Below are 131,329 nucleotides of genomic sequence, written 5' to 3'. Positions count from 1 at the left end.
AGATAGAGAGACTCTTGAGAGGGGGCAGACAGGGTGCCATTAATTGGTCTGTTTGAGCAAAGGAAGATTTCTAATTGGCATATGACTACAAGTGCTTTTTATACTGGTTAGCAACAGCGACGGGAAAGTGGACCTGGAGGGAAAGGTCAGACTCCATTCTGTTCCCGCCGAAAGGATGCAAATTGTTTGCAGTCCAGCTGAGTTTTTGATGCAAATTGGCCCTGCTAGAAAGGTTCTGCATTGTATTCTGAGGGCATTGTGCACCCAGACCTGTTCCTGATGGAGTGGCCCCTTTTTGGAAGTCAGATTCGTGATGACTATTGTAAGGGTGTCAGACCGCCCATCGTTGCTGATTACAGAGTGGTTTGTGGGGAGAGAAGTGCTTTTCTAATCACGGTGGCTACATGACTTTTTCACTGATGGCTCAGGCGGTTACTGGGGACTTGGGGCCCCTTGGAGAGAGTTCCTCAGGAAGACGAGACAGCCGCTGAAAGGAAGGACCCCAGCTGATGTCCCGAGTTCCTGGGCTTCAGTGGGGCTGACAGAGCTCCATGGGCCCCTCTGTGAGAGCTGGCCTCAGGGGGAGATGCTGCGCGGCCTGGGGCCCGCTCAGGTGCCCATGGCCCTGGGAAGAGATTTACTGAAATATTTATCAAATGCAGAGGCGGCTAGCCTATGGTGTTTCTTAGGTTTCTATTTTTCTCTCCCTTGTTTGGTTCTCTTCCAAGCCCCAGTGCTTGTGGTCTGGGAAAGGCTGAATGCCACAGCCTAGGGTCCTGCTCATTCAGGTGCAGAGGAAAGAGGAGGCCTCCTTGGGGCACCTGGGTGGATCAGTGGGTTAAGCCTCTGCCTTCGGCTCAGGTCATGATCTCAGGGTCCTGGGATCGAGCCCCACATCGGGCTCTCTGCTCAGTGGGGAGTCTGCTTCCCCCTCCCTCTCTGCCTGCCTCTCTGCCTACTTGCGATCTCTCCCTCTCTGTCAAATAAATAAATTTTTAAAAATCTTTAAAAAAAAAAAAAAGGAGGCATCCTTGTTCCTCACAGCGGCCACAGAGCCATGGAGACACAGAGCTGTGCCCGCTCCTGCCCCAAGAGAGGGTGTGGAGGCTGCTGCAAGGACAGCCCACTCACTCTGCTAGGAAGAGCCCAGGCCATGTGTCACATGATCGCCTGGTCTGTGTTTAGTCCCAGCCTATGCTCAGAACACAGAAAGCCTACCGAGTCTCAGTTTCCCTGTCTTTAAATAACTGGTCAAGTCACTTCTCGGAAAGTGGGCTGTCTGGCAGAAAACAAGGCTTGTTCAGCAAACCTGGGTCTTAACGCAGGTTTTATTGTCAGAACCCTCTGAGTCCACTTCCTCTTGTGAAAGTGGAGGTTATCTTGCCTCGTGGGGTGGATGGGAGGAATCAGTTGGAAATAGTAAATTTATAAGGCCAGGTCTGGCTCCTGGGGCGTAGTGGTTCCTCTATAAATAGTAACAGTAGCTCAGCATTTTACATGCATTAACTCATATTTCTCATACAGCCCTAGGAGGCAGGGACATCAGTACCCAGTTTTACAGGTGAGTAAACTGAGGCAGGCCAAGAAACTTGTCAGTGTCTGACAACAAGTAGGTGGAGAAGCCTGGGTGTGTTTGTTTTTATGCTTTAGTTATGGGCTGTTTCCAACATACACAAAAATGGAATAATCCGCGCACCTCATGGAGCTATTGGCCAGTTTCGGCACGCCAGTAAATGGCCACCCCCACCCATCCGTCTCTGCCATCCCCGCCCCAGCCACCCTCTCGGGCACACACGCTGGGTCATTTTGCGGCAAGACAGCACATGAGATTAAGGCCCAGACAGTACAGCTCCAGTGTCTGTGCTCTTCGTCATTAAGATCCATTGCCTCTTAATAAATACCGATTTCCTTCTTGCCACTCTCCGCGTCTAAAGAAACCTTTCCTGCCCAGGTATGTGTGAACAGCCCTTATCAGTAACAGTTGTCACGAACATCTTCGGACGCCATCTTTAGACCAACAGGCCGTGAGATCAGCTTTGTCCACTGCGTATCCTACAGCCCGCTCAGTCTCTCATCTGTTGCTCGCCGGGCTAGGACCCTCAACCCCGGAGCAATCCAGGAGAAACATCTGTCTTGTGGGTCCCTTATCACAACATTTTGGCGTTCTTGCCTAGGACATTTGGGGGTATGGTGTGAGAAGGGCACGCGCTCTGGGAACGCCTCACTCAGCCGCTTTCTCACCAGATGACCTCAGTCAGGTCCTGTAACCTGAGCTGCAGGTGACCCATGATCAAGTCGATCAAGGAATGTTCATTTTACTATGTGAGGATGTTGGGAGGATAAATAGGAAAAGGGCACGACATGGCGCCTGGAACATTGTAGATGCTCAGTAAGTGGCCATTCCCTTCCTCCCCATCAAACCTCACAGAACGTACATCGAGGCCTGCCCCCCAAGGCTCTCCACGCCGGCCGACACCCCACCAGCCACCGCGTAACAGATCCTTTAGGTGCAAGTGGCTCTCATTTCCACTCACTGTTTTCCTCTTTGTTGTCTGTCAGGGGGCCTAGTGGATTTGATATGGATTTGCAAGAGAAGGCAATTACCAGACAGGCTTGGTGAAAGCAGGCTGAAAATGGACTTTTAAAAGTTAACACAACTTTGATGTGAGCCACCTCCTGGCCGGGAGGAGACGCCAATGTATGGCAGCTGGGATTTAACGATTCCCAGGATAAACAGTACTCCCGAGTGAGTGGCCCGGTAATGATTTGAGACACCAGCTTTCACATTATTCCAAGTTATTCAGCAGCTTCAAGGCAAAACTGAATGATTTATTAGGAGTTTCACAGAAAGTCATGCTGGGTGTGCGCAACGGGATCTGGGCTCCTGGCTCTCAGGGCCCTCATTACCCGGCCTACCGTTTCTTGAAGAGCAAATTCCCAAAGAGGAATCGGGGTAGAAATGGGAATAGAAACGAAACCATTGTCATTGGTTTAAAAGGTGTCACTCGATGTGGTTTAAAAAATCATGATACCAAGATATATTTGTGTGTCTCCTGGTTCTGAAGCTACCAGCTTTCATTCCTTGCCTGACAGTTCCAAACCGAGCAGCCCATGCCCACCTTTCCTCTGTGTGTCCTTCAGGAAATATGAAGTGTATGGTAAGACTCACCTGTGCTTTGGAGCTGGGGACCCTGCCTCAGAGTTGTTAGGAAGATGGGGAAAGGATGATCGTCCTTCCCTTCCCCCCAACAAAGGATTTCATATCATTACTTACCTGTTGGAGGTAGAAGGAGAAGGAAATCTCTTGAAACCGTGGCTCTTAGATTTCTTTTTGGAAATCTACTCTCATATTATATGTGCGTGTATGTATCTGTGTGTGTGTGTGTGTGTGTGTGTGTGTGTGTGTGTGTATTCCTTTATAACCTCATACTGAAAATGTCCCACATGGTCTGTCTACCTGAAGATGTCTGCCTTACTTTGAATGCAATCCACACACATACCCCCGCCGCCCCCAGAGCCATCTCTAATTCTATGTTCTCTACAGTACTTGCCACAGACTTGAGGAAGCATGAAAAAAGAGATATAGAATCTTAAGATCAAGGAAATATATGAGTAGTTTCCTTTTGACCCTTTCAGGATATCTGTACTCGAATTGGCTGAGGGTTTGCCCGTCCTTTGGATTCTTATCCCATTACCCCCAGGCTTCCAAGATCAAGGAAGAGCACTTATGTATGTGGGATTTGCTTCACCCACTGCGTCAGGCCTAATTTTTCTTATGGGGCTCTGTGCAGATTAGTATCCAGTCTGTCCTCTTCTATTCTGAGTATTTTCTCATTATTCCACAAGGAAAATGTCTCCGACTTCAGTGTATTTGGATTGGGTCATCTGTATTATCTCTCGGCCTGCCAGTCCTCTGGAAAGGAGCCAGTCTTTTCAAAAAGTGTTTAATCCCTTAAGCTCTTGAGTAATAACTTAAGGAAAGTAGACCAAAGTGAGCATTGGGATGCTCATTATTGCCATGGGTAAGGCTCTCTCTCCTTCCCTCGCTGTGGACTTCCCCATTGTTGTATGAAACTATCTATCTTTGAACCTTCCTAGGAAGGACACCTGTCTCCATCTGGGAATATTCCTCTTCCAACTGAAACAAAGCACAGCTGCCTACATGCTGATCACCTCTTTGAGAAAGCATGTTAAGCGTTTTGGGATTAGGCCTGACTTCACAAGTCATCAGCTCACGTGGACTGGAGTGAATGCATAAAGCCATTGTGGACTCCTTCTGCAAGCCCCGGCACCTTGAGATACCACTGCCTCTAACTGCATTACAGGCTCAGCTGAAGTTCTTCCCACCCATTCATCCACCCAGATTTTCTAGAAACATTGAAATTCCCTGCCTCACACAGTCCTCTCAGACTGGCCATGGCAATAATTTTAACATCAGCAAAACAATTATAAAATGAGCGTGCCATAAGGGGCAAAGGATGACATATACTAGTATCATAATAAATGATGATATTTTGATCATCTATTGCTAGCAATATAACTTCAAAATAGGTAAAGCAACTAACCATGGATGTACTAGAAATAGATCAAAAGTTTTCATGGTAGATTTTAAGAGACACCTTTCAGGAAGGGTTAAATCAGCTGCAAAGAGCAAAGATAGAAGATGTGAATGATAAAATTAATCAACTTGATCTAGTAGATAAATACAGGTCTTTTCACTCAACAGAGAATGAATATTTTTTAAGAGCACACATGGAACATTAATAAAAATTGGCTTAAAATTTTTCAAATTTGATGAAAAATATAAACCCACAGATTCAAGAAGTTCAATAATTCCAAGCAAGATACACACACACACACACACACACACACACCCCACACCTAGGCACCTCAAGGTCAGATTGCTGAGAACCAAAAGTACATTGTTACAGAGGTGGAAATCAGGACTCAGTTGTCTCCTCTTTTGCATTTAACACTAGAAGATTGATGCTGACAAAATTCTCAAGAGGAAAAAGCCCAACCCAAGACCACTTTTGTGTTTTTCCTTTGTACATTCATTTAACCAATATTTATAGTGCAACTAGGTGCCAGGTACTGTTCTGGGCATTGAAATATACCAATGATGAAACAGACACATATTCCTGACCAGTGTCCATTCCAGAAAAGGAATGTATCAATCCGACTACCACTTCTGTGTGAATGTAATGCACACAAACATGGGAAAATTAAGGAATAGATCTCTCATGAGCGTTTTGTGAAAAAGCTACAAGAGGATAAAGTCAAAACAGGAGATTAAATGGAGGAACTAAGAGCAGAAGAATTTGCTCTAAGACGAAGAAGGATCGAGGGTGGAAGTTACAGATACAAACACTCCGTAACAGAAGTTGGAGGGAGGAGGAGAAGGTGATAAGTGGCCCAAGAGTTCTAATTTCCTGCTGTCACGATTAGGAGTAAAAATTATTTGAAGTTTATAATTTGAAGTATAAGGGTAAGTACTGAAAGATTAAGTAGAAATAATACAACTAGCTAATTTAGTGGAAAGGAGAGTATGAAGTAAAAGCATACTATTTTTTTGTCATTGTTTTTATTTTTTTTATTTTTTGAGAGAGAGGGAAGCATGAGCAGGTGAGGGGCAGCAGGAGAGGGAGAGAGAGTCTAAAGCAGGCCCCAGAAACAGCACAGAACCTGACCCAGGGCTCGATCTCATGACCCTGAGATGATGACTTTAGTCAAAATCAAGAGTCAGATGCCTAACCAACCGAGCCACCCAGGTGCCCTGTCATTGTTTTTATATGGTGTTATTAGATAAACACAAATGAAAAGGAAATTAATAAATTAAGGTAACCACTTAAAGGTAAGACAAAATAAAAACCTTTAAAACGATCAGAACACCTACATGAGCAAAGGAAGTAAGTCACATATTGGAAATTATTTTAAAGCGATGGACTATAAAATGGACCAATGGGATTGATGGAAATAAAAAGTGTAAAATGATGGCAGAAACAAAACCAAAGAGCTGTCTTTTCTGTAAATGTAAGGGGCCTGGATATACTTATTTAAAGAAATAGCCTCAGATAGGATTATAAGGAAAACCCAAGTACACATAAAGAAGATACATTTTAAAGTGATTTGAGACCACTGAAAGTAAAAGGATGGGCGAAAGGTAGATCAGCGATACAGGCAGAAAATGACAGTACAGTTAACAGTGCTGGGAGGAGAATTTATAGCCTTAAATATTTGTATCGAGAAATAGGAGAACGTGAAATTGGCAAACAAGAAGAAAGCAGTATTCACAACCTCACTGTTAAGCTGAATGGGAACAAAAAGCATAAAAAAGATAATGATAGAGTATATAATTCAAGATGGAGATGTAAAAATTATAAATATGTACGAAATGATCAAATTTTTCTTATAACAATTTCAATATATGTGTGTACGTGTGTATGTGTATATGTGTGTGTGTGTGTGTGTGTGTGTGTGTATATATATATATATATATATGTATATATATAGTATGTTTTAAAATTGTAGTTAGCATACAGTGTAATATTAGTTCCAGGGGTACAATTTAGTGATTCATCCCTTCCATATATCACAGGTGCTCATCACCATAAGTACTCTACTTAACACCCATCCCCCTCTAGCCCTCCCCCCCACCTCCCTCCATCCATAAACCCTCAGTTTGTTTTCCATCATTCACAGTCTCATGGTTTGCCTCCCTCTCTTTTTTCCCCCTTCCTCTATGTTCATCTGTTTTGTTTCTTAAACTCCACATATGAGTGAAATCATATGGTATTTGTCTTTCTCTGACTGATTTCGCTTCACATAATACCTTCTAGTTCCATCCATGTCATTGCAAATGGCAAGAGTTCATTCTTTTTGATGGCTGAGTAGTATTCCATTATATATGTACACACCACTTCTTCTTTATCCATTCATCAACGGATGGACATTTGGGTTCTTTCCATAGTTTGGCCATGGGTGATAATGTTGCCAGAAAAATCAGGGTGCATGTACCCCTTCGAATCAGTATTTTTGTATCCCTTGGATAAATAACTATGAATGCAATTGCTGGGTCATATGGTAGTTCTGTTTTTAACTTTTTGAGAACCTCCATACTATCTTCCACAGTGCCTGCACCAGGTAAAATGATCAAGTTTTTCTTAACAGAAATTACAGGAAGTACCAGGGGTGACAGAGAGAAACATACTAGTAAGTGGAGATTTTTTTTTTCACCATTTTCAGCCCAGGACAGAGCAAGTGAATAAAAGATAAAGGTTTAGAAGACCCACACATAATAAAATAACTTGACTCTTCTATATCAAATTCTTGGCTTTTTTAAAGTTTCAGAAACATTTATCAAAATTATGTTACTTACTCACTTATTTAATGTTTGTCTACTTCCACTAAATCATGAGCTCAATGAAATGGGAAAGGAACTTGTCTTGTTAACCCTATTTTCTCAGGAACTAACAAAGGTGACCAGTAAATATTTTCAAATAGGTGAGAGAACACTTGATTCACAAAAGAAAAATACAAATGTCTAGCAAGTCCATAGGGAGGAAAAGCACAACTTTATAAACAAAGGTATTTCTGTTTAAGTAACTTTAGAATCCCATCTTACCTGTCAAATTGGCACAACTTAAAAAACATGCTAGAAGTCCTTGCTTCATTTATAAATGCATACCTTAATAATGTGTCAATCCTGCAAAATGTCAAGCAGAATAGATAACACGAAGTAGTTCTTCGCAGTTCCTAATCCCCTCATTCGAACATCCAAGGTGAGCCGTGACCTTGAGGAAATGTACTACTCCTGTAAGGGTATAAGGTCGTATCCCAACTTTCCCCTTATTTCAGTGGGTGTCCTGGCCTGAGGCAGGATGCATATAGTCCTGACAGGCCCCAAACAGAGGCCGAGCCACTCCCAAACAGCCCCCAGGAGCTCTGTGCTTAGCTGTCCTTGGCCCCCTCACCGTCAGTCTGCCCCATCTGAAGCTCTCCCTCCACGGAGCATCTCCCCGGGCTGGTGTTTATCTTGTTGCTGACATTTAAATTTGCTACCTGGAACTCAGAGGACGTTTCCATAAAACTATAAATGTGCATATTTCTAGAAAGGTCTACAGGGGTTACTGGTTCACTCTCCTACCTCTTCCTGCAGCACCCTCATAGATTCTGATTAAGTGGCTAAGATCAGGACTCCAGCCTGCACCTGGGGATGGGCCCCAAATGTTGGTATTAACGAAACAGAACAGAAAACAGGAGAAAAAGGATTTTGAAGAAAATTCCACATCCAAATAAGGATATCTTACTGTACTTCCTCCTTCAAGTTCAGCTGGGGATTTGACCCCCTCTGCCTTCTAGTCTGACTACCTGCAGTAATGATAAGAACTCATCTAAGCTACATCCAGTGGGACGATTTGAGCCCCCGTCCATGAAGGAACCACGGGCTGGGGCATATGCCCACATCCCAGTTCTTCACTGGGTAAGAATGATGTCAAGGCCCGATGTCATGCTAAAGCCCTTACAACTGCATGTGTCCCTGATGTGTGGGCTCACACTATGATTATTTGAGTAAAGACCTCTGGTTAATGACAGTGAGCTGAGCACATGCTCCCTCCTAATGGTGAAACCATGAACCAGGACGAAGAGAGAGAGAGTGGAATTAAGAGGAAGGACATCTGGGAAGATGGGAAAGCAAACAGACGCATGGTAACTGGCTTAGCAGACCCGAGCTCAGGATGCTGATAGGAAAGCAAGAACAGAGGCTTTTGAAGACCAAGTCCAGAGGAGGTTACAGACCCGCTGTTTGTATCCCTTTCAAGTCAGGAGTGCGAATGGACATCTCCCTCTAGAAATCCATTACAGTAAGTATAAGAATAACAACTGACAGCATATAGCATCTCAAACACCATTAAATGAACGCATAGTGTTTCTAGGTGTTTGCATTAAACTCAATAAACTACTACAGCCTGTGGGTCAAATCCAGCCTGCCATCTGTTTTTGAACAGATGGAGAGCTCAGAATAGCTACCTTTTTTTTTTTTTAAATTAGACTTTCTATTGTGAGATAATTGTAGATTCAAATGCGGTTGTAATACAGAGAGATCCTGTGTACACTTCGCCTAGTTCCCCCAACATTAACTTTTTCAGATCTGTACTGCAGCCTCCTAGGACACCCAGGATGTTGACGTTGACACAGTCAAGGTACAGGTCATCACCAGGATGATCACGGGCTCCGTTTATGGCCACACCCACCCCGCTTCTACCCTTGATCCCTCCTTGTCCCAGGGCAACCTCTAATTTGGTTTTGTCATTTTGTCATTTCAAGAAAGTTTTGCTGTATAACAAAGTATAACTATTTGTGATTGGCTTTTTTTCGCTCAGCATAATTCCCTAGAGGGTCCTCTAGGTTTTGTATGAATTGGTTGGTTTATTTTATTGCTGACTGCTATTCCATGGTTTGGATGTACCCTGTTTTCTTTAGAATTGTTTTTAATAGTGTTTAGTCACATGATTTATAGCAGCATAGGTTTACAGAAGATGTTTAAGATGGCTTGGTAACTTAGTCTTGGATTTTCTTTTAAAATTGAGAATAGGGGAGACAGTTACGAGTTAATATTTCAGGGGGCATCTGGGTGGCTCAGTCAGTTAAGCATCTGCCTTCAGTTCAGGTCATGATCCTGGGGTCCTGAGATCGAGCCCCTGTATTGGGCTCCCTGCTCAGTGGGGAGCCTGCTTCTCCCTCTCCCTGACTGCTGCTCCCCCTGCTCGTGCTGTCAAATAAATGAGTAAAATCTTTCTTAAAAAAATATTTTGGGATAACTCAGAAGATACACTGATACCAATTCTATAAACAGCAAATATGAATGTAACTTATTTAAGCCTATTCACATTTTGAAAAAGCACCGTCATTTTTTAAAGCTGAGTACTATAAATGGTTCTTGAAAGTCTATAGTGGACATGATATGTTGAGTCCAACTAGTGGGGGCTTTAGGGTGAATTTATGTGACCATCCAATTTTAGAGTTAAAAATCAAACTGTGTTTACAAAAAGAGTTACAGGGGGCACCTGGGTGACTCAGTCAAGTGTCTGCCTTCATTTCAGCTCATGATATCAGGGTCCTGGGATCATCCCTAATCCGACTCTCTGCTCAGCGGAGAGTCTACTTCTCCCACTCCCTCTGCCAGTCCCCTTGCTTGGGCTCGCTCTCTCTCCCCAATAAATAAAACCTTAAACAATGGCAACAACAACACAGTTACAGTCATGGGCAGCATCATCGGTTCCTGAGAGAACCCAACTCCCAAAGCTCTCATCATCCCATTATCCTCCCGTTCTGCTTTCACTTACACATACCCTTCTTTGAAAGAAGCACAAAATACAAAAGTTCACCAAAATTCTGAAAAGTCTTTTGACTTTCACTGTCTACCAAAAGTCTTTTGACTTTCAGAAAGCACTGAATGATAGGAGCATTGGCATTTGACATTACAAAGTCACTTTTCAGTAACATACTTTCCCCACTCCGGGTCCAGGCGAGGGAAAACCGGAAGAATAAGATGCCCATCCACTCTGGAGTTGCGAGGTGCCCCAGACAAGGACGAGCATGCGCGCTTCTGCCCAGCGCCCTCTGGGACGTCCTTGTTAAGAGAGGCTCTCCCGAGTGCAATGCCCACTCTGCTCCAGACGTCGTGTTGAAGATGGGCTCTGCATTAGCAATTGTGTTTCCTCTCCGCCCAGTTCTGCCAAGACCCGTTAGTAATTTTCTCTTTGTCCCGTGCTGCAAAAGTTCCGACAATGGTTTTGCTTTGGAAATCTCTTCCAGCTTCTAGAAGCTGCCTGAGTTCCTGGGCTCTGTGGTCCCCCTTCTCCACCTTCTCAGCCAACGACACGCATCTCTCTGATCCTGCTGCAGTGACCATTTCTCTCTCTGAACTTTGTTTTGTGCTTATTTTTGTAATCACTCACCGGGGAAGGACATCTGTGTTGTTTCCAGTTTGGGGCTATTATGAATAAAGCTGCTATGAACATTCATGGCTAGGTTTGTGTGTGTGTGTGAACATAAGTCTCCACTTCTCTGGGATGGTTGCCAGCGAGTGCAATTGCTACATCGAATACGGTAGCTGCCAAACTGTTTTCCAAAGCAGCGGCACACTTTACATTCCTACCAGCAGTGTGATCCAATTTCTCTGCGTTCTTGCCAGCATTTCGTGTTGTCACTATTTTTTAATTTTTAGCTATTCTGATAGATGTGTAGTGATACCTTATTGTGATTTTTAATTTGCATTTCCCTAATGGCCAGCAGTGTTAAACATCTTTTTATGTGCCTATTTGCAGTCTGTTATATTCTCTTCACTGAAATGTGTCTTCATGTCTTTTACCCATATTCTAATTGGATTTTTTTGCTGTTGAGTTTGGGAAACTTTCCATACATTCTAGATGCTAGTTCTTTTTCAGATAGGTGGTTTGCAAATATTTTCTCCTAGTAGGTTTTTTTTTCCTTTTCTTTAAAGATTTATTTATTTTATTTAGAGAGTGAGAGTGTGAGCAGGGGGAGGGGCAGAGGGAGAGGGAGAGGAGCAGACTCCCCTCTGAGCACCAAGCCCCAAGCGGGGCTCAGTTATATGACCCTGAGATCATAACCTGAGCCTAACACAAGAATAGGTCGCTTAATCCACTGAGCCACTCAGGGCTCCAGCATTTTTTTTTTTTTCCCCTTAACAGGGCCTTTAGCAGCACAAATGTTTTTAATTCTAATGACTTCTAATTTATCAATTTTTCCTTCTATAGATGTTTTTCCCTTCATGTGTAAAAACTCTCATAGGTCCTATAAATTTTCTCCTATGTTTTTGTTCTAAAAATTCTATAGTTTTGCATTTAAGCCCATCATCCATTTTTGTATAATTTTACAATTTGATGATTACTAAAAAAAAGTAAATAAATAAATAATAATACTTTTAAATAAAGTATGAAATTTAACATGTCTTAGGTCTTGCTTATTTTCCCTATATATTTAGTCTTCAAATTGGGTAGACTGAATCTTCTTTATTCTTTTTCAAAATTCCTTTACTTATTCTAGTTCCTTTGCCTTTGTATATAAATTGTAGAATAATCTTGTCTATGTCTACCAAAAAAATCTTGTTGAAGTTTGGATAAGAATTGTGTAAACCTATATATTGATTTTGGGAAAACTGAAATCTTTCCTATGAGTCTTCCAACCCATCATTATCATTTATTTAAATATTCTTTCACTTCTTTCTCAGTGTTCCAGTATACAAGTTCTACATGTGTTTTGTTAGGTTTATACCTACTTTCATTTATTTGAATGATTGTAAATGATATTATATTTTTAACTTCAATGTCCAGGTGTTCATTGTTGGTATATAGAAATACAATTGATTTCAGTATGTTTCTATTGTGTTCTGTAAGCTTGCTGGCCTCACCTCTTACTTCTTATTTCTTGGGACTTTCTACAGACAATCATGTCATCTGCAAATAGAGTGTTTTATTTCTTGGTTTCTGATCTGGGTACCTTTTTTTCTTTTCTTCACTTGATCACACTGGCTAGAACTTCCAGCACTGTGTTTGTAAAAATGGTGGGAATGGACATACTTGCTGTGGACCTGAACATTCTTTCACTTTTAAGTAAAATATTATCCATAGGTTTTTTGGTAAGTGTTATTTATTGAGTTGAGAAAGTTTCCTTCTATTACTATTTTTCTGAGTTTCTAAAATCATGAAATGGTATTTAATTTTGCCAATGTTATTTCTTCATTAGTCAATATGAGCATATGATTTTTCTTCTTTAGTCTTCGCGTGTCTTTAGGCAGATTACATTGATTGATATTTGCATATTGAAACAACCTTGAGTCCCTGGTATAAATCTTAATCATGGTGTATAATTGCTTTTATAGATTACTGAATTCTATTTGCTAATCTTTTGTTAAGGATTTTTACATCTATATTCTCAAGGGATACTGGTCTGCACACTCTTGGGACTGTCTTTGTCTAGCTTGGGGATCGTGGTAATGTTAGCTTGAGAAATAAATTAGGAAGTCTTCTATTTTCTGGTAAAGATTGTGCAGAATTCATGTTAATTCTTATTCAAGCTTTTGAAAAAATTTTCTAGTGAAAACACATGGGCCTGGAGATTTCTTTTTTGATAGTTTTAAAATTATGAGTTCACTTTCCTCAATAGTTTTAAGGTTGTTCAAGTGATCTACTTGATATTGGTGGGTTGTGGCAATTTGTGTTTTTCAAGAACTTGGTCCATTTCAACTAAGTTGTCACATAAATATTTGTGTTCACAGCATTCATAATAGTGTTGTTCACAGCATTCCCTTATTATCCTTTTGATTTCTGCAGAGTTTCAGTAATGTCCCCTGTTGCATTACTAATATTGGTAATTTGTGTCTTCTTCCTTTTTTTTTTTCTTTTCTTTGTCAGTCTTGCTAGAGATCTGTCAGTTTTATTGATTTTTTTAAAAAAAGAATCAGCTTTTTGTTTCCCTGATTTTCTCTATTGTTTTTCTGCTTTCAGTTTTATTGATTTATGCTCTTATCATTTTTATTTCCTTCCTTCTGCCTCCTTTGGATTTAGTTTGTTCTTTTTGTTCTAGATGCTTGAAAGAGGAGCTTACATGATTGATTTGAGACTTTTTCTCTTTTCTAATGTGTTCATTTAGTCTATAAAGTTCCCTTTTGTCATTGCTTTAGCTGTTTGTCACAAATTTTATGTTGCGTTTCATTTCCATTCAGTTCAGTATATTTTTAAATTTCCCTTGAAACTTCCCTTTTGACCCATTTATTATTTAGAATGTTGTTTAGTTTTCAACTGTTTGGAGATTTTCCTGTTATTGATTTTTAGTTCTTTCTTTTCCTATTGTTGATTTTCTAGTTTCTTTCTGTTATTAATATCTAGTTTGATTCTGTTGTGGTGATAGAATATACTATCAATTCGTTTCTTTTAAATTTGTTGAGGTTTGTTTGATGACTCAGTTGTGACCTTCACATACATTCTGAGGGCACTTCGGAAGAATGTGTATTCTGCTTGGTGGTATCATTCATTCATTCATCCATCCGTCCATCCATCCATCCATCCATCCATTTATTCAGTTAGTTAGTTGGTTTCTAGAACTTCCTTAATTCTTTTAGTGTAGATCTAATGGTGACCAATTCTCTTAGTTTTCCTACATCTGAGAATGACTTGACTTCCTCTTCATTCCTGGATATTTTCACTGGGTATAATATTATGGGTTAATGGTTCTTTCTTTCAGCACTTGAAAATACTTTGTCATTTACTTCTGGTCTGATGTTTTCTGATTAGGAATCTGCTTACTTAAAATTGTTTTCCTTTTATAGACATGGTCTTGTTTCTTTCTTCCTGCTTCCAATATTTTTTCTTTGTTTTTAGTTTTTGGAAGTTTGAATATACCATGTCATAGTGTAGATTTCTTTGGGTTTATCTTGTGTGGGGTTGGTTCAGTTTTGGTGGAGTTTTCAGGCGTTATCTCTATGAGTACTTTTTTAGCCCTGCCCTTTCTTCCTCTTTCAAGATCCCAGTGATAAAATTGTTAGGTCCTTTGTTATAGTTTTACATATTTCTGAGATTTTTTTTCTGTTGATTTTTTTCCATTCTATTTTCTTTCTGTTGTTCAAATTGGGTGATTCCTATTGTTCGTTGATTCTTTCCTCTGTCTCCTCCATTCTACTTTAGGGCCCATCCACCGTGTTTTTATTTGATACTGTATTTCTCAGTTCTAAGACCTCCATTTGGTTTCACTTTATATCTTCCATTTCTTTGCTGAAATTTCCTATACATTCATTTTTCTAAGCATGTTTCCAGTTGCTTCCTGAGTCATTTTATGATGGCTACTTTAAATCTTTGCCAGATCAGTCTAACATCGATGCCATCTTGCTGTTGTCCTCTATTGATTGTCTTTTCTCAAGCTGAGGTCTTTCTGATTCTTGATACAAGTGAGTTTTGATTGAAACTTATATATTGGGGCACTACATTGTGAGACTCTGGATTTTATTTAAATGCTATGTTTTGGTAGGCCTGTTCTCACAACTTTGGAGCAGGGAATTGGGGTATAGCCTCATTACTGCCAGATGGTAGTGAAGGTCAAGGTGTTGACTTAGCCTCTGTTAACACAAAGGGAGAGGGCTTCCTCATCACTGCTGAGTAGGGTAGGAGTTCTGGCTCCCCAGTAGTCTTTTGCTGATACTATTCTGGTTGGATGGGGCAAGGGAGCCTCATTACTGCCTCTTACATGGAGTCCAGTGACACTGTTGGGGGAGAGTGACCTCATCACCACTGAGCCATGGTGAGTATCCTGACTTTCCATGTCCTCCACTGATATCACTGTACTGGAGAGGACTAGGGTTGCCTTGTTACTGCTTCATGGGGGCTCCCTATGTAGTTTCCACTGAAACTGCTGAGGGGGAATGCCTCATCACCTCCTGACGGGGATGAGAGTTCTGCCACCCAACTCAACCTTCTCCGACACTCTGGTAGGGGGTTTGGGACAAGGCTGGAAATCTAGGCTCTCTGTCTACATTTGTTTGTGGGGGTGAGAGTGGGGCTACAGTTATTTCTGGGGTGTTTGGCTGAATTAGAGTGATTGTTATTTTTTTTTAAAGATTTTATTTATTCATCTGAGAGAGATTGAGATTACAAGCAAGGGGAGCGGTGGTAGGAAAGGGAGAAGCAGACTCCCTGCAGACCAGGGAGCCTGATGCAGGGCCTCGATCCCAGGACCCTGGGATCGTGACCTGAGCTGAAGGTAGATGCTTAACCGACTGAGCCAGCCAGATGCCCCAGCGTGATTATTGTGTAAAAGTTTTCTGCCTTGCTAGGCTGCCCCTTTTCTTTTATTTAGAGAGAGCAGGCTTTGCTGGAGCTTTTTTGTTTGTGTCCCTTGCCATTTCAAGATTGTCAGCTTTCTCAGCTCTAATTTGGGATATACGAGTGTATTAGTTTGCTAAGGGTCATATAGCAAAGTACTATAAACTGGTTGGCTTTAACAACAGACTCAAAATTTTGGGTGCCTTATCCAGGTAGCATAATATCTTCAATGAAATAAATGCATATTTTCCAAAATGAAGCAATTATGTTGGGCCATTAAATCCTCTATTTTCTTAAGTACTCATATTTTTAATATTAAAAATAGTGACATAACGATGTGTATATTTCCCAAGCTCTGAGATGTTCCTCACTCATGTTTGGTTTTTTAAACCACTGTGTTGAGATATGATTGACATACAAAGTGCTGTACATATTTAATGTCTATAATTTGATGAATTTGAAGATAAGTATATGTCCATGAAACCACCATCACAACCTATGTCATAAGCATATTCGCTTCCAAAAGTTTTCTCCCATCTCATTTTTGTTATTTTCAGAGCTTCATGTGTGTGTATATGTATGCGTGTGTGTATACACGGCATACATGTACTTATATACACACATATACACACATATACATATATATATATTCCCAAAATTCTTGGGTTCAACTCTTGCTAATATAAAAACCTTTGGTTATAAATTTAATTTTGTATGTAGCAAACTTTGAAGCCAAAGAGCTGTTTTAGCTTGGTTACTCACAATTTTATCCATCAAAATCATTTGGGAATGACCCATCAAATAATTTATCTCAGCCAAGAGATATGTTTGGATTGGAAATAGTTTGAGCTCAAACAGCACTGACTTTTGGAAAATTTTCCCCAAGCTGGTGAAAATGAAGAATTTCAAAGCTTGTAATATTCTTGTTTTCAGAAACAAACAAAAACCCGAAAGAGATCAGACCAAATGGGGAGAATGTTAACTCCATTCTTTTATAGTTTATCATTTTAAAGTATAAAATTCTCTGATGAAGACAGATCCACTGTGCATACCTCAAGTACAACATAGTGTAGTTTTAGTATTGGCCCTTTGGCCTCATCTTCTACAATAATTTTTTAGGCAGTTCACCATATCTTTTAGGTAGTTCACCATAAAAGACAAATTTTTTTAAAGATTTATTTATTTATTTGAGAGAGAGAGAGAGAGAGAGGGAGCACGAGTCAGGGGGAGGGGTAAAGGGAAGGAGAGAATCCTCAAGTAGATTCCCCACCAACCACGGAGCCCGAGGCGGGGCTCAATCTCAGGACCCAGAGACCATGACCTGAACCAAAATCAAGAGTTGTCTGCTTAACCAACTGAGCCAGGCATCCGCATCACAAAAGACATATTGATGAAATAAATGAAAACTTATTTTCATTTGTGTGAAACACGCAGAGTTTGAGTTGAAACTCTGTGTGTTTCATGCAGAGCCAATTAAGTTTTATCTCTGATAGGTTCTTCCATATCAATTCTATGTGAGTGAATGGTGTTTAGGAAGTCACACCTCAGGGTCTTGTGACCCAGCAGAGATCTTAGTGATCAGTTATCGACTGTCAGTGTCAAAATAAGTATGGTTTCCTCTAACCACTTAGGTCCTAGGGGATTTTATTTTCCCCCTCCTTGGCAGGCAAGGGAGGAAGAGATTCTGTTTAAATTGTCAATTTTGTAGCATCTATCCTAGGGTGGCTTCCCAAGAGTGTTTCCCTATGAGTTTCATCCTGGGACTCCTAAGACAGCAATTCTCTTATGAAGATGGTAATTCTCACCAAGTTGAGATATAGATATAGATATAGATCAATTTGGAGAGAATTGTCATTTTAACCCCTATCAAAATCCCAGCACTCCTGTTTTTGCAACATCAGGAACCTGACAAACTAGTCCTAAAACTTATGTGGAAATACAAAGGGCCCAGAACAACCAAAACAAACTTGTAGGGGCACCTGAGTGGCTCCATTGGTTAAGCATCTGCCTTCAGCTCAGGTCATGATCTCAGGGTCCTGGGATCAAGTCCCACGTCGGGCTCCCTGCTCATTGGGGAGCCTGTTTCTCCTTCTCCCTCTGCCCCCACCGCTCATGCTCTTTCTCTTTCTATTCCCCCCAAATAAATAAATAAAATCTTAAAAAAAAAAAAAAAGAATCCTGTAAGTTGGAGGATTTACACTTTTCAATATCAAAACTTAGTACAAAGCCACAAGAATTAAGACTATGTAGTGCGGGCCTAAGGATAGACAGAGGGTAGATTCCAAGATAGATCAATGGAACAGAATTAAGAGTCCAGAGTATATATATTCTGTGTGTGTGTGTGTGTGTGTGTGTATATATATATATTCTTATATTTATATTTACAATTAACTGAGTTTTCAACAAAAGTACCAAGACGGGGCGCCTGGGTGGCTCAGTGGGTTAAGCCTCTGCCTTCGGCTCAGGTCATGGTCTCAGAGTCCTGGGATCGAGCCCCGCATCGGGCTCTCTGCTCAGCGGGGAGCCTGCTTCCTCCTCTCTCTCTGTCTGCCTGTCTCTCTGCCTGCTTGTGATCTCTGTCAAATAAATGGATAAAATCTTAAAAAAAAAAAAAAGTACCAAGACAATTTGATGGGGGAAAGAATTTTTTCAACAAATGCTTCTGGGACAATGGCAGCCATATTTGAAAAGCTGAATCTGGACTCCTACACTACACAATACAAAAACACTAACTCAAAATAGATCACAAACCTGATGTAAAAATTATAAAACTTTCAGAAGAAAATACAGAAGAAAATATTTGTGATCTTGGGTTGGGCAAATATTTCTCAGATACAATGCCTAAAGTACAATCCATATAAGAAAAAAAATGAATTGTACTACCTCAAAATAAAAAACTTATGCACTTCAAAAGACACCATTAAGAAAATGAAAAGTAAGCCACAGACTCGGAGAAAATCTATGCAAATCTGATATCTCATAAAGGACTTAAATCCAAACTATATGAAGAATTCTTATCATTCAATAAGAAGAGAAATAATTATAAGATTGACAAAAGATTCGAATAGACATGTCACGAAAAAAATATGGTTAATAAGCCCACAAAAAGATGCTCGATGTGATTAGTCATTAGGGAAATGTAAATCAAAACTAGAATGCGCTTCACACACACTGAAGCGACTATAATCAAAGAGAGAGGAACAAGTATTGGAGGGGATATGGAGACTTGGAATGCGTCTACATTGCTAGCGGAAATGTAAAATGGTACAGCTACTTATGAAAACAGTTTGACAGTTTCTCTTAGAAGTTAAAAATGAATATACCATGTGACTCAGAAATTCTCCTCCTAGCAATTGGCTCAATGGAAATGAAAACATATCCACACACAGACTTGTAGGTAAATGCTCATAACAGCTTTATTTAGAATAGCCCCAAACTGGAAACAATAAATGTCCATCAACGGGTGAAATGGATAAACAAAATATGGTTTATTCGTACAACCAAATAGCAGGCAGCAAAAAAAAAAAAAAGCAAAATACTGATGCATGCTAGAATACAATCCACCAAAAAGTACTAAATGAGAGAAGCCAGATGCAAACATCGACATATTATATGAACCCATTTGTAGGAAATGTTCAGGTAAATGTCAGAGACAGCAGGTCGGTGGCTGCCTGGGGTTGGGTGTGAGGAGAGGGGGTGACCACAGATGGGCACAGGGATCTTTTTGGGGTGAGGGAAAGGTTCTCAAATTGGGTTGTGGTAGTCATTGCCCAACTTCGTAAATTTAGTGAAGTATCATTGAATTATACCCTTGGAAGTGAGTGAAACTTATGGCATGTAAATTATTTCTTAATAAAACTGCTAATGATGAAATAGGTTTACTTTATATTATAGTGCCTAGCACATGGCCCTGAATAAATAATGGCATTATTCTTTGAGGATATATTTTGTTTTCGAGCTCAGACCTGTTGCCTCAGAGGACAAGGATGGCAATACAGGCTAACAGCTAACATTTCCTGAGTACTCGCTGTGTTCTAGACTCTTAACTGTTTTCTGTATATTACCTCTTTCAACCCTCAACAATTTTTGGACAGAGTAGTATTATGACTGATCACAGATAAGGAAATGGAACCTTTCTGGAGGTCAAGGGGCCAAGGTATGGGGAGTCATTTGCCTCCAACAGATCTAAGCTGTCCTAACCATCGAGAACCTTTAAGACCTAAGAATTTCTAGTCTGGTCATGGGGCTAGCTAATGGCTCTGGGCACCTCCTTCACTCTACACGTGGCCCTGCTGAAGACTTCCCTGTTTGAAACCTCATGATTCTGGATTACCTGGCAGTGCTGCTTTGTGATGAGACTGTCGGCCGCCATGACACTAATGGCCCACGTGACTCTGACTCATGTTCATCCTTGTTATAGGACTGGCCCCTCTTGACCCATGTTGGAGGATGGTGATGAGTGGCAGCTTCTGAACGCTGCCAGGTTGACTTCTGTGACTCGTGCTGATATTCTGGCCTCACCTCTGCCCTGAAGGTTCCCTGGAGGTTACGAAAACCTTCTCTCAGGATTTGCCCTCAGCCAGGACTCAGTAGGCCCATAGTCCATTCACTGTCATCCCTGGGCCACAGGGCAACCTCATTAGAGAAGGGAAGAAACTTCTATCAGTTTAAATATTTTATCCTTTAGAGTTTGCTCCTGGTGACACTTTAGGCTACAGAGTTGGAAGTGTCGGGCAGAGTTTCAGTTAGTAACTGGGCTTTAAGTCCTTGGGCCCAAATCCCTCATACACTTTCTACCATATTGCTCAAGTCCTAGGATTCTCGGGGTTTCATTTGCTCTGACCATGAAACACCGTGGCTAATGTTCTGTATCAGAGTCCTATGAGACATAGTTGAAACATAAAAAGGAATGTGTACTCAGACTATACTGTGTGAGCTCAAGAAAGAGTGAAGGTCCCCCTCACATCCATCAGCTTTCAGACAAACTTATAGTCTGTGCACTCTTGTGCAGCTGACAATTTCATACATCTTGTGTTTTGTCATTTCCATAAACTGCCTCAAATTTGCTCTACTCGTTTTCTTTGCTGAAGGTATCCCCCCTCCCCCACTGCCATGTCTGGATTCAAACCTCCCATCAATCACTACTTACCAAACACCTCCCATGACCAGGATCTGTGCTAGGAACACAGGGGAGGCAGGGGAGCCTAAGAGGATTCCTCTCTTCTAGGATCTTTTGGGCCCTCCCAGAGACAGGAGGCACATAGATGGAGAGAAAATTGATATTAGCGGAGATAGTGGAATGGGGAAGAGATAACCCCATATCACTGTTGAAACTCTAATTCTAGATTGCTTGGGCCAGGGTAACCATGGTTGAGGCCCAACAGGGACCTGGACAAACTCACTGCCACGGAGGCCCCTTTATGAGGCAGCCTCTAGGATGCTTGGCTCTGGTGGCTCTCCCAGAGGAGACAGTCAGAGCCTGGCTGGGGCTGCCTCTCTGGAGGCTGGTAAGTGGGCGACTCCAAGCTCCATGAAGCCAGAGCAGCTCTGTCAACAGACAATCCAGAGCTCTCTGTTGTCTTGACTGACATTGGGGGTTACCTCTGATTATCCAGCAGCCCACCCTCCCTCCCCCAAATTTGCTGAATTCCCAGGCCAGTTAATATGCTCCTGAGTAACTGAGAAGTAAAAGTATATATTGAAGCCATTATGAGGCAAAAGTTAACTCAGGTCTCACTTCTTCCTTGAGCCAAATTCCAGTGTTAGATGGCCTCCTGGGTCTTTCCCCCGTTTTCTTTCCTTCTCCTCCTTCCATCATGTTATAGCTAAATCATGGGCTAACATGGCTTTTGGAGAAGGGAGGAGGCTATAACTGGTATCCTTTGGTCTCTGGAGGGTGGGAGTGGCCAAGGAGGAGCCAGCGAATGCGGGGGAGGTGGGGGGGGTGGGGGTGCCCTCCCTCCTTCCCTCCTCTCAGCATGCAAACAGAGCTGGCTGGCTTTTTATCTTGATTATATCTATGCTAGGCTTTAGCATTTGATTCCTTTTGAACAATGAATCCCGCTGTTAAGCAAAAAAATACTGAAAACTACTGTTTTAAGAAAGCCCGTATTAAGTGCAATGCTGAACTAGTGATTTAAAAGAAGTTTGCTTAGGGACTTGAAATAATAATCCAGAGGAGCAAATTCCCTGTTAGTCCTGGACGTGCTCCAAGTTCATGCTCTCTTGACTCTGTGAAGTTCTATGAACACTGTAGCTAGATCTTTATTTCAGCACACAGTTTTTAATCATGTCTCCAGCCTGAGAAGAATGAAGTGGCATTCAGATTTAGGGGATTATAAAGATACATATATTTAAGCTTTTGCATTGTTTGCATTTGCATTACGGATACAAAGCTTTTAGAATTGTTTCTGGAATGCCCTTTTCCTAACACATACTCTTTCTTCCCATCTTCTAAAGATAACACTGAAAAATATTTTGCATCCAGGCTAGAAATTACTAAAAAGTTTTAAAGCACCATAACTTCTGTTATTTTCCTCATAGAGACTCTTTTGGGTACACTGAAGGCTTTGTACCCCTCAGATGTTTTGTCACGAAACAGGGCTTCTGTGGATAAGCCTTGTTCACCATCTGCCTGCTTACAAAAGGTGATAACTGGGAAGTAGGAAGAGCTGGAGCCAATAATTAGAAGCCAGGCATCTCTGACTCCCTTGATTACCCTGATTCTAGAAGTTTCTTAACAGCTGGATTCCCAGGAACAAGGATTCTAGCCTTGCTGACTTCACAGGCTTGTTTTGAGTTGGAATGAATATTGCTGTGTGAAGGCTTTCTTCAAATATCAAGAGCCGTACAGGGCCCCATCTCCTAAAGGGAACAGGGCTCTGCATTTCTCGCATTGACAATGACTCTTGTTATCTAGACATCTTGACTTCATCTTTCAGTATGTTGAGATTTAGTCTTTTCGAAGAGAAAAAGAAAGCCATTATATAAATGTCATTTTTAAAGAAAGAATGGATTGTCATGCTTACATGTTTGTAACTTGAATTTTATTGTCCACTGCCATGCTATTACTGTTGTATACAGATTTGGCATTTATGTTTTCAGTCCACAGAATTTCGTATTCCTTTATTATATTAACAACAGAGGTATTACAGAGAAGAATATCACAACAGTAATGTTTTATATCTTCTTGATCTTGTTCATGTCCATGAAGTAGTTAACATTAACAGGAAAGTTTTAATCTCTGGCTGGCACATATATGTTAAGTGTGTAAATAGCTCGTTCCATGTCTCATTGTGTTAAAACAGAGACATTACAAGGATGAACGCGAAACCAGTAAAACTGTACTTTTTTTTTTTTCCTAAAAGAAATTTTAGGATGTTGACATAGCTCAAAATACTGTCTTTTCATTCTTAAAAATCCTCGAGTTTCCAGACCTAGAACAAGTGAGCTGTGCTCGATGCGTTGGTATTTGGAAGGCGGCATTCCCTTTCCCTCGTTTCGTGTTGTTACAGACGAAATGGGTTTTCAGTATACACGATTCAAGTGGGGGAAAAACCCCATATTGAATTCCACAATATTCCTTAGACTGGGAAATGAATCTCTTTTGGAGTAGCCAACGTTTATTTTCTCGTTACTCTGCAGCCGAACAATTTACTATGTAAATGTAGAAATACAAACAGCTTTATCGAACAAAATATTTTCGAGCTGCCTAACAGAAATGATTTCTTAAGAAAACAGAACAAAATTTCTCAGTTTCATTATTCAGCTTTGTAAATATTTTGCCAGGGCTTTTTTTTTTCTTGGGGTGGGGGAAGCAAATAAAAGAATTTAAAAGCTCATATGTGTCTATTTTGTTTTAGCTTGGTGTATTTATTAAGAGTAAATTCTGTATGTCTTTGCAGTTCATCAATATGCGTATTTAGAAGTTTCTCAAATTCTTTTGCTCGTTTCTCTTCCTCCAGAAGGAAATGCTGTGCAGCCAGAGAGGCTGGGAAGACTATATCTGGGGGAGACTAAAGACAGAAAGAAATGTTAGATGAGGAACAAAAAGCCTTCTAAACCTTTCTGTTTCCAGACACGCTTCATCCCTGGCGTGGTCGAAGGGCAACTCTCAGGGAGATATTCCACACTAAACTCTCTCTGCTTTTGTAATACAGGGACTGCTCGGGAAATCCTGACGGAACGAAAACATCACAGCACCATTATATTCGAAAGCTCTAGAAATGAATATTACTATTTCCAACTGCAAAAGCAGGGACAACATGGAACTTTCCTGAAACATCCTTGACTGATTTGTCAAACCGAGGTTACTCACCTGAAAATAGGCAACTCCAAAAAGCTAAAATGAAGATTATAGTAGACTTGGGCAAGGAAAGCTTAATAGGAAAAAAAAAAAAAATTAAGGATTGGAAGAAAAAGGGAGCTAATTGCTGTCTGGAGTTGGCCAGGTGGGGAGGGCTGGCAGCATGATGCATGTCGCCGTACGAGAAGCTTCCTCATGGGGAAGGCCTTCATGCTGGAACGCAGCTCGTTTGTCCAATTAGAGCTGACAAAGCCTCAGTTGTGAGTGCCCAGTTACACACTTTGTGGTAATATGGGAGTGTTCATTTAATTCTTTGTGACCTATGAAGTCCTAATTTATACCAAATGACTTAGCAGATCCCACACTAGCGGAGTCTCTGATAGAAAAAAATTGCCTTGTGTAGCCTCTGGTGAGTTTAGTATATGTGCTGCCGAAGCGAGCACAACCTCTGGTGAGTTTAGTAGGCAAGTTTCATTGAAGGCCCTTAAGATTCTGGAACAAGGCCGGAGAACTCTATACTATTCACAAAACAGTTCCTGTAATGCTGCTGAGCCCTGGTTGAGGTAGAGCATCTAAGAAGTGGGTAGGATGACTGGATCGAGCTCTGTCCTTAGCTATTCCAGTGGAAATTACAGATGGGTCCAATGGTGCAGTCTGCCTTTCGCCAAGTTAACTAGCTGTTGCCGTTGAGTATCTCATCTGCTTGCAACAAAGACCAAAGCTGAGGAATTCCTAACAGGGCAGCATCTCTCAAGGACACCAACAAGCCTCTTGGCAATCAGTTTACACAGGGTCCCTTACACCTTGGAAAGGGCAATGTTTCATCCTTACCAGCACTGACATGTATTCTACGGGTTTGCCTTTCCTGCCCAAAGGGCCTTGGCCTTGACCACTACCTGAGAGCTCACACAGAGACCGATTTACTGACGTGGGATCCTAATTAATACTAAAGGAACCTCATTTGCAGCAGAGGAGTATGTCAGTGGGGCATGACCTTGGCATTCATTGGACTTCCTGCATCAACACCACCTAGAGGATGCTAGCCTGATAGACTTCTTGAAGGCAGGGCTGGGGCATCAGCTGGGAAATTATACCCTCTGAGGATGGGGTACCCTTCTCCAGGGTATGGTGTAGGCAGTCAACCAATGGCTATTACATGCTACTGTGTTTCCAACAGGTAGAACACAGGAATCTGGGAACAGAAGGGAGGATGGAGGATGGCTCCACCCTCTGTCATTTCTGTTGACCCACTTGGAGAATTTGGACCTTCTGTCTTTGTATCTTGAGTATCGAGGTGGTTGGTCTCAGAGAGGAAAATGCCTCCAACAAGAGACCTGTAAGACTCACTAAACTTAAAGCACTGGCCACCACCTAGCCACCTTGGGCACCTCGTTCAGAAAAGAGACTCAGAAAAGAGGTACTACCCCAGGTAGTTAGGGGCCAGGTACCTGGCCCTAATCACCACAGAGACTACATGGGGCACCTGGGTGCTCAGTCCATTAAGTGTCTGCCTTCGGCTCAGGTCATAATCCTGGGGTCCCGGGATTGAGCCCCACATTGGGCTACCTGCCTAGTGGGGAGTCTGCTTCTCCCTCTCCCTCTGCTGCTTCCCTGCTTGTGGGTATGCGCTCTCTCTCTCTCTCTCTCTCTCTCTCCCTTTGTCAAATAAATAATGAAAATCTTAAATAAAAAAGACTATTGCAACATAACAGAGGTGGTAAGGAATATGTATGATATTCAAATGAGCCACTGAGATTTCTTTTAATACCCTCGTGCCCACTTTTAACTATAAGTAACCACATCCTGGCAAGGGCATGGGCATCTAGAATGGGTGAAGAGATGATGACTAGCAGTCAAGTCCTTGAGACCAGTTGCAGCATCAAGGCCTGTATTTTGTTGCACTAACCCTCCTCTTGTAAGCTTTCCCAGAAATTAAGGCCAGCCAGAAGCTTGGAGAAGCTACGCCTGAATGGAATGAACAACAGGAGGAGAATATGATCTGAGTGGTTCAAGAGGCAGACGGTAGCAGAAGCTGTTGGTGCCCTATGGGGATTCCCTTCAATGGGCTAGTACATCCATTCCCTTCAATGGACTAGTACCTCCATTCCCCAGCTGCTGTGGGTGTTGGTTCTCTGGAAACCTACCCTCAGCTGGGCAGGAGCCTCCTGCCTCATCCAAGAAGTTGCGCGGTAGCCCCTTCAGCCCATTCCTTCTCCTCCCGAGGCAAGGACTGATGGACACAAGGCACAGAACGCCTGACTTCCTGTCTCCAGGGGAACCTACTCTGTCCTGCACTTCATGCTCCAAGCTCCTGGTGAGACCAGGCCAAGCTAATCTCTTGCTGAGACCTCGCCCTTGTTTAGCTTTTCTCCCCTCCCTTAGACTGCTTCTCTGACTCTCCTTCTGTCAAGAATACTACCTTCAGTAAATCACTTTCATAAGAATCTCCATTTCAGATTCTAGGAAACCTGATCTCAGACGGATGACTTCCTAACTTCTGGCTTGGATGATGAGTGGGTGACATCAATGCCATTTACTGAGAAAAAATAAAACAGTAAAAGGGGCCCATTAGGGTTAAGGTCTTATTTATTTTCGATTCCCCAGGTTCTAGCACAGATTTGGGCACAGAGTATATTTTAAACAAAATTTTTAAATCAATATATGAATGGAGTAAGTGCATTTGATTTTAAATAATGCTGAATTAGAGGTGACTTGGGACTCAAACAGATTGTCACGTAGAAGATGCAATAGGTCATCAGTCCAGATCTCAAAAGATAGGTCTGGATCATAGATATTTCAAAGTTATAGATAATTAAAGCCCTGAGTCTGATTGAAATGATCCAAGACATGCAAATAAAAAAAGAAGCTCAAAAATGGGATCTTGGAGAGAACTTCATTTCAGGACCCCATCCCATGTTCATGTTCTCGACCTTGTCAGCAATCATAACCGCATTATTTATTAATGAAGATTTACAGCAACCCGTTTGCTATCTTTCCAGCTTAGTCTAGTATTCCCACTTTCTCACGTCACTCATCCCCTTCTAACTCTGCTTATATTCCAGATCCATCCTTATAACCATTCAGAAACTTGTCCCCCATCCTCCCCGCCCCCCGCCCATATCCTGTCTCTGTCCTAGGGACTGGCTAAAACCCAGGCCTAAATAAACACCTGAGCCATGCCTGCACCTGAGGGGCAGGTAGATGGGGGGGGGTGGGGGGGTTTGTATCACTGTGGGGACTGATTCCACTTGAAGTCCATGACCACAAATGTCAGATGGTTAGTTAACACCGCCTGACTGTTCTACTGCCCTTCCCTGGGATATTCACTTTCTCACTCATTACCTGGTGCCTCCTTCTCAGGAGGGAGCTCCCTCATCTCTACACACCCTTTTGCACCTGAAGCCATATTTTAGGCCATACTCAGTTTCAGAAACTCTTACTTCTACCTCTACTGTGGATTCTATTCCTTTGTATCTTGTCGATGGCTGTTTCTGCAAATGAACCTTGTTGCTCATGGGTCCCACCTCCTTTGCCATCAGTTTTTCCTCCTCTCCTTCAAGATTCCCATTGAACCACTAAGTGTTATGGTCTGAGGCTTTGTCTTAGGACAGTTTCCCCATTTATACCCTGCAAAGTATTCTCATCCAGCCCTATAGATTTAAATGTCAGCCACATGCTGATTACTCCCATATTTTATTTCCAGCTCTGATCTCTTGCTGGAATACCAGAGTCCCATATCCCAGCACCCATCCGATATCCCCACTGCATGTCTAATAAACATTTTGAATGTAAGTGGCCTATCTAGAAATCATGGCTTTATCCTCTCACCCTGCTCCTTCCCCTTGTCTTTCATGTCTGCACGTGGCACTAGCATCCACCCAGTGCTCAGGATGCCATCCTAGGAGTCATCTCAGAGTCCTCTCTTTCCCTCACCCCCCAGAGCCAACCCCCTATCAGTCTGGTGTGTTCTCCACCACATTTCCCGGATCCCAGATGTTTCTCTCTCTCCACCGTAACCAAGCCAGCACCATCATCTCTTGCCTTGACTACTGAAATAGCCTGAAAATTATTCTCCCCATTCCTACATTTGCCCCTCTAAAATTTATTATTTATTTGGCAATCAAGAGGGTCTTCTTAAAAGATATTTTAAAAACAAAACTCAAATTCCTTCCCTTGGCCTATAGTCTCTACAGATCTTTTCTTCTGAATACTTCTCTGTCCCCATTTCATTCCGTCCTCTCTCTCTTCCTAGGTCCAGACTCTTCCACTCCCTCCTTGACTGGTTCTCAAACTTAACAAACTTGATCTTGCCTTACAGATCTGCACCAGGGACTCCCTCTGCCTGCAGACCTCCTCCTCCAGATCTTTGGATCATTTGTTGTTGTTGTTGTTAATTTAGGTCTCAACTTAATTTAGGTCCCCTCAGTGTCCCCTCTGCATTTTCCAGACCATGTAACTGAAAGTAATCTTTCACACTCCCGTTACTTCCTGTCACATCACTGGCTTCTCTTTTTGTCATACAATTTATCACTATTTGATTTTTTTAATATTCCCTTGTTTCCAGTCATTAATTGTCCTCACCCTTTTTTGAGGTAAAATGCACATCAAATAAAACCATTTTAAAATGAATCACTCAGTGGCCTTTACAATTGACATTCACAATGTTATGCAACAACCATCTCTTTCTGGTTCCAAAATAGTTTCATCCTCCTGACAGGAAACTCAACCCATTAAACCACTGATCCCCTTCCCCCGCTCCCCTTGCTGCCCTGGTAACCACCAATCTGCATCCTGTTTCTGTGATTCACCTATTCTCAGCCCTTCATATAGGTGGAATCATAAAATATATGATCTTTTGGGGCCAACTGCTCTCGCTTAGCCTAGTGTTTTGGGGGCTCACCCAACACACTGTAGTATGTATCACTACTTCACTCCTTTTTATGGCTGAATAGTATTCCACTGTGTGTCTGGAACACTATTTGTTAATCCATTCATCCATTTTTTTTTGTGTGTGTGGGGGCACGTTCCTCTCTTTCGCCAGACTGTAGACGTGTCTGTCTCATCAAAGAGGTGTTTAGAACAGAACCTGCCATACACTTGATGCTTATAATATATGTGTATTTTATGACTGAATGATGAACATTAATATTTAAGGGAGATGTATAGGAGGCAGAAGCTTGGAAGCAGACTGGGAAAAAGGAATTGGAAAGACAGCAGGGAAATCAGTGAAGAATAGGGTCATAGAAGCCAGAGGACATGAGAGTTTCAAGAAAAAATGATGAAGGAAGATGTGTTCTTAAAGGCATATTTAATTAGCAGCTAGAAGGTTCCTGGTGGTCTTAGAAGGAACAGAATTGACGTAGAAGTTAAAATGCAGAAGTGTATTGGGGTGGGGGGAACCACTGGACCCAGAAGAGTGGACTGGGCCATCTCTTTCAGGGAGCATCACAGATTAAGTTCCCCATGCCCAGACTTAAAACAGTAGAGAATTTTCTTTCCTGCTGACTGTGGAGCTAGGAATTTCCTCAAAGGATTAACACAGAATTTTAGAGACAGAAGAAAGCCCAGTGTTTATTAAGTTAATAAAACAGATGATCTCATATGCTTTTTATGTGCCTACTAGTGCTACACACTATTTTAGGTGCAGGGGTTACAATGGTAAACAAAGAAAAAATCCCTACTTTCATGGAGCTTAAATTCTAAAGGAGGGAGGCAAACACACAAGCAGAAGTAAAATGTCTTATGGTGAAGTGCTATGAACAAAACAAAAACCAGGACGAGGGGTCAGGGAATAAAGAGGGAGGTGCTCTGGTTGGTTGGTTGCCCAGGCCCCTTGGATGAGGTGATATTTGAGAAGAAATGAACGATCCTACAATGCTAACAACTGCTGACATTAGAACATTTAGCAATTCATCATGTTTGCTTTCCCTGGGGTAGTGCTTACTTTGGAGTACTTAAAGATTCAAATTTTGTTGATACAGAATTTGCTAAATCCCCTTAGTGGTCCCATAGCTTAAATCAGGAAGTTTATTTCAGTTACTTTGTCCATACGAGATTTTATTCTGTTCAAATAATTCTGGCATTTTAGGTAGCCATGAACACAGTTTCAAGGCTTTAGAGATCTCTAACGCTTCAAGAGTTAATGGTTTTAAGTCTTCTCTTTCCACCAGAGCTTAAATCTTACTTCCAAAAGAAGGGGATAGATTCCTGAAAAGCAGAAAAGTACTCATGGGATACCCATCCAGTTAAAACATTTTTTGTTGTAGTCATTGTTTATAATTTGTATCCAATATGAGTATATCATGGAGAGGCGCTGAAAAATTACATAATATACTTTGAATACAAGTGAACGCAATTGGTAAGAGTAATACTAGTTACTTTCTGAGGTAAATACCTACTTTAAGAAACCCTGTGATTATTATGTTCAAGAAATTAAATCATAAGGCTGAAAATTTAAGCACAGAACTAGAAAATGTAAAAAAGAATCAAACGAAAATTCAAGGCTTGAAAAATAAAAGACTGGGGCACCTGGGTGGCTCAGTGAGTTAAAGCCTCTGCCTTCAGCTCAGCTCAGGTCATGATCCCAGGGTTCTGGGATCGAGCCCCGCTATCTGGCTCTCTGCTCAGCGGGGGGCCTGCTTCCTCCTCTCTCTGTCTGCCTCTCTGCCTACTGGTGATCTCTGTCTGTCAAATAAATAAATAAAATCTTAAAAAAAAAAAAAGAAAAAAAAGAAAAATAAAAGACTGAAATCAACCTACCAGAGACCATTTTCTTGAGACAGGGAGAGGTGGCTCTTTTATGTATAGAAACCAATGCAGAAAGTCAAGGAAAATGAAGAAATAGAAGAATATGAAATTAGGAACCTTTCCCTCCTGTTTTATGAGGTCAGCATAATGCTGACAAGGACAGCAAAGGAATATTACAGGCTAATTTCTCTAGTGAACACAAAGCAAAAATTCTAAGCCAATATGAACAGACCAAATACAGTAATCAAGTGGAGTTTATTCCAAGAATTTGAAGTTGGGTTAACAAGAAAAGATATCACGCTAACCAAGCAGAAGAGAAAAATTATATGGTCATTTATTTTATTTTCTTTAGGTCATTTCAAAAGAAGCAGTAAAAGCATTTGATAAAATTCCATATTAATTCATGAACAAAGTTCACAATCTAGGAATAAAAGGGAATTTCTTTAATCTTTTCAAAGGAATCCACAAAATACCTATAGAAATGTCATACATAATGGTGGACTACTGAAAGCTTTCTCTTTTCAATTGAGAATGAGAGAAGGATACTGCCTGTACCACTTCTCCTACTCAACATTTACTGGAGGAGGCCTTAGTATAATAAAGCAAGAAAGAGAGAAAAAAGGTATAAAGATATGAAAGTAGAAAACAAACTGTCATTAGTTTGATTCTGGATGTAGAAAATTCAATAGCATCTATAGGAATGGAAAACATGTGCAAATTCAACTGAATATTTTCATGGGAAAAGGGTTTGAGAATACTACCTTGCACCATATGCAAAAATTGATTTCAGGTATAAATGTAAATATGAAAGATAAACAGCCAAAGGTTCTAGAAGATAATATAAGATATTATTTTTATAACTTTGGGACAAGCCAAGTTTTAAATAAGATACCAAAAATGTTAACCATAGAAGTTTGAGTGTATTAAAATTAGGAACTTCTGGTTACCAAAAGATATTATTAAGTGAAGAAACAAGTAAGAGTAGGAGGAGATATCTGCAATTTATATAACCAACAAAGGGCTTATATCCAGAATATAGAAGGAACTCCTACAAATCAATGAGAATAAAGGTGGTCCAATAGGAAGCTGGGCAAGGAAATTGAACAGACATTTTACAAAGGAGAATATCAAAATGGCCAGTAAATATATGAAAAGGAGCTCAGCTTCATTATTCACCAGATACATAACTAAAACCACAATAGGAAGTTACTACACACTGACCAGGAAAACTAAAATTAAAAAGACTGATAATACCAAGTGTTGGAAAGAATATATAACAGGAACACTCATATACTACTTATTGGGGTATTAACTGGCTCAAACAATTAGGAAAACAGTTTGGCATTCCCTCCTAAAGCTGACCTTATGAATATCCCCTGACCTAGCAATTCCACTCTTGGGAATATGCCCAATGGAAACGTGTACACATGTGCGCCAAAAACACATATGAGAATGTGTTTAGCAGTATTATTTGTAATATTCCCAAGCAAGAAATAACTCAAATGCATGCCAACAGCAAAATGGATAAATTATAGTCTTCTCCCACGTAGTAGCATTTATATACAATGGACTACTATAGCGAAACAAAAACAGATCAACTAGAGCCATAGAAAACAATGTGGATGATGGACCTCAGAAGTAATGTTGAGTAAAAGAAGCCAGACATAAAGAACACATATAGTATGATATCATTTACATAAAATTTACAAATGGCCACAACTAATTCGTGACATTGAAAGTCAGGGTAGTGGTTACCTTAGGAACAAATGGAAGGGGTGACTGGAAGGGAATGCGAGAGGCACTTCCCAAGTGTCGCCAATGTTCTGTTTGTTACTTGCGTGCTAGTTACACGGATGTTCCCTCTGTGATAACTCATCAATCTGTCCAATTCTGATTGTGCATATTTCTGTATGTATGTCAGAGTCAATAAAAAGAATTTTTTTTTTTTTTAAACAGGCATAAAGGGACACCTGGGAGGCTCAGACGGTTAAGTGTCTGCCTTCGGCTCAGGTCATGATCCCAGGGTCCTGGGATCAAGTCCCACATCAGGCTCCCAGCTCAGCGGAGAGTCTGCTTCTCCCTCTCCCTCTCCCCCTGCTTGTGCTCTCTCTCTCTCTCAAATGAATAAATAAAATATCTAAAAAAGAAAAAAAATTTAAAAAGAAGAAAAGTAAAACAGGCATAAAAGATCATTTGTTGCTCTTTAAAATAGGCAGATCATTGAGGGCTCATGGAGAATCAAAAGATGAGTCCTAAGCATTTGAATTTTTAAAAATTTGAATTTTTAAAATTTTAAAATTTTCACCAGTAATTCTGGCCTGCACTAGAGGGGAATAGTCAGAGACGGAAACACTTCATGGAGCATTATGGGTCTCTTTTCCTTCTATGGAAAGGCATGGCCAGATGACTCGCAGACCCACCTTGGAGTCCAATCCAAGGAGCAACTTTTTTTTTTCTAATGTGTACATCAGTATATAGGTATCAGTGTAAGAGTAATCACTCCCTAAAGGAAAAAAATAAGCCACTCACCAGTGGGAACACTTCGTCGTCACTAACCAGGAGACTCGTCATTTCTTTGGTTTGAAATGGCGAAGGTGGCAGAGGAGGTGTCACACTTCTGTTTGGCTCACGATCTTGGCTAAGTCTAGAAGAGAAGGATGGTCCTCGTTTACTGCTACACCAAGAACACTGCTTGTTCTCGCGGCTAAGGATCTAAGTTTCTCCGATGCCTGAAGGTGGTGGCTGGGCGGGGGGAAGCACAAAAACTTTGGGCTTCTTATCTCGGTATCTCTTTGAAAATCATCTTCCTGATGAGTCATTTCTAATGATTGATAGTGAACCGGAAACTTGGTAATTGTTAAAAATATTCTTCTATTTTATTGCCTAGATTGTATCCCTTTCTGTGTTTTACTTTTGGGTCTCTTTGCCATTTAATTCAATAACATGATATCAGTTTGGGAAGAATCTCAGAACAGCTCACACTGCTGACCTTGACAATTCTAAATAATCCTCTTTTTGTATTCTCTATTTCACTTAACCTTGCTGGCTTTCTTAACAGAATTATGCTGCTTTTTTTTAATGCTAAAATAAGTCCTTGTACAATAATTCTAATTTCTACAGGGCTTAATAATTTGCAACATTTTGGGGTGCCTGGGTGGCTCAGTCAGTTAAGTGTCTGCCTTCAGCTCAGGTCAGGATCACGGGGTCCTGGGATCAAGTCCTGAGCTGGGCTCTCTGCCCAGCAAGAAGTCTGCTTCTCCCTCTGCCCCTCCCTCCTGCTCATGCATTTTCTCTATTTCTCTCAATAAAATCATAAAAAAGGGAAGAATTTGTAGCATTTTTTTCAATTTGTATCATCTCCTAAATTCTTCCACACTTAGTAGTTTTATGACCTTGACCTTGAGCGGGAAATTATGTCTTTCTGTGACTTTAATTTTTTCTTTGATAAAAAATGGGTTGTTGGGAGAAATGAACTCCACAATTGGGATGAAAGGTACAGAACAGAATTGGTTGTTTGTACTAAAATAGAAGATAGAAGGTAGAAGACTGAATAAAAAACCAGTGAGATTTTAAATTTTGGTATGCTGGCTAAACAAAGGAAGGACAAAGCAAAAAATGGAACCAATTTCCCATAAAATTTTACATAAAGAGGTCCTAACAGTACGAGCTATTTGGGACCAAATAAATGTCTTTCTGAACATTAATTCATGAAATTGGGGGTTGAAATTCAATCAAAATCATTAAAGCCCATGAAAACATAAGAATCCCTTCAACTTAAGATTATTTATTCATTTTTACTGATTATTCAAATTCTCCACAGGTATTGATTTACCATTTTCAAAGCCTTCATATTTTAATTTCCTGCAGTTGCAAAAAATTCACATTACTGTTCTCTGTTCTTATCCAAAGTATCTGTCTATATAGGCTTGTTTCCTATCATGTAAACATTTTCAAAGTGGTGCATACAAGTAACAATAAAAGTTAAGTGAGACATCTGTAAATTAGGACATAAAAACAAACACAACATGTTTTCCATTTTTACTGATCTTGAAATATATCCTTTTTAAAATCCATTCTTCCAAACCATAATTACCATGGAAACAGAACGGCAAATTAAACTGAAATAACGTGGTTTATGATGTGCACGTTAAGATGAAACAGCCCACAATTCGGATGGAATTATAACAATTGCAGGGTACATCTGCACAGAGTCTGCAGCCGAAACTTTTAATCGAGTGAGGGTAACATCTACATGTCAAAGCACGGTGGGAAAAAATAAGATAATTATAGAAGGGACTCAAGAAATATATATCTCTTCATAATCTCAATTATACAAAGATTTCAGGGAAAGTATTTCTAAATATTCTGTAGAAGTATCTCAATGACCCCTTTTGCTTTGGATGTATCGATACAGTTTTACAGTGTTAATTCCTGAAACTTAGAGGTGAACATGCGTTTTACTGTAAGATCCATAAAATACAGAGATTGAAAGGAAAGACTACATTATGGAGTAAAATCCTCTTGCTTTAAGTCGTCTTTATATCTGAAAAGTTCTTCTTCTAAAATGCAGCTATTCAAATACTTCATAAAACTGTCTTGCAAAAAATGCTCAGTCTATCAATTTAAAAGCTATCTTAAAAGTTATTTCTGAAGGCTTTTATTTCCTTCTCACAAGCTGGTCTTTTCAGTCAGCTTTTCCACAGGTCCTCGTCCAAGGCCTCTGCCTGCTTAGGCCAGGAGGAGAGGACCCAGTTGTTGGTGGGAGCAGAGCTCTGCCTCTGAGGCCTCTGAGGCCATGGAGTCAGCTGTCCACAGTTTTCAGAGTTGTCTGACTGGACATCCGTTCCTGGCCCTCTGTTAGTTTTCCCTGGGCTACAGGATAATATTCTTAGCATGAACAGGTTCCCTTCACAAGTGCTAATTTGCCTGCTTCCAGCCTTGCCTTCTAGCACTCCACGTGATGCTCCCCGTTCCGCGAACTACTCATTATTTCCTGGCCCACAACTGTTCAGCCTGCTATGTTTTGCTCCTTTATTCAGTAAACACCTTGGTACAAAATTTTCTCAACTTACTTTTTTGGCTTCTGGATGACTATTCATCCCTTGACAAGGGATTCCGTGAGAGTGGTTATGACAAACCCACCAACTTTGGTTTTCTTAATATTAGAATCTTTTTATTTCTTAACTAGATTTGAAGCAATTTTAATGATTAATATTTATAATCACCAAACTCTCTCCAGTATATGATGTAACCTTTACAACTTTACATTGACTTTTAAGTATGTATTGTATATAGAGATGAAACCCCTTTTATTACAAAATTGAGGTGTCATTAAAATTAGGTTAATCGCTCTGGATACTACTATTCAAAATTAGCTGTAAATTACTTTTAAAAACTTTACAAATATTCACTACATCCTCACCAAATTCAATTATATCTTATTCATAATTTTTTAAAGTGCTGAATAACTTTCTTATCAGAAAGCAAATCTGTTGGAATATCCTAAAATGCTTTGCATTTTAAGTGGATGAGCATGAAGAACTTCTTATTCTAATAGGAATGAAAAAAAAATTGGGTTACTTCTGAGTGGATAAAAGATTATTTAAAAATGTATTATGTGAAATACGTCAATCAGAGAAAGACAATTACCATATGATTTCACTCATATGTGGGATTTTTTAAAAAAGATTTTATTTATTTATTTGACAGAGAGAGAGATCACAAGTAGGGACAGAGGCGGGCAGAGAGGGAGGGGGAAGCAGGCTCCCCACTGAGCAGAGAGCCTGATGCGGGGCTCGATCCCAGGACCCTGAGACCATAACCTGAGCCGAAGGCAGAGGTTTAACCCACTGAGCCACCCAGGCACCCCACTCATGTGTGGAATTTAAGGAACAAAAGAGAAGATCACAGGGAAAGGAAGGGAAAAATAAAATAAGATGAAATCAGTGAGGGAGAAAACCATAAGAGACTCTAAACCATAGGAAACAGACTGAGGGTTGCTGGAGGGGTGGGGGGCTGGGGTAACTGGGTGATGGGCATTGAAGAGGGCATGTGATGTGAGCACTGGGTGCTGTATGCAACTGATGAATCCCTGAACTCTGCTTCTGAAACTAATAATACACTATATGTTAATTAATCCAATTTAAATAAAATAAAAAAATTAAAAAACGTATTATGCCAATCTTCCTCAGCTAAAAGGAGGAAGCAGCTAAAAATAAGACTTAAAAATTTTGTGGGGGACGTCTGGGTGACTCAATCGGTTAAGCATCTCCCTTTGGCTCAGGCCATCATCCGGGGGTCCTGGGATGGAGTCCCGCATCAGGCTCCCTGCTCAGTGGGGAGTCTGCTGCTCCCTCTGCCTGCCGCTCCCCTTGCTTGTGCTCTCTCTCTGACAAATAAATCAATAAAGTCTTTAAAAAAATTTTTGTGGAATGCTTTCTTCATATACTTGTACCCAAAAGCTTTCTCCTTTCTAAAATAGTTTAATGAGACCTCACTGCATTAGCCATTGCTATGTAAATATGACTCAGTATTTTTATGTCTCACGAGTACATAGAGCTTTTGCTATTTGGCTTCACTGAGCTGTGCTGTGAGGGAAAGAAGGAACATTTCATTTTTCACTTGCTCAAATTAATAGACATGTACTTTACAGCTCTCTACTGCTGAGCCCGCTGTCCTTGCAACTCAACAACGCTTTCCCCATAGTGGGTTCTACATGGTAATAATTTATTCAGAACATTTGAAATGCTGTTTCTTTTAAAAATCAGGTCACTGGAGAACACTGAAATCAGACAAGGCATTAAAACTAATTTAATGAAACTTTCAACAGATGAGACTGGCAGGACACAAGGGTCTGCAGCAGAAATAGTAGGTCCAAACTGCTTATTAAGATAATCTCCTGCTGAGCACTTTACCTCGTGTTGCTTTCTGGGTTCCCTACTGTCTTATTTTTGTTAGGCACTTTTAACACATTCTATGCCATCCAACAAAGCAAAAAGGGGGCAATCCAAACTATAAAATTACTTCTTTAAAAATAATAAAAGGCAAAGTAACTGTCTTTTAAATAACAACTCCTGGTACCGTCATCTAGGGCTTTCAGAGTTATTCCCAACAAGCAAGAACAGGAAACAGTGTTCTGCCCCTAATGGGGGCTCTATCCAGGCCAGTTCTGGCTAAGATCCATAGGAAGACCCTTTATTATATCTTTAGGGGTTTGCTTTTCTCTTGCCAAGGGGGGAAAAAAACGTATACATGGGCTTGTGATTTGACTCATGGAGAAATCTGTATAGTAGGGGTGCACTTCAAGAAGGGTTTATTCCATATTAGAAAATATACTTCTGTGCCACAATCAAAATGAGACGCCTTTTGGACAGATTTTCGATTCTACTGGCCAGCACATTGGCACATTCACCGGAGAACTGGCCCCACAGCCATGTCGCAGTGACCTGTTCCATCTATCTGCACCCCTCCCCAGGTCCCCAACCCCTGCCCCGGCCAGCATCCTGCCATCACTGGTTTTGTTTGTTTTGTTTTGTTTTGTTTTTGGGTAGCAGCCAGTATGTCCTCATTTCCTTCCTGAACTACTTGAAGAAAGGCTATTAATTTAGCATTTTTGAATGGTGGCCATTTCTTGCATCCGATTAGGACATATACTCTAACATGTACAGGGATGAGGTGATACCAGTAGGAGAGACATACACAACATCCACAAGAATGTTGAACAGACATATTTTTTGGTATGTCCTGTGGATTTATGGATTTATCCACCTGTAGAACTGGGCATGATTAGTTACAAGGATGAGCCTGGCTTCACCCCTCCTATCTCTGAGGAAATGTCAGATTCAGCCATTTGGCCATCAACACCAACTTTTTAGGCATTGTGAGTTGTTGAAGAAGTATTCATATTATTCTAAAGGCTAACAATTTTGTTAGTAATAATAATATCAATAAGAATGACTAACATTTATGGAAATACTTGTTTTACATAGAGCTATGTGTTCTTCTCCAATTCTCACAAAGAAACTTATAATTATTATCCCTATTTATTGATTGGAAATTGAGGATGACAAATTTCCCAAGGTTGTAAATATTATGTTATATGAAGACAGTATGTGAGGTCTTCCTGCTAAGTACTATGAGTTCTTGAGCTAAAGTTCTATTGAAGTTGGGTCCTATCAATTCACCATTTTGTGGCACCATGAAATGTTAATAAATCTGATATTAAATGAGTTTGGTGAGTGTTGCACACTACACCCCTTCTTGACCCTCACAATGTACACTAGCATATTAATAACTCAGAGCTGTCCTGTGAGAAAAGAAGCTTGTTTATTTTGCTGAGAATTTTCCAAGTCTGGAGAAAGACAAAAAAGTCTCCAGAGACAGATTTGATTCCATAAATATTTTATTAAAGTTGAATAAATTAGTCTGATTTTATAGTTGACATATTTACTTAAATTTTGAACTAAGACACTTTAAAAGGGATCCTGTGGCTAGCAGAGATTAATTCCCCATATGCTTCTCTTCACTCAGGGGAAACCTCCTACCCATTGTCCAACTCTTTCCCTAGGAAGCAACCACTGGTTTGTTGCTACTGTTGGAGTGTCGGTATAAAGTGTATATTTTGAAGTGAGTCCGAAGTGACATAGGCCTATATTTCTACTTTGTTTGAACAATATATGTAACATATGAAAATCTAGTTTTTCTTTTGACATTAAAAATAAGATATTTATTTGTATATTTTATTGCTACATCAGTATCTAAGAAGGGTCTGAAGAGACAAAAATTCACTATAACACTACCTGTTTCCCTGTTAGACTTTGAAAGCTATCAACAGCACAGAATTTCACATAAAACAACAGATCTATACTATGCAGTATCACTGTAAAATAAAATTTTAAACAATTGAAGAGCAAGTTTATAAAATTCTATTTTGAATTGTTTCAAAATACATTTCTATTAAATGTGCATACATTTGTGTTCTTACATAAGGGAGTTAACATACCTATCTTCATGTTTTTCCATTTTTATTTGGTTTTGATAGGTGTACCGTCCCATTTCCTCATAGGTATTTTGGTTAGCCCATGCTGATTTGCCATTGGCACGAAGTTTTGCAAGATCATTTCGGAGCCTTTCATTCTCATGTTCCAGTTTGTTAATAGATGTATGCCTTGAGTGTTCCCTGTTAGTGAAGTCCATAGTCTAAAGAATAAAAAAAAAATCACTGAAAAAAATGTTCCTTATAAGTGATGCATATATTCTGTGCATTTAAACATGTTTGTTGGAAAGGGGTCTTCCATTGGAGTCCAAAGATACGGATCTACTCCTCTGTACTTCCTAAGGCCCTTTCCCCCCTCACCTCCTCACAACACAGGTACTCAGTGATGGCTGCCACTGAACACATCCCCAGAAAAGCAATGCATACACTAGTGTCCATGTTCATGTACGCATTAGCATTCTCTGTATCTAGAACAGATGAGCTGGATTTAAGAGTTTTCATGTCTATGGGGTATGCCTTCTGGTGTTAATAACGGAACAAGAACAGATATACATTTCAATTTTGAAAGACTTTTTTTCTGATGACAAGAACACATGTCATTAGAGAAAATCACATATTGCTTCACCACTGTTGGGTGATGCAAAAAATTCTATACAAAATCCATATAGACTAGAGTCTGCTTCTGGACCACTTTAAAGCAAAGATCTAACAGCTGAGATGGTCCTAGTACCATAGTTTTGAGGAGTGCGGCTTCATGATGGAGTTCTACTATCTGGTATAAGCACCCTCCCAATTTTTAATGGGTCTTAAGAAGAGAATGAGACACATGTTTAAATCACAAGATGAGCGGTTTAGAGCAAGAACAGATTTCCAGTGTTTTTTGAATTAAATGCTGTAAGAAGTTTTTTTTTTTTTTGAAATTCATATTGTTCATCAAAATGTTAATACCATTGAGCACTTTTACTTAATTCCCACTTTTTTTTGAAAATCATATTGTTTATCAAAATGTTAATACCATTGAGGCACTTTTACTTAATTCATACTTTTTTTAAAAATTTCTTTTCAGTGTAACAGTATTCATTGTTTTTGCACCACACCCAGTGCTCCATACAATACGTAAGAAGTTTCTTAGGGAGAGTCTTAACTTTTCTTCTCGCAAAGTTTTAAAAAAACAGTATATATCCTCCCAAGAAAACTCATAAAAATACTTTAAATGAGTCTACATAATCTTTTCTAGTCCTGTGATTTAGGTATCTGTGAGTCGTGTAGTTGCTGATTCAACAATACTTCTAATGTTGTCAGAGGGCAATATTTAAGCACAAAAAGTGAACATAGATAAAGTATCATTTTTGAAGTTCCGAACTTCTATGGTTAAAAGCCCATAAGACCATAGATGAAAATGGCTTAGAACTTTATTTTGAAGTTTCTAAATGTAAGGCTTTGACATGGCAGACATGTCATGGGCTAGGCACCCATAAAATCATTACAATTTCTTGGATGGAACCGCGTGTTTTAAATTATTCATATACTACCGTATCAGTATCAGGATTGACAAGGAAGGGTAGAAATGTATACATATTAGGTATGAAAAATGTTTACCCATTTGTTGTATTTTTTCTTCAAAGGACAAGCCTGCTTACTATATTTTCTGTTTACTGCCTAATGTGTTACAGAGACTCCTTAATCTTTAGAATGAAAGAAAATTCTCCGGGAGGGCAAATTCCCCCAAAACAATACAGAAAGGGTTATGTGTTTATATAGCTATTGACCAAGATGTCCTTTGGAAAAGGAGGATCTTTGACGTATTTCTCTGCTTGGGAGGTCCATGCCCTCAAGTATACCTCTTCACATTTGCTCATTTGAGATACACCAACGCAGATAAAACAGTAATATGTACTCTGCTTTACAAGAGAAGGGATTGTTTATTCTAAAATGAGAGCAGATTTACAATACATACAAAGGATGTGGTCTTATAAAATTTTGCCCTTCATAAGGAAAATACTCATTTGAGCAGATCTAGTCAAGAAAGGTCATGGAAAAGATTCAAAATTTCACTCTTAAAAAAATCTATTCATCAAAATATACAATTCTTGATGGTCTGCTTCTCAGTTACAACTTTATTTAAGTTTTTTCTATAAACTTAGATTTCATCTGTGATTCCTTTTGGCCTAGTGTTGGTTTAAAGTAATTAAGATGATAGTAATAATTTTTTAAAAGACTTCATAATTTTCTAAATATACCATAATTAAATAAGTATTGTGAGCATGACCTGAAAAAATTACACAGGTGATGTATTTACATGATATATTTTTAAAAGCATATTCTATTTTCCTTGACAACAACATTTTGGGGCTCCCTCATTTCATGTTTCTTTTAAATTCTTTTCTAGTAATTTCAGGAAATAATCCTCCACTAGATGGTTATCATGTGAAAACAGGCACTGATTAAATTCTACCTCTGTGAGGGGCGCCTGGGTGGCTCAGTGGGTTAGGCCTCTGCCTTCGGCTCAGGTCATGATCCCAGACTCCTGGGATTGAGCCCCGCATCGGGATCTCTGCTCGGCGGGGAGCCTGCTTCCCCCCTCGCTCTCTCTCTGTGTGCTGCCCTGCCTACTTGTGGTCCCTCTCTCTGTCAAATAAATAAAATATTTAAAAAAAAAATTCTACTTCTGTGATTCTGATGGTTTATTTTATAGGCCTGTTATTCTAAATTTTTACCCCCATATTTTAGAGGTTTGTAGTTTTAACCCATTACATTCTTGAAATGGCAAAACCACTTAGTGTGTACGTGCTTTGACATGCTAGCACAAGGCCAGTTGAGTTACTGAAGTGTCTGAATAATAGTATTTTATATGTACACTTTTTTTTAAGTTCATGTATATTCAACAATACTAGGCTAACAAAATATTTCTACGGAAGGACCAGCTTTAATCATGTTTTATGGTTAGCATATTAATTTTTAATATGTAAATGGATGGATTAGATACTTATGAGGATACTAATTTTTTAGGCCCTAATTTCATTTAGCAAACTTTATGGATAGTGAAGGGCAAATCAGTTAAAAATTACCATAAATTCCGAGTTCTGATAAAATCTGATTTTATGATACCTGTCTTAAATGAAGGAAAATTTACTAAATATACTTCTGGGTCTAAGGAAATAATGGAATCACAAAAAACAAGCATGATAAACTTGATTTTTCATTAGCTACCCAGCAGGAGAATAAAGGTCAACCCCTCACACTTTTTTCTGTGTAACTGTTCTTGCACAAATGCAAGGAAAACATCTTTTCCAGAGCTACTTCTGTCGCTATTTTAAGTATCTCACGAGGCCTGAGGAGAACTGACATACCAGGTAGTTAGTCCCGTCAGTGGACTCTGCAGATGAGAAAAAGAGCTGCCATGGCCCCAAGCATGCAACGGGTAATAACTGACAACAGGACTGACTCTTACCCCTACTGCAGGGGGAAGGCCTTTTTTAAACTTTCTTTTCCTAAGTGTGAATAAGCAGGGTGCTTCACAGTTAGTCAAGCAGATAATTGCAAAGTTCTAGTGATTTTGGAGGGACCTACCTTAATATCAGTAATTTCACTTGTCTAGAAAGGAAAAACAAATAATTACTGTTTGAATACTATCCAAATACCACATATTTTAGAAAACCTAAAAATAAGGATGTAAATATTTTGTTTCTTATTGTCTGGGGTAAAATTTCAGTGCCCATTCTTTAATTCCATGCTTATTTATCCATTCCAGTTATTTCAGAAAGAATTAACTATCTCATTATGGGATTTTAACACATAACAGGAGTTTTCTTTAATGTGAAATCTTTCAACTAATGATTGTTGGGTAAGTGACATAATAGATTGCAAACTCTTAAAGAACAAAGAATGATGTTTACTCTTTTTTTTTTTTTTAATTCAATAGACACTCCAGATCTTTCTCTTTGGGGAGTGGCTTGACTATTTCAATTATCAAAGTCAATTTCAAATCTTCATATACAAAAAAAGAGAGAGCAATTATAAAGTCAACTTTCTGTATGAATTACAATCCTACATAAAGTGTATGTGATTAAATACTATCTTAATAAGGCATCACACTGAGGGCAATTCATCAGTGGCATTCCATTTTATGATAGTCAATTAACCAATCTTTAAACAAATATGTACCGTGTATACATATGCACAGTATATATATGTGCTAAGTGCTACAGAGGTGACCAAGTATGAAAAAGTGACCTTGCCTTCATGGGACATACAATAAAACTGAGTAGATGAAATTAACATACATTTAAAAAGTGACTCATATAAAGTATAATCACATATTAAATTATGTTGCACCATGTATGAACTCAAATGTTTTCTGAATCAAAGAATGGCAAAAACTATTGGACTAAGATCATGTAGGAGGTGGGATAAAACAAGGCTCTGGCAATCTCTTTAATGATGTGAGCAATAATTTCCATGAAAACTTATTCATTGCTTCTTACACTATAGGTGAGAGCCATAAATCCATAAGTATTCATCGAGCCCTACCCTATACCAAACCCTATATGAGGAAGTATAAAATATAGTCCACTTCTTCCCTCAAGGAGTCTATGACTGATGAGACAAGACATACATACGTGTGCCAATTAAAAAATAAAAGAAGACAATTCAAAACTTGATGCTAAATTGTTATAACTGCTAAAGAAAGTCCAAGAAAGAAGAAGTAAATGGAGTCTAGAGTAATTAAGATGATTTCATGGAGGAGATATAATTTAATCTAGGTCCTAGGTCCGAAGGGACTGATAGGATTTAGTAAAGTAGAACTATGTCTTTGCTTTGGTAAAGTAAAGGAAAGCATTCAGGTGGAGGGCATATAATGGATTCATTCATTCATTCCCTCACTCATTCATTCACTTTGTTCATTCACTCATCTAACAAAATATTTTCTTGCTGCCTCCTGCATTCAGGCACTGAACTAAGTGCTTGGGTACAACAGTGAACTAGGACCATAACTGCCCTCAATGAGCCTACTGGTAAGGAGACGGTAGCTGACAAGAAATAGGCAATTTTAACATTGTGCTATGATAGATGTTAAGTAAAAGATGTTATGGTAGTTTCAAAGACGGACACTTAACAGAGCAAAGGAAAATCAAAGAAGATTTTGTATAACGTGTAAAATTTTGTTGAGTTACCTGAAACATTAATAGGGCATGGCTATGTGAAGTAGGAAAAGGGAATTCTTAGCTAGAAGGAAAGCATGTGTGAAGGTCTGGAAGCAAGAAAGAGCAAGAGAAAGGACTATCACATAAGCAGATGAGGCTAAGACAGGCCTAGCTCTAGCAGAGGATTTGTGTAGGTCACTAAAGGGGAACAAAGTGGGGGAGCCAGATTAAGGAAGCCACAGAATATGAAGAGTTCTGACTTCCTACTGGAAACTGAGCACATGTTCTTGAAAGGGAAGGTTATGTTAGAAAAGCACATCCGGTATGAGGAATGGAGAGCTTGGAAGTCACTGAGTAATGTAGAGGAAGTAACCTGGAGTGGCTGCTGGATCTATACTTTGAGAGAAAGCACATTGCCAGAGGAGCAAGAGCCGACAGCAACACCTGTGGGATGAGTAGGGGTAGGAGCAGTAGGATGAAGAGCCAGTGAACAAAATGGAAGAAAGAGAGAGAACCACAGAATATCATAACAATTAGTATCATGCATTTGGAGTTATTCAAACCAACTTACCACCTATGTGATCTTGGGCAAGTTGCTTAAAAACCTAAAGATTTCACTCCTTTTTCTATGAAATGAGATTGTCATACTCCCAGCATATACTTGTTATAAGGCTACAGGCACTGATAAGTGTAAAGCATCCAGCAGATTATAAGGCATGTATGTGACAAGCACCCAATGAATGAGTAGCAGCTCCTTGTTATCACACAGTTCTCCCAGGTTCCCTGACTCTTTCTCATCTCTTGCTCTTTGTACATTCTGTTCTCTCACCAGGACTCTTTCCCACCAATCCATCTGACTAACTGCTCCCCAGATGCCCTTTATTGCTCCCAAAACAGGGTTAAGTAATCCCAGTCAGGGTCCCTGAATTCTAAGCTTTCCCATCACTCTCTAGTTCAATTATCCAGGTAACTGTCTATATCTGGTAATATATGGTTTCTTACTAATATTAAGTTTCATGAATTCAAGGATCTTTTCTGACTTATTCACAATATTCGCATACTGCCGGATACAGAGTAGGCATTCAATAAATATATACAGAATGAATGAATGAATGAATGAATGAATGAATGACATTCTGTGGTGATTGAGGCATACAATAGATAGAGAACAAAATAGAGGGACCAGAAATAAACCCACATGGTATGGTCAAGTAATCTTTAGTAAAAGCACCAAGAACACACAGTGGGGAAAGTATAGTCTCTTCAATAAATGTTGGGAAGACTAGATATTCACAAGCAAAAGAATGATACTGACCTCTATCTTCTACCACTCACAAAAAAATTAACTTGAAATGGATTGAAGACATAAATATCTCACTTGAAGCCAAAACTAGAAGAAAACAGAGGGGCAACAGATACCTGATATTGGTTCTGGCAATGATTTGTTGTAGATGACACCAAAAGCACAGGCAACAAAAGCAAGGAGACAAGTGGGACTACATCAAACTAAAAAGCTTCTTGCACAACAAAGGAAACAATCAAGAGAATGAAAAGGCAACCTATGGAATGGGAGAAAATATTTTATTTAGAAATTATTTTGAAAGTATTGAGAATATTGTCACATAGAATCCAGGAATATGTCAAAATTGTTAGAGTAGGACTGGGGTTGAAGGGTTGAATTTTGTCCCTCCACCAAAAAAAAAAAAAAAAAAAAAAAGTATGTTGAAGTCCTAATTCCTAGTACCTCAGGATGTGGCCTTATTTGGGAAAATGATCTTTATGTAGGCAATCAAGTGAAAGTGAGGTCACTAGCATGGGCCCTAATGCAATATGACAGGTACTCTACAAAAAGGGAAAATTTGGACGCAGAGATAGACATGCATGGAGGGAAGATGATATGGAGAAACAGAGAAAGGCTGTGTGAAGGGAAATACAAGGCAGATGCCTTGTGAGGACAGAGGACGGAATGGTGTATCTATAAGCCAAGGGTTGCCAAAGCTCACTGGAAAATTACTAGAAGCTATCAAGGGGTGAGGAAGAACCATCCTCTACAGGTTTCAGAGGGAGTGTGGCCCTGTTGACACCTTGATTTGGGACGTCTATTTTCAGAACTGTATGACAAGAAGTTTCTATTGTTCTAAGTTACCTGGTTGGTGGTACTTTGTTATGGTAGCCCTAGCAAATGAACACAATGACCAAGAAGGTTTATTCCAAAAATTCAAAGATGGATCATATCAGGAAATCTGTCAATCTATTATATACAACAACAAACCAACAGACCAAATCTAGATGATGTCATATATGCTGAAAAGGTGTCTGGCAAAATCTTAAAAACTCTGAGTAAAAGTAGGAATAAAAAAAGTTAAGACCATAACCCAAGAACAAATATTATTCTTTTTTTCTTTTTTTTTGACAGACAGAGATCACAAGTAGGCAGTAGGTAGAGAGAGAGGGAGGGGGAAGTAGGCTCCCTGCTGAGCAGAGAGGCCGATGCGGGGCTTGATCCCAGGACCCTGAGATCATGACCTGAGCAGAAGGCAGAGGCTTTAACCCACTGAGCCACCCAGGTGCCCCCCCAAGAACAAATATTATTCTAAACAGTAACACTCTAAAACAATTTCATCTGAAATCAGAAATTAGACAGTTTGTCAGCAATCACTATCATTATTTCACATTCTCTTGGTTTTAGCAAATGCAGTATGACAAAAAATAACTGATATGAACAGTAAAGAAAAAGAGTTGAAATTACTCTTTTTGTTAAAATGATTGTATATCTCAAAAAACCCAAGAAACCCTAGAAAACTTCCCACTAGAATTAAAAGACAATTTGACTTTTTTGCTACGTTATCAATAAGTTCTTAAAGGAAAAAAGAAAAATATTCCACTTAGAAGAGTGACAAGAATTATATAACACCTGAGCATAAATTTTAAAAGGAAGGCACAGAACCTATACAAAGAAAATTGTAAGCTCTTACTGAAGAGCATAAACTGAGATATGAAGAAATGGAAACCCATGTCATATTCTTGGATGAGAAAACTTACTATCATAAAAGTATCAATTCTTTTTTTTAAGATTTTATGTATTTGTCACAGAGAGAGAGAGAGAGACAGACAGACAGCAAGCACAGGCAGGGGATGCAGTAGGTAGAGGGAGAAGCAGGCTCCCCACTGAGTAAGGAGCCTGATGCAGGACCCTGGGATCATGACCTGAGCCAAAGGCAACCACTTAACTGACTGAGCCACCCAGGTGTCCCAAAAGTGTTAATTCTTTCAAAGTTATATGTATATTTATTTTTATTCCAAATAAAACCCAACAGGAAATTATCTGGAGAAACTGGATAAATTGAACTTAACTTTCCTATGAAAATTTAAATTGGGTTCTTGTTTTATATCATATGCAAAATTATAATTCATATGGATTAAAGACTGATGAAAAAATATAAAAGTCATTGAAGATACTCTAAAAAACAGTGTATACTGTCTAGAAGTTGGAAAAACCTTGCTATTCCAGGATGGATATGCAGAAGCTATAAACAAAAGGATACATGTGTCTGACAGATAAAAGTTTTTTTTTTAAGGTTTTATTTATTTATTTGACAGAGAGAGAGGAGAGAGAGAGCACAAGCAGGGCGAATGGCAGGCAGAGGCAAAGGGAGAAACAGGTGCCCCACTGAGCAGGTAGCCTGACGTGAGGCTCGATCCCAGGACCCTGGGATCATGGGCTGAAGGCAGCTGAAGGCTGAAGGCAGATGCTTAAACAACTGAGCCACCCTGATGCCCTGGCAAATAAAAGTTTAAAACTTTTTGTATGGTAAAAAGATGTAAATAAATTATATACAATAAATTTAGGAAAATGCTATTATAAACTGACAAGAAAAAGACATTCCAACAGAAAAATGAGCAAAGAATATAATTCATAGCACACTGCCAATAAATATACAAAAATATACTCCCTATATCCAGGGTAATAGAAATTAAAGTACTACTGAGAAATCACTTTACATCCATCAGACTGACAAAAATTTAAAAGAGCAATAACACCTCTCGCCGCTGAGGAGGAAAGAAAAAGGTGTGCACGCACAGAGATGGGAGGAATAGGATTTGACAACAAACGTTTTAAAATTAAAACCTACAGGGCACCTGGGTGGTGCAGTCGGTTCAGCAGCGGATTCTTGGTTTTGGCTCAGGCGTGATCTCAGGGTCGTGGGATCAAGGCTCACAACAGGCTCCACACTCAGCATGGAGTCTGCTTCAGATTCTCTCTCCCTCTGCCCCTCCTGCCTATGGGCTTTCTCTCCCTTTCTCTCTAAAAAATGCATATGCTTTCTTTCAACAATTCCATTCTTTTTTTTTGTAAGAAAAAGAGAGAGGGTTGGGGGAACAAAGGAAAAGGGAAAGAGAGAATCTTAAGTAGGCTCCATGTCCAGTGCAGAGCCCAGGGCTCTATCTCAGGACCCTGAGATCAGGACGTGAGATGAAATCAAGTTGAATGTGTAACTGAGCCATCCAGGCGCCCCCAGTAATTCCATTCTTAGGAAGCTGTTCCAAGATATATGTATATGTTTTACATAGTATTGTTTATTTGTGAAAAAATCCAAAAAGAGTTGAATTAATTTCAAATGAATTGATTTGGAAAAACGGTTCAATAAATTTTGATACATTCACATCATGGGATATTACTAAGCCATTATACAAAAGGAAATAGATCGAAACCAGCTGATGCGCAATGATTTGCAAAGCATATTGCTGAGCGAACAAAAACAATACAGAAAAGTGTGCAAAATGTAATCCAACTTTTAAAAAAAGTTAAAACCCCCAAATAGGTATATGACTACATACCTACATGTACACACACACACACACACACACACACACATGAATTCATAGACAGGAAAAAGTACCAAATGATACATACCAAATGGTTCACCTGTGTTATCTGATGGGTGGGGGTATGAGGTGGGTGGAGAAACAGAGCAAAGAAGGGGAGAAGCAAGAAAAAAGAGACTGCATGAAAATCACCAGTGTGTAAGTTGTAGTTCAATTTATTAAAAATCATATCTATACCACATGAGTATATATTAATTAAGAAATGAGGGAAAAAAGATGCTTTCTTCCTATCTTATAGAGATGTTCATGATATACAGTTAAAAGCAGTTTAGAATAATGTCCTTATTACACACTTATTTCTGGAAAGGGACACTCAGCTCATCCCTTCTATATGTGTGCAGGAGCAAGAGAAAGTTTAGAATGCTACACACTGGTTTGCTAGCACTGGCTCTCTCTGCAGTCCGACCTGGGACTGGGGATAGCAGCGGGATAATCAGCTTCTTCTTTACATATCTTATGTGCTTTCTTTCGTGGGGAAAAAAAAAATTAACGAAGAAAGCCAAATGCCTATACAAGTCAGTACGAAGCAGGCTCAGTGTGGGTTGTGATGACGCAGAATTCACACTGAAAAGCATTTAGTTTGAAATAAAAAGAAAAATAACACAAAAAACATTTTGTGAGAGGGGGGAAAAAAGATACTCATGGGGACAGGACCTAATTTAAATTTTTGTGTGTCAAGCATTTAGAAATAAGATTCCAAAATGTCATGCGGATTTTATGGAACAGATAGGGAAACATATATACTTTCCTTTTTATTCATCTGTCCTCCAATCACAGAATCTGTCACCAGGGCCAAAGAAGGCAGAATGCTTGCAGAATGCTTCTAACTCTCTGATGCTAAACACTTACCATCATGGGAATGAGTACCTACTCTCACAGAAGTACAGTATCAGGGAGAAGCCCTGTTCCAGCTTCCTCCTGTCACAGCCAAGGAAACCGAACCAGCCGACCATGCTCATCTCTGATCCTTTCCATTCTCTCAATGGCAGGAAAATTATTTCAGGATTTTCTCTCAGAGCAAATACATGCTAAACAAGTAACAGTGGTATTTCCTTAGTTCGATAAGTGCAAGTTCTCCTATTTACATCTAAAAACCAACTGTCAACGTATATAATGAACAGAAATGAAAGGTACGGAGCCTGTTTAGGCAGCCCTGTGTTAATCGATAGAGCGACTGCTTCAAACCACAAGGTCAGTCCTCGGTCATTCATTTGTTCATCTTCCCTTTTACTGAATCAACATTCAATGAGCACTTACTATACCCCTGACATTGGGAAGTGCTGGTGTGACAAACATGAATAAAATATGGGCCCTGCTTACCATTCAGTCGGGAAGTGACAGGCTACCAAATGAGTGAGATGAAAATACAGACCAAGTGTGGATGTACCAGTTCACTCTGACTGGGGTTTCAGGGGCGGCTTCATCAAGGCTAAGGCTGACACGTGAGTCAGGCCGTGTTGGATGGAGGATTTTAGAGATAATGGCAGGAGCAAAAGCAAGCGAGGAGCATGTTGGAGGAAAGGATCAGAATTTAGCCCAATCCAAGAAAAGAACACAGAAGAAAACTTGAAATTCAAACGTTCTAGGCTGAGGATAAAAGTAAGTTCAATCCAAGTGCCAGATAATTTGCCACCCAACCCCTGCATGCCTGATACATAGGAGGTGCTCAGTAAATAAGGTCTGGGTAAATCCTGACCAACTACGTAATCTCTCAGTTTGATTTACTGAATGATTTCAGCGTTATTACCATGTACCGTCCAGGATCTAAATCTCCCATCATTCCTTTCAGGTGTGTGTTTTCCGTTCGGACAGCTTTATATCTCATATCTGAGACCTGAAAACAGATCAGTAGGTAAAAGTGAGTGTAAAATATATAATAAAAGCTCCACAATTGTGTTAAAATTAATTTTATTAACCTAAATGTTTTCGGAGTGTAGTGAAGACAAACACTGATTAGGCATGATCATCCCAAATCAGTATTTGCATTCGGTTCTCTTTTTGGCAGCCTTCACTTAACCCTCCTTTCCTGATCAGTGCTAAACTAAAAACATGTACTGACAATAATGACTCATTTACTTTTTTCTTTCCAATTCCAAAATTCCATTTCTCACTTCTATTTTCTACTGTATGCAAATTAGCACCAGAAAAATCACAATTTAAAAACATGCTCCAATAATGCTGCCCATGGAATTCTTCACTACATAATTAATTTTTACAATATGCAAACATGATTTTTATGTTTAATTTTGTTCTTTCTAATATTTCTGCCAAACTACCCTCTTTTTTTGGGGGGGGGGTGACTACTTCATTTTGTCTAATGTATTTCTTCTTCCCTGATTTCTTCTACTTGACAGCACTTTTAGACATAGTATCTGCTCTTTTATTCAATAGGTCTCATTTCTATATAAAACACTGCCCTTTAAATAATTTACTTTTATAGATTACAAAATATGTTCTCCCTAACAAAAAACTAAAAACATAGAAAAGTATAAAGAATAAAATAAGAATCATCCATAATCCAGTTACCCAGATCACTGCTAACATTTTTCAATATCTTTTCCTGTACAGGTACAACCAATGCTATTATCCCATCTATGCTATGTTCCTGTGTACTATACAAATTAATCACAGTTTAAGATTTATAATTGGACAAGGGCTGACTCTCGTTTTTATAATACACAGGATTTAAATAGCCATCTTCTTGGTGAAATGACCCTCAAATGCCTAGAAAGTTACTGAATGGTACTTTTAAAGCCTCTCGATTTGGGGTAAAAAAAAAACAACAACAACAGATAAACCCTAGCTTTAACTAACAAGTCACCAATTTGACAATGAGTATGGGATCGAGGGCATTTCAAAAGAAATAGAAGAAAGTAAGGGAGGGTGGACTTTGAAGTTATTTGCAGTATTTTAACAGTAGAATGGTATAATTGCTGATTTTTTTTTAAACCATGAACCATGCTGTGCATTGAGTCAATGTTCAGTAAATATGGACTAATTTTCATGTTTCAACATCCTTTTTTAAAACCCCAAGATATGGGGCACCTGGGTAGCTCAGTCAGTTAAGTGTCTGCCTTCAGCTCAGGTCATGATCCTGGAGTCCTGGGATCAAGCCCCACATTGGGCTTCCTGCTCAGCGGGGAGCCTGCTTCTCCCTCTGCCCCTTACCCTGCTTTCATGCTCTAACAAAGAAAATCTTAAAAAAAACAAAACCCCAAAATAAATACATAAAATGGGGGTGAGAAGTATCCACAAAAACCTGGAATAGAGGCTTTTTTTTTTTTTAAGACAAAAATATTAATGGAACTACAGGACACAGATTCAGGAATAAATCTTTGACGGGAGCGTTCTGTGGGAGGTGATCAAAATATGGGTCACAAGGAAATGTTAGGATGAGATTCAGTGCAATTATCTTCTGTTGTCACTTTAGCCCTGGATCTGTTTTGATGATACTTTGCGATATTTTGCAAAGGTTTCAGGGGGCTCCACCAAGCATTTCCGTGATGCTAGTCTCAGACACAATACCGAGAAACGCGGTGTTTTGTTGGTCCTCAAGGAAAACCAGGGTCTCCACTGGGCAAGACAGTGACCCGGATGAGGGCTGTCCTGCCCGCTTGCGTACCTGTTGTTTTGCTAACATTTTTTCTTTGATTTCTAACTCCATTTTTAACTGTCTTTCCAGAAGGGCAGCTTTCTTCATGATAGTTGCTATAGTGATCTCCTTCTGATGAAGCTCCTCGGTTAGGTCAGAGATTTCGTTCCTCATTCTTTCCTGCTCAGAGCCATGGTCCTCTTCCTCCTGATAGAGTTGCCTCCTTATCTGCAGTAGAGACATTGTGGCAAATATTAACAAGTATTTTTCTTTATCAAGCAACTTAAGGCTTTTGTTAGCCATGTTCAGTTTTCCCGTCCTATCTCAAACCTTTGGCAAGCCCCACTTTACCCTCCTTTTCCGATCAGTGCTGAATTAAAGAGATACTTACAATAAATGACTCATTTACTTTTTTCCTTTCAAATTCAAAATCCCATTGCTCACTTCTAGTTTCTGTTGTATGCAAGTCATCACTTACTACCAATGCTACTTTGATAACTACTTTGACAGGAAAGTGAAGAAAGCACTTACCTCCCAGCATAACTGAGGTCTAATTAGAATACAAAACCTGCACGTAATTATTGTATACAATTTGGTGAGTTTGGACACACACTCATGTTACTATCATCACAATCAATATAATAATCATACTCATTACCTCCAGAAGTTTCCCTGTGTTCCTTTTTTGCTTTCAATTTGTGTGTGTGTGTGTGTGTGTGTGTGTGTGTGTGTTAAGAGCACTTAACATGGGATCTACCCTCTTAAAAATGTAAGTGCATAATTCCTTGCTGTCAACTATAGACACTATTCTAGAACTTAACTTTATACCCATCAAATGACCACTGTGGAATGCTTGGTAGAAGAGCCTTGGACCCACTATGCAGAGGCAGATGGACCAACCATGTTTTTAGGGAGAAAAAATTGACCTAGAAAGATTAAGTGACTTGCTCAAGGTCATAAAGCTATTAACCAACAGAGCTGGGACTAGAACCTAGGACTCTGAGCTTTAAATTCAGTGCCTCTTTGACTAAATTATGTGTACCTTGTGTGTCTAAACACTATGTTTTTCAGAATCACGTTATAATAAATTTCAGACTTAATGTGTCTATGAAAATGCATCACCTCCTCCCCTTAAGCCGGTAGACTCTCTTGTTATCAACCATAGTTAGGCCTTCCCCGTCAGCAACCTCCGGATCACCTCGGGCTCCTCCCCACCCTTGTCCTACCAAATGCAGTCAGGCAGCAAGTTCTGTCCCTCATACTTCACCTCTAAACTGCTCCTCCACTCTCCATTTCTACTACTACTATCTTGGTCCAGCCTCTTATCACCTTTCTAGAAATCATTCACTGTCTCTCATTCTTGAGATTTGGAGATAAAGTACATAGACGCCAATCTCAAGAAAATCATAGACCCTGTGGGAAAAAATCAATAGTTACAACACAGAGTAGCAATCCATGTCAGCAGTATGCGGCGGAGGGATGCTTAACCCAGGCTGGGGATATCAGGATGGGCTTCCTGGAGGAGGGGACATCAGACAAATACTGAAGGATGAATGGAAGCCAGATGGAAGGCAGGGATGGAGAAGGGCCCCAGGCAAAGAGTGCAGGGAAGACAGGCAGGGTCGGGGGGTTTGTGGAGAAACACATGCCCAGTGAAGCAAAAGGAGCCTGGGGTGGCCAGGACTCGACGTGTTGTGAGAAATAAGGCGGGAGAGCTTAAAGGAGCCCATCCACAAAGATTTATATGAATTTCCCCAGGGCACTTACTTCTAAAATTGATATTTTTTTTTCATTTCATCTTTAAAGTTTTCAGGATCTATCTTGTAAAAGAATAAGGGCACTCTCTCTCTCTCTCTCTCTCTCTTTTTTAAAACATAGCCAGAATATCAATATCTTAAAAACATAAGCAATTCCTCAATATCATCAAATATCCAGGAAGTATTCAAATTAAAAAATGTGTCAGGACTGTAATGAATTTTTTTGTTTATTTGAATTGTGATCTAAATATGGGGACTGGCTCATATCTTTATAAAGCCCCTCATTTTGTGTTTGTGTGTGTTCTAGTCTATATACATCATTTCATTTAATTCCTGCAACAGTTCTCTAATTTGTGGAATGAGAAGTTAAGTACATAACTTTTCTAAGTCACATTCCTGTTGACAGGAAGTCTGATTCCAAGACCTTACCCATGGTGCTATGTAACCCCTGGGAGCCAATCCCTGAAAGGTTGTTCACACAGTGGAAAAGCCAGCATGGGATGACCTAACGTGGAAAGGATGTATGTCCAGAAGGAAAACCCGATCTGTCCTCAGCTCTATACCACCAATCCCTCATGTGGGATTCTATGTTTATTATTAACATTCTTAGAATTTCAGAGTTGGGGGGTGTGCATTAGAGGCTCACTCAGTTAAGCATCCGACTCTTGATTTTGGTTCAGGTCATGATCTCAGGGTCGTGAGATTAAGCCTCATGTTGGGCTCTGCACTGGGTGTGAAGCCTGCTTAAATTCTCTCTCTCCGGGGCACCTGGGTGGCTCAGTGGGTTAAAGCCTCTGCCTTCGGCTCAGGTCATGATCTCAGGGTCCTGGGATCGAGCCCCACATCGGGCTCTCTGCTCAGCAGGGAGCCTGCTTCCCCCTCTCTCTCTGCCTGCCTCTCTGCTTACTTGTGATCTCTGTCTGTCAAATAAATAAATAAAATCTTAAAAAAACAAAACAAAACTCTCTCTCCCTCTCCCCCTACCCCTTAAAAGAAAAAAAGAAAAAGAATTTCAGATTTGGATATGACCTTAGGAGTCTCACAGTCCAACCCCAACCCCATCACTGAACAGATGGAGAGGGAAAAAAAGACTCCCAAGGAAGGGAATGGACTGGGCCTAAGTTATCTGGCTCCTAAGAGCAAAAGAGAAGAGGAGAGAGGAGTACAGATATCCTCACCCTGAGGACAGTGTGAAACATCTCCTTTCATTTCCAATCTTCTCTCTCCATTTTTTTTTCTTTACAATTTATTTGATGAAACCACGGGGTTCTTTGTGTGGCTTGTCCCAGTTTGGATTTTGCTAATGGCATCCCTGTTGTGTAGTTAACACGTTCTCTCAAAACGGAACTTTCAGAATACAAAAAAAAAAAAAAATGAATATACTATTAGGAAAAAGGAGTAAACTGTTTTTATTATTTTCAGAGCATTCAGATATTAAAACAACATGCTCTGCTGCAAAGCTTCCCTCTAAATGAGATTAATTTACCGAGCTCTAAATGACTTTTGGCTTTATTAAAAATGTCAATTTTATCACGAAGTACATGACAAAAATAGTTCTACACTGAAAAAAGAGAAAGAAAGAAAACACTTGCAGGATTCATAATACATGGCTCTTGTTGCTTTTATTACAAGAGAATGAAAATGCTCTCCACAAACACTTCCTGGGAGCTCTAGCTATTTATACACAATTCATTTGTTACCTTTCCTGCACGGCAGTGCATTATCTAGAGGTCTCCAAGAGTCTGTGAAGAGAATTTGTGCCTTGCCTTCCCTCCTTCCATACTGAAACCGTGCAGTGTCAGTAGATTCCTATTATTCAAAGTGTTACTGAGTCTATGAGGTTAAGAATAGTGTAACTCTACTTTAGGTGGCTTTAATCAATCTTTGTATCATAATGCCTTCACTGGGGATACCAGCAAAGATGCAGTTTTTTAAAGTTATATGTTTAAACAGCAGTGAAATCAGTTTCATAGGATTATGTGAAAAATAAAAGGAAAATGATCATTAGTTCATAACACCTCTTCTACACTTAATAGCTACATGATGGTCAACTCTGTGGGAGACAGAATTTGTCTTCTGTATCACTGTAGTTCCTACAGAAATAAGCAGAATAGCCATAGTCCTACTTAATGCTCAATAAATGTATTTTGAATTTATACAAATGACAATTGAATTTATGAGCCTACACAATTATGGGAGACCTCCACCTTGATATTAATTCACTTGTTCTCCAAATATTTATTTTCACTTTTGTATGTCAGGTGCTGTGCTGGGCTAGATGACGATTTGAATCCATGCCCAGGTTTTCCCTACTTTTAACAATTGTTTAGATCATATAACATTGACTATTTAAGTGTGGTTCAAACCTAAAGACTGGAGACATGGGTAGTAGCCATGATAAGCTCATGGAAAGGAAGCCCCTACTGGATTCTGTTGGAGGGCAAAGAGAATATACTTTTTGTAGAGAGCTGAGAACCACGAGGTCTTCGAGGACAGTGCCCAGGCCTTAATCATCCCTGTATTGCTTGTTATTGGCAGATTACTTGGCATGGCTTAGGTGCTCGGTGACAAACGTGGGTGTAACCAGTAACAATGGCAGCCTCCGCTCACTCAGCGCCCCCTCTGAGCTAGGCAGGCCCTGTTCCAAGCACTTTACATGCATTTTTAAAATGGATTTTAACTTCGGGGAGGGTATGGGCTCTGGAGTCAGATTGCCTGGATCTGAATCTGACCTCTGCCACCTGGTGGCTGTGTAATATTGGGGGAAGTTACTCAACTTCCCTGTGCCTTAGTGTCCTCAAATGTACAAAAAGATGTTATACTACTTTATAAACTGGTTGTGAGGAATCAATGAGCTGAGATTTGTTAGGCCCTCAGAGCCCCTCCTGGTGCATGGGGACTGCTATTTAAGTAGCAGCAGTTTTATTAGTAGCCCCTTTAAGCCGCATCACAGTTGTAGGAGGCAGGTGCTACGCATTCCATCCTCATCCTAGAAATGGGCAACTTGCCCAGGCAACTTCCCCGAGCTTATGCACCTACTAGATGGTTGGAGGCCTGAGTCTGGGCTCTCATACTTCTTGCAATAAGCTACTTGTCATGGAGCCATAGTCTCCCAATGGCACAGTGAGGACTTAAGGTTTGTGTTTTTTATAGCATCATGCAGAAGAATGTTGGAATTAGCAGCCTGGTATGTTGTTGTCTTAGGGGAAAATATAGAAGGAAAAAGAAGGGAATGAGAAGGAAGGTCCCCCCGCCCCTTTTGTGTTCAAGGACTTCAGATCAGCCTGGAAGAATGAAGCCCATTTTTTTCCATACCTTGTTCAATTCTTTTTCATGATTTGGTTGATCTAGGGTCACTGAAAACAGCTCTTTCCTCTTCCTTTCTGGTTCTTTAGTAGAAGGTGAGTAAGATGGTTCAAGTCTACAAATTGAATAATGCGAATAAAAATTAAACTTAACTTGGTAAACTGTCATGATTATATTGTCAATTTAGACTATTGTAGGTTGTAGAGATAGATTATTAGTTTATTGGAAAAATTTCTGGTTCCGGATTGCAAATTCTAATACATTCAGATTCCATAAGTATTTACGTATTTAACTGAGTGCAAATGGTTTGAGTGAAAAAAAAAAAGGTAGCAATTAATATGGAATTTCAATTATGCCTTGAAAATTGACAGAATACTGAGCTTGCATTTGTAGATAAGATTTTTATATAAGAAGACTATTTCCTATAATAAAATAGCTTGGGAACCCCTTTAAAAAAAGGAAACACATCTAACTAGCTTGTACATCGTGAAAAGGAACTATGTCAAGAGAAGTCTGACGGGAGCAGCTACTCCATAAAAGTGATCCAAAGTGACTAAATCTGACAGTCTACCCAGAGAAAGCACAAATACATCTGTTCTTTGGCTGCTTAATTTATAAAAGGAATTGCCAGTGCATAGGGGTACCAGAGGGGAAAAGCAGAAACTAGTATAAAAAGTACAATTTCTATAGGAGGTTTGGAGAAGTACAACCGGGTTCACTTCTAAATAAGGGAAGTTGGTAAATGAAAAAAAAAATCATTGAAACAGAAAATAAATATAGCCAGGCAAGGACAGTAGCATGCTTTCTATTGTTTGACTAATCTGGTCAAGTCTGGGGTTTTGAGGAACGTACCCACCTGTAAGGGAACACAAGTTCAGATTTCCAAAGAACTTTTTAAAAGGCTCCATACATCACAAACTTAAACCACACAAAACAGAATCTGAGCAATGATAGAGGAATACCTGATGTAAATATTGAAAAGAAAGGGATATTTTAAAAGGTATAAGTTTGTAGTGATATCCCTGAGGTACTTGTATCTAGACCGGATTGCCTTTCTTCTGATTATCAAATATATGTGTTAACTGTAGAAAACAGAGGATATCAGAGTATATGCTGCTATAATATCATCAGGGAAAAAGAATTATTGGCATTTTTGTGTATATTATCATCTTTCTCCTATGCATGTGGGTATAAATATATACACGTTTCCCATACAATTAGAAAGTTCTGCACACATTATTTTTCAGTCCCCTTTTGTTTCCTACTCAGTAATATATTGTGAGCATTTTATCCAATATTCTCTTTCAACATTATTTCAGAATCAGTCTTAAATTTTTCTTATTTGCTATTATTTGAAAGGGGTGAAAAATGACATTTCCTATTTTTCAATTCTTCCAAAGCAATTTCAAGGAATGGAATGCTGAATGAATTGGGAAAAACAAAAACAAAAACAAAAACACCCTCATGATGGTCTTGTAAATTTCACTGAGCTACTGGAACAAACACTGAAGGTCAATGTGGACTAGTTCAAAGAAGAAAACAGTAATCATGCTAATATAAAATGCTAATAATCATAATATATAAAGGAATTATCATTTGTTATGTAGGAGTGTTGGAATTATTTTTAATAATTCTCAGAACATATCACACAAAGGTGCTTCTGTAGCTAAAGAAAAAGGAAAAGCTAACAAAATCATAGCATTATTGAGAATGGTTCTGAAAATGAGTAAAAAGCATTACTATGCTACTTGTATAAAACTACTGTGTGTCTACACCCAGGAGGCTGGGCTGCCTCATGTTTATACCACTGGAAGGAAAAATAGAGTCCAAAGGAAAGAAACCGAAACAACAGAAAGGCTAGAATCACCTTCATATAAGAACAAACCAAAAGCATGAGAAACTTTCAATGGGAAAGTCAAAGGCTAAGAAGACTAGGCCCAAAGTCTGAAATACAATGGAGGCTGTGAAAAGATAAGTATCTATCTTTCCATCACATCTCAGAATAATACTAGGACTGAGGAATACCCTCCAAACAAGAAAGTTGCAGTTTGGAGACCAAAATAAATACCACCTTAAACAGAGAATGGCATTAGGCATAACAAAAGATTGTATTGGCCAAATATGTGAATAACTGCAAGATTTTAGATGAAATCATACCTTGAAGGAAAGTGGACGAGGTCTGGAATTCAGCACTGGCCTTGTGGGACAGCACCACAGAAAGTACCTACAGTGCTCTTCCATAAAACCACAGCTACACAGGGGGTGAAAGGTTTGCTCTTCTGGGAAATTTCTTACGTATTTAGGCATATACATCCTTTGTACAAAGACATTTCTCATCAACTCACCACACTGGAACAGTGCCTTGTGCGCTATATTTTCCCAATAGATTTATTAATGAGCAGTGATGAAATCTATAGCTTGCATATACAGTACTCTCTAGCGCTGACTGGCTAATAGGCATTCTACTGTCTTTGGTGGGACACACAATAGGTCATTTTTAGGAAGTTAATTTGCCATTTGTTTTAAGTATAGAGCTCAAAAAAATTCAGCAAATCCCGCAACTTTAAACAAAGAATCATTGCCTTTAAAATCAGGTAATCATCTTTCAGCAAAATATCCTTTACCATTTGGTTATCAGTTTTTAAAATCCTATCATTAGCCTTCAGATTTGAGAAGGATTCAAGTTCCAGTGAGAATTAAAACATCAGTGAGTGGTTCGAACAGTCAGACTTCCTATTCACAAGTGTAAATATTTCATTATCCTTAGCAGTCCCATTTCCTTTGTGGTTCTGGAATATACAATATCTGTCTGATTTTAAAAGAGGAAAAAAATCTGCTCTAACAAAACCCCGTTAATGGAACTGAGAAGGTAGTAAGTATGGAGACCAAAAGAAATACATTTACAAGTGAAAAAGTTAGTAACAGTTTTATAGGCAATCAAAATAAAAACATTTGAAAATATGGAATAAATCTTATTTATCAATACATGCAATTAAATATCAGCTCCATACTACTCTCTTTACAGTATCCTGAAAAATAAAAGTTCTAAGAAAATATCCGACTCACTGTGCTACATAAGTATCCATAAATAAGAATATGATACAATTTTCTAGGTAAGTAAATATATTCATTTTGAAGATGAAATAATCATGGATTTTATTTTTAATACCAAATATTATTCAATAATTAACAGCATGTTAATACAAAACAAAGACTTAATTCTAATTTTAAATCTCAAACTCTTGAGATATTCAAACACTGTGTCTTGAACTGCTTCTCTCAGCCTGCTGAGTATAAAGAATATACCTTTTTTTACTTTCTTGAATATTTTGGCACTCTCCTATTTTTAATAATTCTCTGTGCAGCTGCAATCGTTCCATTTCTATGATTCTCAAGAGATCATCACGTGACTGTAACTCACTTTTCACTTCTGAGAGTCCTGCTTCCATGGCCTATATAAAAACATCAAAGAGGTCCAGTGCTCACATTTGGATATCATGATTATAATATATTTAAAATATTTAACATCTAGGAACCAGCCTAATTCCAAATTAACTGGTATCGAGTCCTTGGTTGGCTCTGTCTTACAGAATTCCATTCATTCATTCATTCACTCAATGAATATTTGCTGAGTCCTTATTATGTGCTCAACCCTGATAATACAGACATAGACTCTGTTCTCAGGGAGCTTACAGTCTAGGGATAAGGAGTAATCGTTAATCACACAAATCTGATCACACTGTATGGGAGTTTGAGAGATTCATAAAGGTATGAATAAAATATTAATGTGTAAAATTTGGATTAATGCCAATAATTCCTAATTTAAAGACAAGAGCCAAGAAGAATCTAATTTCAAAGCTGGCCACCACAGGGAGTTATAAACCGGGGTCTCCGGCTCCACTTCTGTCCAGTAATAGTCCTATTTTATCTGACTAGAAACACCAACAATCCAGTGAATCTAGTGTTTTATTTTGTTGATAAGAGGTTTGAGCAAGATTAAAAGCTGCTGGGAAGGGTCCAGGTAGGAGAGAGGAGGAATAATTGTAATGGCGTCAGTTCCTGGGAAGGTGGGTGGAGTGAGTCCCAAAGCCCAAGGGGAGGAATCGCCTGAAACAAAAAATGAAGGAAGGAAGGAAGATGGAATGTAGACAAGTTAGTGCCTCTGAATATGGAGAGAGAAGACAGTGGCTCTCTGTTGGCTTCTATTTTTCTTGTGAAATAAAAAGATGTCACTAGAAGGAGAAGGGGAGGTGGAGGACTGGGAGTGATTTTTAAAAAAGATTTTATTTATTTATTTGAGAGAGAGAGAGAGAGAGAGAGAGCATGAGCAGGGGAAGGCGTGGAGGGGGAGGGGAGAAGCAGACTCCCCTCTGAGCAGGGAGCATGATGTGGGGCTTGATCCCAGGACCCTGGGATCATGACGGGAGCTGAAGGCAGACGTTTAACTGGATTGAGTCACCCAGGTGTGCCCATGGGATTGATTTGTGAGAGTGGAGAAGGTTTGACATGGCCAGCAATCAGAATGGGAGACTTCGCTGATTGGAGCCGCAGAAGAGGATTCCTGGCAGTGCTGAGTACTCATCTGAGATTCGTGACCCTGACCTGTTGAGTGATTTTCTCCAGCAGTACTTGGCTGTTCTCTGGGAGAAAGGTTATGGCAGAGTCCTTTCAAATCATCAGGTTCCGTCTACTCACATATACAGGGAAACTAATATTTATTAAGCACACCTGACCCAGGTCATCAGCTCCATTGCCACTTTAGTAGATGAGGAAATCGAAGGTCAGAGTTGGTCCAAATTCACAAAGCTCAAAAGTGGCAGATTTTAGAAAAGAAAAATCCAGGTCTTTTGTCTACTAGTCCAGTTGGAACATTCAAAATGCAAAAATAATTCGTTTCACGCAAAATTAATGAAACAGACTGTAGCTTATTGGTTAAGACAGGCTGGGGTGTTATGAAGGTGGGAGGTTCCACTGCTAATAAAGGCTGTAGAAAACACTACAGATATCTTTAAAAATCATTGGTTCAATAACAAATTTATTTGAATATAATCCACGTACCATAAAATTCACCCGTTGAAAGTATATAATTCAGTGGACCTTAGTATGTTCACGAAGTTCTGCGGGTATAACCACTAATTCCAGAACATTTTCATCATAACCAAAATAAACCCAATATCCATTAGTAACCATTCCCATTTTCCCTCCCCCTTGTCCCTGGCAACCACGAATGTATGTTCTGTCTCTATGGAACTGCGTATTCTGGACATTTCACACAAATGGAGGCCTTTGCAACTGGCTTCTTTCACTCAGCATAATGCTTTCAAGGTGCATCCATGTTATAGCAGGTATCGGGATTTTATTCCTTTTTGGTGAGGGATAATATTTAATTGTATGAATATGCCACTTTTGTTTATTAGTTCATCAGTTGCTGGACATCTGATGTTTCTTCTTTTTGGCCATTATGAGTAATACTGCTATAAAATTTCATGTACAAGCTTTGGGCATGTTTCCTTATTCATTAATTCTTATCCCCAAATTCACAGAGCCTAGAAATATAATTATGCAGGCAGTATAGGACATATGAGTTCCCAGAGAAATTTTTTTTTAACCAAAGCCTTAGATTTATATTATTTTCCGGGAGACCTAGAGATCTGTGTTTGTGGAAAGACCTCATTGCGATACGTTAGCCCCACAAGTTCCTGGCTGACTTGGAAATAAGAGTAAAAATATATTCCAACAGGTGATCTAATAAACTTGTTTGGATAAAGATGTGTTTGAATAAAGCCCCTGTTTCAAACAGTGAGGATATTTCAGATGAGGCTGAAATTTCAAAATAAACAAAAGAAATGTGAAACAATAGATTCACAAGTAGAAAAACAAATTGATGTATATGTCATCCATTACTTTGGCTAACTGAAGAAGGCACCATCTGGTCTCCCTGACTTGCAGATTTGCCACCACCTGAAGCTACATGTGGGCAAGTAGCTTCACGTGGGGAAAGGAGAGGATAAAAAGGCTTTAACTCCAGGCCATTGAGATGCAGAGTCACCATGGGCTAGAGTTAATTAAAATTCAGTAAAATGTGGTAATAATAGTTTATTTGTTTACTGTTACTGGAAAAGAATGCCTATAAGACTGATATTTGGGAAAAATAAACTTATTTGTGATCTAGCTACCCAGGTAAGAGAATTTATGTCAAAATTGAAACTTTTTATAATATAAATCAATAATAATGATTTGACACGTTTTTCTAGCATGGATGAATATGCAAAAGACTTTAATTATAATAGACAGAATTATGTAAATTGACTATAAAAGTACAAGAAAAGAAGCTTTGCTGATACAGATGAATTGAGAGTTGTTTTTTGACTTAATGCAATATCCCTTTGAATTCAATGTCAATAATACTGAGTTGACACAGAATTAGTGAATTTGTTTAACTTAGATGTAGCTTTAAAATTGGCATGCTTTTGCATAAAATTCAAAATAATTATTTGTCACTGTGGATGCAAATATTTAGGTAAATGACTCTTTGGTACTTGGTTCAGTGACTAGAATACTATCAAGATTGTTTGGAACAACTTAGATATGTAAATCCACTTTTTTTTTTTTTTTTTTAAGTAAACGTGATCACAACCTCAAGATCAAGAGTGGCATCCTCTACCGAATGAGCCAGCCAGGAGCCCCTGTAAATCTACTTTTTGAACTGTAAATTTTATGACATCTAAACACCGATCAAGTATTTCCAGTGACTACTTGGCTTTCAAATTGAGGTATGTTGTAAGTGTAACTACACACCAGATTTTGAGGCCTTAGTATGAGAAGAAATGTAAAATATCACATTATCTCATTAATAACTTTTTACGTTGATTATATGTTGAAATGATAATATTTTAACCACTGAGCCACCCAGGCACCCTGAAATGCTAATACTTTAGGTATATGTTGGTTTGAATAAAATATATCACTATTATGTATTAATTTCACCCATGTCTTGTGATTTCTTTTAATGTGATTACTAGAAAAATGTAAATGATAGTTGTGGCTTGTATTGTATTTCTGTGGGACAATGTGGCTCTAGTGCCTTAAGGATCCATTAACAAGCCAACAGAAAAGGTCAGTTTTGGGGGGGCATAGGTATTAGAAAAACGCACCAATTTCTTTTTGTCATTAACTTCTAATGGGAAATGCCACATATTTTAAAAATGTGAGCATAGTATAGCGTAGTAAATAAGTATGTGCAATGGCATTAATATGTATGCTGACACATTTCAAAGTTGTGGAAAGACAAGTGAGATGTGATTCATGTGAAAATCCAGATGCAGCTGGCATTAAAGTGTGTTGTAAACTAAAGAGAATTGTATATACTATAAGTGACAGTAATTCAAATTGAAATGGTTGTCTTTCTAAATTCATGTGCGAGATGTGGAACACTGTCACATGACAGGTTTGCAAAAAAAGAAGAGAAACTTCTTTCTAAATATATGTACTGGTTAAGTGATTATTTACCTCTAATTATTCCCATTTGGTAAAATATAAATTTTGTAAAACAAGTTTAAGGCCCATCTGTTTAGTTAGAAATTTGCCTAATGGTTTGAGAGCAGTGCTTTTTAAACCTTCAAACCAGCTACCAAATAGTAAATAATTGATAACTTCTTATTTCGTATTTGCTTTAAAGCAAGAGAATGAAACATAGGTCAAATTTGGAAATAAAACAAGGAAAAGGCCAAATAAAAGCATTATTTTCAGCATTTGTCTTCTAAAGGCATCAAAAACAAGTAGTGTTTTCTTGGGCATGGAAATCTGATCTGTTAGCTACCTTCAAGTTTTTGAACCAAATTACTTCTCAAAGATCTTTTTCACTTAAAGCTTTAACATATTTTCATATGTTAAGCATACTCCAGAATAATTTGGTTTTTTAATACACGTGATTCTTTTGTGAAATACAAAGTGGAGATTCTTGGTTTAAATTTAATAATGTCCCTAGATCTAAGGACAACTAAATTATTTTTGTTAGTGAACAAAAATCTGTAAAAATAACTTTTGCAAATTGTCTCATAGAAATTGGCATATAAATAAAGATAAATAGGGGTCATATTAAAATGTATCATTAACTATGAAAAAGATCATAAAATAGAGTAGAAAATTCCTCATGAAGAATATGAGAAAAAGAAATATTTCAAAATTTAAATCAAGTTTTCTCAACCTCAGCACTATCTATACCTTGTTCTGGATAATTCTTTGTTGTGGGGGTTGTCTTGTGCATTATTGGATGTAGTGTATCAGGCCTCTACACACTAGATGCCAATAACATCCCTCTACCCCGTTATGACAACCACAGATGTATCCAAGCATCACCAGGTGTCACTTGGGAAGCGAAATCACTCCACTAGAAAATCACCAATTTAAAGGAAAGTCATAATGATTAGGGACAACTAATACTGTTATTTTATAACCTTTGGTATAAATATCAATATGAATTATTTCACAATTGATTGACTTCTAAGAGTGGCTGGGCTTTTATTTTGTTACTATATATTCAGGAACATTGGTAAATCATTATGTATGTTAATATACATATATATCAGGAAAAGTGAAAGTGGATAACATGGCCTTTCCTTAGCCCGGACAAGCTATGGAGCCTTCTCAGGAGTGCATGCATGTAAGTCCTGAGAAGTCTGTAGAGCTCTTGGGCGGGAGGATGTGTCATACCCTGCTGAACTTGGGTCAGGAGAGTTGATTTTTTCCCAAAGGACACATCTCCCAAAGGACAGGGAGGCCTCGGCCATTAGGTGATCCGAGGTCTCTAACTTCCTACTGCACGTTCAGATTCTCTGGTTGCACCTTCTCCCTTCTTGTCAATAGGAGTGTCAGTGTGAGAAGTGTTCATATAAGTCATTCACTTGGAGAGAGGGAAGAGATTATAGTCTGAACTGAGAATGTGAATTTATTAATGTTTCTCAATGTACACTCTTCCTTCTATCTGCAACATTCTTTCTTTTAGCCAGATTCTTCAACTCCCTTCCTGGAAAAATATAACAGATGAAATTCTGAGGAGAAAGGTGGGGCTGGTCAAGGAAAGCATTATAGAGAAGGTCAGTCATGCTGCCAAGGAAGGAGAACAGAGGCTCTTTCTAGAATACAGGGTAAGAGTAGCCATTTCTATTTTCCAAGAACTGAAGGCTGAACCTCAGCCTATAACAGAGAATGTTCTTGGATGCTGTATTAGGTCCAGACAAAATTTTTTTGGCGAGATTAAGAGGAACTGATGTTAGTGGGGAAGTTGAACCTCACTGAAGCATACAAGCAGACTCCATAACTGGGCTCACTCATGAAAGACGTTAGGGAAAACTAAAGAGAATAGAACAGAAAATCGATTTCTGGGGACCAGAACCAAAAAGACCTCAAAAAGGGACAAAGACGACTAACTCCTCAGTCCGTGCTGGAGGACCTAAAGCCCAGGGGAGAATACTTGGGAACAACCCACAAATATACTCTCCTGACTTACTGACTGTGATCCTGGTGCAGACTCTAGCAATACAAAGACAGCTGCAAAATGTCTTGAAATAAAAGCCAGAGGCCTGACCAACTGCCCAGGGAGATTGAGAAGGGAGCCCCTGAGAAAAAATGCCCTCAGAAGTAGAGGTCCTGCAAACCCCTCAGTCAGGACCGGTGGGCTAACAGGCAAACTGAACACCGGAAGCCACCTGACAGCCTCTCGAGTAGAAGAGGAAGGGCTAGTCTGATTTATGGTATAGCAAAGCTGGAGAAAACACCGTTGGTACCACCCCTATTTCTAGACAATGTGTGGCTTGTTCAGGGCTTAGGATCTGTGGTTTGCTTGCTTTGTTTGTTTACATGTATATTATGATTTGTATTAGAATCACACCCCCACCCTGCCCCCCGCCCCACACAAAGCTGGATTTGGGGATGGAGGAGATGTCCTTCTCCTAGAAATACCATGGAAGAGGAGAAGCCGGGAGCCTCGTGTTCAGCCCCCCTACAGACACAGAGAAAGAGGAAATGGAGGAGTAGATGCCGGTAGAGAAAGAAATAAAAGAACGAATCCCATATATAATGTGGCAGGATGGGGAAATGAGGAGTTGGCTCAAGACTAAAAAATGACCTTGGGAATTTAAGTGGTAGAAGATCCTGAGGAATATCTTAGAGAACTGGAGGTCTGCTCAGACAGTGACCTCCAGAGTATATATCTCAGCGTGAGGAAGGGGTGGAGTGGGACTAAGAATGGGCCGGCTGACATGCTCGAGCTGGTAGGAAAAGGCCGAATGCTTGTGGGGGGGGGGGATAAAACTATAGAATTTGTCAACTAACTGGGATACCCATGAATAAGAAATACATATTTAGTAAAGAAATTGGTAATGACCAATTTTGACGAATGCTCTGTTACTTTCTTAGTGATGCAGAAGTAGACAAGAAAGAAAGAGAGAGAGAAGAAAGAGAGGAAGGAAGGAAGGAAACAAGAAGGGAGAAAGGAAGAAAGGGAAGGAGGGAGGGAGGGAGGAAGAGACAGAAAAGACTGCTGGGCTAAGAAGAAAATTTATGCTTGGAAAAATCAGCAATCACATGTGCCAGTGTAGAAATTACTTAAGAACAAACAACCCCCCCCCCCCAAACTCCAGACTACTTGGTAAATGATTATGGTAAAGTGAACAGTGATAAATCTCAGGGAGTGACCTCCATGCCTCTCATTGAGGTAATTAGATTGTTGACCTCTTACTGGTCTCCTGGATCTCCAACTCAGGATTCCTGCAAGTCAGGGAGGCAAAGGGTCAGAGAGAATCTGGGGACACAGGGCAGCGTGTGGCCAGAGGGCCACGGTGTTAGGCACAGGGGTCTGTGAGTGAGCGCTCTTCTGTCCTGGTAACGCCATCGTTCTGTACTACTGGAGGACTCATGTTCACTCTGGTGGGGAAAAGCATCTATGAGATTAAAGAATTTACCTATCAAGTGAGAATTACTAAGAAGAACTAGGAACAGAATTTACACATGGCATAGAAAATTAGCTTTCTAATCTAGACACCAGTTCAGTCACGATTTCTACAACTTGTGGGCAGTATCAGTTGTAAAATAAAGAATCACCTGGCACTGTCTTTGGTACATCTTCAGTTCTTGTAAGAGCTTCTGATTTTCATCTTGTAACTTATTCCTGCTTAATGCTATTTCACTCACAGCCGACTTTAGTTTTTCAATAATGATCTCATCTCTTTCACTGTCTTCGCAACTGTGATCCGGGTCGCACATCAACTGAGGATCTTCTGAGCTGCTGTCTTCTGAGCACTGCTTTTTACCTCTGAGTTGAGTTTGGTAACTTTGTGCCTGTTTCTGAGAAAGTTAAGACTGTGTCAATGAAAGGGAGAACATTGTATTTAAGCTTCCATAAATAACATTCAAGAATGGGAGAAAAGACTTGGGAAAAACATCTTCCAGTATGTTTATAGTGGAGTTTCTCTCTTTGTAATTCAGTCTTGTGTTTTTTTCTAAAACCTCCATTTTGGATGAGGTAAAGAGAAAACGTAGTTGGAGAACCTCAGAGCAAAGACACAGAGTAGGGGAGGGGGCTTGGAGTAGGGAAGTCTTAATAAGTAAGAAAGAATGTTCAGAAGAGGAAAATTGTGGCTACAATCACACAACAGTTGAAAAGGTCAATAGGATGGAAAATAAACAAAATGAACAAAATTAAACAAAGACACTTGGATTGTAGGAAAGACTTGTCAACACGTATAACAAGGGTCAACAATTCTTAATGTACAAAAATTTCTTACATTCATAAGAAAAAGAGAACACAAAAGAAAAACTGGCAAAATTTATAAACAGGAAATCACGGAAAAGGAAATGGAAAAGGCTAAGAAGGAAAGGAAGAGATGCTCAACCTTACAGGTAGTCCGAGAAATGCAAAACAAATCAAGCCGTTCTGCTATCAGTCCAAGTTGGTAAAAATCAAAAGACTGATAACATTCCATGTTGGTGAATATATGAGAACCCCCACAAAATGTCCATGGATGGAAATTACTATAATCTTTTGGGAAGTAATATGCTAGTATTTATTTTAAAAATTTGAATAGACATAATACCCTGTGGCTCAAGAATTATTTCTAGGATTTTTAATCTAACAAAAGAAAAATACTAGCATTTAAAGATTTATGTACAAGGATATTTGTTACAGTATTATAATAGCAAAAAAACTAAAAACAACCTGAATGTTCATCAGTAAGGAAATGATTGAAAGAATTATGGTATAGTTACTATATACTACGATACATATGGTAATAGAAACCAAATTCTATTAAATATTATTCAGAATTAATTAATGACTTGAAAGAGTATCCATGAGGAAGGACAATTATTAAGTAAAACAACAAAATTTTAAAAAGGAAAAAATACACAACTTCCCCCAAATACATACTTTACATGTTTGTACAAACAAAAGAAAAAGTATGGAAAGAAAAACACCTATTATTTGTATTAAATCAATAAGAATAGAGAAGATGAAGGTATAAGTTTTACATTGGATTATTTTGTATTGTTGAATTCAGAGAACATATATAACTTATGTAATTCAAGAAATGTAAAGAATGAAAAATAAGAAAATGAAACCAAAATCAAACAAAAACCATAGTTTCTCACTGGCTTTAATAAAAATTCCAAATTCCTTGGCCAAGACTTTAAAGCTTATTATAATCTGTATTCAACTCACCAGGCTTACCAACTCCTACCCTTCCTCACCTTCCACAGGGACTCTCAGCCAACTGGCCCATTTTCAATACCCATAATTTGCCTTTTGCTCTCTTGCTTCAGTGATTTTACTAAAATCAAAATACAACCATTCTTCAAGGTCCAGCCCCCGTCCTACTCCTGCTGGAGGACAGTTGCTCACTTATCTCAGCCCAAATTTTTCCCTTACTCCTCTGAACTCTGAAAAGGTTTCCTATTCACTTGCCATTAATTATCTGTAAATATGTACATGTGTTGTCTCTACACCTAAGCTGTAAGGTTCCTGAGGTCAGGAACCAAGCAGTCTCAGACTTTTTAAGCAACTTGCCCATAGGCATGCAAAAACACATGTTTTTTAATTATATAATTAAGTGGTCACTTTTAAAAGTACCATCCTTTGAGACATGTAGACTAAATTCACCATTACAAATTTTCATGCACTTGAGACTTTACCCAGTGTTAGACCTACTCTGCTTATTTTCTTTTAGTTGGCATTTTTATCTGTAATAACATTGGTTACAAAGATGGTAATAGTTAACCTCTAATTTTTTCTAAGTTAGAGGGTAGTATTAGGTAATGTACCTGAAATTGATTACACTTCTCAGATAATAATTTTTGTTGAGCATCTAAAGAAACCAGATGAGTCTGATAGAGTATCTCTTGCTTGTCCCATTCTCTTGACTTTGCTCTAAATTCCTTTTTAAAAAGTGGGGGACAAACATAAATTGAAGAAAATTATTCACTTAAAAGCACAATGAATAAGGCTTCTTTCATTTGTACATCTTCATTCTAAACAACTACATCCATTCTTTCCTTATTTGGAAAACAAAATAAATATTAACTCACTCATCTTGGGTTTATTACTAGATATAGCTTCTGATTCTTATCACCAAACCTGTATTCTTAATTTTATTTGTTTGTTTTTATGGGATGAGGCTTGGACTGATTTAGTGACTTTGTCCCTTTGTGGATTTCAAGGCTACTGTCCAAGGTAAAGCCCAAATCAGCTCATTCTGGGGGAACAGAACAGCTATTTCAGGCCTAACTTAGGATACCAGCAGAGCTGCCCTGGGGGAGAAGTGGTGGAATGAGTTTGATGCAACATACTTAGTTCTACAAGTTTTTGTTCAAACTAGTGTATTTGTAGAACATGAATGTTCACAACTTAACACAAGGAAAGGATATGGCTTGGGAATCAATCAGTCAAGGAAGGCTATAAATTAGGAGGCTCTTACAGTAATTAAAGATGACCTGAAATTGAGTGGTAGTCGTAAGGCTGGAAAACTATGGATATGCCCCCCTTTAAATATACTATACCCTATGATAAATGGGCCATATTTATTAAGATGAATGGGAACAGTTCATATAAAGTTATTGACTTTGATTCTGACATTCCACAATTTAAAATTAGGTACACAAAAACAGGGTCTTCAATAATAGTGACAAATTCACAAAACTAGGCTCCTATACAAAATAGCTGATATTTCAAATTAATACAATGCAGATTTTAAAAATTCCTGTTTACTTTTAATTTTGGAAGGAACCTTTGGAGTTAGAAGTCAAAATATGGACAAGGTTGACTTACACGGTTCATATCTTTCAGATAATACTAGTATTTAGCAACACACACCCAACAATCTCAATCTTGAAAATAAATACTTCCCAGCATGCTTTAAGAGGAGGCAGGAGTGTTAACCTCAAATTCTACAACAGGTAGAAATGAGGTCAAGAATGAGGCCAAGTTGGCTAGAAATATGGGTCACAGAAATATCAGCAGGTGCTCGTAACAGTCCTGGTTTCTTGATTTTACAGATGTATTGGTTTCAAGACTGGCTTCAAGCCCTCACAACATATCCATAAGTTATGGGACCATAAAGAGACCTAGGGAGATTTATTAAGATTTTTTTAGGGGCTGGAGTTGTCCCCATTAGGTTTCAGAGAGTCCGTAGACTTGCCTAAACCTCTGGAGTAAATTCTCCACGGCTGGAAAAACTCTTCTGGTTCTTCAAGGTTGAGAGTGGGTCAGGGTCATTAAGATTAATTTCTAGGGGAAGTCCATTATTATATATGTTTTTTAATCCCTTTACTAAATACTGGAAGACAAACTCACATTTCCTTAGTGATGGTGTATGTCAAGGATTCTACAAAACTTCACCTGTAAGACGGCTTTCACTTTTTAGTATGAACATTTCACACTTACATAAAAGTAGAGATTTTTTAAAAATCCCATGTACCCTTCACCCAGTTTCACCACCATCAACCTAACCATCTCCATCCCCCCTCTCTCTCCACCTTTCTTTGTTGGACTGTTTTTTGTTTTTTTTTTTCAAGAATTTATTTATTTATTTGACAGAGAGAGATCACAAGTAGGCATAGAGGAAGGCAGAGAGAGAGGGGAGGGCAGGCTCCCCACTGAGCAGAGAGCCCGATGCGGGGCTCGATCCCAGGACCCTGAGATCATGACCTGAGCCGCAGACAGAGGCTTAACCCACTGAGCCACCCAGGCACCCCTGTTGGACTGTTTTTTTTTTTTTTTTTTTTTTTTGTTGGACTGTTTTTAAGACAACTTCCAGACCTCATGTATCCTCACCTCTAAAAGCTTCAGTGTGCATCTAAATATATACAAATGTGTATTTTTTTCTCATGTAACCACAATGTCACCTATAAGGTATTTTAACCCCAATTATTGGTGAAAAAATGAAATCTCTGGGAGGCTAACAACTTGCCTATAGGTCACAAGGCAAATAAATGAGTCAGTCAGGAAGTGTTCTAAATTATAAACTGTCATGTTCTTCCACATCAACATGCTATTTCCCATTTCTCTGTTACTAGACCAGTGAATAAACATTTGTCCCAAAGGAAAAACATGCTTAGATGCAGACACATTAATTTTTCATATGGCCCTAAATAAAAAGTGTTTCCATAATTATACAGATTAATCTACCTATACAGTGTGCTTAAAAATTTTTATATAAGTAGAAACCCAGCAAGTCATATATATATTATATATATAATATATATACATATTATATATATACACACACACATATGGTATATATACACATATGATATATATACGTGTGTGTGTGTATATATATGTATATATACATATATATATTTTTTAGAGAGAGTGCACGAGCAGAGGAGGGGAGTGGCAGAGGGAGAGAGATACTCTCAAGCAGCCTCCACCCCTAGCACAGACCCTGACATGAGGCTCGATCTCATGACCCTGACAGCATGACATGAGCCAAAATCAAGAATCAGATGCTTAATGGACTGAACCACCCAGGTGCTCCAGCTCATATTTTGCTACTAATTTCATCTATAAATTCATGAAATCTATTCTATGTAAATATTTCATTCCCTAAATGTAAAAGTATTCACACAAAGTACTTAATATTAATTTCAGACTTTTTTTTTGTCTGAATAATTTATATGGCTGTGGTTGTCCCATAAAACCCCATGAGAAATCAATCAAAAGGCTAATCAGTGGCTTGGTCTCAGCATTTTCAGTGAAAGCACATCTTTGGGCACCTTCTGAGACCAGGATATTTCTGAAGCCAGTCTGGTCATACCACCATAAGAGCCAGGTGGTTACATGTGGCACATGGTGCATTTTCCTATAGAGTCAATTTTACTTAGCAGTAGTAATTTTGTATTTTTTTAAAAAAATGTATATTATTCAGTAGAATGTAAAATTTATAGGAATTTAAGAGCTAAAACCCAAGTTTTTCAGTAAAGTTCTTGCAACAGGTTGATTTTAGGGTTGTGGTCCTAGATTTTTCTTTCTTCTTTTAAAGATATTTTGGAGGGAAAGTTTAAGAAGGACTGGGAATTGAAGAGTAAAATGCTGAAAATCAAACAGGGCAACGGCAGTTAGCTAGGAGGAAGATAAGAGGCAGGAGACCAGGGAAAAGGGCAAACCTGGGCTGGAATATGGGGGGTAAGAGAGAAGAACAGATCAATTCCTAGGTATGTACCTGGGTGAGAGGCCAACTATTATGTATCAGGCAAGAAGAAGGAAAGGAAATCACCAGCTGGGGATGGTAAGGGGGATGCTGGGTTTTAGGGCTTGAGAACAAAAGAAGAAATGGAATAGGCTATCTTGAGGTCAATTAATGAACAATAATGGAAGGCCTAGGAGCTGGGCTCAGGTTAGACAACAGGAATTTATAGTAGAATCTACCTGCTGTTACATGACCTCTAGCAGGAATGCTCAAGACCTCCGAAAAATAGTGGGTTTGCTTTTTCCAAGGTCGGGAAGTTAGGAGATAAAAATAAATGCGTCTGTGAATAGTAAGACAGAGATCTCTGAAGCTCTGAGTAATACATGGTTGCTATCTTGGAGTGGCACTACCTCTTTAAGAAAAAAACCCTGAAACCCCAAGCCCTCTTCCAAAAACTGTTGGGAGGCTTCATTGGGATTTAAGTACCCAATAGTTAAATAGCCATTAAAAGATTTATTAGATATTCAATTTAACTGACCCCAGGGATGTCCTTCAATTTCACTCAACATCTGCAGTTTCTTTGAACTCTATTTTTTTTTTTTTTTGGCTCTCCAAAAATGCTGATCTGTATAAAAGATGCATAAATCAAAGTGATGTTTTAATTCGCTAAGTGCCTAAAGGGAAGGTGCACTAAGAAAACACATTGAATGAGCAGCTGATTTGTAATGGTGTTTGTTACCACAGCTGTACGTGCCATGGAGCACAGCGGAGACCTGAGACCGCCAGCCTGTAGCAGCGGCAGGAATCGATCCTGACGGTGCAGGAAAGAAACTAACAAAGTACATGGCTCACCTCTAATTTCTGGTTCAAGTTGCTCAGTTCAAAGGGTGTTTCTTCTTTGAGGTGCGGTAACTCCTTTCGCCGACCTTTACTTTGTTTCATCTGGTGTAGTCTCAGTTTCTCAAAGCTATTCGTCAATTTGGAAAACTGGAAGTAAGAGAGAATGCTAACGTCTCACTGTGACTGGCCTTTCTGACTTTAATTCACAAGAGTTCTTTTCTTGGGCACGTCTTTGACAATTTAAGTCATGATTGGAAAATGCAGTAATGCTTAAATCTTCTGATTTGTGAAGACAGGACCAGTTATTAAAACTAAGTTATTGGAGCTGAACACCATTCGGTTTTCATGTGAATTTGGGGCTTCATCAACTGCACAGTTGCACAGTTAAATGAGTCACTCATTTAACAAAACATAAATGTTTTGTTTAGATTTGTTTTAACCATACGTAGCAAAGCTTACAAGTTTTAAAAACCAAGTTTTTTCTTTTATTTAGTGCCATCTTGTGTTGACAATTTTAATTTCAGTAACCCCTTCTATAAAATAACAAGTGTATATTTTATTCAAGAAACTGAATACTGAATTTAAAAGCTACAAACAGCATAAACTACTTATTCATGTTGATATAAGTTTGAATAAATTTAAGTATCAAATTGATACAATCTTTTTCTTATCAATAATTCTTTTAACTTAGACTGTACTATTTTTTCTGTTTTTTGTTATACCTTCAGTAATAGATTAGATGTAGCATGATCCATCAACATCTGTGAAGAAATTTCTAGATAGCTATTTATAAAAGTTTTTTGGTTTTATTTTGAATTTTGAAATAATTATACAATATAATTATACCATATAATATTAAACCAGGAAACTGACATTGGTACAATGTATGTGTATAGTTTTATGCCTTCTTATCACCTGTGTAGATTTGTGTGACCACAACCACAATCAAGATACAAAACCATTCCAACAGCACAGAGACCTCCCTGCCTTTGTAGTGATACTCAGATCTTTCATCTTCCCACCCCTAACTCCTGGCAACCACTAATTTATTTCTATATCTGTAATTTTGTCATTTGAGAATGTTATAAAATGGAATCAAATAGTATATGACATTTTGAGATTGGGTTTTTTTTGTCTCCATAATGCCCAGAAGATGCATGCTTGTATCAATAGTTCATTCCTTTTTATTGTTCAGTCTTATTCCATGGTATGGAGGGAACTGCATTTGCTTGACCATTCATTTTGCTTATTTCCAATTTTGGCTACCACAAATAAAGCTATGAACGGTCGTGTCTGCTTTTTCTGATATTAATATAGTCACTTGTTTTCTTTTTCTCATATTTTTAAAATTGAAATATAATTCACCTGCCATAAAAATCACCTTTTAAAAATAAAATTCTTTGGTTTTTAGTATATTCCATAGTTGTGCAACGATCAGATTACCTAATTTCAGAATATTTTCATACCACAAAAAGAAACCCCAGAATGTTAGAATGGTTATATATTTCCTCCTACCCCCAGTCCCTGGAAACTATTAATCTATTTTCTGTCTCTATAGATTTGCCTATTCTGATCAGTTCACATTAGTGGAATCATACATTATGTGGTCTTTTGTGTCTGGCTTCTTTTACTTTACACTTTCAAGGTTCATCTGTGTTGTAGCATGGATCAATACTGAATAATATTCCATTGCATGGATATGCCATATTTGGTTTCACTCTTCATCAATTGATGGACTTTGGGTTCTTTCTAGTTTTTGCGTATTACAAATAATGCTGCTATGAGTACTTGTGTACAAGTTTCTGTGTGGATACATATATTTATTTCTCTTGGGTACATAACTAGGAGTGAAATTGCTAGATCATATGGAAACTCTGAGTTTAACTTTTTAAGGCACTGCTGAACTACTTTCCAAGTGGCTGCACCATTTCCCAGTATTACTGAGAACATACAGGGTTCTAATTTCTCCATATCCTCAGTGACATTTGCTATTGTCCATCTTTTTGATTATAGCCATTCTGGCCAGGGTGAATGGATATCTCATAATTTGATATGCATTTCCTCAATGACTCATGATGTTGAGCATTTTTTCATATGCTTATTGGATACTTGTATAGCTTCTCTGAAAAAATGTCTATTCATATCTTTGCCCATTTTAAAGTTAGGTCATTTACTTTTTATTATTGACTAGTATGAGGTTTTTTTTTTTTTTTCTGGACACTAGTCCTTTATCAGATATATGATTTGTAAATATTTTCTCCCACTTTGTGAGTTGTCTCTTCATTTTCTTGATGGTGTCCTTTGAAGCACAGAGGTGGTTTAATTTTAGTGAGGTTAAATTCATCTGATTTTTCTTGTGCTTTTGGTGCCAAATCTAAGAAACCATTGCCTAATCCAAAGTCATGAAGATCTACTCTGTGTTTTTTCTAAGAGCTTTATGGATTAAGTTTTTACAGTTAGGTCTTTAATCCATTTTGAGTTCATTTTTGTTTATGGTTTAGGTCTAACTTAGCTCTTTTACATGTGGATATTCGGTTGTGCCTTTATGTTTGTTGAAAAGACTCTTCTTTCTCCACAGAATTATCCTGGCACCGCTTCTGCTCTGATTAGTATTTGCATGGTATTTTTTTCTACCTTTTTATTTCAAATTACCTATATAGTTATGTCTGAAGTGAGTTTCTGGAACAGAACACACTGTGAGGTCATATTTTCTTAATTTACTCTGTCAATATCCATCTTTTAACTCCGTATTTAGACACTTCCCATTTAATGTAATTATTGATATATTAGAGCTTAAGCCTTACTCTTGTTGTTCTTTTCTGTTTTCCAGTTTTTGGTGTCTCTATTTTAGCTTTTCTGTTTTCTTCAGGGTTATTTGAGCATTATTTATAATTCTTTCTTGGTTTATCTATAGGGTATTTGAATATTACCTATTTGAATAGCTTTCTCAATTGGTGATCTAGGTATTACATTATATATACATAACTCATTCAGTCTACTGGTGTCAACATCTTACCAGTTCAAGTGAAATGCAGAAGTTTTACTTTTCTTTATGTCTCTCTTTGCCCTGACCCATTTGTAACATAATTGTCTTAAGTATTCCTTCAACATACATTAAGAACAGCATTAGACATTGTTATAATTTTTGCTTTAGCTGTCAAACAATTTAGAAAACTCAAGGAGAAGGAAAGTATTGCATTTACCCATTTTTAAAAACTCTTTCCATTGTTTTTTCTTCCTTCCTGATATCTCAAGATTCTTTCTTTGTCATTTCCTTTCTGCTAAAGGAACTTTCTTTAGCCATTCTTTGAAGGTAGGTTTATTAGTGACAAATTCTCTTAGTTATCCTTCATTTGAGAAGGACTTGATTTCCCCTTCATTCCTAAGGATATTTTTTCTAGGCATAGAATTCTGGGTTGACATTTATGTTCTTTCAGCAACTGAAAAATGTCCAATATTCTCTGGCCTCCATGGTTTCTGATGAGAAATCTGTTATCTGAATTGATTCTTCCCTATAGGTAAGGTGTTATTTCTCTCTTGCTGCTTCCAAGATTTTTTTTTCTATGTCTGTTGGCTTTGCAAACTTTGCCTATAATGTGTCTCGGTCTTGGTTTCTCTGTATTTATCTTGTTTGACTTTCACCCAGATTCTTGAATCTGTAGTTTTATATCTTTTACCAAGTTTTGACACTTTTCATCTGTACTTCTTTGAATACTTTCTCAGTCCCACTCTCCTCTTCCTTCTGGGACTCTATGACACAAATTTCCAATCTTTTGTTATAGTCCTACATGTCCCTTAGCTTCATATTCTTTTAGTCTGTTTTCTCTCTGTTGTTCAGATCGGTTAATTTCCATTCCATTATCTTTAAGCTCACTGACTATTTCCTCCGTCCTCTTCATCCTACTTTTGAGTACATCCACTGAATTCTTTTAGTTTGGCTCTTTTATTTTCCAGAGGTAAAATTTCTAACTGGCTGTTTATTATAGTTTTGTTTCTTTGCTAAAACTTTCATTTGTTTCAGGTGTGTTTGTAATTGCTTGCTGAAGCATTTTGATAACAGCTGCTTTAAAATCCTTGTCAGATAGGGGCGCCTGGGTGGCTCAGTGGGTTAAAGCCTCTGCCTTCAGCTCAGGTCATGATACCAGTGTCCTGGGATCAAGCCCCGTATCGGACCCTCTGCTTAGTGGGGAGACTGCTTTCCCCTCTCTCTCTGCCTGTCTCTCCGCCTACTTGTGATCTCTGTCTGTCAAATAAATAAAATCTTAAAAAAAAAAAAATCCTTGTCAGATAATTCTAACATCTGTATTCACTCAGTGTTGCCATCTCTTGGTTGTCTTCTCATTCAAGTTGAGATCTTCCTGGTTCCTGGTGTGATGGGTGGTTTTTTTAATTGAAACTTGGACATTTTGGGTATTGTGCTATGAGACACTAGATTTTCTTTATGGATTGTGTTTCAGCCATCCTTTTCTGACAACACTATGGCAAGGAAAGGGAGATGGTACCTCATCACTGCCAGGGGGCAGTGGGAGTTCAGCTCTTGGCCTCAGTCGGTAACCCGAGGGAGACCTTCCTTATCCCTGCTGAGTGGGAATGGGAGTTCAGAATCCCCACTAGTCTTCAATGATACCACTTTGACTGGAGGGGCGTAGGTGCCTTATTATTGCCTCTCACCTGTCCTTCAGTGAAAGTGAAGTGAGGGCAAGTGGCCTCTTTACCACTGAGAGTTTGGTAAACATCCTGACTCCTCATTAGGCTTCCCTTGATACCACTCAGAGAGGAGGGGGATTGCCTCCTCACCACCAAATGGGCATATGAGTCCAGGCTCTCCACATGGCCTCCACTAACACCATGGGTTGGGGAGGGCCTTGCCAACACTTACTGATCACGAGATTCCTGGCTCTCCACTCCAGTCTTCTCTCACACCACCCAGGCTCAGGAGCCTGGACTACCTCATTACAAGCTGATGAGAAAGAGGCTGTCTACACAGTTTGTGCTGAGCTGGGGGTGGGTTTGGGACTGAAGTCTTTTTCTGTGGTGTTTGGCTGTAGTAGAGCAGTTATTATCTAAAAGTGTGTAATCTTGCTAAGCAGTCTTTTTCTGGGTCTTTTGGCTGCAGAAAGTAGGCATTCCTTGGGATTGTTTTTGTTTGTGCCTGGGTTGTCAACTTCTCCATTCCCCAGGATGGGATATAAGAGGCAAAGAGAAATCCCAGGGAACTCACCACTATGTCACTCCTTGGGTACCAAGGTCTTAGTTGGCCTGTCTCTCCCTCCACTTCTCAGAGTCTTCTCATTTTATAAATAATGTTCAGGCTTTCTAGTTTTAATTAGCAGGATCTAAATGCATCTACTCCATCTTTCCAAAAGTGAAAATCTCAAAAAAAAAATATATATATATATATATATACACACACACACACACACACACATACATATATATATATATACACATACATACACACACAATTTAATCATAGTTTCATAATGGATAGAAGGAAAATAAAATATTCTCTTTTTAAAAAGAAGCAGTTTCTATGAGAAAGTTCTGATAGAGTTGAGTTATTCAAAGAAGAGTATGGTAAAGTATATCCTTAAAATATTTTAGGAAAATGAAATTGTAGATAAACCAGGAATTTCAAAGAAGGAATCAGTAGAGTGAGCTAGCAGCAACCAAGACAGCATTTTCTAGTTAGAAGAATGACATATTATGAGCTATTATGCAAACCAGTTCTCTCTTTTTCCCTCTTTCCCTCTTTGCTGCTTTTCCCTCTTTAACGCTTTTCTTTCTTTTAACATGAGAAGAGAAGAAGAGCAGAAAACTGTAGTGGAAGCAGATGGCTGCTCTTTCACGAACAATGTAGTTTTCCCAAAATGTATCCTATGAAACACCTGTTTACAGTGTTTACACTGTAATAGTGTACTACAGTATAAGCTGGTTTTAGCTTAAAAAACAGAGTTCCATGATCAAATATGTTTTGAAAAATGATGGATTAAAAAGTTTAAATGGATTTGTTTGAAACAGGAATTTGCACAGCCTGTCATATGCTAGCATGCACTGTGAATGTCCAGGAGCCAAGAAGAAGTAAACAGCATTTCCTAAAACTTTCAATATTAGCATTCCACAGAACACAATTTTGTGAAATTGACATAAGGGTATTTGTTGGTTAGCCAGTAGCCAAGTAATAAAATGAAGCTGCAAAGCAACAAACGGCAGGGATTCATGTATTACATGACCTTTCAGCACCTGTAAACAAGCCTCACAACTTTTTAACAATGGATGTGAAAAAAAACCCCAGAGATTAAAGATCTGGTAAGCAGTGACTGAACTAATGAAATATAATTTTGAGATGGTATATCACTTGTATCTCCATTTCTTTATTTTTTTAAAACTTATTCCAGATCATCTTTATACTGAACAAATACAGTGATTTAATATATATGTTGGTATTTCAGAGCTTTATCATTACAGGAAAAACAAAGTTGATTGAGTTAAGTGTTAAATGCTTAGTCTTAGAAAAACCATTTAGTTTTGGAATTCAAGCTACCATCTAGTGGCAGCTCTTTGAATTGCAGGCAAAATGTCTAAATTTAAGAGCTAGCCAGTCTTTTAAGATTATGCTAAGCGGTATCAAATGTTTCATACCCAATCTTAATAGCTGATGACTTCCCTAAGAAGGTACTTAAGAAAGAATTAATTACTTCAAGCTCATTTAATTGTATCATCACTCATGAAATCTTTGCACTTCATAAATTGCATGATCAAACTGTTATTTCCCATTGATTCATTTATTAAGTTAAGCAAGGACAAGAGCAGCTACTAGATCTGAGATGCACAGATAATGATTGCCCTATGCATTATTTGTGGTAAGGGAGAGAAGAATTTGGCTTGCTAGCACAGTGAGGAAGTAGAGGAATAAATAACAAAGAAATCAGTATCCCTATTCAGAAGACCTATAGCCCTACCAGTATCGAAGTACCAAAGACCAGTTTTTTTCTTTTAAATTATCTATTTCATAATAGCAAAGTCATTTTTGTTGTTCACATTGCAAGCTATTATCATGTAATTAATCAACAAATCATCTGATAAATAGAAAGGTAATAGTCTTGCACTATGCTAACAGTTAAAGGGATAAAGAGCTGACAGTCTAATAAAAGAAACAATCTAATAAAACAATGAAAGACACAGTCAAACATGTAACCTGTCATTAAATATAAAAACTTTACTTGTATTAAAAATAGTCCATTTTAATAAAATCAATACAACTTATAAATACATAAATTTGATATAATTTTATATGTGAAAAGATGTATCAAAATGTGTTAAATCATCAAAGGAGATTAAATTGCATTAAGTTTCCTTACTTGAGCTTTTAGGGTTTGCAGTTGTCCTTCATAATTTTGCGTCATTGCTAAGTTACATTTTTCCAGACTGTCCAGCTTCTGCCTAAGTAAGCCCACCTGCAGCAAGAACAAAACTTAATTTTGATTTTTTAAAAAATTTTGCCTGATGAAAGCAGAAAATGTGCAAAGGAGGAGCATGCTTTAAGTAAAACTGCTGTCCCCAAACAAGAATAAATATTTGCACTGCAGTTCTTAAAATAGCTATTAATAATTAAAGTCACAAAACCCCACATTGCTGGCACTACTCCACTGGGTACACATAAGAACGGGGCGGTATGGATGTCTGACAAAAGATCCGTGTCACCATCACATCTGAAATTAAGGTTTAGAATTTACTTTGCATTATTTTTTCAGGAGGCCATGTCACCATCACTCAGGCAGAGTCTCTGCAGATGCAGTTCGGTTTTTATTTTGGGCACCACTATCTTCAGTGGGTGTTTTGCTCCGGGGGCACCATGTAGTGTGGGCTGCATTTTTAGAAGAACATTTTAAAAAGAAAAGAATGATGTCTCAGAGGAGTTCCCAGGGGTTTGGCTTTCAGAATTAGCTGAAAACGCAGGGAAAGCACCTGTGTACACATCTGGGTCATCACAGATATGGGAGCAAGAAAATAGTCTCTTGCATATTCCAGGCCTGATGACCTGCCTCTACCCTGAAGGGAAGCCAGATGCCAGTAACTAAATAACTCAGTTAACTATGTCAAGAGATAAGTGCTACTGGGAGGCCAACAAAGGTAGAGAGATGGCTGAAGAACAAGTTGGCTGATGATGGTTTTGTATAAGATTAAAGTAAATACTTCTCTTAGGCCTCACCCAGAAGAAAAATTCAGACACAAAAGTCCGCATCAGGTCAAGTACGTGATTTTCCGGAACTCGTCTGGAAGCCTGAGAGCACTCGCACATTCTACAGTCACCGACGTGCTGTAAGAAACCTTGTACGAGCTGGGGGCACTTCTCTTAAGAGGGTGCCCACGTATATCCACACACCCCCATCACCTAACTCTTTTCTTCCCTGTCCCATAATCATGTGTTGACATTTCACTTCTTTCTGGAAATATTCTCCTAGTAGATTTGAAGAGACGCTTGAACCTAGCCATTTCCAAAGACAGAGTTTGGGCAACTAGCTTGTTTCTACAGTTGCAAAAGCACTGACATCTTTGCTTGCAAACAATATTTATTTCACATATATCTATTGAATGTCTATTTACTTTTCTAGATGGCATTTTGTTTTTCTGCATCAGCAAATTTTTATGGGTTGAGGTTCCAATCGTCACTTATTTGATGGAACACATTTAGCATGCTATGACAGAATTCCAAGCAGTAAAGGCTACCGCTGATGCCTGATAAAAAGTATACATAATGAAAAAAATACCCTGAAGAGAATAAATATTTATCTATAACTGCCTGAGGAATTAACAACACATATATTCGGTACCTCTTGGCCTTTCTGATCCAAGCATGTTTGTGCATTTGCCAACTCTTGATCCCGAAGATCTAATCGTGTCTCCAAAGCCCGCATTTTCCTTTCCCATTCCAATTTTTTGTTGCTTACCATGATGTCAATTTGCTCCATTAATTCCTGAAGTTCGGCCTCACAAGGAGAAGCTCTGGCAATGGTTGAAAAGTGAAACACATTTTAAAAGATGGAAATGTGAGGACAAGAAAAATTATTCCACTGCTCTGTATAGTGCTCTGATCATTATTTCCTCAAATTGTTCAATTAATTAAATAGGAAGAAGTCTGGAAGCCAGAGGTTAAATTTTAAACTAAAACTGAAAGCTAATTTCAGAGTAAACAGTGACTATACATTAATTTTTTTTTAAATGACATCTCCTAAATTATAGTTGCTGTCCTAATATAAAGCAATAATTGATAAAGACACTGCTTCTCTTCTCTTCTTAGTGTACGTGGTAGCACCTGGGTCTCCCAGAGCCAAAAATTTTGACTTAGACAAGGAAGTCCTAAAATGAAAACACATGTACAGATTATGTTATATCAGAAATAAGGTGACAATAAATGAAGTTAGCTGAAAAAAATTAAATAAAATAACAATTTTAGAGTAGACTGATTCTATGGAAAATGTGAATTATGAAAAAGGTCCAGTGCTCTTCTATGTAAATGTACGAACATGTACCTATGTCTGTCATAGCTTTACTAAGTTTGGTGGCAGGCAAACTGGGACTCCAACCGCGCCTATCAGGGATAGAAGAGCAACCCCAGGCTAGGAAGGGCCCGATTCAAGGGTACTAATTGGGTGATAGTACTCCTTCTCCAGGAGAGGAACGTAGCGTGATCTGGCTGGTGTACCTTTGGAAGGAATCTGGTCAGGCAGGTGTGGGCAGAGTAATGTAAGTCTTTAGATAATGGGGATACTGTGAGTCAGATAAGGGGCAATATCTTGGTTCTCAGAGGGTCTATTTATAGTTGAAACAAAACCCTTGTAATAGCTAGATTTATAGAGGTGCTAATTGTGAGGACAGATTGCTGTTGCTCCCAGGGCAGGGTTCTCCTTCAAAGAAGCCGACGTATTCCACAGGGGCCTGGAATAAGTCCGGTTATTCAGAGTGGGTATGCGGGCAGATGTTGAAGCCTCAGATTTCAGCCTACGGAACACACACACATCCAGGATTAGAAAGCGAGTTATTTCAGTATCCATTCAATGGTGGTGACGGGGCTTCTAATATATTTGTGTGGGTGGAAGGAAGGCAGGAGGAAAAGGCAGGCGAGAAATATCTCCTCCATTTAGTTTCACCAAATCAGAATTTTAGAGGTAATTAAGAATCATTTAGCATTCTGAAAAATGTCAGGCCCAGAGAGGTCAAGGTCACACAGTAATTAGTGGAAGACCCAGGTCAAGATCATAGGCAGCTGCTTCCCATCTTCAGCTCCTTTCGGTGTACCACACAGCAAAAGACATGATGTTTTGAATAAGAACTCATTTGAAAAATACAATGTAGATTAGCTCCATTGTGATAAGGTTAGGAAGAGGTATGAGAACCCAAAGAACTCAGAATTTCCAGGATCAATTTCTAAAATGCCCAGGCAACTTGAACGAAGGGTTTCCCTTTGGTTGGCTTATTCACCAGTGGACTCAACAGTTTTGACACCAAAGAGCTTCTAAGTACAAAGTGCCATTCTGAAGTCTTGTAGGATTCCTGGACTAAGGCCCAAAGACTCTCCATTTTCACTTAAAACCTAAAAAAAAATCTGAGGGAAAGGAAGTACTAATTCCTCTATAAATAAGTTGATCGAATTTTAATTGGAGTTATGACGTGGGGAAAACCAGCAGAACAAAAAGAATCGTTTTCACACCATTTTCTTTTCATAACAACGTGTATCACCTTTACTATAAATATATTGTTTTTCTGTTATTGTAAGCTCTGAAAGGGCCATTTTATCACCATCTCACTGGAGCTCAGCACAGTGCTCCAGCACATAGCAGACACTCAATAAATTTTTGAAAAACGAACAAATGAGTCCTTTTCATCATTATTTACTCAGCATGTAGGAACGCACCATGCCAATGGAATTAAAATAAAGGCCAAAAGTAGAAAGCGACATAATGGAAGCCACTTAGTCAATATTGTTAAATAAAGGAGCGAATGGTTTCTTTCCTGATTATGACTATGTCATGCAAAAATCAGGATATTAAACTCAGCGTGGAAGGACTTTTACAAGTCACCTTGTTGAACTACCCACCCAGTGTTTGCATGTCTTTCACAATGTTTCATATGAGAATCATCCAGGATGCCCTGCTGATCAGATTCAGCAGGTCTAGAACAGAGGTCATTCTGTATCGCTAACAAAGATATCAGGTGATCCTGGTGCATGCCAAGGCTTGTGATCTGTTTCATAGTATCACTGCCGAAAGGTCACCCAGCCTAGGTCTGAATTTCTCCTTTACCAGGTAACCGCTATCTGAGATTGTAGCTAGATAGCAATGAGTTTTAAGAAGTTCTTTCTTATTTTGAAGAGCTCTTTCATCCACTGGTTCTAATTTGGTAAATTAGGACCATGCAGAACAAGTGTATTTTCAACACAATGGACCTTTGAGTACTTGAATACAGTTATTAATATGTCAAATACAGTTATCAGTACCTCCAGATTCTTCCGGGTTTTCTCAGTTTTCAGTAGTAGATACTGAACATTCATACAGACAATGGCCAGAACACTTACCCACAACCTGTAGAGCAATAGTCCTAGAATGGTCAGGACTCGGTCAATGACTGACAGCTTCCTTAATTTTTGCCCCCACTTCCAACTCAGGACCAACTGGAGAAAGCCAAATACAGTCCCCAAACTAATCATATAGAACGCCCCTTCTACTAATCCTGCCTCCATCTTCCCTGTAACAACCTCCATCCAATGAAAGCACGCCCAAAGTCTTCTCTTTTGTTTACTGTAAAACTTTCCCACTGACCTTCAAGTCTCTGCCAAATGTAAGTGATGTTTGCTGACTCCCTTGCAATAGCAAGCTTTGAATAAATAGGCTTCTTTTGTTCTCATTTGGGTGGTCTTTGTTTATGTCCACAAGTATCTTTATTTCCTCCAATTGCCCGTGGAAATTTCTTTTTTTTCCACCCCTCACTACCTAGTATACTGCCTGGAAAATACTAGACGCTTAACATACCATTTGTTGAATGAATGAAAAAGTGAATGACTATGTTTAGATTTTCAGACCCTTCATAAACCTGGTGGCTCTCCACTGAACAAGTTCCTGTGTTGATTTCCTCCTTGAAATGTACCATTCAGAACTTTAACAGAACACCCCTGGTGCTGTCTAACCAGTTTAGATAGGGGCCCTCATACTCTGTTTTCGGTGCTATACATTTTTATTCGAGCAGATAAAGATCACCTTAGCTTTGAATCTGGGAAGGGGAAGGGCAAAGCAGTGATATGATACCATTTCAAGGTGAGTTTATTCATGTCCAAACACCTTTTTCACGTATGCTACAAACAAAGTCACTGTCTTGTGCTTGTTTCATCCTGGGGGGTGGGGGACTGCTCCAAGGGCAGAGCTTTATATTTATCCTTATTATATTTCATTGTGATAGTTTCAGCCTCTCAACGTGTGTTGTCATCACTGGTTCTTTAATGAAGCAAACATCCATTCAGGGACTGCTGCCTGCTGTGTGAGGAACTGGGAAGACAGACACACATGACCTGTGCATAGAGACACCTGCAAGGCAGGGACAATACGAGACTGATGAATACGTGCAGCTGTTCAGGGACTAGAAAGCAAAGGTACTGAATACAAACTTGGACAAGATGGGTTACCACAGAAGACTTCCTCAAGGAGCTTATTATCTTTCGGGATACTGTTTCTGTCAGAAAATATATTCACCATAGCTCTCAGTTTTGTGTCATCTGCAGATCTGATAAGTAAAGCATTAGTTGTTTCATATATAAATATGTTTTTTTCCTACAAGTGACTGTAAAATATCACACCAGACAAGATGGGAGGACAGGGCTCTCTGGCATTCCACTACCAAGCCCGTCAGAGTGACAGGGATCTGGTGATTATTTCTTTTCTTATAATAAGTTTCTAATCCACTTATTTAAATTTATAAACTTTTCTCTCCCCCCCATAAAAATGTCATGAGAAGCCCTGTAAAATATTATGGCAAAGCCAAAGTAAGATTCTTTCTATAAGCTCCCTGATGCACCAGTATATCAGCCCCGTGAGCCCAGGCTGATCTAGTATGTGTTCGTGCTGAGTCCTGGGGCCACTGCTTCCTCCTCTGGATGCTCACAAGCCACCCATAATCCCTTCCAGAATCTTCCCGAAGACTTAGTCAAACTCAGATTTACATCCAGCTCAGTTTTCTGTCAAATTTAATATTCCTTTTTGAAATTCAATTGTCTAATCTTCTAACGTATCTTCCCTTCTTCAGTTTTTCAGGGATAATTAAGAGCAAGTTGGTCTCCACAGAATCAGTATTTGCTCCTAAATCTAATGAGCTTCAAAATGAAATACAGGGTGCCTGGGTGGCTCAGTGGGTTAAAGCCTCTGTCTTCGGCTCAGGTCATGATCCTGGGATTGAGCCCCACATCGGGCTCTCTGCTCAGCAGGGAGCCTGCTTCCTCTTCTCTCTCTGCCTGCCTCTCTGCCTACTTGTGATCTCTGTCTGTCAAATAAATAAAAAAAAATCTTTAATAAAAAAAAAGAAATACAATGAATATACAAAGACCTAGTTTAGCCTTCTCCACAGAGCTGGGCACTAACATTATTCATATTTTCATTTCTTCCCATAGTCAAACGCTGACTAACACTAAGCTAATTACTTTCCTGTTCTTCCTCTTATGGATCCTCACAACATCCCATAAAGTAGGTCTTATTTTTCCAATTTTAGAAAAGTTGGTGGAGGCATTAAAAAAGAAAAAAGTTCTCTGAGTCTTCCAGCTTTAAGGAGTGGGTGGATTGTGGCTGATACACTACTGTAGACATACAAAACTTGGCCCTGATTACTGGATTTATCCCCAGGGGATAATTCCCAAGAGAAGGATTATGCAGTCAGGAGAGAGATCTCAAACCAGAAGGAAGGGGACACACTGAGATTTGCAGGGTGATATACCAGTCCGAGGGGCCTAGAGTCAAAATATGTGAAGAGAGCAAAATACAAAGCTGATGGTATAAATGGCGGTAGGTGGCCAGTGTGTTGGGGGGACAGGAGAACGGAAAGTAGAGAGTCATTCAGAGTAAAAAGAGCTAGAGTAAGATATGTGGACATGTAGGTTACTCCAAAGTCCTTTCATGTGTGGGCTTACGTGCTGGTCCTTACAAGGGCAGACCTTCATCAGACAGACAGCTATGGTGACCATGTTATCTATTATCCAGACCAGGACAATTTTGAAAGCAGAAGAGGCACTCATGACAATTATGCCAGGACAAAGGTATAAGCAGTGATTGTTCTGGGCCAAGGGGGATGTAGGGACAGCCTGCCTACCCATCATCAATCTGGAAAATAGAAATGGAGAAAGAGGTCTGTAAAAACAAAGTGAGTTCATTTGGGGATGTAAGAGATGTCAGAATAGAAATGGATCTTGGGTTTGAGAGAGAGAAGAGGGGGTTTGAAAAACAAACATGGAAGTCATTGTGGAGGAAGCGGAGGGACTGAGAAAGGAAAGCATAGGCTGAAAAGAAAGAGGAGACCATGTTCCGCAACGTGGAAGAGTCTAAGAGAACGAGTCTCCAAAAGGTTGATGGGTAATATAAGCCTTCATATCAGGTCTTAACTTTTTCAAAATATTTTAATGAAACTCTTCTAAAATGAAGCAACATATTGTCTTAGTTATATTACTATATATTTAGTCATACTAATATAATTTAACTTTTCTGTAGTGGCTCATAGACCCTATTCTGTATATCAAATACTGTATCACCCCAGAAACTTAAACAGAACCAAATGGGAGAGATTCCAGATGCCCCAGAACCCACTTTCATAGACATACCTGTGATGTCAGCCTGCTCTATAGTTGACTGTCCCCCCAAGACAGTAAAGTGAAAGGCTTACTACTTTATGACTCCTCCGTCACAATTTCACAGTTGCCTTCCTTCAAAATTGGCTATCAAATTATAGCTAAAAATAGCTTTTCTCTAGCACTTTTCTCATTGTCCAAAAAAATACTATTTACTGTCATCACTAATGTGTGCTGACTTAACAGCATTACAATGCCTATCTTTACTGCATATTTAAGATGGTGGCTTATCCTCAGTCCATTCTTCTCCCTCATCTGTAATGAGCTTAATGTTGGAATGTGGAGGGGTAGAAATCCCAACATTCCCAAAAAGCATGCTTACATGTACTTATCAAGGCCGTATTCTAGAGCCTTCATCAAAATCATCAAAGAGAGACATTTACAGAAATAAAATGCAATGTGATAGCTTTCAAGTCCCTGTCAATGTTTTATCAGAATTCTAGATCCAGGGGCTCAGTGCGTTAAGTCTCTGCCTTCGGCTCAGGTCATGATCTCAGGGTCCTGGGATCGAGCCCCGCATAGAGCTCTCTCCTCAGCAGGGAACCTGCTTCCCCCTCTCTCTTTGCCTGCCTCTCTGCCTACTTGTGATCTCTCTCTGTCAAATAAATAAATAAAATCTTAAAAAAAAAAGAACTCTAGATACATACAAATCTAATATCTAACAGTTTTTATGTGTTAAAAAGAATGGAAGATCTTGTAAATACCTGTATTACAGTTAAACTTTTTCTAAAAACTTTTTCTATAATGACTACTCCTCTTCTGAGTAACATCTTGGCTCACACACTGAATCATAGAAGAGGATAGTAGAAATATTAGCAAATACCAATTTAAGTAATTTATAATTACTTAAAAATACAAATAACCAAACTATCCCCCAAAACTTATATATCTGACATATTTCATATTAATATGGAGAACCACGGTATGATTAATAACAAACTATATATAGGTTAGCTTGGATTCTATAAACCAATCTCTAGGACAATTAAAATTCCCTCTTGCTAAAGGTCTATCTGATGAAAGGCTGCAGTGTTAGTACAAAGGAGGATAGCCACTTAACCCCTTTTTTATTTAAAACTAGAGCCAGCTAGTTCACTGGATCCTAACAGCAAAGAATTAGCTAAACATTGATAAAATCTGTTTTTCCAATATTAGGAAAATAGAAAAGATGCTCTTTCCTGAATGTTGGAAATGAACCGTCTAAGGCCTGCTTATTCTTATAACTTCCAAATCTCTCTCTGCAGCCTGAGCTCTGAGCTCCAGACTTCAATATCCAACTACCATTCAACATCAACATTCCTACAAGACGTCTATAGGCATCTCAAACTTCTCATATTCAAAACAGCACTTGACCCCCTGCACACGGACCTGTTCCCACTCCAGTCCACTCTGTCTCTTTAATTGGCATTGCAGCTATAGTGGCTCAAGATCCAAACCCTCATGATCTGAGATTCGTGTTTCCCTCAAACCCCAGAACAACAGTTCTATTGGCATTGCCTCCAATATATACCCTAAATTCTGATCACTTCTCACCCTGTCCAGTGGTAAGAACTTGGTCTGAGTCATCCTTATCACTTGTCTGATTCCATTCTTATCTCCCACTTGGATAGGTGCCTGCACCCAACATCCACCCTTCCTTTCTTCCATAACAGATCTCCAGTGTTACTCAGAGTGGAAATGTGTCCAGCTAAAAGCGTAACTACATTGGCCAGTCTCCCCTGGAGCTGGGCATGGCCATGCAACAAAATCTGGCCTGTGAGAGGTAATAGCCATGAAGCTATTTAGAAGAGAGCTAGAGTGGTGGTCCTTGGTGCCTATGCATCACTCATACTTTCCACTTGGGGGCACTCAGCCTGATTTCCAGGGTACAGAACTTGCATTTCTTTGCCCGAGTCCCTCCTCTTGCCACTGGGGTCCTCTGTGCCACCTGTGTGATAGGCAAGAGGTAACAGGAAATTGAAGCCCTCCCAGAAGCAATCCTCAACCAGTGAATATCAGTTATTGGTATGTAAATAGTCACTTGCTCCCTGGATGGGATATCTCTAAGGGCTGTGCGCTAGACTGGGCTCTAGACTGGGTTCCAGAATCTCCCCAGTAGGTTTTGCTTCAGTCACCCTCAGTGATAGCTGGTTTCATAACTTGCCCTTCCTTATTTCATTTCCCTGTCCCTATAGGTGGTAGGCCAAAACATGATACCCAAAGATATCTCATCTGAAAGTCTACAATAAATAAAATAAATGCTACTTTATTTAGAAGAAAGGTCTTTGCATAAGTTGATGATCTTGAGTTGGGAGATCATCCTAGATCACCTGGGTGTGTCCTAAGAAAGAGGCAGGGGGAGATGGGACACACACAGGAGAAGAGATATGGAGATGAACCAGGGAGGGGCATGAAGATGCTGTCTTGAAAGGTCAGAGAGATGTGGCCAGGAGCCAAGGAATGCTGACAGCCACCAAAAGCCAGAAGAGGCAAGGAATGGACTCTTCCCCAGAGCATCTGGAGAGAAGGCAGCCCTCCAGATGCCTTGATGTTGACCCAGGGACACTGACTTTGGACTTCTGCACCCCAGAACTGTGAGTGAATCCATTTTGGTTGTTTTACACCACATTTTTACACCACGTTTGTCATACAGCAGTCAGAGGAAACTAATACACAACATTTCTCATCTCCCAAAGAAACCACTTGCATCCAAATCCTTGTTTCCAGGGGCTTTGGCTTCTGGAAGAAGCCGAAATAAAACGCTGGTGTGTGCTCTTCCGTTTTTACCCTATTGCCCTTGCTCTGCTCCCACTCTGGAAGGAGATGTTAATGGTTGAGGCGGGCAGCCATCTTGTGGCCATAAGGGGACCTCAAACGAAAAAGCCCCACCCCAAGGGTGGGGAAGCAGAAAGCTACACAGAGATTGTATACACAGCTAATTATTTGGTATCTTCAGCTGCATGTGTAACAGACATCTCAAACCAAGCTTACATTTTCTCTAGTCTTCCTTGTTTTAATAAATGACAATCTTATCCTTCCGGATGGTGGGTGAAGAGTCTTGCATCATCCTTTGCCCATCTCTCTCTTGCACACCACATATCCAATCCATGATCTCTAAATATTGTCAGCACTTCTGTCAAAATGTACCCATTTGTTTCTATTTCTACCTTTATCAACCTGATCCAAATCACTGTCATCGCCCACCTGAATTATTACAATGGCTTCGCTTATCTATCCGTCCTGCTCTTGCCATGCTGTGGTCTCTTCTCCACAGAGTAACCAGAGTAAGCCTTTTAAAACACTAAGTCAGAGAATGTCACTGCTTTGCTCCATGCCCTCCAGTGACTTCCCATTTTAAACGGCCCCGGTGCCTAACCCGTGGTGTAGGTGCCTGGGTTTACACATACCATTTGTAATTTGTAACTACTGCAATTAACCTCACATAAACATTGTCCTGGAAAAGGTTTATGCAAATGTTTCCTTCATGGTGGCATTTTGAATCTTTGCCTAAACTCGGTAGCAGCTTAGTTGTCTCTCAAAGGAATCTTTCCCTTCCTTTGTTTCCTTCCCTGCTCTCTCCCTCCCTTCTCCCAACACCCACTCCCTCCCTTCCCAGTTTCTTCCTCCCTTTCAAAATCACTCAGTGAATTCCTATAAGCACTGAGTACCATCTAACATTTCAGGATCTACCTTCAAAGTAAAATATCAGGATTTTACCCTAGGTCTATTTCACTTTGTTTCTTCTTCAGAGAAACCGGGAAGTACAATTTGCCAGATTTGATTACTCTGGAAAGGAATATGTGTGGCTGGGAATAAAGAGTGGAGGGAGAATTATGGGGTATAGACTGGGCCATTCAGAAGACAAGAGAATTAGTCAAATTTAAAAAAAGAATTTTCAATGTGAAAAAGAATGCATACTACAATTTAGGAGTGCCTGGGTGGCTCAGTCGTTTTAGCGGCTGTCTTCAGCTCAAGTTATAATCTCAGGGTCCTGAGGTGGAGCCCCACATTGAGCTCCCTGCTCAGCCGGGAGCCTGCTTCTCCCTCCTCCTCTCCACCCCCCCTGCTTGTGCTCTCTCTCCCTCAAATAAATAGATAAAATCTTTAAAAAAGAATATTTTACTGCAACTTATTAAACTGTTAATATATTAATTACACTAGAATGTTTTACAAATTATAATTAAAATTGTATTAAACTAAGAAACTGGGAAGTAAAGTTGTGATTATGAATACATCTCAGAGGGAAAGAACACATAAAAGGTTAAGAAAGATGCACACACAGAGTACTGCTTTAAAGATCTTTCTGAATTAGATGTGAGAAGTTTATGCTTTATTATCCATCTGCCTTGGCTCTTTGAAAATATGACTTTCATGGCAGATAAAAAAAAATTGGCAGATCATGCAGCAGATTTTTAGGAAGGATTTGATAAGATTCTATGAACGAGATCAATGACTAAGATGTAAGTCACAGAATCAAAAATAGAGTAAATGATTTAGTAGAGAAAAATGAGACTTTTGGTTGAAGATAGATGAACATAAATATTTTTCCTTCCCAAATCCTACTAAAATAAGGCAAAGAGATATGTTTAACTTACAAGGGCAAAGATAATGGTAGCCGGCAGTAGACAAAGCCAAGAAGCAACCCAGTGAAGTAGAAGGTAAGTGCTGGCAGCCCAATTTACACTCTCTAAGCTGGAGAATTTAGAAGAGCATTCTCTAGAATCTGATCAGCCTGAGACAGAGACTGAACAAGACAAGGCTGATGACATGCCTTGACTTCCCTGTCAACAAGCACCTTCTGTATACATCGTAGTTTCCTGTCAGCTTTGACTCTGCCATCTTACACAGGGGTGAGCAGCTGGCAATTACAGACGTTTGAGGAAAGCAGTTCACGCAACTAGGTCAAATACAAACAGAAAGACATTTTTGAAAGGAAATCATGAAGAAGAAAACTTAAAAATTATAGTTAAGTTTCTAGAATTCTTAACTCCCGGAGAAAACAAAACATTTTATAAGAAAGGAAGAGTTGCTACAGCATGCAATATGGCTCAGAGGTGAAGAGCATTTATAAAAGCATAACGAGGCAAACGGAATGTTGATGCAATCAGAATTAGGGTGTATTGGGTGGATGGAAGAATGGGAAGTATGGCTGTATGTGTGCGTGCGTGTGTGTGTGTGTGTGTGTGTGTGTGACTGTGTATGTGTGGGACTGTGTGTATATTTATGTGTGGGACTGTGTATATGTGCATGTGTGGGACTATATGCATGTGTGTGACTGTATGTTTGTGACTGTGTATGTGTATGTGTGTGACTGTGTATATATGTATGTGTGTGACAGGGCTGTGTGTATGTATGTGTGTGGGAGTATATGTATGTGTATGACTGTATGAATGTGTATGTATGTGACTGTATATGTGTATGTGTGGGACTGTCTGTATGTGTATATGTGGGACTATGTGTGTGTGTGTGTGTGTGTATGACTATATATGTATGTATGGGACTGTGTATATGTGTATGTGTGTGACTGTGTGTATGTGCATATGTGTGGCTGTGTATGTGTATGTGTGGGACTGTGTGTATGTGTATGTGTGGGACTGTATGTATGTGTATATGTGGGACTATATGTATGTGTGTGTGTATGACTGTATATGTGTATTGTGGGACTGTGTATATGTGTATGTGGGACTGTGTGTATCTGTGACTGTATGTGTGTATGTGTGGGACTGTGTATGTGTGGGACTATGTGTATGTGCATGTGTGTGGCTGTGTATGTATATGTGTGGGACTGTGCATGTGTGTATATGTATGGCTGTGTATGTGTATGTGTGGTACTTGCATGTGTGGGACTGTGTGTATGTGCATGTGTGTGACAGTATATGTGTATGTGTGGGACTATATGTATGCGTTTATGTGGGACTATGTGTGTGTGTGTATGTATGACTGTAAATGTGTATGTGTGAAACTGTGTGTATGTGTATGTGTGGGACTGTGTGTGTGTGTGTGTGAGAGAGAGAGAGACTCTGTATATGGTGGGGATGAAGTGGCAGAGGCAGGAAAAGTAACCACAATGGGCATCAACAGATAATGCCTAAAACTGAAAAATCAAGATGTAGCAAAATAATCATGTTATATAGAGATACAGAGATAAATACCAAAATAATCCGCCAAAAGAATTTCCTCTGGGGAATGGAAAACTGGGGAGGCAACAGGAGACTTGTTTTTTGATAACAGTGATAAGCAACCAGATGACTTTTTAAACTATATATATGTGTAACTCAACAAAGAAAGATCTGGATAAATGTTCTGTTTCAGTTAGAAAAGATATTTTAAAGAAGTAAGCCACTACAGTGGAATCCACTTACACAAGGGGAAAAAAAAACATTTCTTAAAAGCAACACTCTGGAATTCATACATTTGGGAACTCTACATATGCATTTCGTTTACTCAATGCATTTTATTCTGATCAAATTCCTATTTAGAAATGCCCGTTAGGGATGCCTGGGTGGCTCAGTCAGTTAACCATCTGACTTTGGCTCAGGTCATGATCTCACGGTCCTGATCTCATGGTCCTGGCATGGTTGCTGGGACTAAAGATCTCAGGAGAGGCAGTAAAAACAAGAAGTCAGTGCTGAAATAAAAGCGAGAAAACTCAAGAAATTCCGCCAGGACAACAATGGAAATTACAAGAGAAAAGAAAAAGATCAGATCCTTCTAGGAGATGAGACTGACAGAAGAGAGTGGAGAATCATTAACCAAAGAAATAGAAGAAAATGTCACTGAGTTGAGGAGATCTGAATCTTTTGTGTAAAAGAGTTCACCAAATGCTGTGAAAGATTACTGCAAAACAATCCATACCTAGAAAGTTTTCCTGATAAATTGTAAGTTCGAAGGATAAAAAGAAATCCCATAAACTTTCACACACACATACAGAGAGAGAGAGAGAGAGAAAGGAAGGAAGGAGGGAAGAACAAATCTGAAAGAGAGCCCGGCATTACCTCAGGCTCCCTGCTCAGGTAGGGAGGTTCTCCGTCTCCCTTTGCCCCTCCCCCTGTTTGGGCTCTGTCTCGGTCTCTCTCAAATAAATAAATAAAAGCTTTAAAAAAATATTCACTGACAACTTAAAAATGGGATGTAAAACTTCTAAGAGAAAATGAGGAAAAAGAAAATTAGATCAGACTAGTAAGTTCGGGGAAATCAAAATGGGTCAAATATTAGCATAAGTAAATAAATGAATAAATAAATAAATCCTCTTTTTAATGGCAAAGACTCTCCAATTGAGGTATATTTTTAAATCTAATCATATGTTCTTTACAAGAAACACAATATGATATAAAAAATTTCAAAACAAGAGTGTGAGATGATAGAAAATATAGACTGGTCTCTGTCCCAATTCCTGGCACAGAGCTGCTAAAATCCTTGCCATTTCCTAAGTGATAATAGCACCAGGAGCATCTTTTGCTCTAACATCTGGTCTTTGACCTGGGTTCCTGGCCCAGGGCTCCTGAAACTTTTGTAATTTCCCAGGTGATAGGAGTGCCTTTTGTTCTAATGAGGCAATTCTGGGTGGTCTCCTGGCCAAGGGCTGGTCACTGTGAAGACCAAGCCATGACTGGAAGCTTGGAATTTTCAGCCCCACATTCCATTCTCTTGAGAAGGGAGAAAGGCTGCAAATGGAGTTAATGGTCCATTAGGCCTATACGATGGAGTGGCCCTAGAAATCCCCAAAGCAATGGGGTTCAGAGAGCTTCTGGGTCAGGCTGGCCCACCTGGCAAGAGCCTGGAAGCCAAGCACGACTTCCCACATACATTGCCTTGCCTCTCTTCCATCTGGTGGTTCATCTGTAGCCTTTTTCCTTTGTCCTGGTAAACGTGTTTCCCCACCTTCTGTGAACCGCTCTGGCAAATTAGGTGGGGGGCACTGGAACCTCCTATCTACAGCGGCCCGAAGCACAGGCAGCAACCTGGGCCTGCTCCTGGCATCTAAAGTGGCAGCAGGAGCAGTCTTGGGGGGCTGAGCCCTTCATCTGTGTGGCCTCGCGCCATCTCCAGGTAGGCGGTGTCAGAATTGTGTTAAATTGTAGGACACCCGGGGCGGGGGGACACAGACAATCGCTCGGTGGGGGAAAACCTCCACACATTTGATGACCAGAATTACGAGAAGTGAAGTGTTCTCTGTGAAGATCAGGGCACGCAGGGAAGAAAGACATAGGAGAGAAGAACTGCTTTCTCCCTACAGAGAAAGGAAAAGACTGAGTTTCTTCCGTTACAAAGGGGGATGATCAAGGACGTTACAGACTAAAGTAAATTAAAGAGAGAGCACAGATGGCAATATGAATATCAGGCGAAGCAGAATTTCAACAACAAAAAAACACATGAACTATACTTGTGAGTTCTTCTATAAAGCTACATTGTGTAATGCATCAAGATACAACATCCACGATGGGGCGCCTGGGTGGCTCAGTGGGTTAAAGCCTCTGCCTTCAGCTCCGGTCATGATCTTAGGGTCCTGGGATCAAGCTCCATGTCAGGCTCTCTGCTCAGCAGGGAGCCTGCTTCCCTCTCTCTGCCTACTTGTGATCTCTGTCTGTCAAATAAATAAATAAAATCTTAAAAAAAAAAAAAGATACAACATCCATGAACTTCAATGCATTAAGCAACAGAACACTGAAATCTGTGTTTCAGATTTCATTTGTAGAATGAATGCATTCGTAGAATGAAATGGTAGACAAAAAAACAGACAAAAACTCTTTTGAATATAAGAATTGGACAAAACCACAATTATGGTAAAGAGCTTTCTTAAAATTTGACAGATCAAATAGACAAAATGTAAGGTAACAATGGATTTGAAAAACATGATTTAAACATAGTTAAAGGTCTGACGACCTGTGTGAAACTTTTTTTAACATTTTTATGTAAGCATTACAGAATATACGTGAGTTTTCAAATGTCCAAAGACATTTCTAACAGCTGATCATGCAATAGATTATAAGAACACGCTCAACAAAACTGGAATATTGGATAGGCCACAGTGGCGGTAGTGAGATTAGAAAGTAATAGTAATAAAAATATAATTAACCCCCTCCACCCTTGGAAGTTACATGTCTTAAATATCTCAAATTAGTCACAGAGGAAATCAAAGTTGAAATACCAGACTATTTAGGAAATGAGAGTGGAAACACCAATACTATGGCTCACAGCAGAGCTGTACTCAGGAGAAACTTGAGTTTTGATGCTTTTATTACTTAATGAAATCATAAAATTCAGAAATCATAAGAATAACTGAACCAGATTTTTCAACTCAAAAATCAGGAGAACAAGATAAGTAAAAGAAATCATATAAGGACAAGCTAGTAAGAGTAGAAATTAAGAAGGAAACAGAAACAAAGCAAAATCTAGACATGGTGCTCTTTAACAGGCCCAATACGAATAGACCATTTGTTCATTCTGCAGTAATTTATGTTCTGGGCACACACTCTAAAAGCAAATGGAAAGGACAAACTCAGATATGGGTGTTTTGATTAGAAGGAGTGTAGGTTGATTATTACAACACCAATGTAAACACCTATAATCGGGGGAATTATGGATTTAAAATTAAAATCAAACCCTGTGATAACCCAAGTGTCAGAAAATAATGATTCACTCAACAAATGTTCTGTGCAGAAGCTCCCTCCTTACACCTTCACACTTTGTTCCTAGTGTCTCCAGAGCTCTCTTTGCCCAATACAATCTCTGCTCCAATGCCACCTTACCAGGGACCTTGTTTGATCATCCCATTCAACCTCCCATCCTTAGCCTGCTTTGCTTTTCTTCATATGACCATATGAAACATTTTATATCTCCCACAAACCCTTGGAGAAGTGGCCTTGTTTTGTTCACTGCTCTCTTCCTTGTGTTGAGACCAGTCAATAGCTTATAGTAGACTCTAGATATCTGTTAGATGAAGTTGTGCCACAAAATATTACTGTGCATGTAGGTGACATGGTTTGCTCTTTAACATGCCTCTGATGAGGTTTTATTGTCTTTATGATCTAGATTTTTACATATATCTCAACAGCATGAAAGGACAGAAGCAAAGCCAACCTGGCTCTCCGTGCTTTGTAGACCATGGTAGACAATGTCTGGTCCCATGCATGCTGGGATGAGTAGGGTAGTTCCTCATGGGAACCTCTAGTGGTTCTCATTCACTTCTGGCTTGTAGTTACATTGTACCCAGACAAGCTCTATGCCTCTCTACTGATTCTAAGTTCTTTTTTTTTTCTTTTTAAAGATTTTATTTATTTATTTGACAGACAGAGACCACAAGTAGGCAGAGAGAGAGGGGGAAGCAGGCTCCCTGCTGAGCAGAGAGCCTGATGTGGGGCTCGATCCCAGGAACCTGAGATCATGACCTGAGCGGAAGGCAGAAGCTTAACCCAGGCGCCTCTAATTCTAAGTTCTTTAAGGTCTGTTTCTTATTGATCTTTGTACAAACCAAGAGACTTAATGTTGTGCTTGCCATGCATTCAGTATTCTACACATTCCCCCCGAAAGAATGAATGAAGACAAACAGCAGTCCCCATGGCCTCAGATCTGCAAGAGTGAAGAGGTATCTGGTACCAACTGAAGGTTCGAGACCTTCAGTCTGCCTCTTAGCCCTCAGTGCCATCATCACAGCAGGGACCTAACACCTGTTCAATCCCAGATCCTAACCTGGCTCTTCTGCACATAGTAGGCAGGCTGCTCCCACATCTCACTGCCACCCATTTTCACTGTAGCAAAGCCTGCAGGGATTAGAGCCACACGTATCTGAATTCAAATTTTGCTTTTCCATCAACCAGTTGTACATTCTAGAGCAATTTGCTGCTTTTTCTTTCTACCTTTCTGAGCTCAGAAATACAGCAGAGGCTGCTAACTGTATGCCAATATTCATTCTTCTTCCTTTTATCACCTAGGCTTTAGCTGGCCATCGAGCTGCTCAGTTAGAAACCACATGTCCCAACCTTTTCCTGCAGCTAGCTAGCTGTAGCTCTGGGACGAAGTTCTGGCCCACGGGAAATGGTTAGAAGTGAGGCCTGCTATTTCCAAGACACATTCCAAAAAGGACCCAAATCTCCTCTCCTCTTGCCCTTGCCCTTTCCCTCTGGCAGGAGCACAGGGGTGGAAAGCTGAAGCCATCGCTTCGGGTCCAGATGTAAAAATCATGCAGGGAGGATGGCAGAACTGCCCTCCCAGTCCTGGGCTGCTTATCCCAAAACTTGTCCATGAAACAGAAATAAACTTCAATCTTATTTAATCCACTGTATCTTTGGGGTCTCTTTATTACAAGACCTTAGACTGGAGTCTAACTAGTACATTTGATTTTCTTAGTTATACAATGAGAACAGTACCCAGCCAGGCTGTTGCAAGAAATGTGCAGCAAGATCTAGAAAACCGACCGTTGTTCTTACCCAAACCCACGCAGCTTTCCTTTAGCCTGATGTCAAAGTCATGGTCTGAGCAGAACAACTGAAAGGAGTTATTATTGGAATGGTTTGACGAGTGCAAGTCAGACACAGTCAAGATTAGGCACTAGAGCACCACTCCTACCCACTGTCCCTCCCATGTTCACCCCTCACCTGCCCCCGCTTCCCAGTCCCCAGCTTTGGGGTTAGCCAGCAGCCAGCTGGCTAATGAAACAACACGAAAAGAAACCTTTGTGGTCCTGGTGGCATGGGAGGGGTGGGGACAAGATATCTGTGAAAGGGAATTTAATTTTTTACAATGGGGAACGCTGTACAAATTTTATTCCTTATCTCTTCATGAAACCTTTGGTAAAATATCCAGTTCTTATTGTTGTTTGGGAAGCCAAATTTTTTTTTTTAAGATTTAATTTATTTATTTATTTGACAGAGAGACATCACGAGTGGTCAGAGAGGCAGGCAGAGAGAGAGAGGGAAGCAGGCTCCCTGCTGAGGAGAGAGCCCGATGTGGGGCATGATCCCAGGACCCTGGGATCATGACCTGAGCTGAAGGCAGAGGCTTAATGCACTAAGCCACCCAGGCAGCCCCCAATTTTTTTTTAATTTTATTAAGTTTTAAAATTTTAATTCCAGGATAGTTAACATATTGTTATATTAGTGTCAGGTGTACAATATAGTGATTCAGCAGTTCTATACATCACCCAGCACTCATCATGATAAGGACACTTTCATCCTTTTCATTTATTTCACCCATCCCACCACCCACCTGTCCTCTGGTGACCATCAGTTTGTTCTCTGTAGTTCGGAGTCTGTACGAGCCAAATCTGTTATAAGGTAATGTTTACGGGTTGATCTCAGCCTTAAGGGCAAGTGTGGAAGGAAACCTGGGATACTCAGTGCAGCAAGAAAGGAACAAACTGGGTGGGACATCCTGGGAACCCAAGAGCCTGCACATTGGCCTTTGTGGGCACCCATCATCGTAAAACACTGGAAAAACTCACTAAAAGTTGGAAAATGGTGATTTTCGAGTACAGACCCATAGTCAAAATTGGAAAGATTCACACCATAGGTTCTTGATTAGAATCACTTGAATTTCTCTTCATCTACCTCACCAATACTAATTGGTACATCCTACTATTAATATTCAATTTCAAAATTCATGTATTATCTGGGAGTTTAGGAGATAGTTAAAGACTCACTTATTAAACAGAAAATTTTCAATCAACACTTACCCCATCGTATTATGGGTTTGGTTCTCCATGTCATTAAACTGCTGCATCTGGTTTGTGTCTTGATTTTTAATCTGTTAGGGGAAAATGATCTAGATTACTAAAATGCTTACTTTATCAACCTATAAAACAGGAAAATTCTACTATTGGCAAACCATGGAGTGTGTGCTTCTCCAAGGGTAGTAGCTCTTGATTTTACAAAATGTAGAAATTTGGGCCTTTTTAAAAATCCTCCCCTGTATTTATGACATCAGCTTAGTCATAAGTTGAAATAGGTGGTATTGTCTGAAACGAGCGTTCATTGGCCATTTTCTGAAGAACAGCTTGGCGCCAGGTACCTTGCAAAGTGCTCATCACAAGAGATGAGTAAAACAGAATTCCTGTTGTAGAGGAGTTAGAGCTAAATGTTCTCAAACTTTCCCTTCTTGTCCCTTAAAAGTTTGCCTTTTATTTGAGTAAATTCTCTCTTTGGCCCTTTCTGGGCTTTGTTAGAATGAATATACCACGAGATTTAGGACAAACAGACTAAGAGTTGCCTAAAAATATAAATCTTACAATTCCTCAGTGGCTTTGTGGGCACCTGCTTATCTGGATGTTAGTACTTGCCTAAATTATAAAAAAGAAAAGAAAAGAAAGATAAAAAAGTTTTCCCAAGCAACAAAGTTTTAATTACAACAACAACATATGAGGATAAGTGGACAAAGTACTGAAAAGAACTTCAGCTGCTCTGAATCACTGAATTGATGCCAATTAAATAGCATTCAAGATGGTAGAACGAAGAGGAAGACTTCCCAGCTCACATCATTTCCAAATAAAGGGAATTTAAAGAGAGGCTCTGAGACTGTGTGTGGAGCGGAGAGGTGAGTAGCAGGGATGGGGAGGGAAAACATGACAGAACAGACAGATGAGTAAACTGATGTTGCAGGTTCTTCCAATCACTCACTTTAACCTCAGGGAAACTGAGGCACAGACAAGCTAGTTGACTTGCCCAAGGCCACAAAGCTAGAACCTACACCTGCTGACTCAGGGAGACGGGGCTCTGGGTTCTGCGCTACCCTCGGGACATCCCAGGCTCTCCCCGCCAGCACGCGCCACCCCCCCCCACCCCACGGACCGCGCACGATTCACGTCCAGCCCCCCAGCGCAGCAGCCGGCCTGTAGGGGTCCCCGGGCCCCACTCTGGGCAGGCCTGGCCGAGGAGCGAGGTCGAGGGCCAAGGGTCGAAACCGGGTCCCGGGGACCAGGGCGGGTTACCTGCGCCGCGCCGCGCTCTCCCGAGAGGGCTGAGGCCCCCGGAGCAGGAACGTCGGGGTCACCCCCCGCCCGGCCCGCCCCCAGGGGCCCCGCCGCCCGCCGCCGCGCTCCCGCCACCCGGGCCCGCCCGCCGCGCGGCCTCCGAGGCCGTTAGGGCCTGTCCCTCCCGGCCACCCTCTGGCCCGCCTCGCCGCCACTGGTTGCCATGGCGACGCGGCTGGAACTCGCGGCCGCCACGGCCGCCTCAAGGGAGGGGTGCGGGGGGATGGGCTCGGCAGCCGCCGCGGAGCAGCCTTGCTGGGTGGCACACCGGTCCCGCCCTCCCCCGGTTACCCGTGCGGTGTCTGCTCCCTGGACAGTCTTCCCCGAGACCGTATTCTGGGTCCTTTCCTCTTCGTGGCTCTCCCTAGCCCAGGGTCGAGCACCCAACAGGGGCTGGAGAAATATTTGTTCAATGAAGGAAGGAAAAGTGCGGGGGATCTGAATCCACGTTTCTTTTCTTTCTTTTTTTAGATCCCATTTTTAAATAACCTCTGTACCCAAGGTGGGGCTCGAACTCACAACCCGAGATCGGAGCGTCTCATGCTCTACTGACTGAACGAGCCAGCCATTCTCCCCAGCATCCAACTTTCTTAAATCCCCCAGGGCCTCCTCCCTCTCACCCACCTTTGGAATGGTATGAAAAATGAAGTACACTTGGGGTAAAGAGAACTAACTACCTTTCTCTTGGCCAAGGCCAAGGTGTCCTCCCCCTCGGAAGAATGGGGTTGCGGGGGAGGGGGGTGTCGGTTAAAGCTGCATTGCTCCGCCCACAGCCGCTCAGCCAACAGCAGCAACTGTACCTGTCTTTCCCACACAGCGCCCTGGTCCTTACCACAACTTTGCCAGTTAGGCAGAGCAGACAGGATTGCCTCCTTATTTTAGGGAGAAGGAAATAGCTCCTAAGTAGGGTTAGGAGGGAACCGAGTGACTGATTCCAGATTCTTTCCTTTTTTCACTAAATTCCAAGAATAATTGATGATAGACTCTCTGTGTCATAGTTCTGATTTCAAAGAACAGGAAAGAACATATGCATATATACATGTATACATACACGCGATTTTTTCTATTGATACCTTGGGTGATATTTTTAAGCACTTGAATTTGTAATTGGAAAATATTTTTGCACCAATTTTAGGAACATCATTCTTTCTCGGAAATCTGGTTGATTAACACCTAATTCTTAAAATCTTTTCTTTGCCCTCTGCTTTGATGACAGTAGTATTAATTTGCTCCTTAAAATGACTGTCAATTTACCATTGACTCCAATCCCTCCATCCAGGTTCCATTTGAATTTCAAAAAACCATCTGCTGTTTCTTGACAAATTGAGTTTCCTAGATGAATTGTGTAAAGTAATTTAGGTCATTAGTTCTAATAAGTGTCTCATAGCTCTCATTATGATTGAATGAAGAGAGTGATCATTTCATCTTATCTTGAAACTTTCCATTATTCTGGAAACCTTAAGTCATATTCTTTATTCCTGTCTAAACTTAATGGGTCAATGTATTTATTCTGACCCGAAGAAGGGAAAATGGAAGTAGGAACAAAATTTAATGCAGTTTCAGGATGTCCAATATCACTCACGCTGTGTAGCACTCTACCACTGGTAAGTACTTTCATGCTCTTTATTCCCTTAGATGCTCAGAAGTACCATGTGACATGTGTAACAGGGGTTATTCCAGCTCCTTTTGGCAGATTAGGAACCTGAATCTTGGAATAGTGAATTTGTCCGAGATGATACATGTAGTTCAAATGCAGCTAAGATAACGATCCTAGATCGTTTTACTCTAAATGCTGTGCTCCTCAAACTCTGCCCAAACGTTAAGATTGAGTAGGTTTCTTGAGCAGACAGAATTTTGCATAGGTAACTGTAGATGTGTTTAAAGCCACATTTTTACAAAAAAGAATGGGTATGGGCAGGGCTTGTAAAGCGTAAGTATGTGATAGAGTTTAAGAAGATTTAAATATAGGATGGAAACACTCCACTCAATTTAATAGGAATAGAGGCTTTCATATGGGGATGAAAGTTAAGGCTTGGTATGGAAGACCTACCTTCCCACCACCTCACCACCGCTCACCCTTCAAATAAATACTAACTGCAAAGACTGGAATTTACCCTGAAGAGGACCTATTATTTTACCTTTTCAGATGAAATTGTTTTGAAAGGGATGAGGAAAGCAGGAAGTCTCTGAGTCTAAAGGAGGAGACGAGTATGACCAGGCTGCTGGTGAGAGATGGCAAGAGAGCTCAGTCCTGACAGAGAATTGGAGGACACAGCAAGGACAGAATAAGACATAAAATATAACCAGAAGCAGTCAAAAGAGAGTATAGGAGACATGTATGTTTGAGGCATGAGAATGATCTGTGGAGGACAAGCTAGAGGACCAATGATATGAAATAAATAATAATCGTACCCATGGACTGAACCTTAAAAATGGGGAAAAAAAGTAGTTTTCACAGCATAACTTGTAATGCTAGCACAGAAAAGGAACATGCACTTAAGCATGAGTAAGCTTATATAAATTAACGTCTATCTTTTTTACAAGGGCAATACTTATTTTTATATCTCCAAAAGAAGGTTCAGAAATTGTATAGACATTACAATAAAAAGTTAAGTCTATCTTAACCATAGAAAATATTTTAGAAGAAATTTTAACATAATAATGATCAAATAATCATAGAATGGAAGAAACCATAGAGGGGACGTGGTTCAACGTTTTCAGTTTATATGAAAAAACCCAGATCTGAAGAGTTAAAATGATTTGACTACCTTCATTGCTAGTTAATAAGAAACATAGAGATTTTAGAGTGCTTTTTTTATTATATTATGCTGCTTCTATAAATGGAAGCAAGTTGAGGAATTTTCTGGAGATACTTCAATACATATTCAGTACATATTCTAGTTGGGAATATAACTATTCAGGAAGAGGAAATTTAGTTTTTACAAACAAGATCACCATAGGGACAGTACTGTCCAATAGAAATATAATGCAAAATACTTATGTAATTTTAAACATTCTAGTAGTCAAACTAAGAAAATAAGAATTAGGTGAAGTTAATTTTAACAATATACTTATTTAACTTAATATATCCGAAATATTATTTCAACACATAGTCAATATAAAAAATTATTAAGATACTGTGCATTCTTTTTTTCCATACTGTTTTCAAAATCTCCTGTGTAGTTTATACTTACAGCACAATCAGTTCATAGAGCCATATTCAAGTGCTTAATAGCCACATGTGACTGGTGGCTACCATACTGGACAGACCAGCCCCAGAATACAGGTGCCTGGCCAATGTACTAAAGCCCTTTGTTAAGTGTGAAGGGTCATGCAATGACAGAGATTCTAAATTATTTGGATGTGATTTGAGAGGGACTAAGAAAGTCTCCTCCACCATCTCTAGGTTGGAAGAAGAGAAATACATCCCTGGGACCCTTAACGGGGCGGGGAGAGGTCTTTCATTGCGTTATGATTCACAGTCCTATCAATTCTCCTAGTAAGGGCTGCTTCTCCAAAGAGAATTCAGAGTAAATGGGAGGGCCTTACCTCTTAGTCTTGGCTGGCTGGGGGCCTAGGTGCCAAAGGAGTGTGTCCTCCTGATGGGAATTATAAGCATCAGGACTCATTGTAGGTTCAGAAAACAAAACCAAAGTCTTTGGAAAATGGCAATCATAATTTTTTCCTCACTTTGCCTTCTTATAGACCTTAGTGTTTTAGTACTATGGTTTTGAAAAGTCATCCTCTCTTGAGCATTATGGGGAATGAAGGATTCTGTATCAACTTGAGCTAAAGGTTCATGGATGGAATAACTTATTTCCTGGAATCGGGCACAGCAGGGGCAATGCTGAAGTGAAAAGTTCCCAGTGGGGAAAATGAATTTGGAGCCCCCTCTGGGGAGTCAACTCTTCCTAGAAGTTCATCTCTGTTAAAGCTTTTCAAGTCCCAAGCTAATAAGATAGTGAGAAATTATTGGGTCAAAGTCTAGGAAAAGGCAAGAAAGAACCTAGAGAAGTGGGCCCAGCCTCAATGCTGCTTTTGCCTGGGAGGCATTTGATGCTTTGGGAGGAATAACTACAAAACTGAGTGGCAGTTGTGTTGGTCTTATCAAGCAAACGGAACAAAAGACAAAGCCTGGGCTCACTCCAACTAAGGAGTTCTGCCTTTAAATTGGAACCCCACAGGGCTTTGCCCTCAGGAAGATGGTAAGATGGAAATAAATAAGCACCCTTAGTGACTTGTGACCCAGTTTTGGATTGCCTGGGTAATTCAGGACAGCCTCAATGTCAGAGCATGGCTGAGGCAGTATTAGACTGGTGATGAAGACAGCAGGAGGAAAGAAGCAGACATTTTCTTTGGTGAAGATTCAAATCATTCAAGGCCTCAGATTACTCCAGAGAATAATTTCTCAAATACAGTGACCAGAACACACTCAGAGATAATCCAGGGCCAGGAAACAAGATATCCTCAGGGAAAACCAGTATAAACTACTGACTGCAGAAACCAAACCATGGAAACCTTAGATACTGGAATCAGAAAACAATTATAAAACTCTGAATAGTATGGTTAAAGACATAAAAGACAAGACTGGAAAAGTCTTTAGGGAGACTAAATATAAAAAGGGACTTAGTGGGACATCTGGGTGGCTCAGTCAGTTGAGCGTCTGACTCTTGGTTTCTGCTCAGGTCATGGTTTCAGGGTTGTGGGATCGAGCCCCATGTCTGGCTGTGTACTCAACACAGTCTGCTCCAGATTCTCTCTCTCTCTCTCTCTCTCTCTCTCAAATAAAAAATAAATAAATAAAGTCTTTTAAAAAAAACTGACTTAGCATATTTGAAAAGGAACCAAATAGAAATTTTAGAACTAAGAAAAATTACTAACAACCAAAATTAAGAACATGATTGATGTATGTAATACTAGTTTGATACAGGTGCAGAGAGAATTTGTGAACTAGAGCATAGATCAGAAGAAAGCTTGCAGATGGTAGAGAGAAGACAAAACAATGAAAAATATTTTAAGATGAAGGTTTATAACTTCAGTATTTTTTGATATAGTTATTTGTTGTTATGAAAATAAAATAGATAATATATATGAACATACCTAGTATATGTCCTGGTCTGTATTGGGTACCCAAGAAGTATTTGTTTAATTTGAAATAAAAAAATTTTAATTTGCATAACTTGTAAATCATCTTTGTCACTCTTTATAATTCCCATTTCTGTGTCACATGTTCAAACTTCTCTTTTAATTTTTTTTTAAGATTTTATTTATTTGGCAAAGACATCAAGAGAGGAAACACAAGCAAGGGGAGGCAGAGGGAGAAGCAGGCTCCCCGCTGAACAGGGAGCTGGACATGGGGATGGATCCTAGGACCCTGGGGTCACGACCCGAGCTGAAGGCGGACACTCAATGACTGAGATACCCAGGCACCCCCAAGCTTCCCTTTTAGTTTTTTAAACATATTACTCACAGTTATTTTTTATTTTGTGTCTTATGATTCCAATTTCAAAAATTTCAGTATCTATTACTACTAGTTCTTATCATGTTGTCTTATTTTTGTGTGTATATTTTATGATTTTTGACTATGAGATAATTTGGGCAGAAGAATTTATTTCTGAGACATCTTTGGGGCTACACTGGGGTTAAATGCTTCCAAAGAGGATTTGCATTTGCTTTTGGAGTTGCCTTGGGGCCTACCTAACCCCGAATCACTTTTTATTAAATTCTTCACAGGAAACTTTTCAGACAGCACGGGTAATATGAATGAATGAAAAACAAGTGTAGGGACAACTTACGATGAAATTTCCAAAGAAAGAATTTCCCTTTACCCAGGGCCAAAGTCATGATGAATGTGTTTTCTGCTGTCTTATTGTTGTGACTTAAAAAAAAAAAGTGTCTTTTCTTTTAGAACACTTTCAGATTTATAGAAAAACTGTAAAGATGATACAGAAAGTTTCCAGATACGCCAATCTGGTAGATCTTATTAACAACATCTCACATTAGTATGGTCCTTTTGTTACAATTAATAAACTATACTGGTATATTACTATTAAATAAAGTCCATACTTTACTCATATTTCCTTGGTTGTTGCCTGATGTCCTTTTTTTCCATTGCAGGGCCCCATCCAGGCTAAGACCTTACATTTAGTTACTGTGTCTCCTTGGGTATCTCTTGGCTGTGACAGTTTCTAAGAGTTTCCTTGTTTTCGATCATCTTGACAGTTTTAGGAAGTGCTAGTTAGGGATTTTTGTGGAATGTCCCTCAAATGGAATTTGTCTAATGTTTTTCTCCTGATTAGACTGGGGTTATGGGTTTAAGGGAGGAAGATCACAGAAATAAACTGCCATTTTTAGCACATCATATCAAGGGTACCTTCCACCAACCTGATTTATGTTGGCATTGATCTTGGTCACTGGTTGGGAGGGTGTTTGTCATTTCTCTCCACTAAAAAGTTACTCCCCCAACACTTTCCATACTATACTCTTGCGAAGAAAGTCACCATGTGTGGCCCACACTTAAGGAATATGCTCCATTGCCTTCTTAAGGGTAGAGTAATTTCTTTTTAACTTAAAAGGGTTTTTTTAAAGATTTATTTATTTTTTAAAAGATTTTATTTATTTGAGAGAGAGAGAGAGCGAGAGCACAAGCAAGGGGAGGGACAGAGAGAGAAGCAGACTCCCCGCTGAGGAGGGAGCCTGGCATGGGGTTTGATCCCAGGACCCTGAGATCATGACCTGAGCTGAAGGCAGATGCTTAACCGACAGAGCCACTCAGATGTCCCAAGATTTATATATTTGAGAGAGAGAGAAATAGACAGCTGGAGCAGGGCTGTGGGGAGGGGCAGAGGGAGAGAGAGAATCCTTAAACAGACTCCCCGCTGAGTGGGGAGCCCAACATGGGGCTCACAATTATGACCTGAGCCGAAGGCAGACATCTAACCAACTGAGCTACCAGGTTCTCCAAAATGCCAGGAGATTTTTAGCAGATGCTGTGCTTGATGGATTTAAGTATTCGTCTTGAATCTTGTACAGAAACTCATTATCATCATAGACAAATAAGCCAACCACTGTAGTAGTAGAAATGGAAAGAAAGAAAGGAAAAGAAAGAAAGAAAGAAAGAAAGAAAGAGAAAAAGAATTATGATAAAATAAGTGACAAGAAATCCTTGCAAATGACTGTTAAAAATCATCCAGGTAATTCTGGTATTCCATTTTCCTCTCACAAAACACTTCTTTTCTATTCCTTTTAATAATCCCTTTTCTGAAGCTGTTCAAACCTCATTAAATTGTCATGTTGTCACGGTAGCCTTATCTCCAAATGCGAATTAACTATATGTTGACTTGAAGAAACATTTTTTTCTTCTATGGTGTTACGCCAATATTGTCAGTGAGGAGATTTGCAGCACTTTGAGAACTCTCAAGTAATAAAATTCTATTAGTCATAGTGCTGTAAAGCTTCAAACTATATCTTCATGTTCATGTTCAGAAACCTAAATGGCTTTTTTTTTTCCCCAACCGTAGCAATTTCACTGGAGTAATACAGTTCTATAGTGGTGACTTATATCCTTTAATTAAGGTATTTGTCAGAATTAGGTATACCAGGATATAAGTAATACAGAATTTCTGTATACCATAAAATATATTCTGGGCTTGTTTTCACTTAAGTTCAGGAATGCAGGTCCAGGCCTCTAAGAGACTGAGTATTTCCTCTTAGGCTAAGGATGGCAGATAGTTTTCATTGAAAGACCCAGCTTCATTACCTAGCATAGATATTGGGAAGGTTTGTGAGTTTGTTTCCAGGCCCCAGAGGGAAAAAGAGCTGTTATCCATTAGTAATGTCTCCCACAGACCAACAAGGGTCTGTGTTGTGCATTTCACTCTCCAAAGATTGTTCTCATTGTTTCTGTTTTCTTTCCTTTTGTTTCAATTTTAATTTTTATCAAACTTATACATATGCATAGTTAGAAACTCAAATAGTCATGGTTAAAGAGCCCGTTAGGAAGACAAGGGCTTATAATAAAAAGCAGTCGTCTCCTGATGCAGCCCTCCCACTCCTGATATCCACTCCCAAGACGACCTTTTGAAGTTCCTGGGTTATTCTTCTTTGCCCCAGCAGTTCTCAGGGTTGTTAGTTGCAAACAGCAGACCGACTGGGACAATTGGATAGCTCACAGGGGTGCTTAGTTTCTAGGAACAGAGATTAAAGGGCAGTGTGACACACTGCCCTAAAAAAAGAAAGTTCTACCACCGCTTCCCTGCTGGTGCCAATGTGCTCCAACTCGACCTTGTGAACATGCTCTGAAGCTCAGTGATTCTGCCACTCCCTCACTGGCCAAATGTTCTCCCCAGGGGCCCCTTCCTGGAGGTGCCCCCTTCTAAGGCAGACTCTCAAGGGAGCGAGTCTGGCAGGGGAGCCCAGGTCCCAGGTGACTGTGCCAGCCGCCGAGGACACTGGAACAGAATTTGGGGGTTATTTTGGGGGCACAGGACACATATGGCAGTAAATTTCCCAAATATAATAAGATGTTGTACAAAAGGAGCTGGACAGCCTGAAAAGAAAGGACAAATACCTATCACAGCTTTTTAATGGATGAGTTTATTGTACTATTTTTTAATTTTGTATTTTACACACTACCTAGGCTAGTCCCCACCATTGAAGAAAATCATAACTCCCCCAAACACAGATTTCTTTGCATCCACCCATCTGTATAACCATATATTTTTTCATAGATCAGTATTTGAGTTTACATTACTCTATCCATGTAAAATTATTTTTATCGGAGCCAATATCTTATTATATTCTTTTCTTGTATGTTATGTTTCCCTTGAAATTAACAGTTATCTCTTTTTTCATTTGATAGTTTTCTATATACCCGTCATCAAGGCATTCTAAATTTTATTCCAGATTGTACTTTCTGGTGTCGTATTTTAAAATTTCTAGGTGATCTGTTTTGTTGTGTTTCTGTTTTTTTAAAAAAATATTTTATTTATTTATTTGCAAGAGAAAGATCATGAGCAGGGTTAGGGACAGAGGGAGAAGCAGACTCCCCACTGAGCAGAGAGCCCAACGCAGGGGTTCGATCCCAGGATCCTGGAATCATGACCTGAGCTGAGGCAGATGCTTAACAGACTGAGCCACCCAGGTGCCTCTAGGTGGTCTATTTTGTTTTCTAAATTTTTTTTTCATAATCAGTGTGTGTGTGTGTGTGTGTGTGTGTGAGTGTGTGATGGATGTAATGCTTTTTCTTAGTTCTCCGAAGATAATTATTGTCTGTTTTTCTTCTGCTTCTTGTCAGTTTCATCTCCGTTATCTTTTCTATTAGTTTTGGTCTCCATGATTTTAAAAGTTGTCTTCACATCTCTCGTCATTCTTATTTTGGTTCATATTTAAGAAAGAAGCCCTATATTGTGAGACAGGGTAGGGCTTATTAAAGACTGGACTTCACTGGAGGGTAATTGGGCAGAACACAACCATTTCACTGGGGGACTCCCAAGTGTCAACATTTTATTTCTTCCCCCATTTTTCTCTTTGGCTGATCACTTTCCTCTGAGAGAATTCCTTCAATATCCTGCCCTTAAACATGGCTGCCAGCATCTAAGAGCTGAGCCATGGAAGTTGTTTAGAATAGAGGCTTTCATTCAGTGGCCCCGTGTTTAGTTGGTAGCACTATTTTTACGCTGAATGCACTAAGTCTAGAGACCTCTGGTTTGTCATCTTCAGAGAGTAAACCTCCGATTTTCTGTCAGCTTCATGAAGAGGCAGTTACCCAGCTGGGGAAAGGACCTAGGTGATGATCTATATCCTCTGTGGACTTTCAACCAACCCTGTTGTTTTCTTCTCTACTTGGTCTCCCATATTCTGAAGTACTTGGTAAAGTCAGTTCCTGAGCTTTCTTTTTCTTTTTAAATCCTTGGCATGGGTTGATATGCTTCTTGGGTTTAGTCTTGGTGGGCTTGGGTTTCAGCTTCCTGTGGATTTAGTCACCATTTATCCATAGTTAATATTGTGAGAGTTCCCCAGAACAGTTATCCAGCTAAAATTATACCACTGTCTTCTTTCTTACTCTCTCTCTCTGCTCTCTCTCCTCCTCCTCTCCCTCCATCTCTATCTGTATCTCCCTCTCCTCCCTTCTTTTCTCTCACTGTGTGTGTGTGTGTGTGAGTGTGTGTGTGTGTGTGTTGGTAACCCCCTCCTGTCATTGTAGTGGAGTCTTAGGAGGGATGAATAGGTAAAGCATGTTACAGTCTTCCATATTTCTGTGTTAATTAGAAATCCTTTGTTACATATTATTTCTTACAATCTTGTCAACATTTACGGTTTAATACCACAAGTAGAATTGAAATTATATTTTTCACAATTGACATGTCCACTTTTATCAGCTTCTAACAAATCAAATCTTCAGTAGGAACAAACTGGTTTTCTTCCTGGAGATTTGATCATTATGTTGAGACTTGGCTAGGATCTCATCTCTGTTCTCTTTCAATCTCAGTTCAATATTTATAACTAACTATTAAATGTCTCTCAATTATATACCTTGCTACCTTCTAATTATATAAGCAACACAGGTTTCTTTCAGCACGTTTGGAAAACACAGAAGAACACAAAGCAATAAGAAAAGAAAAATCATTACTCTTTTTTCAAAGTAATATGTAAAATTCACTCTACCAGATCTCTGTAAGCACTATCAACATTTTGGTCTGTAGGCTTCTAGATATTTCTGTGTTTATACGTACATATGCAAGGTTAGATTTGCTTCTCCCAAAATACAGGATCATGCTATACATATTACTATAAAGCTTGCTCTAGAGGGCACCTGGGTGGCTCAGTGGGTTAAGCCTCTGCCTTCGGCTCAGATCATGATCTCAGGGTCCTGGGATCGAGCCCCACATCGGACTCTCTGCTCAGCGAGGAGCCTGCTTCCCCGCTCTCTCTGCCTGCCTCTCTACCTACTTGTGATCTCTCTCTCTCTGTCAAAAAAAACACAAAAAACAAAAAAAAACCAAAAAACAAAAAACCAACCAACCAACCAACAAAAAAACTTAAAAAGAAAAAGCTTGCTCTGTTCTTTTTTACTTAATGGTATATCAACAACATTTTTCTAAGTTAGTATTTTTTTACATACCTCATTAATTTTAATGGGTTTTGAGGTAGTTTTAAGACAGATTCCTAAATAAAATAACTCCACTTGTTCTTGATCGTCCTCTCCAAAATTTGGAGCATAATTCCCTCCTGAGTGTGGGCTTAGTGACTCAATTCTAATGAACAGAATATGGCAGAAGTGACAATGTGTGTCATTTGAGAATAGATCATAAAAGACACTGCAGCTTCTCCTTTGCTCCCTCTTTCTCCCAGACCACTCATTCAAGGAGAAACAAGTTCTGTGTCACCAAGACACTCAAGCATCCCTAAAGAAAGGCCCACATGGCAAGAAGCTAGGGGTCCCTGCCAACAGTCAGTGAGGAACTGTGACCCTCGGCCAATATACATTTCCGTGAATCATTTTGGTAGTGGGTCTGCCAGCCTGAGTCAAGCCTTCAGGCCCACAGGTTACTAAAAATAATTATAATTACAGAAATAACACTGTATTAGACTGAGGGAGGCAGAGATAGTACACAGTGAAATGAGGCATTTGGAATCCAAAATTTTACTGAGAAAGCTACACAGCTCCAAAACAGGCTACCTTTCAAGGAAAAGGAAGGATAAATCAAAAGAGGTAATCAAGCAGCCAGAATGTGGAGCCAAGGGCCACAGAGAATCATTCCTAGGCAGGAGTAAGACTGAATTCAAATCAAGAAACTTCTAACTTGTAACTTAGAACAGTGATTGCTTTGGGCCTCCCATTTTCCCTCTTTTTAGTCAGGAATGTCTAGAGTGGTTATCCTTGGCCTGTCCCACATATGTATGCTGGGTGTGTATGTTATCTTGTCTTTTTAGTTCATAGGGCTTGAGATCAAAGGAACTGCACTTAAAGAATGACACCGAGAAGCTTCAGCCATTCCTTGATCCAACTAACATGGCATGTTTCTGAACTTTAAGCTGATACTGTAAAGTTTTGAGACTTGGGGGTAGATGGGGGTAGGCTTAGAAGGGGGTGAGTATATTTTCTCTGTGAAAATAATTTTAATAATTTATGGCCAGAAGACAAGTTGGGGTAGTTTTAAAATATGTCCAAGAATCAGTCAACAGTTCCCTCCAAAATGTGGAGACAAAATCACTTTCCCTTGAGCTTAGACTGGACTTGATGACTTGGAATATTGTAGAATGGATAGAATAGTAATGCTGTAGAATATTGTAGAAATGATAGTGTGTGACTTCTAAGGCAAGGCCACAGAAAGCATGGCAGCTCTTTCTTGCTCTCTCTTAAATCACTTGCTCTGGAATAAGCCAGGAGCCATGTCATGAGAATGCACAAACAGCTCTAGGGAGAGAGTCATGTGGTTGGTGTGGAAAAGGACTGAGGCCCCCTTGACCAACTGACATGTGAGTGAGCCTTCTTAGAAGCAGAACCTCCTGTCCCACTCAAGCCTTCAAAGACTGCACTCCTGGCGAACATCTTGACTCACGAAAGACCCTGAGCTAGAACCACCTAGCAAAGCCACAGCCAAATTCACCACCTTCAGAAACTGGGAGATAATAAAGAACTGTTGTTTTGAACTGCTAATCTTGAGGATAACTTATCACCCAGAAATATGTAACAGAAGTGTGTTGTTCTCCCCCATTCCTTTTTTGCAATTATAAACAATGCTGCACCAAACCTCCTTGAATATATATCTTTATGTCCTCAGGATATTATTTCTATAGGATGAATTCTTTTTTTTTCCCCAAGATTTTATTTATTTATTTGACAGAGAGAGAGAGAGAGAGAGTACAAACAGGGAGAGGGGCAGAGAGAGAGGCTCCCAGCAGGGAGCCTGATGCGGAACTTGATCCCAGGACCCTAAGATCATGACCCAAACTGAAGGCAGACACATAATTAACTGAGCCACCCAGGCGCCCCTCTATAGGATGAATTCTTTTTTTTTCTCTTTTAAGATTTTATTTATTTATTTGACAGAGAGAGACACAGCAAGAGAGGGAACACAAACAGGGGAGTGGGAGAGGGAGAAGCAAGCTCCCCGCCTAACAGGGAGCCTGATGTGGGGCTCGATCCCAGGACCCCGGGATCATGACCTGGGATGAAGGCAGATGCTCAGTGACTGTGCCACCAAGGTGTCCCTGTAGGATGAATTCTTAAAACTGGTCTGGCTGTGCACATTTTAAACTTAGATATTGTCAAATTTCCTCCCCCAAATAATTGTAACAATTTACACTCATCTGGTTGGATGAGAGTGTCTCTATATCTTTGCCAATTTACATGCTATTAGTCTTTCTAATTTTTCTCAATCCTATGAGAGAAAGTATCTGATATTTATATTAATCTATATTTCTTAACATTGGCTTAGGATGAACTTTTTTTTTTTTTGGTGTATTTACAATTCAGATGAAGATTTCCTTGCATGCACCTATTTCTTGATCCTTCCTCTTCCCCAGTGCGTTTCATGTGACATAAATGGGCAGTTTCTGAATGGATGGGTGATGGAATCATTGAAATTCAGATATGCAGAAAGTCTTCATTGAACTCCATGGGATGGACTTTAAATTAGGGGAAAAAATACCTTAGCAACCAATTATTCTAATCAGCTTTTTCCTTCCCCTTTATCACTATTTGATTATCATTCAGGTATTCTCTGACTAAGCTCTTTATTATATAATTTGCTCAGGCCAATCTGTTTCCAGAAGTAGCCATATGCTTTCCTCTCTGTTTTAAACATAGCAAAATAGCTACATGAAAAATAATAATACTGGTAAACAATAATAATGATGCTAATTACAACTATTATTAGGTGCCTACTATGTGCCAAGTGTATCATATACATAAATGATCTAATTTAATCTTTTCTGCAGCCCTATAGGCATTAGTATTTCCTGCTATAGAAATGAGGAAACTAATACCCAATGAGGATAAATAAGTTAGTAACAATCGTATAGCTCTTAAGCGGTAGAGCTGAGATTCAAATTCTTGTCTGTATGAATTCAAAGCCCACATTCTTTCTACAATGCTCAGCTGACTTTCTTGGAAATAAACATTTATATAGTTGTGTCCCCATATCGTATGTTCAAAGAAAAAGGAGGTTTCAAGAAAAGAAAACAACGGCACAATTTTAAATAATGAACACTGAAATTATGTTTTTCTTGCCTGAAGGGTAACTGCTCACTGCTGTCGAGTCCTCGCTCAGAAAAATGAACTTTTTTTCCCCTTCATGGTTTGCAGACTTAATTCAGCCATTAATGGGTAAGTGACTTATGCCCAGTTAAAAGTGAGGAAATGCAATTGAAACACTTAACTATGAAAAGAGAAAAAAAGAAAGTGTGTTTTTTTTTTTTTTCACTACTGATCATCATTCTCTACCATCTAAGGATTTATGTCAAGCTGAGAAAATTCCCCCGGTCTGTTCAGAAATAAGACCGCGTAATGAATTTCAACACAACACCACTGTTAATGAGATTGATGCCTTCTTTACAAAGCAATTTACAAGCCTTTCGAGATAATTTGGGTTTCTGGATGTGGAGGTCACCACAGACTAAAGGCGAGTATACCACTCAGGTACATTCCAAAATGTCCCACCAGAATAATGTGAATTTGGTTTTTAGAGAAGACAGCTCCCCTAAATGGCCGAAAGTTGCTTCTAACAAGCCTTGTTCCGAATCACAACACTGTCGAAGACAACCATGTAGGCAGGAAATAGCTCTGTTTGCAAGAGCACCACGAACTAGATCTTGTGCTACACATTTCTTGGCTTCTTTTTCTGGACACATCTGAGAGTTTTCATAATTTTAGTCTGTGAAAAGGAGAAGAGAAAAATGTTTGGGTCTTCTTCCCCAGCTGGAAACGGCCAACTCATGTTCCCTCAATGCTGAACTCAGAAGCCTCCCTAGAATCACGTTTTACTAGAGGCTTAACGACTCATCTGCAGCTGCAGCAGTGACAAGGCTAGCGTGCTTTACACTGGAAACAAAAGGAGGCAATAATGGCGGCAACGTGATGAGTAGTCTTGCCACACAGACCTAAGCAACGAGGGTCCTGGGAGTCATTTTTCTTCACTTTGTGTGTTGTTGCACGTGATCGTTGAAGTGTGACACTAAAATGGATAAAACACTGGTATCTCTCTAAAACAGGCCCGCACCATGATGACAGAATGTTTATTCATTAATGTTTGTTTGAAGTACTTTTTCATGTATCTCTAACTCAATTTTTTATTCAGCCAACTGCACGGTAACCATTGTTTATAGGATAACCAGAAAACATGACATGCAGAGATACACAGAAAATCATTCTTAATTCATAGAAGTCATTTCAATAAAATTAAATAACAACACAGTAACAATAATTGAATTTCCTAATATGAATTTCTGTGTTTTAAATAATTTTTAAAGCCATATTGTCTTGTTTTATAAATGGCTGTATTGTGGTCTTTAATTTGTATAGTGGGAATTCATGTTTAGTCTAATATAGATATGAATGGTTATATATACAAATAGTTACAGATATTTATATATACACGAGTTAGTATAGACGTAAATATTTCCTGGCTTGTCAGCTAGGAGGGTCGAGAATCAATGACACCCAAGTAGATATGAACATACCTACTGCTCATATCTTGGTTTCTAATTGCCCTTTAAATTAAAAAAAAAACAAAAAAACCATAGATCCTTGGAGAAATATCTGATTCTAGGACTGAAGCAGGAAATATACATGTACAAGATGAGCCTGGAACATCTCAAAATACAAAACCAAACTCAACTAATATGAAGGTATGTCAAAGGAATACAGAAATCAGCTGAAAGAATGTTCAATGGCCAAAATTAGAACACTCTGAGAAAACAAAATAAATGAAGTAGCTTTGGATTATAATTCAGAATATACAATAAATATCTATGAGTCCATACTAATATAAATAAGTGGGAGAGATGAGACAGATCTTCTGTGCAGAAGAATTTCAAATAATTTCTATAAATACTGTACCCTTGGGGCACCTGGGTGGCTCAGTCAGTTGAACATCCAAGTCTTGGTTTCAGCTCAGTTCATGATCTCAGGGTCTTGGGATCCAGCCCCATGTCAGGCTCCCTGCTCATTGGGAAGCCCAATTCTCTCTCTCCCTCTCCTGCTCTCCCTGCTTCTGGTCTCTCTCTCTCTCTAATAAATAACAAATACAAATTTAAAATTTAAATCAATCCATCTATCTATCTTTGGTACTTTTCAATGGCACCTTTAAATTTCTTAGAATTTGACAGTATTTGCTTCATCTTCATACTAATCACGTGACTAGTATGCCGGGGCAAACATTTACTGCTTGAATTTTCTGGCCCACCGAGTTTTAGAGAAGGTTGTATTTCAGGTCCTGGAGAGGAAGACCTAACAGTGCATGGTAAATGAGATAAGGCACCATATGAATAATGGTAAAATGTTAGAAAAAGCACCAGAAAACCTAGTCCCAGATTCTGCCAAACCAGTAGAATGACTTTGAGCAAGCCACTTAACCTCTGAATCTGTTTCTCTCATCTGTGAAATGAGATGATTGGGTTTAATGATCTCTAGGATGATTCCCTGCACCCAAATCCCTTAATATCTACATGGCATGTTTTACATCTTTAGGATTCCTATGGATGAGTGAGTAAACATAGAAAGTATGTGGGTAGAGTAGCCTGTATTGTGTTAGGGAAACCAAAAAGGCATGACCAGTATTAAGAATAATGATAAGACTGATTTATTTCACTTAGCGTAATACACTATAGGTCCATCCATGTGGTCTCAAATGACACATTCTTATCCTTTTTACGGCTATGAAATATTACACACACACACACACACACACACACACACACACAACCATGTTTTCTATCCCTTCATCTATTGATGGATGCTTAGGTTACATACATTATATTTCATACATATACATATACACACACCATATTTTCTTTATCCATTCATTTATTGATGGATGCTTTGTTTCTTCCATATCTTGACTAAATAATGCTGCAAAAACAACAATAAGCAGGGGTGCGCCTATCTTTTCATACTAGTGGCTTTTATTTGGGTAAATACCCAATAATGGAATTGTTGAGTTATATGGTATTTCTATTTTTAAGTTTTTGAGGAACCTCCATACTGTTTTCCGCAGTGGCTGCACCAATTTGCATTCCCACCAGTAATGCACAAAAGTTCTTTTTCTCCACATCCTCACCAACACTTGTTATTTCTTGTCATTTTGATTTTAGCTATTCTAACTGATGTATGATGATATCTCACTATGGTTTTGAATCACTAAATTGTACACCTGAAACTAATGCAACACTGTGTGTCAGCCATACTCATATTAAAAAAAATACTAAATTAAAAACAAACAGGAAAAAAAGAACAACATCAAGACGAGTATAATGTATGTACATGGGAATCCATCTCGGTAGTTTAAGGTTTCTGTGATTATGTTTAGTTAGGAAAAGGTATTAAGAAGCCGAACATCATTTAGAAAATAGCTCTGCGGAGACTACCTATTTCAAGAATAAATCTTCCCCCCCAAAGAAAAATAATAAAACCCCTAAAGGTACAGTTTGTTTATGAACAATTATATGTTATTTTAAAAAATTTTTTTAAATTTATTTGACAGAGATCACAAGTAGGCAGAGAGGCAGGCAGAAAGAGTGGTGGGGGGGGAAGCAGGCTCCCTGCTGAGCAGAGAGCCTGATGCAGGGCTCAATCCCAGGACCCTGAGATCATGACCTGAGCCGAAGGCAGAGGCTTTATTTAACCCACTGAGCCACCCAGGCGCCCCTGTTTTTTTTTTTTTTTTAATGGACCATTATAAAAAGGAATAGTATACTCTGGTAAGGAGACTTACTTTGGTTGGGTTGCATATGGGTGAAAATCCCGGTCACAGCCTTAGCCCTGTCTCACAAATTTAGACAAATTAATTATATTTTCTTTATTTTTGGTCATGTTAAATTTTGAAGGCTTACTGTTTACTTTTTAGGACTATATAAAAGAACAGAATTCAGCAAGATGGTTCGGGGACAAGGCTTTAGAGTTAGAGCTGGATTTGAAACCCAGCTTCATGACTTACCTCCTGTGTGTCCTTGGGAAAATAAAATACTCTCTCTGAGCTCAGTTTTCTTATCTGTAAGGAGAGAACATGTCAGTGGTAGAAATCTTCCCTTTTTTTTTTTTTTTGCCAGCCTAGCTGTTTTTGCCCTTCTTTTGGAATTTTTTTTTTTTCTTCTGTAGGGACGCTCACTCCATGTGGTTTGTTCAGGTAGGGGATGAACCCACTCTGTCCTGTTCACATGGTTGGATATGACCCAAACCTGGCTAACCACATTACCTTTCTCCCTAATTACTATCAACTTCAGAGATAAGCAGATGACCTCACGCAGCCAGTCAGACAATTATCTGAGATTTAACTCCCTGAGCTGTAAGGAAGATGCTCCCTAGCTGTTTGGGTTGCTAAGGGGGATGGTACAAGTTTGGGTCTGTTTATGTCCACCATGATTGCTATAGGAAGAGAGACTTCCAGAGACTTGTGGGGATCAGGATGGGATCTCGATAGAGACTGAGATGGAAATGAGGATAGAGTTAGAGGTGGGGAGGGGAATAGAGTTAGAGATGTGGACAAGGATGGAGTTAGAGGTAGGGATAGGGACAAGGAATAAGGCAGAGGCAGCAAGGGACAAGTACAGAGTCAGATGTAGGGAGGGATACGTCCAGCATTTAACCGTGTAGTTCAACCCCTAGATCCAGCTGAACCCATACCCTCAGATCTTCTGGTTACACGAGCCAGTAAATTCCTTTCACTTAAACTGGATTGAACATGATACTCACCTCATAGAGTTATGGCAAAAATTTAATTAAAAAAAAAAAGTACGTAAAGCACTTAGCACAATACTTAGCCTGGCCAAGCTGCTGTTGTAAGGTGCTGAAAACACAGTGGCCATTATTAAAACTGATTAAATCTCAATTGTTCTTATTTTTACTTTATGCCACTTTTAGCCCCAAAAAGATTCAAGATGAAGAAGGTTAAAACAAAAACACTGAAATAGGAGACCAGGGGTGCCTGGGTGGCTCAGTGGGTTAAAGCCTCTGCCTTTGGCTCAGGTCATGATCCCGGGGTCCTGGGATCAAGCCCGGGATCAAGCCCGGGCATCGGGCTCTCTGCTCAGCAGGGAGCCTGCTTCCTCCTCTCTCTCTGCCTGCCTCTCTGCCTGCTTGTGATCTTTGTCTGCCAAATAAATAAATAAAATCTTTAAAAAGATAGGAGACTAGAAAATTCTAGTATTATTGAAGTTCTTTGTCACAGAGGCAACTAAGGAGTTGAAGCTGTTACTTAAAGCGGGGACAGTGCTTCCTAATGGAAGGAGTCCCCGGCAGGATCACCCATTCATTCCTTTTACTTTCAGCTTCATACTTTGAGTGACTATATTGAGCTTGATAAAAGATGTACAAGGAAGAAGTAACTGAGTCCTTACTAGCCTGCAGCTTATAGTTTAACATGGACAGAGGCATGCAAGGGAGTTTAGTACCATTAGTTAGCCCAGTGCAGGGGCATTTAGGAGAAAGGGCGCATTTGTTTGCTCTTCTTGGGGAAATCTCGGAAGGTCTCAAAGAGGGGGTTGAGTATTTGAGCTGAGACTTGAATTTCTCAAGTTTTTGAGCATGGGGAGAATATTATAGACTGAGAGAACAAACCCTGACTGGAAATGTGAGGAGGCAGAGCAGTATTGCTGAGACAGGCGGTTTGGAGATGAGGAGGAATGGCAGAGTTGAGGCTGGACAGAAGGGCCGCCATCAGATCTCGGGGCCTCACGTGATCAATCAAGGGTACTAGACAGGCAAGAACAGGCACCCTAGGAGCACCACAGCAACGTGGATGGCAGGGTGGAGAGTTGGGGACAGATGGGCTCAAGGGCAGGTGTGGAAAAAATGGCCAGAGCACTTTCATCGGTTGGGATTCAGTTTGCCTGAGCACACGAGAGCAGAAAAAACAATGCCTTGAACAAGATTGAGATTTATTTCTCCCTTACATAAAATACTCTGAAGATGGGCAGCCTGGGACTGGTGAGGTCCCCTGGGAGTCAGAGCACAAGTGTCCTTCCAGGTCACCATGTGGAGCTCACTTGATATTTGAACAAGATGGCGGTGGGGCTCAAGCTGCTGAGTTGGTGTTCCAGGCAGCAGGTGGATGAAAGGGGTCCCAGGAGTGTTCTTTTATGTCTTAATGTATAAAGTGAGATCATTTGGGGGTACCTGGGTGGCTTAGTCGGTTAAGCGTTGGCCTTCTGCTCAGGTCATGATCTCAGGGTCTTGGGACTGAGCCCCTCATCCGGCTCCTTGCTCAGTGGAGAATCTGCTTCTCCCTCTCCCTCTGTTTGTCCCCCAGCTCGTGCTTTCACTCACTCTCTCTCAAATAAAAAATAAAAATAAATAATGAAAAAATGAGTTCATTTGTTCAGACCTAGCTGTGAGGAAGATTGGAAAATGTGTATTTTGGTGGGCAGGAAGGAGATAAACTGGATATCGGGAAGAAATTAGCAGTCCCTGACCCAGTACTGGAGGGATGAAGCAGCATGGAGGGGAGGAGACTGAGAACAAACTTGTACACCATTGCTCAAGGGGAGGAAGCAGGAACAGCTCCACTGTATAGGCAACAACAATCACAAAGACAAGACCACGCTCATGCATCCAGTTGTGTATTTTTTGAATTGCATAAAGATCTGTGCACCTAAATACACGTGTACCTGCACACACATTCGCTTATGCACACTGTTGGGTCCGTTATCAAAGGAACGAGACTGAGACAAAGTGAAAGTTATGTAAAGCTTTATTCTATGCCAAGCATTAGAAGTCAAACTGACCGGCCAGGGCCGCCTCCGAAGAGAGCGACCCCCCTTGGTCTTACAGGCTAGTTTTTATAGGGCACAACCGCAGATCTCTATGTATGTGGCTTTGGCTGATTGGATGTCTCCTACCTGTGTGTTTTAGTAACGGTTACCTGGAACCAATACTAGTAACTGCTGAGGCATTTATTAAACAACAAAATGGTCTCGTTTTAGGTATGTGTTTTAGCAACGGTTACCCAGAACCGGTATCAGTAACTGCTGAGGCATTTATTAAATAACAAAATGGCTACCTAGGCAACATGGAGTCACTATGGCTAAGTAGGCCCAGGCAGGCCCTAGGGGTTTAACGGGTTTTAATGTGGAATTGGCCCCAACACACACACGCTACACAATGGCTCATAAATATTGACCACAGTTCTAAATAGTTGGGTCCCGGCGATCAATAATAAATAGGAAAGAGCCCTATCAATTCTAAACCTCAGATGATCCAGCTTCCTCTTTAATGATAATAAAACCGGAAACATCCTCATGAATATTTTTAAACACAAACGCCCATGCTATGCTCCTTACAAAAGTTTTCAAGCCCCCAGGGGAACTCTGAATATTCCATGATGCCAAAGGATTTTTTGGAGATTTGAGAATTTTTCAGAGCTAGGATTTAAATGTTTGAGGGGAGAGTCAAATGAAGTATAGCCATGCAATTACTGCTTTTAGACACTGTGTATATCTGTCAGTCAGAGACTGGTTTTCAGATGCCCAGGAGGACAGGTCATTAAAATAAATACTCCAGAGGGTTTCGGCAACAGCAGAGAAGGAACTCGTGAAATCTATGACACTGTTAGATTTCCATCTGTTGCGGGAGCCACTGACGATACATGTGGGGTTATCCAGGCACTCTTTCAAAATGATGTGAGTTGTAGGGGCTGTTAATCACCTGCAGACTCACTATGCAAGGAGGACACATGCCAGGTGCCGTAGAGCAGGTGCAGTCCCCAATTTACCAGGATCGTGTCACAATTCATTTCCATTATGGCAGTCTGGTGTTCAAAATCTGCTTGAAACTAGACAAACATATGCTGGATGGCTGCTAGGTAAGCGTGTTTCTCAGGGTAATATATTACACCTAGCAGGTTTCTGGGTAAATTAATGTATTCCTGATCTGCAAGAATCATTTGGAATTGTCTCTGGACGTCTATGTCAAAACCTTAAAGCGTTAGTGACTAGACGAGGTCGAAACTCACGGGCTTGCCAGAACCACGACAGAGCATTCCACAGTTGATGCTAATATGTTGTAAAGTATGTGCTAATGAATTACAAATAGTGTCACACACTCTGTGCACATTGTCATATTAACTCAAGATTTCAGATTTTCAAAATGCATTTTCAATATGATTCAAGTGTATAAATATTAAGGAGGCATTAACCTTTATCCAAACGATTTTTCCTGTGTTAAAAAGATCAAAATTTCACATAACAGGGCACACAATTTGACTTTGCTGCGAAGTGGTGGATGAGAAGAACAGGATCTGCCCCAAAATTATTCATGTAAAAACTGTGAAAAAACTGTGAAACCTTTCATTTACACTTCTGTGGGAACGGCAAGAGTGGGGCTGGGAGCTGGGGGAGGGGGAATGTGGCAAGTAGGGAGAAAAGAGTAAATTGAAGGATGTCAGTTCTTTAATTAACATGCTGCTTGTCATCTTTTAGCACAGAGAATAACAAAACCCTGCAGGCACCGAAGAAAATGAGCCTTGGAGAGGTTTCTCATCCTAGACAACCTACAGAGTTTGTGTCAATTTGAAGTCACTGATGCAAACATTTTGTTCAAATACTTCATTTGTTTTCTAGTCTCATGGTATCAACAAGCATGTTTTCAAGGTCAAATGAATATTTTGATAAGTCAGACTGTGGGATTCCATGAACTGGCCTCCTTGAGGCTGATTGGGGACCTTGGTGAAGCAAATTGGAGCTTAAACTCGAGTCCTCAGACCAGGGATATCTTATGCAGCTATCAATCCCCTTAAAAAGGAAAAAAATTTTAAAAAAGAAGAAAGAAAAAGAGAAAAAGAAAAGAATAAAAAAGCACTTTCTTGCAGGATTTGCGGCTGGAATCAATCAGTTCCAGCCCCAGGGAAGACCAGACTAGAAGAAAGTAAAACAGCAAAACTACTTATTTTGGTCTTACCTTGTCAGAATCTTCAATTTGTATAACCGACTGAACCACCCAGGCGCCCCTTAGAATCTTCCATTCGGAAGCAAAGGTCGGGACAACTTTACGACTGCTGTGTCATTCCTCATACCTTGGGGACAGCAATCACGTTGAACTTGGTGACTGCCATGTCCCCATTTTCTGATCCAGTGTCTGGCACTAGCAAGTTCACAATAAATATTTATTGAGCAAAAACTAGACATCAAGAGTCACACAATTAAAACTATCTCTTTAAATGAACGTAGAAAACATCTGAGGGACTACTAAACAGTAATCCAAATCTTATATTTTATTGTGACCCATGTCCCAGAAACTTTTTTTTTTTTTTTTTAGTATATGTGCTGCCGAAGCGAGCACCCCAGAAACTTCTTAAGGGACTTGTGAATTTCTAAAATGCTAAGCTGTCATTTTTTAAAGCATCTCTGTTTGTGTTTCTGAACTTATATGCAGACAAATCACTGAAGTTTTCAGCAACTCTGGACTGGAGAAAATGAGTCCAAATTGTAGGGGCTTCCAATTTTAAAACAACGAAGATGTACTCTCTGGCAGAATAATGTGAGTTATGGGACATTTTAAATTGGGATTACATGAACACTTCTAAATATTGTTTATTTATTTAGTTGACACACACACACAGAGAGAGATCACAAGTAGGCAGAGAGGCAGGCAGAGAGAGGGAGGGGGGAAGCAGGTTCCCCACTGAGCAAGAGAGCCTGATGTGGGACTCGATCCCAGGACCCCGAGATCATGACCTGAGCCGAAGGCAGAGGCCCAACCCATGGAGCCACCCAGGTGCCCTACATAAACACGTGTAATGGTACACTACCTCATGGAAGAATAATACATTTTTCCCAATATTTCATCTCCTCCATTTGGGAGGAAGTCCCTTCATGAAATTAACCTACATGGCAACCGTTAGGGGACACCATTAGCATGATCATAGAACTTCGGGGGTGGGAGGTGGGATCTGTTTTCCATCCTACCAGGCAACAACTACTGTGTGGTTTGGGCATCTTGAGTTGAATGCTGAATGGAGTTCCCATGGATTTATTTGGGAAAGAAATGGGAGAGTGAGTGATGGTTTCACTTCTAAATAAAAACACAGTGGGGGGGCACCTGGGTGGCTCAGTGGGTTAAAGGCCTTGCCTTCGGCTCAGTTCATGATCTCAGGGTCCTGGGATCGAGCCCCGCATCAGGCTCTCTGCTCGGCAGGGAGCCTGCTTCCTCCCTCTCTCTCTGCCTGTCTCTCTGCCTACCTGTGATCTCTGTCTGTCAAATAAATAAATAAAAATTAAAACAACAACAACAACACAGTGGGACATCTAGGCTGACTTTATTCTCCCCATTCCTAAGTAATACCATCACCAATCGAATCGGTTTCATTCTTTCCTAGTTTATAATTCCAAAGTAGGATATGTCAAGTCATTTGCTGGAGCACCTCCTAAATTGTAAATGTTTAATACTTAATTCAATTTGTAAATGATTGCTTTGGCAGTGACTGCTAGTTATTGCCCAAAATGTTATATAAATGAGCCAAAGATGGTCTGTGGGTATTGACCGGTAGGTTGCCTATTACTTCCCTGCAGGCTGAGATCTATTAGTTCAAAAGCCTACTGGCACTGCATTCAAAAATTTTATACAGCCAATTATTTAAAAAATGGCCCAAACAAGCAGGTTTTTTAACCAATTATAGCCTCACTGCTTTGCCTAGCTGGGTGAAACCTGAGCCCATGTCTGGTGGCCATGGCAAGGTAGAACCTTCTGGTGGGAAGCCGCTATGGCCCTTCAGGGATCCCTCAGCCAGAGACATATCACCTAGCCACGTAAGCCCCCCTCCCCTGGGAGACCCCTTGCCCACCTTTCCCCCTGAACGGTCACCTCCACACCTGAAACTTTGGACATTCTCAGGCAATGAGGGACCTTGCTTCTCATGCAACCCTATCCAAGGACCATCCACGCGAGGACACAGCAAGAAGACAACTGCTTATGAACCAGACACCAAATCTGCCTGTTCCTTTATCTCAGAATTCTTTGACTTCAGACTCCTTAGACTTCAGTACTGTGAGAAATTGATGTTTGTGCTTTAAGCCACCCACAGACGGCATTTTGGGATAGCAGCCCGAACAGACGACGACGACAGCCATCATAGAAAACAGATCACAGCCATGGCTCAGAGAAGTAGGTGCATGAGGGATATCTAGGGAATCGCAAGCAATCCAGTTGATTGAAATCATTCGGTGCCCGCTGAGCAAGATTGAAAGGAAAGTTTGAAAAGTGTGTGATTTTTATATTTTATATTTTATATTTATAAGGCCCTTGAACACCAGACCCCTGAATGCTATTGATTTTGGTTGACAGTGGTGGGGGGGCGGTCCCTGGAGGGTCTTGAGTGAGACAGGGATGCTATGGGAGCTGTGTGCCTGTAAGATTTATCTGGAAATAGTGTGAAGCCTGGACTGAAGCGGGGAAAGACAGGAGATTAAAAAGATACCACTTCAGGGGCTTTGCAGTAATCCAGCAAGATAATGAAAGTCTGAACCAAAGTGGTGGAAGGGGAAGAAGCCAAAGACATTCAGAGGTTATTGATCATTTCTCTAACCATAATACAGATGATGCCATTCTAAGTATCTCGTTCCTGTCTATTTTTATCGTCGTTGCTATAGGTAGCTAGCAGCAAAGTGGCATTGCTTATGTGATTGTATTTCTTCACATTGAACACATCAAAATACTCACAAAGAGATCTCGAGCTTCCCGGAAATACACAGAGTGCATAAGTAATTTACCAGGCTGAGAGAATTAAATACTCTTAATAGAATAAAAACAAAACAGTTAACCAAAGGGCCTTGTTGGCTGGAAACAGCCACTTCCCCTAAAGACATTTATTTAATTAAAAATGAAGTTCGTGGGACTTCAGCGGTAGCTCAATCCGTTAAAACGTGGCTCTGTTGGTTAAAAAGTGCAGAAGCAATTTGGCTCAGGTCATGATCCCAAAGTCCTGGGATCTAGCCCGGCATTGGGCTCCCTGCTCAGTAGGAAGCCTGCTTTTCTCTCTGCCCCTTCCCCCTGCTCATGTTCTCTCTCTCTCTCTCTGTATGACAAATAAATAAAATCTAAAAAAAAAAAAAAATGAAGTTCATAAATTCGTGTGTTGATTTGGTGTCTTTCTATAAAATAGCTTTGTATTATTTGGGGGAAAATATCTATTAGCCTCATAAGGCAGTACAACTTAAGTTAAAAATTGCATTGGAAAGGAAACAATCAAGCATAGTGGACTTTTTCAA

At 39.6% G+C, this 131,329-nt stretch overlaps 1 protein-coding gene across 1 annotated transcript; it reads right to left on the bottom strand.

The window, feature by feature from the left end:
• Positions 1–22,871: 22,871 nt before the first annotated feature.
• DEUP1 (deuterosome assembly protein 1) lies at positions 22,872–104,927 on the bottom strand. Its single transcript, XM_080816136.1, has 14 exons — positions 104,870–104,927; positions 103,619–103,689; positions 84,926–85,097; positions 83,453–83,548; positions 76,104–76,238; positions 69,673–69,915; positions 61,879–62,024; positions 58,582–58,687; positions 53,540–53,737; positions 51,665–51,751; positions 43,457–43,480; positions 39,893–40,089; positions 33,421–33,535; positions 22,872–23,854 (listed from the first exon to the last, which is right to left on the bottom strand). The coding sequence occupies exons 2-14, from the start codon at positions 103,663–103,665 to the stop codon at positions 23,678–23,680; spliced, it is 1,743 nt and encodes a 580-aa protein (XP_080672262.1). The 5' UTR covers positions 103,666–103,689; positions 104,870–104,927; the 3' UTR covers positions 22,872–23,677.
• Between the last annotated feature and the right edge of the window lie 26,402 nt (positions 104,928–131,329).

The sequence above is a fragment of the Martes martes genome (assembly GCF_963455335.1).
Source record: "Martes martes genome assembly, chromosome: 10".
Taxonomy (NCBI): Eukaryota; Metazoa; Chordata; class Mammalia; order Carnivora; family Mustelidae; genus Martes; species Martes martes.
The sequence above is the reverse complement of the archived record's forward strand: the minus strand, read 5'-3'. Positions and strand labels throughout refer to the sequence as shown.

What these genes read in the sequence shown, in the direction of transcription:
- DEUP1 (XM_080816136.1), bottom strand. Translation starts at nt 103,665, where the DNA reads ATGCAGCAGTTTAATGACATGGAGAACCAAACCCATAATACGATGGG. An exon ending in TGCAAACCCTAAAAGCTCAA is followed by an intron (nt 76,239 to 83,452) that starts GTAAGGAAACTT and finishes TCTTACTTCCAG; the next exon opens with TTTTCCAAATTGACGAATAG. An exon ending in TGTACCAAAGACAGTGCCAG is followed by an intron (nt 62,025 to 69,672) that starts GTGATTCTTTAT and finishes GTTTTTATATAG; the next exon opens with GCCATGGAAGCAGGACTCTC.